This window comes from Hibiscus syriacus, unplaced genomic scaffold (assembly GCF_006381635.1).
Source record: "Hibiscus syriacus cultivar Baekdansim isolate YM2019G1 unplaced genomic scaffold, ASM638163v2 tig00112231_pilon, whole genome shotgun sequence".
NCBI classification, from domain to species: Eukaryota; Viridiplantae; Streptophyta; class Magnoliopsida; order Malvales; family Malvaceae; genus Hibiscus; species Hibiscus syriacus.
In genome coordinates, this window is record NW_024063276.1 from 1,742,324 (window position 1) to 1,886,502 (window position 144,179).

The 144,179-nt window shown below is 33.3% G+C and overlaps 5 protein-coding genes and 1 pseudogene across 7 annotated transcripts in view; 3 read left to right on the top strand and 3 right to left on the bottom strand.

The window, feature by feature from the left end:
* Positions 1-20,423: 20,423 nt before the first annotated feature.
* On the bottom strand, positions 20,424-21,377 carry LOC120176217. The gene has a single exon (XM_039182680.1). It carries the CDS (start codon positions 21,375-21,377, stop codon positions 20,424-20,426), a length of 954 nt encoding a protein of 317 aa, XP_039038611.1.
* Positions 21,378-23,435: 2,058 nt separating this feature from the next.
* On the top strand, positions 23,436-37,634 carry LOC120176197. 2 transcript variants are annotated; one of them, XM_039182668.1, is made up of 21 exons: positions 23,436-23,812; positions 23,879-23,941; positions 24,044-24,219; positions 24,306-24,387; positions 24,470-24,547; positions 24,629-24,688; positions 24,805-24,909; positions 25,262-25,372; positions 26,011-26,052; positions 26,205-26,318; positions 26,394-26,581; positions 26,989-27,275; positions 27,351-27,472; positions 27,631-27,673; positions 27,774-27,865; positions 32,963-33,011; positions 33,511-33,581; positions 33,709-33,828; positions 34,767-34,867; positions 36,695-36,740; positions 37,264-37,634. In XM_039182668.1, the coding sequence occupies exons 1-21, from the start codon at positions 23,684-23,686 to the stop codon at positions 37,315-37,317; spliced, it is 2,133 nt and encodes a 710-aa protein (XP_039038599.1). In that variant the 5' UTR covers positions 23,436-23,683; the 3' UTR covers positions 37,318-37,634. The 2 variants fall into 2 exon arrangements, with proteins under 2 accessions (XP_039038599.1, XP_039038600.1); XM_039182669.1 differs by having other exon boundaries at positions 37,273-37,634.
* Positions 37,635-41,282: 3,648 nt separating this feature from the next.
* LOC120176288 (ervatamin-B-like) lies at positions 41,283-42,448 on the top strand. Its single transcript, XM_039182735.1, has 2 exons — positions 41,283-41,758; positions 41,859-42,448. Exons 1-2 carry the CDS (start codon positions 41,329-41,331, stop codon positions 42,446-42,448), a joined length of 1,020 nt encoding a protein of 339 aa, XP_039038666.1. The 5' UTR covers positions 41,283-41,328.
* Positions 42,449-49,124: 6,676 nt separating this feature from the next.
* Positions 49,125-65,705, bottom strand: LOC120176218 (annotated as a pseudogene).
* A 61,077-nt stretch (positions 65,706-126,782) lies between these two features.
* Positions 126,783-128,538, bottom strand: LOC120176269 (splicing factor 3B subunit 4-like). Its single transcript, XM_039182719.1, has 4 exons — positions 128,117-128,538; positions 127,795-128,006; positions 127,275-127,452; positions 126,783-127,164 (listed from the first exon to the last, which is right to left on the bottom strand). Exons 1-4 carry the CDS (start codon positions 128,148-128,150, stop codon positions 126,995-126,997), a joined length of 594 nt encoding a protein of 197 aa, XP_039038650.1. The 5' UTR covers positions 128,151-128,538; the 3' UTR covers positions 126,783-126,994.
* Positions 128,539-140,000: 11,462 nt separating this feature from the next.
* Positions 140,001-144,179, top strand: part of LOC120176303 (plant cysteine oxidase 4-like) — a 5,214-nt gene continuing 1,035 nt past the window's right edge. The window contains exons 1-4 of one of the 2 annotated variants that reach the window (XM_039182752.1): positions 140,001-140,134; positions 140,480-140,795; positions 142,010-142,155; positions 142,371-142,518. In XM_039182752.1, the coding sequence (XP_039038683.1) occupies positions 140,693-140,795; positions 142,010-142,155; positions 142,371-142,518 (397 nt within the window). In that variant the 5' untranslated portion in view covers positions 140,001-140,134; positions 140,480-140,692. Of the gene's footprint in view, positions 140,135-140,479; positions 140,796-142,009; positions 142,156-142,370; positions 142,519-144,179 lie in introns of those variants that run through there. The other variant, XM_039182751.1, reaches the window with a different exon arrangement.

The following is a 144,179-nucleotide window of genomic DNA, read 5'->3' on the forward strand; positions in this document are numbered from 1 at the left end:
GTCCCCACTGTCGCCCAGGCCATCGTATACGCCTCTACGCACCGCCCCTACGCGTAGGGCTTTCTTTTTCAACCGAGAATGTGTAGAAACAAGTCTAATTAGACCGGACCAAGCCTAAACGGTGTGATTAGACCGAACCAGTCTATTTTTCAAGCAACCTAATGAGTAAACTCACACCAAGTCAACTTGAACTAAACTAAGTCAACTCGAGCAAGTTTGACCCCATTAAATTTGACCAGACTTTACTTCATCAGGGTTAAATTTGACTTTAACCAAAAGTTAATTTTTTTGAAGAGTCATATTTTAGGTTTTTCGACGTCCTAAGTTTATTTTTAGGTCAATTTCATCAAATTCGAACATGGTAAACTATTTTTCAGTATTTTATCTTTCGATTCGATTCGATTCGATTTTTGGGTTTAAGCTCTGTTTCTGATTTAATTCTTTTTTTTATGTATACAAGATTTAATGAGACGCCGAATTCATATTCGAGAGCAATCAATTGGTGTTAAATTATCGACCGATGTAATTCGAAAATCAAGGTAATACTTTACAATGCATTGCATACTTTATGGTACATGTTGGTAATTGATTGATGTAAATGAATATGTTTGGGCATACTTTACACGTTCGAAGAATTGTTTGAAATAAGCATTTGAAGACCCATTTATCATAAATACTTTACACGTATGAATTGTTTGAAATAACTGAAATATCATTGAGTACTGAAATGACATGAATTCCTTCAATACCTAAAAATAAGTGAATGACATTAGATAAATTATGAAAACACCGATAAACCTAAATGTTGTACCATCCTAAAGGTTATGGAGAATGACCCAGCATATAAGTCATTACAAAAACAAAATAAATACCACTGTAATATCATTCATCTTTTTAATGTCCGTTCAAATGACGATTCTAAAGGAGAACAGATCAACTATTGTAGTTAGTATTAAAAAGTGAATATTCGTGAAAGATCTCAATTCAAATAATTGACAAGTATTGTAGTGTTGAGATTTGAATAGTTCGATTTGACTTGAAATCCTGATAGTTCGATATAAATCCCGAGTATTGCAAATCATTATTTTACCCTTATTGGGTTAAATTACTAAGAATTTTTCAAGAATCAAAATGTCTAGTTGTCTATGATGGCATGAGTATTGAAATCACTGTTGTTACATCTCAATATTAAATAGTTTTGAAATAAAGGTCCATGAATACCTTCCTCATGCACACAAATCCTAAATGGTCATGAAGAATCAATTTCTAAATGTTTGATTTGATACTTAGTAATCGAACCCTTTTAACAGGGACATCGTCTCTGAAATTCAATCAATTTACATAAGTTCTATGTTTTCCCTTCCAGATAACTTTCAAGTGCCTCTGAAAAATAACATGATCCTCTAGTGTGTTCCTGGTGTGCTAAATGACTATTTTATATGCTTTGAAGTATGACAATTTTATCTGTTTTGATTTATGAAAGAACTATATGATGGAAATTATGATCCTTAATTTACTAATTACAAACTATATTTGCCCGATACATACCCTTTGGTTACCAACTTTTACAAAAAAAATATAAATATGTTTGATTTATGGAATTTCCATCCTACTACTTACTATATGAAATTGTTTTATTGGGGGTACTCTCTAGGATGTATTCTGGAGTTCTGCAGGTTCACCTCCGATCAAACTGGTAATTTGTCATAGACCATAGAGCTCTCCTTAGGTTGGCTCCTACGTCCAATGGGCCTAAGGTAAGTCCTTATTGATGCAATTTCTGAGGGATTGCATTTCGATGAACGAGTGGAGAACAATGATGTGATTTAATAAACATCACTTCACTTTTACGACATTTTATTGGCTCATGATTTTGATGGTAGAATTTAATGTTTAATCTGATTTATATTGGGGCACTATTCGATATCTGTTATAGAGTCTCTGCTGGTTCAACTCTGATTAAGTTGATAATTCCTTATAGACCTGATGTATCCTTTAGGTTGACACCTAGGGTAAGTCCTTATGGATGCAGTTTCAGAGAAATGCATATCGGTGTTCGGTTAAAGGGGTTATTGTGATTTTAAATTTTGTTTTCATGAAATAAATTATTACTTTTTTAAACTATATATACACTTATTTCTGGTTTTGTGGGAACACACTAGACACCCGATTCAATCTCATGAATCCGTCTTTCTGAATGTTTCTTTCGAATTGTAGGATTTCTGACTGTTACATGGAAAATTAATTAATAAAACCTCAACTCATCACTAAAACCTGTATATGCCTGAATTTTAAGAATGTTCCATGCTTCACTATATATATATGTGTTGAAAACATTTTGATATTTCGATATAACAAATTAAGTTAAATGAATTTTAAGATTATGCAATAAATGTTTTCTAAGTATATTCGATATAATTATTCAAATATCAAAACATTACTCTAAATCTTTCAAAAATCATTTTTAATCCTTACTCAAGTGTAAAATTAAGTTTTAATCTTAAAAGAATTTCAAAATAATTTTACAAAGTATTTCGAACCATTTCAAAGTCAAAAATTCCAGATTGCTCAGAGGGAACTGATTCCACCCCAAGGGGGTACCGATTCCCCCTTAATGGTTTGGCTCCGAGAATTCCAGTATGATCAGAGGGAACCGATTCCCCCTTGTGTAACGGTCGAAATATTTGAATTTTACACTTAGGGGACTTATTCCCCATAGGGGGTACTGATTCCCCCCACGCTCCAAACTGTTTTATTAATTGATTTCACACTAAAACGGCTATATTATCTTCATTAATGATCCCCAACGTTCAAAAGTGATTAAAAGTGTATTTAAGCAAGCTTCGAAGCCATTGATCAATAACAAGAAACATCAAGCAACCAGAATCAAGAGAGAATCAAAGAGAAAGCATCAAACCTCAAGTTTGAGCATTTCAAGCCTATTTTTCATTCAATATTCATTTTGCTTTCAAGAAAACTTATTGTGCTCAATTGTATTCATTTTTGAGTGTTCTTTTCTTTGTTCTAGAATTGTACAAACAATCTACCTTGTGAGGATTTCCTTGTAAGTTTGTAAATTTGTATTGTTCTCTTTGGGAGAGAGTGTTCTCAAGAATTTGGGGTATAATTCTTGAGGGTTTATAAGGTTACTCTTTGTCCTCAAAAGAAAGACAAATTAGTGAATTTGTGGAAAATCCTTAGTGTGGATAGCTAAGGTAGTGGACGTAGACTTTGGTTGAGAAAGTCGAACCACTCTAAATCGTTGTGCAATTTCTTTCAATTTTTTGCAAAAGCTTCCACCAAAATTTTTATTTCCAATTCCGTCAATCGATTAACTCAACAATTGGCATCAGAGCCTAACTCATTTGAAGGTTTAATCGCCTCTTGAATCTATTCGGGAAGATTTATATCGATAATCAAAGTCATCAAAGGCCTCTACTTCAAACTTTGACTCCGATCTCGATTCGATGCCCGTCAACAAGCCTCCTTTCTTCAATGGGGCTAATTATGCCTATTGAAAAAATAGGATGATGTACTTCATTCAAGCAAGTGACATGGGAGCATGGAATGTCGTAGAAGAAAGATACTTCAAGCCTCTCACTCATCCAAGATTATGGAGTGAAGGAGAGACAAAAATGTTCCAGCTCAACTCCAAAACCATCCATATCATATTTTATGCTCTTGGACCAGATGAATACGGAAGAGTTTCATCTTGTACAACCGCCAAAGAAATATGGGACAAACTTCAAGTCACTCATGAAGGTACCGATGTGGTAAAGAAATCTAAAATTAGTATTCTAACGCATAGCTATGAAAATTTCAGGATGAAACCAAATGAATATATCAAAGCTATGACGGATAGATTCTCAACGATTGTCAATGATCTCAAATCATATGGAGAGATCATTTCAAATGAAAAACTTGTGAGGAAGTTAGTCTACTCCCTGCCAAAATTGTGGCAATCAAAGAAGACGGTAATCATCGAGTTTAAGGATCTAACATCCTTAACTCTTGAAGAGCGAATCGGTTCACTCCTCACTCATGAAATGATGCTTGAAGATGAGGTGGACCTTGATAAGATTAAAGAGACACCAAATGAGAAGGAGAAGAAGAAAAACATTGGAGTTGCTCTCAAATCCACAAAAAATGAGAGTGATTCGGATGAAGATGACGATGACGAGGAAATGGAATTGTTTACCAAACGGTTCAGAAAAATGATGAGACTTTACCGAGGAAGAAAATTCAAACGAAATGAAGGCCTCAAAAATGAACCAAAAGAGAAGAACCCGATCATTTTCTATGAATGCAAAAAGCCAGGGCATGTAAAATATGATTGCCCATAATTAAAGAGAAAGGGTCAATCAAAGAATAAGCACAAGGCTTATGTGGCTACATGGAGCGATGAAGAAGGTTCCGATGAAGAGGAACAAGAAGTAGCAAACTTGTGCTTAATGGCATTCGGAGAAGATTCTAAGGTAACCTCTAACTCATCTGATTTTGATGATTTATCCTATGATGAGCTATTAGAGGAATATAATGGGTTGGCTTCGAATTATGAGAAATTGTTTTTAAAATATAAAAATGATGTTTCAAAATTGAAAAATGAAAATAAACTCATATCCAAAACCAACAACGATCTTGAAAGTAAAATCAAAGATTTGCAAATCAAACTAGAAGAGTTTGAAAAGAAAAATTTAGATTTGCAAAATTTACTTTCAAAAGTCAATGATGATCATCAAAAGAAAATTGATGATCTTAAAGCTTCTTTTGATAAAGTTGGAACAAAACGTTTTGAAAGTGGAGAAAATTCAAAATCCAACTTTGTTAGAAAAAGTTTTAAAAACTACAATCATAGAGGTCCCCAAAGAACCTCTAATGGAAAATCATTAGAAGTATATGGGTTCCTAAGGAGCTCATTACTACTAAAGATAAGGATATCCTACACAAATGGATACCTAAGGGGACTAGGATTTTGGAAACTAATGAATATGGACCCAAAAGAATTTGGGTACCAAAAATTAGAAATTAATCTATGTTTGTAGGAAAATGAGCATTGCTACAAGGCACGGGAAACAAATCCAAATTCATGGTACCTTGATAGTGGATGCTCAAGACACATGACCGGAGACAAAAACCGGTTCATTGAGCTTAATGCCAAAAATGGAGGAGAAGTGACTTTTGGTGATGATTCAAAAGGTCACATTGAAGGTATTGGTACTATTGGTAATACCTCTTCCATACAAATTAAGAATGTTTTATATGTGAATGGATTAAAGCATAATCTATTGAGTATTAGTCAATTTTGTGATAAGGGATTCAATGTCATGTTTGATATTAATGGTTGTAAAGTCATTGACATTGCATCTAATTGGATTATGCTTGTTGGTCATAGAATAAGAAACATATACATGGTGCATTTAGATTCTATTGATATGACTAATTTGTGCCTAGTTGCTAAGGATGAACATGATAGTTGGGTATGGCATAGGAGACTAGGACATGCTAGTATGAGTGTTTTACAACGGCTAATTCAAGGTGATTTAGTTCGAGGGTTGCCTAAGCTTAAATTTGATAATGATAAAATCTGTGATGCTTGTGCTAAAGGAAAACAAAAGCAAGTTTCTTTTAAATCCATTAATGACGTATCAACTAGTAGAGTTTACAATTGATCCATATAGATCTTTTTGGGCCAACTAGGACTAGTAGCTTGGGTGGAAAACAATATGCATTTGTCTTGGTAGATGACTACTCTAGATAAACTTGGGTTCTATTCTTAAGTACTAAAGATGAAGCATTAGAAAAATTCATCACGTTTTCAAAAGTAATCCAAAACGATAAAGGTTACTCTATAACTAGTGTTAGGAGTGATCATGGCACTGAATTTGAAAATCTTGGATTTACTGAGTTTTGTAATTCTAATGGTATTAGTCACAATTTTTCAGCACCTAGAACCCCTCAACAAAATGGAGTTGTTGAGAGGAAAAATAGAACTTTAGAAGAAATGGTTAGAACCATGCTTTGTGAAAATAATTTGCCAAAATATTTTTGGGCGGAAGCCACAAATACCGCTTGTTATGTTATAAATCGAGTAATGATTACGCCAATTTTAAAGAAAACTCCATATGAAATTTTCAAAAATAAAAAGCCTAACATTAGCTATTTTCATCCTTTTGGATGTAAATGTTTTGTTTTAAACAACGGTAAAGAGAACCTTGGCAAATTTGATGCTAAAAGTGATGAAGGAATTTTTCTGGGTTATTTCTTAAATTCTAAAGCTTATCGAGTATTTAATAAAAGAACTTTAGTTGTAGAAGAGACTATACATGTTGTTTTCGATGATAATCCCCTTCCGAGGAAGGATTCTTGTGTGAATGATGATGTAGGTGTTATAAATACAAATAACGTTAGACATGACGTTGGAGAACCATCATCAAAGGAAGAAATGAAAAATGAGGAAACTCATGATCCTCTTGAGAATCCAACCATTGAAGAAAAGGAAGTATATTATCCAAGAGAGTACAACTATGTCAAGGATGGTGAAATTATAGGTGATCCATCCAAAGGGGTAACAACTCGATCTTCTCTTAGAAATATTTGTAATTATGTTGCATTTATTTCATGCATAGAGCCTAAGAATATTAAAAGATGAACATTGGATTATGGCTATGCAAGAAGAATTAAATCAATTTGAGAGAAGTAAAGTATGGACATTAGTTGAAAGGCCTAGTAATAAATCTACTGTAGGTACTAGATGGGTATTTAGGAATAAGCTTGATGAGAGTGGTAATATAGTGAGAAACAAGGCTAGAATTGTTGCTCAAGGGTATACTCAAGAAGAGGGCATATACTATGATGAAACATACGCTCCTGTAGCTAGGATGGAAGCAATTAGAATGTTACTAGCATTTGCATGTTTTCATGAATTTAAATTATATCAAATGGATGTTAAAAGTGCATTCTTAAATGGTTTTATAAAGAAGAAGTGTATGTGGAACAACCTCCAGGTTTTGAAGATTCAAAATTTCCGGATCATGTTCTTAAATTGACAAAAGTACTTTATGGTTTAAAACAAGCTCCAAGAGCTTGGTATGAAAGATTGTCAAATTTTTTAATTGAAAAAGGTTTTTCAAAAGGGAAGGTTGACACTACATTGTTTTTAAAGCATAAAGGTAAAGATTTATTAGTAGTTCAAATTTATGTTGATGATATAATATTTGGTTATACTAATGATGTTCTTTGCCAAGAATTTTCCAAGCTAATGCATAGTGAATTCGAAATGAGCATGATGGGGGATCTCTCATTTTTCTTGGGACTCCAAATCAAGCAAAGAAAAGATGGCATCTTCATCAATCAATCTAAGTACGTCAAAGATATGCTCAAGAAGTTTGGACTGGAAAATGGCAAACCTCATGACACTCCAATGAGCTCTTCAACAAAGCTTGACTTAGATGAAGGAGGTAAATGTGTAGATGTTAAATTATATAGGTCAATGATTGGATCTCTACTTTATCTAACTGCAAGTAGACCACATTATGTTTAATGTTTGCTTATGTGCTAGATTTCAATCATGCCCTAAGGAATCACATTTACTAGCTGTTAAGAGAATCTTTTGATACCTTAAGGATACTCATTGTTTAGGACTTTGGTATCCTAGAGACTCTAGCTTTAGCTTGCATGCTTTTTCTGATGCGGATTATGGAGGATGCAAATTAGATAGGAAAAGCACCTCTAGTACTTGCCAATTCCTTGGAAATATGCTGATTTCTTGGTTTTCAAACAAACAAAATTGTGTTGCATTATCTACCACTAAAGCCGAATACATTTCAGCTGGTAGTTGTTGTGCACAAGTTTTATGGATGAAACAACAACTTTTTGATTATGGAATTGAAGTTGGTACCATTCCTATCAAGTGTGACAATACTAGTGCTATTTGTCTCACTAAAAATCACATCCAACACTCTAGAACTAAGCACATTGAAATAAGACATCACTTCATTAGAGACCATGTCACTAAGGAAGATGTAGTTCTAGAATTTGTTGATACTTTGCACCAATTAGCGGATATCTTTACAAAATCTTTAGACAAGAAAAGATTTTGGACACTTAGGAGAGAATTAGGTTTAACCAACCTATCTTCACTTAGAGTTTAAAATAATTTTAGCACTTTTAAGACTAAATGAAAAATGCTAATTTTTAATTGCTTTTATTGCTATTAGTTAGGGGGAGTTTATGATTCTTGATGAAAAATTAATTTTATGTTCAAATATCGTTTAAAGAATAACTTGATTATTTGAACATGATTAATTTTCAATATATGAGTTGCCAATACCACTAGAGAAAATTAATTTAGCATTTTATGTGTTTAAAATCGGATTTTAGCATTTTGGTGCAGAGGGAATCGATACCCCCATGAGGGAACCGATTCCCTCTTTGAAGGGGAACCGATCCCCTCACAGGGGAATCGATCCCCTCACAGGGGAATCGATACCCCCCTGGGGTTCTGGATTTTAACACAGACAGAACCCTTAAATCCTCAAAACCTTCTCTTCTTCTTCCTTCCGCCGTTTCTCCCCTCTAACCTCTCAAATCTCCATTTTTGCCTCAAATCATCGGTTTTAATCGGAATTCACTTCAAATATCATCTTCTAAACTTGCTATCATCATTAAAATCGTGCAAACAACATCAAAATCCACTCAATCTCATCCTTCAAGGTAAAATTTTCTAAACTCTCTGTTTCATCAATTTATGAACATAGAACTAGTTTTAATTAGTTCTAGGTTGAACTTTAGATCGGGCATTGATTGTTTAGTGATTAGAAACTAGATATTACAACTAATTTCATCAAAAACACAAGAATTTTCCAAAATATTTAAAATTTTCGAAATAAAAAAAAAATTGTTTTTCAAATTATTGTGTTTTGATTGAATTATGTTGTTGTTATGAAAAATATACATATATTGTTTTTCAAAATCTTATTTTTCAAATAGTTTTCAAAAACTTTGCCCATTAGAATTGAATTAGAGAACCTTGAAATATTGAGGACTCAATTGAGTTTTGGGATTAATTGAATTGTATACATGTGTTTTCTAAATTGCAGGTTATCCATCCTATTCCGATTTTCTAAACCATGTCCAATCCTAAACATGCTAGGTCATCATCTAGTCGCTCACACCGTCAACCAAATCCACCTCCAAATCCTCATCCTATTCCTGAAAATCCAATTCCTAATCCTAATCCCATTGATCCTAATTTGACTATCCAAAACTCGTGCTTCAATCATTCTGGTCCTAGAAATCATCGTTTTTGGTATTATCAATATTTCAACTCTTACAAAATTAGAGAAGAATGTATCCTTTCTCGTCAAGCTATGTTAGATATTAATTTTAAATATCTTCCTCTTTTACAGGAGTGGAAATTTGATAAACTTTTTCATCTTGAACCCATTGTCTACCATCAACTTGTTCGTATTTTCTATTCTAATGTCGTTTGTGTTAAAAAACCGAACTGAAACCGAAACCATAGGAATTCGTTCCTACCTCCTAGGAGAATTCTTATATATTGACTCGGCTTACATATCCAATGCATTCAGATTTGATAATGATGGTATTTCAAATGAGAAACAAATCTTAGGATCTCGTTATAAAAGAAGGGATAGTGCAAGTGTCTTAAACCTTCATGAACATTTTCTTCATCTAATGATTTCTTGGTGGTTTCGACCATCCGGAGGTCGTTATTCTACACTTAGAGCCTTGGATCTTTGGTGGTTACATTGTTTTGAAAACGGTATTAAAATAAACCTACCTCAGATCATTTTTGCTGAAATTGTTGAAACCGTAAACCTTGTACCTAACAAGAAACTCTGTTCATCTCTAGTTTACAGTTGCATTTTGAGTAACCTATTTTCTAAAGCCGGGCTTAGAGTTGGTCTAGATGCCTCCTTTCCTCTAAAGAAACAAATTAATCTTCTTTCATTAACGAGAGCGGGATGGATAAAGGATAAGGAAACCGGTGAATGGATTCGATCTTCTGAACATACTCCAGGAGCTAGTTCTTCACGAGCTCAACCAGAAGCTGACGATGATCCCGAGCTTCAACAATTAATGCGAGACATCGATGAAGCCGAAGATGAGCCTGAGCAACCCGAGGAGCAAGCACAACAAACGCATCAAATGCCTCCATATTTTCAATCCTTTATGGAGACATTCGATTTCCGATATGCTACCATGGATTCGCGCTTTACTTCTATAGAGTCTCATTTATCCACAATGGGAGCTCAACAATTAGAAATTCTTCGGGAGATGCGTGCAAACAATGAAGCAACCAACGCGCGTATTAATGAACTCACTTACGAAATGGCCGCTATGTGAGCTCGTTTTCCTCCTCCCGATCCGGATGTTTGATTCTATGCTTAGTTTTAAAACTTTAAACTAAAAGATTATTGCTTGAACATTTTGAATATTTTGGAATGTTTGATTTTGAGGATTGTTAGACTTTGGATTTGTTTGGACGTTTGAGCTTATATATTTGGCTTAGTTAAATTTATTGCATCATTTACATCATTTTAGCAATATGACCAATTTGCCATTCACATTAATTATGAATATTGATTATGAAACTAATGGCTAACATTTCTCTTGATTGTGATCTTAGCAGCTTAAACTATATTCAATTGGCTAAATGATTTCAAAACCTTGTTTAAATTCTTTACAAATGTCTTTTTGATTTAACAAAAAGGGGGAGAAGTGTTAAATGTTTTAAAAGAGGAGTAAGTGTTAAAGTAAGGGGGAGTAATTTTCAAAAACGTCGGTTTTTGATTTCAAAATCTAAATTACTAAAATGTTTTGTTATATCAAAAAAGGGGGAGATTGTTGAAAACATTTTGATATTCGATATAACAATTAAGTTAAATGAATTTTAAGATTGTGCAATAAAGGTTTTCTAAGTATATTCGATATAATTATTCGAATATCAAAACATTACTCTAAATCTTTCAAAAATCATTTTTAATCCTTACTCAAGTGTAAAATTAAGTTTTAATCTTAAAACAATTTCAAAATAATTTTACAAAGTATTTCGAACCATTTCAAAGCCAAAAATTCCAGATTGCTCAGAGGGAACCGATTCCCCCCCAAGGGGGTACCAATTCCCCCTTAATGGTTTGGCTCCGAGAATTCCAGTATGCTCGGAGGGAACCGATTCCCCCCCCAAGGGGTACCGATTCCCCCCTGTGTAACGATCGAAATATTTGAATTTTACACTTAGGGAACCAATTCCCCATAGGGGGTACCGATTCCCCCACGCTCCAAACTGTTTTATTAATTGATTTCACACTAAAACGTTTATATTATCTTCATTAATGATCCCCAACGTTCAGAAGTGATTCAAGGTGTATTTAAGCAAGCTTAGAAGTCATTGATCAATAACAAGAAACATCAAGCAACTAGAATCAAGAGAGAATCAAGAGAAAGCATCAAAACCTCAAGTTTGAGCATTTCAAGCTATTTTTCATTCATATTCATTTTGCTTTCAAGAACACTTATGTGCTCATTGTATTCATTCTTGAGTGTTCTTTTCTTTTTTCTAGAATTGTGCAAACAATCTACCTTGTGAGGATTTCCTTGTAAGTTTGCAAATTTGTATTGTTCTCTTTGGGAGAGAGTGTTCTCAAGAATTTGGGGTATAATTCTTGAGGGTTTGTAAGGTTACTCTTTGTCCTCAAAAGAAAGACAAATTAGTGAATTTGTGGAAAATCCTTAGTGTGGATAGCTAAGGTAGTGGACGTAGACTTGGTTGAGAAAGTCGAACCACTCTAAATCGCTGTGCAATTTCTTTCAATTTTCTGTAAAATCTTCCACCAAAATTTTATTGCCATTCACCCCCATCTTGGCCAATTCCGTCAATCGATTAACTCAACAATATGCTTGGCCTTTAACATCTTATGGTAGTTCTATATTACTGAGATTCCCAAAGTTTATTTTGTTACTTATTAGTGTGGATAGCTAAGGTAGTGGACGTAGACTTTGGTTGAGAAAGTCGAACCACTCTAAATCGCTGTGCAATTTCTTTCAATTTTCTGTAAAAGCTTCCACCAAAATTTTTATTGCCAATTCACCCCCATCTTGGCCAATTCCGTCAATCGATTAACTCAACAATATGCTTGGCCTTTAACATCTTATGGTAGTTCTATATTACTGAGATTTCCCAAAGTTTATTTTGTTACTTATCATTTCAGGTTAATATAATCGATCTTGTGCAGTTATTGACATCAATAATGGGAGTTCCTTCGGCGTTGCTTGCGAAGTATGATATATGTTACCTGTATAATTAGGGGGCATGTAGATCACATTTTATTTTATATTGAGTCTGAAACTTGTATGGTATTGTATATGATTAAAATTATGTTTTTAATATATGAAAGATTTTATGAACTTGTATTTTTTATTTATAATTGTTTTGCGGTTTAAAAGGTTTAACAAAAATTTAATTTTTGTTTTGAATTTTGACTGTTGGTCGCTCTGGTGGCCAATATGACACCTCAAATTAGATCAGATCACTCGTATAAGTATGAGTGTGTTACATTTAAAAAAAATTACTATGTCCTTCATTCCTCATTTCTATCGCTACTCATTTCATAGCCTTTTCTTCATTCCATACATACTTTGATAAAGTACAAAAGGGTAAACTATAACAATGACCTTAACTATTTATCCCATTTTTTTTATCATTGGTCTTTTATTTTATTTTCGTCTACCAAGATGGTGACATGTGTCACTGTATTGGTGGATAAAAAAACATTTTAGAAAGAAAAGCAACATAGATGGTGCATGGGTGAATCAAACTTAGGTGCAAGGATTGGCGGGCACACACCTTAGCCATTAAGCCATGCTGAATATTTTTTTGAACCAATGAAATGCCAACCTTTATTGGAAAAAACTAAAAACAAAACTGTCCACCACCCAAAACCATTTAAGGGCTACAACTGTAAAACCCCAAACAAAACCGAGAAATGTATCTGGTCCTAAGAAAACAACATTAAAAAAACACCAAAGAAAACTGACGATTGGCCTTTATTCCCTTGCTGAAATAGAGTAGATGAAACAATGAAGACGTTCACAGTAGTGAGAAAACAAAAACGAAGTCGAACCTTTATCCAGAATCCCACCAACAAATCGATCATTTATGAAGGATCAATCCACCTTCGGTCCTTCGCGGCTTGGACTTCCACGGACTCTGGTGCTTCCTACACCCAAAAGCGGCCCGTCGACCCTTCATCGGTTGCGGATGCTAGAATATGCGCTGTTTGTATAATACACAATACTATATACATTTAATTCTAAATCAATGTCAGAAAAAAAGTAAATAAAAGTTACAACGAAGGGCTTTAAACCTAGACCATATACAAATTTTAGGAGAACCAAACCATTCAAACAAATCTTATAGTTGATAAACAAATAAATAAATATCATATATAATTTAATACTAGTTTATACAATATTAGAAAAATAAATTTAAGATTTGTATATTTTTAACTACATTTTTTTCATATTTGTAATTTAATGATTGTATATAATTTTAAATTAAGTTTTTTAATTTAATTAATAATATAAGTAAAAGGATACAATTAAAATGATTTAAATGTACGAATCAAAAAATATTTTTTTAAAAATGTACGAAAAATATAATTGATCGATTTATTTAAATATATGAGTATACTTTGATTCGCTCATTTAGATATTTTTATTAAACTACAAATACATTATAAATTTCAATTTAGACATGAAAAAAAATAAAATATAGAGAAACGTTGGTAAATATTAAATATAATCATTTGGCAGATTTTTTTTTTCATACATTAATATTTTCTTGTGCTTTTTATTTTTCAATAAAAATAAAATTATTAATTAAATTTAAAAACTTAATTTAAGATTATATATAATTATTGAATTATAAATTTGAAAAAAAAAACTTTAAATATAAATAAGAAAATATACAAATCTTTTAAATTGAATTTTTCTTTTAATCTTATATAAACCGGTATTAAAATTACATAAAAGATTTGTTTGAATGATTTGATGCTTTTAGATTTTTTATATGGCCTAGGTTCAAATCCGGTCATTTTCCTTTTCTTTTTTTTTCTGACATTAATTTTTACATCAAATATATACACTACGGGATTGTCTCCGGAAAGGTAGACTAATATACGGCGTTATCGAATATATTAAAAGATATTTGACAAATTCGGTTTAGCGCTACTGGAAATATCGAGTAATAATAATGTAATAGGTGGAAATCATGAAGAAATATTAAAAAATTTGGCAACCGGCAAACTTAGCTTGTCGGTTTGTGTCGATACTTTATAAAAATATATTGATCCATAACAATATAACAAGTAAAAAAATGACAAACCGGTCTATAAATGACAAAACAGGTAAAGCGCTACCGTATATATTGAAAGTGTCGATACTTTATAAAAATGTATCTATCCATAACAATATAACAGGTAAAAAAATGACAAAACCGGTCTATAAATGACAAAACAGGTAAAGCGCTATCGGATATATTGAAAGTGTCGATACTTTATAAAAATGTATCGATCCATAACAATATAACAGGTAAAAAAATGACAAAACCGGTCTATAAATGACAAAACAGGTAAAGCGCTACCGGATATATTGAAAGTGTCGATACTTTATAAAAATGTATTAATCCATAACAATATAACAGGTAAAAAAATGACAAAACCGGTCTATAAATGACAAAACAGGTAAAGCGCTATCGGATATGTTGATAGTGTCGATACTTTATAAAAATGTATCGATCCATAACAATAAAACAGGTAAAAAAATGACAAAACCGGTCTATAAATGACAAAACAGGTAAAGCGCTACCGGATATGTTGATAGTGTCGATACTTTATTATATGTATCGACACTTTTGGAATTTAAAAGAGAAGAAGTTATAGCGCTAATAAAATGTCGATACTTTATAAAAGTATATCGATCTATAACAATATAACATGTAAAAATATGACAAAACCGGTAAAGAGCTACCGGATATATTGATAGTGTCTATACTTTATTATAAGTATCGATACTTTTGGAATTTAAAAGAAAAGAAGTTATAGCGCCAATAAAGTGTCGATACTTTATAAAAATGTATCGATCCATAACAATATAACAAGTAAAAATATGACAAAATCGATCTCGAAATGACAAAACCGGTAGTAAAAAAGTGTGCTTGTGTGATAATTTTTATTTCAGAATTTTCATTTTTCAATACAAAAAGTTGGATATTTTAAGCAAAACCCAGTAAGAAAATAACAAAAATAACAAAAACTTTGCTGTAACAAAAGAATAACATTGGGAAACCTATCATGTTATCAGTTTCTCAAAGAACAAAAACCCAAAAACAAACTTCTCTCAACGCAAACTTATGATATACTCTTATTATCTCCATAGGATAAAGTTAGGCCAGTTTTAGTTTCTTAAAGAATAAACTTATGATTAAAGAATTCAAACTGGTGCACGCATAAGTGTCGATGCATTTATGAAAAGTATCAATTCAAAAAAACATCGAAATCGATAATTATTAGTAACATGTAAATTTACAATGTAACTGGTAAAAATATACTGGTTAATTAACAAATAGATTTACATTATATATCGACACTCTTTAAATATGTGTCGACACTTTTTTCCCAAAATAAAAGCACAACGAGGTGCACGCATAAAGTGTCGATACATTTAAAATTGTATCAATCCCAAAAATATCAAAACCGATAATTATAATATAATAGGTAAATTTGCAATGTTACCGATTAAATATACCTGTTTAGTTAGAAAATACGTCAATATAAGCGCTACCTATTACATTATATAAGCGCTACCTAATATATTATTGTACTTGATAATATTTCCGGTTAAATGATATAACATAACTGGTCTAAATTTTAATCGGTCATTTATTTAACAGGTCACACCATTTTTTAGCCGTTTTTAGACGCCGCACAGCAGAATCACCCATACACTACAGTGTATCTCTTTAACCAAACATTTATCATGGTTTTTTGGCAAATATGTGCACCTTCCAACCTTTGCACTTTGGATCAAATTCCTTTAATAACTTTATTACACTTCTTTATAAAATATTTTTCTATCTAACCAGATAGTGATATGCATCATTGCTGCAAAATATTGAAAAATAGTGTTGTAGTATTATAATCTAAAAATTTCATTTCAATAATAAAGTAAAAATAAATGTGAAATAAAATAGAACCTGTAATCGGATGGAACTAAATAAATAGAAGAAGAGTTTTGTTGAGGCCTGAACAAACAGTTTCCTTAAGACAGATTCGTCCTCTCCTCGGTGCTTTGAGTAACGTTAGACGTTGGTCTCCCAGGATACAACAACAAACGTTCACAACAGTAAGCACAACCGAAGTGAACAATCGGACACAATCTTTTTCTTTATCTATCATCGGAAAATAACTTTGGAAGAATCAGAGAATTGAAAGGGAAATATTTGAAAGAAAATAGTTGAAAGTTGTGTGTTGAAATGTGTCACAACTTAGCCTTTATATAGGGAGAGGATTGAAAGGTTAAGATCTTTATTGAAAGGTTAAGACCTTTAAATGAAACGACTTAACCATTTGATTAAAAATCATAACCTTTTAATCAAAAGGTTATCATGGAAAGACATGACCTTTAGAGTGAAATGAAATAACTATTGTTCATGAAAAGACTTAATTATTTTTCATGAATAGTCATGATTCAATCAATTCATTCATATTTTTCCTACAATCCCCCACATGAATGAATTTGATTATTTAAAACATTGACTCGATGTTGTGATAGATTCTACGTTCGATATTTGTATATGATAGGTAAGCGTCCCCTTTGAACCTTCCATTGTGAAAATATGTTTACCTTACTAGCTGTCCAGTAGACGTGATGTCCTTGAACTGTCCTGCTGTTTGTGTAAGCGATGACATACCTCACACAAATATCTTACTGACAAGAGTTTGGTTCTCATGGTTATGTCCATATAGCCGTGGGCATCTCCTGGTTCTGCAAGAGATTAGAGAACTATGCCCCAATAGTTTCTTTGAAGCGGCTCAACTTCATTCTCACATAGGTGACTTATGTTGTTCGGTTTAACGAAACATATATTGGTCATTAAAAGCATTGCTTAACCTTATCCACATTTTAGTCACTGTTTTCATCATAGGAATGGGATTGGGGATAAAACCCCCCACAGTGACCTCACCAGGTCTATGTAAGTAGGTTGTCCCATTGAACCTAGATATTGTGATCTCCAATCAACTAGGTTGGGTTTTCCTTCACATAGAGCCTTAAAAATTCATGGGCTTTAGTCCCATTCCTCTTGATGTTTTATCAACTTGATCTCGATTCAACACTTTGGTTAGCGGATCCACAATGTTATCTTTTGATTTTACAAAATCAATAGAAATAACTCCAGTTGAGATCAGTTGTCTAATGGTATTGTGTCGACGTCGCATGTGTCTCGACTTACCATTATACATTACATTTTGTGCTCTACCAATTGTTGCTTGGTTATCACAATATATACATATTTTGGGTACAGGCTTTGGCCATTCAGGAATATCCTCCAAAAAATTTTGTAACCATTCTTCCTCTTCTCCAGTTTTATCCAAGGCTACAAACTCAGATTCCATCGTTGATGATTATAATTGTTTGTTTTGAGGATTTCCATGATACAACTCCTCCTCCCAAAGTGAAAATATAACCACTTGTGCCTTTGGTATCTTGAATATCAGATATCCAACTGGCATCAGAGAATCCTTCTAACACAGCAGGATCTCTAGAATAATGCAATCCATAGTTTCGAGTATATCTGAGATATCTCAATACCCTTACAATTTCTTTCCAGTGTTTCTCCCCTGGATTGCTTGTAAATCTGCTTAAACTGTTTACAATGAAAGCAATATCAGGTCTAGTGCAACTCATAAGGTACATTAGACTGCCTATGATCCTTTCATATTCCACTTGATTAATACTTTCACCTTTATTTTTAGATAGATGTTGACTTGTATCTATTGGAGTTTTGGCTACACCAGAATCATCCTTGCCAAAAATTTCGAGAATCTTGTCTATATAGTGTGACTGAGTTAATATGAGACCTTCAGATGACCTTTTGATTTGGATGCCCAAAATCATGTCAGCAAGTCTCATATCTTTCATGTCAAATTTTGAATTTAACATATTTTTGGTACGTTTTATCATTTCATTGTTACTTCCAACAATGAGTATGTCATCAACATATAAACATAGGATTACATATCCATCAACAGTGATTTTGACATACACACATTTGTCACACTTATTTATTTTAAATCCATTTGATATCATAACACTATCAAACTTTTCATGCCATTGCTTTGGTGCTTGCTTAAGTCCATATAATGATTTTACCAACTTACATACTTTCTTTTCTTGTCCTGGAGCTACATAACCCTCAGGTTGTTCCATGTAAATTTCCTCATCAAGATCTCCATTAAGAAAAGTGGTCTTAACATCCATTTGATGTACTTCTAAATTTTGTAAAGCGACAATTGCAAGTATCATTCTTATAGAAGTTATTCTTGATACGGGTGAATATGTATCAAAGTAATCAAGACCTTCCTTTTATCGGTACCCTTTAATAACCAATATGGCCTTGTACTTATCAATTGTTCCATCTACTTTCATTTTTCGTTTGAAAATCCATTTAGAATTTAATGGTTTAATTCCATGAGGAAGATCCACTAATTCCCACGTATGATTTTTCATGATGGAATCAATTTCACTCTTGATGACATTTTTCCAAAAATTACTTTCAGATAAATGTATAGCTTCGCTATAAGTTACAGGTTCAGTCTCTGGCATATAGGTTAAAAAATCCGATCCAAAGGATTTTTCTACCCGTGCCCTTCTACTTCTTCTTGGCTCTATCTCGACTTCAACCTCTTGTTAGAAGTCTTGACTATTTTCATTAATAGTTTCTAAAGTTAGTTTACTTGAACTTGAGCCAACTTCTCTAATTTTACAAGGAAATATATTTTCAAAGAATGAGGCATTTTTAGATTCTAATATCGTACTCTTGTGAATTTCTGGATTCTTTGATTCATGCACAAGAAATCGATATGCATTGCTGTGGTGAGCATAACCAATGAAAATATAATCCACTGTTTTAGAATCTATTTTCATTTGTTTTGATAAAGGAGCTATTACCTTTGCAAGACACCCCTACACTTTCAAGTAATTGTAGGAGGGTTTCTTTCTTGTCCACAACTCATATGGTGTCTTGTCTTTTTTCTTGCGAGGCACCATATTTAAAAGATAATTTGCTGATAAGACAGCTTCCCCCCACATGTTCTGTAACAACCCAGAACTTCCTAGCATAACGTTCATCATTTCCTTTAATGTTCGATTTTTCCGCTCTGCGACTCCATTCGATTGAGGAGAGTATGGTGGTGTTACTTCATGAATAATACCATGTTGTGCACAATATTGACCAAATGGTTCAACATATTCACTACCACGATCATTCTCACCTCTTAATCCTTTTGTTAGTTGGGTTTCAACTTTTCTGCTTATAGAATAATTTTTCTATAGCTTCATCTTTGCTTTTAAGCAAATATACATAGCAATATTTTGTTCTATCATCAATGAAGGTAATAAAATATTTATTCCCTCCTCTAGTTTGAACAAATTTTAAGTCACAAACATCATTGTGTATTAGATCAAGAGGTTCCGTATTTCTTTCAACGGGTTTAAATGAAGACCTTGTTAGTTTAGCTTCAACACATGTTTCACATTTATGATTATAATTAATGTGAAATAGAGGAATATGTTCTAAGTTAATTAATCTACGTAAAGTATCATAATTAACATGTCATAGTCTACCATGCCATAAATTTAATGACTCAATCATAGAAACAGAAGAAGAAGAATCATTCTTATTTATATTTTTAACTTTTACAGAGATAACATTGAGTTTCCACATATTGTTCAATACATATCCCCTTCCCACAAATATTCCCCCATTTGATAAAACCAACTTCTGGATTCAAACACCATCCTAGAGCCATGTATACTTCCAGAGACAAGGTTCTTTCTTATGTTAGGCACATGCAACACGTTTTGAAGTTTCAACTCTTTTCCAGAAATCATATTTAAAATTACAGTGCCTTTCCCCTTAATCTTGGAAGTTGCAGCATTGCCCATATATATCTTTTCTCATTTCTTACAAGAAAAAAACTCTGCAAATAAGTCATTTTCACAACAAATATGGCGTGTGGCACCAGTATCAAGCCACCATTCTCTTGGATTTGAATCAACCAAGTTAACTTTAGAGACCACAACACATAGGTCAAGTTCAGATACTTCCTTGGAAATTTCTGTCATAACATTAGCCTCTTTTGTTCTGGAACTTCCTTGGAAATTTCTGTCATAACATTAGCCTCTTTTGTTCTGGACCTTTTTGGAAGCCTACATTCGGATGACATGTGTCCCGTCTTATTGCAATTAAAGCATTTCCCTTGGAATTTTTGCTTCTTAGAACCACTGCCTTTTGGTCCTAGTTTAGACTCAAATTGAGCTTGCTTTCTTTTCTTGAAGTCCTTTTTGACTTCCACCATATTTGCCTTGGCAATGTTATGATTGGCTGTTTTGTTTAGCCTTTTAGCCGCACATCGATTGTCTTCTTCAATCCGAAGTCTCACAATCAGTTCTTCCACTGTCATTTCTTTTCTCTTATGCTTAAGGTAATTCTTAAAGTTATTCCAAGCATGTGGAAGTTTTTCAATAATGGCCGCCACCTGAAAGGATTCACTTATAATCATCCCTTCTGCGAGAATACCATGAATGATTAGTTGGAATTCTTGCACCTGATTCACAACAGTTTTAGAATCAACCATTACAAAGTTTAAGAATTTGGCAATTAAGAATTTCTTAGCACCAACATCTTCAGTTTTGTATTTATGGTCCAATGATTCCCATATTTCCTTAGCCGTTTTCTTTATGCTGTATACTTCATAAAGTGCATCAGATAAACCATTAAAGATGTAGTTACAACATAGGAAATCAGAGTGCTTCCATGCTTCGGTAATGTTGAATGCGGTTGCAACATCCACTTCATCCTCTCTAATAGTAGGAGGATCATCCTTCAAAAATTTGGCCAGATTCAATGTCGTCAAATAAAACAACATTTTCTGTTGCCATGTTTTGAAATTCTCTCCATTGAATTTCGCATGCTTTTCATTATGACTCATGGTCATAGTTAACGTTTGGCTCGCAGCCTGAGTCTGTGTAGCGACAATCGCATTAGACTGTAAATTGGATGAAGTATCAGACATTTTTCTGTAATCGGAATCAAAACCAAAATAATAAATATAATATGAAATGAAATATATATTAACCTAAATATATTACCACGGTAATCGTTTTGAGTTTAGATTGAACTACAACACAAGGAATCTGTCTTAAGATTGTTGCAAAATATTGAAAAATAGTGTTGTAGTATTATAATCTAAAAATTTCGTTTCAATAATAAAGTAAAAATAAATGTGAAATAAAATAGAACATGTAATCGGATGGAACTGAATAAATAGAAGAAGAGTTTCGTTGAGGCCTGAACAAACAGTTTCCTTAAGACATATTCGTCCTCTCCTCGGTGCTTTGAGTAATGTTGGACGTCGATCTCCCAGGATACAACAACAAACGTTCACAATAGTAAGCACAACTGAAGTGAACAATCGAACACAATATTTGTTTTTATCTATCATCGAAAAATGACTTTGGAAGAATCAGAGCAGGATACAACAACAAACGTTCACAATAGTAAGCACAACTGAAGTGAACAATCGAACACAATATTTGTTTTTATCTATCATCGAAAAATGACTTTGGAAGAATCAGAGAATTGAAAGGGAAATATTTGAAAGAAAATAGTAGAAAGTTGTGTGATGAAATGTGTCGCAACTTAGCCTTTATATAGGGAGAGGATTGAAAGGTTAAGACCTTTATTGAAATGTTAAGACCTTTAAATGAAATGACTTAACCATTTGATTAAAAATCATAACATTTTAATCAAAAGGTTATCATGGAAAGACATGACCTTTAGAGTGAAATCAAATAACTATTGTTCACGAAAAGACTTAATTATTTTTCATGAATAGTTATGATTCAATCAATTCATTCATATTTTTCCTACAATCATCACCTAATTAGAGAATTAAATTTATTAAATTAATTAAAATAAATATCAAATTAATATAATATATAACTATGTGTGTCACCATCTTATTGAAAAAAATGAATAAATTAAATTATGAAAAACCTTTTAATTATGTGGTGACACTTGCCATCATCTGATTAGAGAATTAAATTTATTACATTAATTGAAATTAGGATCAAATTATTATAACATATAAGTATTGTCTGGTTGGAAGAAAAAAATAATTACATTAAATAAATTTTAATTATGAAAAACCTTTTAATCAAGTGGTGACACGTGTCATCATCTGATTAGAGAGTTAAATATATTAAATTAATTAAAATTAAGATTAAATTAATATAATATATAAGTACGCATGTCACCATCTAGTTGGAAGAAAAAAATAATTACATTAAATAAATTTAAATTATGAAAAAACCTTTTAATCAGATGGTGGCACGTGGATTAAATTTATTAAATTAATTAAAATTAGGCTCAAATTAATATAATATATAAGTATTGATGATCAAATGTATAACTATACCAATTTTATTAATTGTCACCTAAGTACTTTATTTAAATATTAACAAGTATTTAATTTGATACAATTAAATAGTTTAGTGGTTTGGTTGACAATAATTGATGGTAAAAATAAAAGGGGTAAATATTTAAATGATCATTGTATAGTTTAGCCTAAAAAATATCACTAAAGTTTAATAAAATAATTATTTTATTCTTTATTCTGTTTTTTGAAGACATTTTATTTTAAAAAAACCTTTGTAAATGAAATAATTAATCAATAAATTGTTAATGCTTTAAATTAGGGGTCTTATTTATTGGGGCCAAAATACTTAAAAAAAGTTAAAATATTTATTGCGAATATTAAAAAGTTTTTTGACCTAAAATAAAATATTAATATTAAAATATAGAAAAAATAAAATAATTATTTGGCCAAACACTATATATATATATATATCTTAACTACGACATGTTAAGATTAGAATAACTAAACTTTTTTTTGATAGAGATTAGAATCACCAAACTCGTGAGATATTTGATTAATTATATGATGTAGAAATGAAATTTATAGTTATATATAACATAAGGATTAATAATACAATTTAACAAAAACGATAAAAATGTAATTTCGTAATAATACCGGGAAATTATTGTTCGGTGAATCTACGGTTTGCCTGTTTGTAATGTCTTAGTAAACACGAGCACTTTGTCCTTCCCTTTCTCCCCGTTCCCCACTCCCACTTCTACTCATTTCATTGCCTTTTCCCATTCCGTATATTTTATTTTTAGTTTTTAGGTTATTAGGTTAGGGTTCTTCATGGGGCTAAAAATATTTGCATCAATCTCCATAGGCATGATCGAGATTGGGTTTTGAGATTTTGATTTTTTAAGAATCGTTAAATCAGGGCAGTGTTGAGAGGTAGGGGCATGGAGAATGGTCACGATCGGAAATTGGCTGAAAAGCTGTCGGGTTTGGCCCTCAACGACAACAACGATGATAGCTTGTTTCAGGTCATGAAAGCTGTTGAGGCCGCCGAAGCCACCATTAAGCAACAGGTCTTCTTCTTCTTCTCTAGTTGCTATGATAGAAGAAAAGTATTTATTTTTTGCATCTATTCTCAGGCAGAAGAGAACAGTCGGTTGAGGTCCGAACTCCAGAAGAAACTTGAGCAGCTCGAAAAATATGTAGCAAAATTAACTTTTTTTTCCTTTTAGTTATTAATGAAGTTCTATATTTTCGCCATGCTTTATTCATGCCTCAATTTACTTATATTTTATGGAAAACAGAAAGTGGAAAGTGTTAACAATCAAAATGCTTCTGCAAAGGAAGCTACCGATACCATCTTAAATGGTGCTTTGAATGCATTTTCTGCTGCTGCTGCTGCTGCGTCTGATAATAATACGGGTCCTGCTATTTCTCGTCTCTCTTCGCCCTCTACGGCTACCTCATTTTCGCCAACCAGGTTCTTCTTCTTACATTGCATTAGTCCTTTCATTGTATTTACATCAAACATGGGATTTTTCTTATTCGTTTCTTTTAAAATGTTAGGTATCAGTTAGACGGAGAATACAGTTCTAGATTGCCACAGGGTCTCATACCAATGGCTAATTCCAATTCCATTTGGAAACAGGTTCCTTTGTGCCCTTTTGTAATATGCCGAAGTAATTTTTTTATAGATTTTTTATGGAATGCTATCTCCGAGTTTTCTTCAGGATGCTTCTATTAAGGGTCGAGAAAATGAAGAAGAGATTTTGCAGTTGCGCAAACAGCTTGCTGAATTTTCCATCAAGGTTATGTCTTGCTTCCTTTTCCCCCTCTGTTTTCATTCATGTTAATTTTGAATTTTTAATTATTCATGGTTACTCTTGCAGGAAGCACAAATTCGTAATGAAAAATATGTTCTTGAAAAGCGCATTGCTTATATGCGTCTGGTAGGCACTAGCCTAGTGTTCCCTTCCGTTGCACAGTGCAATTGTTTTTATTTTTGTTCAGCTCCTTGTTCATGAAAGTAAATATATTAACATTTTTTTTGAGTTTTTGTCACCAGGCCTTTGATCAACAACAACAGGACCTTGTTGATGCTGCCTCAACAGCTCTCTCTTATAGGCAAGACATAATTGAGGAAAATATTCGTCTAACATATCAATTACAGGTATTTTTCATTTCTTAATGTTATTTAATTTTCACCTTGAGGGATAATGGTTTTCTTTTCCTTTTCACATTGATACGTGTCCCCTCAATTTCTGTAGGTTGCAAACTTGCAATGTTCCTGAATTCTTTTGGGTGTTAAAGCTTAATGCTCAAACTATTTTAGATGTGAAATCATTTTTTCTTTCTTAACTCAATTCATTTTAAAACTAAAAAACGTTTGTCACGATGATGAACTTATGCATGTCTGCCAATATATTGTGATGTTGTATATTATTATGATGATTAGGATTTAGGATCATGTTTGTTATTAAAGATATACATTTCTATGTTCTATGTTTGGTCCTCTTTTTTAGGCTGTGCAGCAAGAAAGAACAACATTTGTGTCATCTCTGCTTCCTCTATTGGCAGAGTATTCCCAGCAGCCACCAGTTCCTGATGCTCAATCCATTGTAAGCAACGTTAAGGTCAGTTTCTAAATGCCTGTATTATGTATCTATATGCATGTATTATGTATCTATATTGATATGATTTTCCCCCTTATCTCAAATGAAAGTGCACCATTCAGTCCTATCAAGAATAATATTGAAAAATGATCATAATTGGTATGAGCATCTTTTCTCTCCAAATAATTAATTTAGTCTTTGGTTTGATATCTCTGTTCTATTAATTTTTTTTAATGTGATGATACATCTATATTGACTTGGTCATCTTGACAGTATTTTGGCTTTTTTATGATGAAATGATAAAATAGATAGAAAAAAGGTAGTATTCTTGAAATGTTAAATAAAAAAATGCATGTCTTACAAATTTCATTGCCATTGTAATCATTAGACAACAAGATATCATTTTTGTTCTCCTACATTCTTTTTGTTTTGTTATTTTTGGAACTTTCTTGTGTGTGGCTGTGTGTTTCTGTAGCACCTTATATACCATAACGTACCCGTATCTATCCACTTTTATCCTTGATATTTTTGAAGTGTAGAAATGACATATATTTGAGAAGGACACAAAACATAAGAGTGAAGAATTATTTTGAATGAGTCAAAACATATGTTTCTTCTCTTTAATTCAGTGTTATGAAGTTACTACTGGACTCGTGCAGGTTCTATTTAAACATCTGCAAGAGAAGCTTCTTATCACCGAGGTATGTTACATTGAATGAGTTTATAATAACTGGAGGCATTTTCTTTTCCAGTTCTGATGGAGTTAGCCTGTGCTAATCATGGTTTGAGATTTTGAGCATCATGGTGATTGTAAATACTTAATTATGTTTATGTTTTCTTTTGCTGGTCTCAGTCAAAGCTAAAGGAATCACAATATCAATTGACACCTTGGCGGTCAGATGTCAATCATTCCAATATTGTTGCCCAATCCCCATCTCATTCCCTTGGTGCAACATTGACAACTTCAGTATGCTTATAATATATTCATTGGATATGTACTTCTATAACAGTATGGTATTCTTATTCCTATACTTTGTTGCAGAGCAAAAATGGTCTTGAATTGGTTCCACAGTTGGGTTTTCCCCAAGGAAAGGCACATATAATCTCTAATGCTCAGACAGACTCAACCTGGGATCTACCTGGTCAGCACCAAGGTGGCTTGGGTGGCGGCATTGCTTCAACAAATTTGGAACCTGATGATTTGGGAAGGTATTCACCCATAACAAGCAGGTGAGCCTGGTCAAATGGAGAATGCTATTGTGAACTGAATGTACAAATTACAACCATATGCATTTGTTAGTGGGTTCTGTTTTCATTGAATTCCTTTTGGTGCCTTGTATGCATAAATCATTTCAAAAGCTAGATTTTCAGGATGAGCCAATATGAATATTCTGTTGTGACATTATACTGCCTCCGCATATTGGAGAAATAGTCAAATGAGGGAGAAGTAGTTGATAGTCTATAAGTTTTTGGAGTGGATTTTTTTTACTTATAATCTCTTACAGATTTTGTTTGAAGAAAGAAACATGAACTTTTTAATAAGGATAAGTGCTGAGTGTTTTTGTTTGATTAGGGCATGTTAACATTTGTGTATGTTATAATAAAAACAAAATTGTTTTATTTTTAATGGTTGCCAGGACTTCTACTGCTATTGAGGCACCAACACAGCTTGCAGGAGCTCAGGGTGACATGAATACCATGCGATATGGTGAAGAAACTATTAATAAACAAGTTAAATTTCGTGACCTTGTTAGCACTAATGAGATGGATTATCCTGATACTGAGGGACCCCAGATTGAAAAAGAACCTACCTCCAATTGGGATTCAAGAAACTCACCTTATAATGCACATGATGACCCTAATTCCTCTTATCCTTCTTATCTGCCACCAGTTCTCGAAGAGCCTTCGTCTTCTTTTTCTGAGGGTAAGGCATTAAGCGTGCTTTATTGATTGTAAGCCTTAAGATTGACTGTCTTATATTTTGTATTGCTTTGTGTAGCTGCTGAAGATGATCGACTTCCAGCCATAGAAGGTCTCCAAATTTCAGGGGAAGCTTATCCAGGAAGGGAACTTCAGGCGTGTGGATATTCTATTAATGGAACTACCAGTTGTAATTTCGAGGTTCCTTTTCTGGATTTTTTCCTACCCTCTGTTTTGAACATCTAGTATTTTGGGTATTGTTATTTCTTGGATGTATTTGAAGATGCCTTGTATTAGCTAGCATTTCTCTTGATTCCAAAGTATGTATATATAATGCTGTAATGTGCTTGCCATGACAGTGGGTGCGCCATATGGAAGACGGATCTGTTAATTACATTGAAGGTAGTTTCTTGTCTTTTATCTTCTTGAGGTTCTCAAGCCTGTCTTCAAAATGTAACCCCTTATTTATTGAACATGTTTCTAAAAGGGTTCTGAATAACAGGAGCAAAGGAACCAAACTATCTTGTTACTGCTGATGATGTTGATACATACCTTGCTATTGAAGTTCAACCTTTAGATAACAGGAAGCGCAAGGTATTTACTTCAATATGCAATTTCCCATATTTGGAACCTTGTGTATTCAAGTGTAGTTTGTTGTCCTTGGCTTTTATTTTTCTTTGCCTATGAATCTGTTATGAGGTCTGTCTGAATCTCTTATTGTAGGAATTATAGAGATATATGAGTTGTTACCATCCCTTCAGTTAAGGGATTCTGTAAATAATTTTCTACAATCCCTTATTTTAAGGGATCATATCTCCTAGGATTAGTATATTTCCTTACTTAGAGTTTTCTAATTTAGAGATATAATTTGTATATAAAGATGCAATATATCCTATTGAAAAAAAAAAAGAAAATACAAAGAATTACTCAGATTTCTACATGGTATCAGATTAGATTATGGTTTCTTTCCAACCTAGACCATGTCAACGACTTATTCTCCTATATCTCCTCCTACTCCGGAGATCACTTTAAATCCAGAAAATCTTTCTGGTTCTGATGCTCAATCAAATTCATTTGGTCTGACTATATTGAATGTCAACAACTTTCTTGAATGGTCCCAATCGGTTAAGATTTTTCTCTTGGGTAGAGAAAGATTTGGCTACGTTACTGGTGAAATCCAAAAGCCTGCTGCGACTGACACTGTTTTTGCTAAGTGGATGGGTACTTGGCTCCTCAATTCCATGACCCCAAGTATAAACAAAAACTTTCTTCTGTACAACACAACCGTTGAAATCTGGAGTGCAGTCTTGAAACCTACTCTAGGACTGATAACATTGCCGAATTATATCATATTGAAGATCAGGCAGCCACCCTTAAGCAGGGAACCATGCCTGTCACTTTCTACTACAATACCCTTACTGCCCTTTGTCAGTAATTAGATTTGTATGCACATCATGATTGGGCAAATCCAAGAGATGCTACCTTTTACCAGAAAATTGTCACTCAGCGAAGATTTTTTCAATTTCTCCAAGGGTTAAACTAGGACCTGGACGAGGTTCATGGCAGGGTCCTGGCTATTTCTCTTCCCTCCCTTCGAGAGGCTCTCTATTGTTAAGAAGGAAGAAAGCCGCAAGTGTGTGATGATGCCTGATGAACCATATTCCCCTCATGAAGGATCTGCCTTACTCACCCATCAATCATCTCGCACTTCCAAACGGGGGAGACCTTGGTGTGACGATTGCAAAAAGCCCAGCCACTCCAAGGAGAAGTGCTGGAAGCTTCATGGTAAACCTTAGAAATGGAAGTCCAAGAACTCTTGCGATAATAAATCAAGCCTAATCGCTGCCACATCTGTTACTAGCTTCACCAAAGAACAAATTGCTGAACTTCAAAAACTGTTTGGAAAGTTTTAGTGGCCTTGTGAGGGTAATCTGATCATGAAAGAACCAGAAGGTAACCCTTATGCTACATCTTTTTTCTCCTCCCAGTTGACTCTTAATTGGATCCTCAATTCTGGAGCTACAGATCATAGAACTGGTAATAAGACTTTGTTTTGCAATTTTTTCCCAAACTTTGGTAAAGCTGTCAAAACGACTAATGGTTGTGCAAAATAAAAGGACATGACACTGTTGTTCTCAATGAACAGATTGCACTTAAAAATGTTCTCTTTGTACCAAATATGGCTTGCCATCTCGTTTCAGTTAGTAAACTTCCCGTCGACTTGCATTGCTCTGCAATTTTAACTTATATTGATTGTACTTTGCAGGCACTGAACTCGAAGAAGATGATTGGTAAGGCCAACTTGCGGAATAGTCTCTACATTCTCCCTTCCTCTACTACAACCGAGATCTCTAAATCTTTCACCGCTTTAGAAAAAGTTGATAATGTTATGTTATGTCACTTTCGTTTAGGCCATCCTAGTTTCCACTATCTTGCAAAATTGTTTCCTACTCTATTCATTAATTAAAAGCAAAATTCTTTTTCTTGCAAAGTTTACTCTCTTGCCAAACATTCTAAATCATCTTATTCTCCCTCTACATATAAGCCTTCTCATCCTTTTGCTTTGATCCACAATGTTATTTAGGGCCCTTTTCGGGTGAAGAATGCTGATAATTGTAAGTGGTTTAACACTTTCATTGATGATCACAATAGGATAACTTGGACTTATTTGCTAAAAGATAAATCTGAAACTGCTGGTGCTTTTGCCTAGTTTTATAACATGGTTCTCACTCAATTTGGGTCTAAAATCCAGCTCTTTAAATATGATAATGGCAGTGAATTTTTTGCTAAGTCTTTAGGTGATTTTTTCAGGGAAAAGGGTATAGTTCAGATTAGTTCTTGTGTTGGAACCCCACAGCAAAACGACATTGCCGAAAGAAAAAATAGAGACCTCTTTGAAGTTACTCGTTCTCTTCTATTTACCACTAATGTTCCAAAATATTTTTTTTGGGGGGAAGCCTTATTAACTGTCACATATTTAATCAACTGAATGCCTAGTAAGATTTTACAATTTCAAACACCTCAATCTATAATTTTGCAACACTTTACCCATTTTAAACCTATCTCTTCCATTCTGCCACTTAAAATCTTTGGCTGTACTGTTTTTATCTAAAACATTGCTCCTAATAAGTCCAAGTTAGATCCTAAGTCTTTAAAGTGTGTACTGTTTGAGTATTCTTCACTTAAGAAGGGTTATAAATGCTATCATCCTCATTCTAAACGATTTTTTACCACTATGGATATAACATTTTATGAGCAGGATTCCTATTTCACTCAGGCTGAAATTCATGGGAGATATGGAAGGATTTTCAGCCACATCAGGTATCTCCTCCTACTCTTCATTCTCAACCTTTAGAATTGCCACCATTTTTTCCTTTACCTACATATTTGTCACCTGTAACTACTCCCATTGATTCATCTGTAATACCTATCACTAATTCACCCACACCTACTTTAAACACCCTTCTTGAAAATACACGTACTCCCATTAAAAATCTTCCAAAAACAACACCAATCAAACAACTTAGTGTCTATACAAGGAAAAGAAAACATATTCCTGAGGCTGCTTTGCAATTTGATTCTTGCCGAGAATTGGATTTGGGTTTAGCTGCCGAAATGGAAGAAGAAATCAGTAAGGCCACTTCCCCTACTCTTGATGACTTCCCTATTGCTATTAGAAAAGAGGTTAGGCAGGGCACCAAGCATCCTATTGAAAACTTTGCTGGTTATAATTAATTGATGTCTTCTTTTCAAGCATTTACAACAACCTTGGATAAATAACAGGTTCCCACAAGCATAGCTGAAGCTCTAAAGGATTCAAAATGGAGAAGGGCTGTTGAAGAGGAAATTTGTGCACTAGAGAAAAATGCTACTTGGACTGTTACAGATCTTCCTCAAGGAAAAAAGGTTGTTGTCTATAAATGGATCATTGCTGTAAAGTATAACTCCAATGGTAGTATCCAACGATACAAAGCTGAATTAGTGGCCAGAGGCTTTACGCAAACATATGGGATAGATTTCACAGAAATTTTTGCACCTGTGGCGAAACTTAACACTATTCGAGTACTCCTAAGTTTGGTTGTAATTTGCGATTGGCATTTACACCAACTTGATGTAAAAAACATATTTCTTGATGGCAAGCTAGAAGAAGTCTATATGAAATTGCCACCTGGCTTAAAGTCTGTTGAAGGTAGCAACAAGGTTTGCAAGCTCAATAATTCTCTATACGGGTTAAAACAATCACCCAGAGCTTGGTTCGAGAGGTTCACTAAAGTCATTCTTAAAATGGCTACAAGCAGTCCCACGCCGATCACAATCTTTTCATCAAGGTAACTTCTACAAATAAGAAAGCTATCCTAATTGTGTACGTGGATGGCATAATTCTTACTGGAGATGATGAAGAGATTAGCAATTTGAAGAAGTTGTTAAATAAGGAATTCGAAACCAAAGACTTGGGAAAGCTAAGGTATTTCGTAGGAATAAAGGTGGCAAGGTCAAAAGGACTTGTGATCAACCAAAGAAAGTATATACCTGATTTACTCAAAGAAAGTATATACCTGATTTACTCAAAGAAACTGGTTTTCTTGGTTGTAAGGCGGCTGATACACCAATGGAGGCAAACTTAAGATTCAACAAAGAAGATGGGTCCTTAGTAGACAGAGAGAAATTTCAAAGATTAGTTGGTAAACTAATTTACTTATCCTTGACAAGGCCGTATATAACCTTTCCCGTAAATGTGATAAGTCAACAGATGACTAATCCTATTGAAGAGCATATGGCAGCAGCAAATGGAATTCTCAAGTATTTGAAGAAACCTCCAAAACACGGCTCAATGCTTAAGAAGACACAAGACAGAACTGTTAAGATTTTTACAGACTCTAGTGTGATAATCAATCTGCTATTCAGATTGCCAACAATCCAGTTCAACATGATCGGACAAAGCATGTTGAGATTGATAGGCATTTTATTGCTGATCAAGTTAACAAAAAGACACTTTCATACATTCCTTCTAAAGGACAAATTGCATACATTCTCACTAAGACTTTGTCAAAGCCTGTTTTCACTAAATTCCTATTCAAGCTGGGATTATACAATGTATATTCTCCAGCTCGAGGGGGAGTGTAGGAATTATAGAGATATATGAGTTGTTACCATCCCTTCTGTTAAGGGATTCTGTAAATAGTTTTCTACAATCCTTTATTTTAAGGGATCATATCTCTTAGGATTGGTATCTTTCCTAATTTAGAGATATAATTTGTATATAAAGATGCAATATGTCCTATTGAAAAAAAAATAAGAAAATACAGAAAATTACTCTGATTTCTACACTTAAGACATCAATATCAAGGTAGTGTAGAAATTAGAAAGGAAAAAAAATTCATGTTGAACTATTTACCAGGGAAGAACTATTTAATGATAGACAGCCTTGTTGATTCATGTATTCGTTAGTTTTGCATTATGAAGTTTTCTTATTTCCTTCATGTTTTGCACATGTATTAGTTGTTGTAACCAGGAATTGGCATCTTAAAGATGAATATGATGATTATTTGTTGTAGATTTTTTAATTACTTTTTTCGGGAATATTGTAGTCATCAGTTTTCAAATATGCTCAAGGCACCACTTGCTTTGCACTTGGGAGACTATCTGCTTATTGTTGCCAATTTGAATAACTTGTTTAATGTCTCAATTCAGGGAGAGCTGGTGAAGGTCTTCGCCAATGAGCACAAGAAGATCACATGTGGTATTGATACATTATGTTTCTGTAGCCTACCTTTTCACTTGTAATGAATGTAAATGAGATCTTATAAAACCATAGAAAAACTTAATAAGCTCTAGCTGATTGTAACAGCAATTATTGTTCTTGCATTCTTTATTTTGTCCGTGAAGAGTGCTAAATTAAAAAAGAAGGATTTGTTGACCCTCTTGTCTGATGGACACTTGGTCGATAACAGTACCAATGGCTCTCTGTCCCTCCATTACTCTTGTTGTCCAATCTTTCCAGTACACCCGTCATGACTCATGACTATCCATAGAAATAACTGAGTCCCACAGAAAAAATTGGTGATAACGGGTGAGTTGGAAATTAATGACAGAAGGATCTCTACCTGTACCGGATTAAGTTTTTGTTGCTTTTTTCTTGGACGTTTTCTTTGCCTTCTATCATTTGAGAAGGATAGAATCTCTGTCTAATCCCTTGTCAACTACTTTTTCTCACCCTATGTTCCCTTCACTTTTAACAGATCCGGAGATGCAAGCCCACATAGAGAAGACTCTTCATAGTGGCCAAGCTTCATATAAAGTTTCATTTACGGTATGATTTTGCACTTTTATGGTTGTTTATATTTGCCCCCGTGTGGTAATGCTTCCATTTAGTTTTCTAGTGTTTATTAATTTTATCTAATTTAAATGATATACTCTCAAGTCTTTTTATATCACAGACAAGATATCTTGATATATGGGAACCAGCTACTTTGACCATTAAAAGAGACGGTTACATTATCAAGTTTAGTGGACCCAATGGTCCTGTGATCACTGAAAAGCTTCACCTGACCACTCAGGTATGTCTAATAACTTGATTATTCTTTTGAAATCTTGTATGAGTGATGTAATACAGCCAGGATGTTATGATTTATAACATTTCAGATTTGAATTGATTGTGGTCCTTGAGAAAGATAGGGATGGTAAATGATGAAAAGAGAAGACAAAAAACCCCTAAAGCTTCACACTTGTTTCTTGATTTAATAGCTAGCCTTCATAACATTAAGCATCACATCTAGTTGCTCTGTTCCCGCATAAGATTTATGCTCTATGGTCCTTTTATTCCTATGATCATTCCAATCAATTTGGAAAAGCAAAGTTCATGATTAGGGAACTTTCAGAGACTTTCCTCTTTGGTGAGGGGTTGCTCTAAGCACTATGTGCGGTAGCATTTCATTAAGGTTGTAATTCACATTAGCATAGAGGTAAATACCTTGGTGTACTAAGTTTCCCTTTGTTCAATTTACGAACCAAAGAGAAGTGGAATAAATGAATCTATCACTTTAAAGTTGGGTCATTGCAGTAAACCAAATCTCACCACAGATCTTATTTTTGTAATGATGGGGATCCAGGATTATTCTAAGCTTAAACATACAGACTAGGAGATAAATTCTCTGATCCAAACAATAATTGATATTTGTTTGATGAAGTATCACATCTTATTCTGTATATCTCGTCCTTTAAGTTCAGTAATCCTTTAATGAAGTAAAAAAATGCCTCAATATATTTGTTTCCATGTATAGGTTTCTGATGCAATTAATAAAATTTATTAGTTACTGATTTTGACTGCTTTTGATAAATTATTTTCTCCCAAGGCATTAGATGGCAAGCGCTCTCTTAATTTTTTTTGTATATATATTTTAGTATATTTTTGTGTATTTATTATTTATTGGCATTAGATGGCAATTATTCTTGTATATTTATGTTGGTATCTTTATGTATTTATTGGTTTCTCTAGATTAAAATTACATTCGAAGAGCCTACAGAGTTTATGATTATTGGATCGAATGGTGTCCAGCGCGTGTTACGAGCAGACAGTAGTTCTCAAGATATTAGCCGGTAAGTTCAAAGCTCCTCTTGTAGATAAATAAACAATTGTTGATTACACATCCATAAACATAGTATATTTGAGAATAACATCTGAAAAGTTAACAAAATTAACAGGATTCTACTAATATCACGCAAAGTACTTTCATATAGTCCTAAGGGGACACCTTAATGTTTTGGACTTGATGTTTTATCCTGAAAGTCTTGATGCACTGGATTTTGGGGTGGAGGGGATTACTTCCCTTTTGGAACCCAAAGCCCAATGCACCTAATGCTCAATTGCTCATTTTACCGTCGACATTTTCACTTAGTCTCGAGAGTTGCATCAAAGACCAACAACTTTAATAAATCTGGATGATATTTGTATATTGACTCATACTCACATAGGGTAAACTTTGATGTACACTATCGATAGAGGCTCAGATGGCCCTTATAGGCTCAATTTATGTGAAATGGATCCAATGTTTGACTCTATAATCCTCTGCTGCTTTGAAATATGAACTGGTTGCATCAAAGACCAACAACTTTAATAAATCTGGATGATATTTGTATATTGACTCATACTCACATAGGGTAAACTTTGATGTACACTATCGATAGAGGCTCAGATGGCCCTTATAGGCTCAATTTTATGTGAAATGGATCCAATGTTTGACTCTATAATCCTCTGCTGCTTTGAAATATGAACTGAAAATGGATGTTATTCCCCAATTTTGGAAGGTTCTCTGAATCTCTTTTACCACCTCTTTTCTCTTTTGTGTTCGTTTGTGTGCTTGCATGCAAATTTAAATCCCCTATTTAAACTACTTGTGTTTACCAATTTTTTCTAACTGGTATTTTGCATTCTGAGTTAACCTAGTAAAACCCTCCTCTTTTCTCTTTTGTGTTCGTTTGTGTGCTTGCATGCAAATTTAAATCCCCTATTTAAACTACTTGTGTTTACCATTTTTTTCTAACTGGTATTTTGCATTCTGAGTTAACCTAGTAAAACCCTCAACTTTTTCCTTCTGAACTGAATGATACCAGATAATCACTGCAGTTGATTACTTTTTAAACTTACCTGTGTAATAATTATGTTAATTGTTTCAGAGGTAAGATCTATTATTTATAACTAGTTATAAAAAAGATTTTGTATAGAAATGATTGTGTTATAATCTAAGAGGGAAAGAATAAAAAAGGTAATGAAATAGAAATCTGATTATTGAATTTAGGAGATTACAGTAGTTTAAATAAATTGAGCTGTCGACTTCTATTAGAACTTTTCTACTAAAGATAAAATTTGAGAGATTACAAAGACTGCTAAGACTTGTCAATTAATAAAACATTGATTTTAAAAAGAAAAAGAAACAATAAAATTATGCTGCTACTTTCCGTTATAAAGGTGGATTTCCTATAGATAGGACTCAATTGTGCACTACCAACTAGTGAAGCTCTTAACTACTTCCCATTTTAGAAATGTGCTTAATTAAATCCTACGGCCAAGAATGACCTCAGGCAAACCTTTGAAAGGCCCTTGGGAACCTGCTTCTGCATGCCTCTTCATATTTATTTAAAGATTAAGGAGGGATAGATGTCCAAAAGTGGTATATGTATATCTATCGTCAGTTTCAAGAGTAAAAATCTACAACGGTGTTTTGTGCGATTCTGGATATTGTTTCACCTGTGACAGCTTCTGTTCTAATATATAATGCCAATTTATTGCCAACTTGGTGTCTGTCTTATTTTAATTTTCAAGATTGTTTTCATCTATATTTTGGACAAGGTGTACTGTGTTTATTTTCATTCATGGTGGCTGTGTAGAGGTATAAGTTTATTCATATTTGCATTTCGTTTCTGCAGCTCAAGAGATACAATTGTGCTCACCTTGAGATTATTTATTATACGGGTATTACTCTCCACTTTCTATACTTGTATTTTTACACACTGAAAAGTGAGAATTGTTATGCTCACATGCACACACCTACATAGAAGCCTAATCCTGATTAGGAGCTTCAAACTATTTGCTTTTTTGGCATACTGGATATGTGAGTATGTCAATATTTTAGTATGGTTTTTAGCACGTATAATCATATGTGAGTTTCACTTCATTCTGGGCAGTGATTTTGATGAGTTTTACTCCATGCCGGGCATTAAATTTGACCCATTTGTTTCCCAAAATGAATAGGAATGGGTGCTTTTTCCTTGTGTTTTTGCACCGGGGCGTTTGGTTGTGGTTAAAGATAGAGAACCATTAGTTGTGGGCTCCATTAAATATTTGTTAGCTTTCAGAAGAATATAATGTGATATAAGAAGCTGGATAAGCTGTAGGACTAAAGTTAGTGTTTTGATAGGTTTTGTTGGCTGAAATTTTTAAATAATTCTTGCATTGTTTTAAACCGTCGTGTTCACAAGAGGATCTCTCTTATTAGCTTTTGCAGGCTGGTGACAGAAGAAAAGGGAAGAAGAGAGGTTTATTCTTGTAACAAGGCATCATAGATGGTTCATTCACTGTGCGGTTGAGTTAGAAACCTTGGTATTGAGATTGAGTAGAATATATATTTGAGAATGCCCCCTGTGGCTTAAATAGTTAACCTGTTGGGTAGCTAGCTTTAGTGGTCTAATATTCTTTACAGGCAGCAATGTTAAGTTGTAATTACATTTTGTATCGATAATTTCCGTCCTCATTGCTGTCTTCTCTCGCTTAATCACAAGACGGTGTCAGGGAATTTTTTTGTATTACTTTCCGACCCCTTTAGAGGTCATTGTGTTTGCAGGAATGGTTGGTAATTTTTGTGATATATACGCTGTGGTTCTTTCATTTTTCTCATTCATAATCAGAGTTCTGGCAAATATGCAATTTGTGTCATGAAATCAAATGAAATTCACAATATGTTTGGCGTTTTGTTGCGTGCTCCTTGTTTAAGTTGATTCTGAATCAATGCGTTGGTGGATCTAATTATGCTCCTAGTCTTTACATTAATTGAAATTTTGAGATTTGTCTCTACTTTTAATTCTTTATGGTTGTCCTTAAAATTGCTTGACATTTTAAATATTTTTATTATTATGCTTAGTGTAATTGCATACGTACAAGGAATTTTAATTATACAAAAAAGCTCATTATGTTTAGTGTAATAACACAAAACATCACTATATTACACAAATTATTATTATCTTAATAATGTTTTGGTATTAAAATTGTTCATGAAATCTACTGGGTTGTTTTAGTGGTAAAGAAAGTGTTGTTCTCCTTATAAGTTGTTTCAGAGGTAAAGGAAAATATTTTTCTACCTACAAGATTCGGGATTATCTGGGATTTTTGGTCCTACAAGGAAAATATTGCATTGCGATTTTGTTGGTCATTTTCGCAAATCCAAAAAAAGTTGGTCAAAATCGTATATTATCTGGGATTTTTGGTCACTGAGGTTATTTTCTCTTATTATTTTATGAATCTAGATTAATTAAATCCAACACTGTTATCTTTCGCATTTCACGACAGTATCGTCTATAAAGAGAAAACCCGAACGATGTCGTAGTTATAGCTCTCGTGTTCGACTGCTACCAGTTTGGAGAGAGATGAATAAGTCATGTTATTGCTGGTGAATATTTCCATGGCTACTTCTCTTCGTTAGTAAATAATATTATTGCTAAATAATATTGTTAGTATTGGCTTATAAATATAATAAAAGAATAAAAGAAATAAAACACTTTATTGTACTGTAACAAAAGTTACTCTCTATCAATGAGTGTAAGCACAAGTGGTTGAGACTCAGGAACTTGAGTTTATAAGATCAAATTCGAATTCTATTACCACCACCTGTTTGTATCACTTTCGTCTACCGATTTGTTTTCATAAAGAACATAACCGCAATTATATGTATAAAAAAGGGAGAGAAACTATCTATTTTATAATAATAGGGAAATAAAATTATCAAATGATAACCACTCACACCAATCATTCTCTAGATACAAATTACGTACTCTCTCAAATTACTCTTATTGTTTACATTAGTCACACTCAAAAACTTTAACTGGATCTCGAAGACGAGTCCAAGTTTATAAGTCAAGGCTCCTAATAGGGATGGCAGAATGACCCAAACCCGACGGAGAAACCAGAAATCGACCAAGTTCGGGTCGGGTCAGGTCGGGTTTGAATTAAATCGGGTCGGATCGGGTATCGAGGATTTTTTTGGGTTCGGGGCAAGGTATCCCCGCCCCGTCCCGATTATATATATATATATATATAATATTTTTTATTTTTTATATTAATTATATATATAATATTTTTTATTTTTATATTAATTATATATATAATATTTTATATTTTTATATTAATTATATAATACAAACCCTAAACCTTAAATACTTAAACCCTAAACCCTAGCTTTTATAATTATGTATGTGTTTAATTATGTATGTGTTTTATTTTGGAGTTTAGACAATTATTTATAATTGGGTTTGAATTTTTGACTGTAGTTTGAATTGTAAATAATGTAGACTAATTTTTTATTTTTTGTGATCGCTTTTTCTATTTTTTTAATGAAAAATATGGTTTTTCTCGGGGTCGAGTTCGGGAACGGGGAAAAAAATCCCCGACGGGGAGCTCTGATAAAAAACCCAACGGGGATCGGGGCGGGATAGGGACGGGGATTTATTTTGGGAATGGGGATGGGAGAGCAAAACCTGCCCCGAACCCGCCCCGAACCCGGCCCGTTGCTGTTCCTAGCTCCTAGTATTACGTGAGCATTCAACGATAGATCCACTCCTAGTTTACGTAGGTATAATATATGTGTCCACTTTATATTCAAATTTTTTTGATTAATCATATATTTTATTAGTTGTTCACTTTAAAATTTTATTTGTTATCACTCATACATGAATATTGCACATAAATTTTATATTATATATATATATATATATATCCATGTTAAAAAATATTTCTAAATCTACCCTAAAAAATCCTTAAAACCACCTAACAGCTGGGGATGACTAATTATTGACCATGCACCACCGACTTCTGGTGCAGTCTGTCATCAAAGTTGAACTTATTTTCGTGTGCATGGATGGGACATTAAGATTTTCTCTCCGCAAACAAGTAATCCTTTAATAAAGCAACTCTATATCATTTATCCTTTCTTCTTAAAATCAGTTGTTTTTTTATTGTTAAAAATGTTATATAAGCTCACGTGGTTGAAATTTAGGAATTTGAGTTTGTAAGCCTAGTTTGAATCCTACTACTATCACTTTTGGTGGACAATCTGTAAATTCCTATGTAAATCATAATTGGGTCTTAAGTATGCTTAGGACTAGGGTTTTATTTTGGGATCTACAGTATTTTCTACAGTTCAAATAAAAAAATATTTTTTATTCAAAATTTTAAGTTTGATGTGATAAATTTTAATAAAAAATTATATTTTATTGGAGCTCGTCACCTCGAGGTGATGAGTTTGAATAAAAAATATTTTTTTATTGAAATTCGTCACCTCAAAATGATCAGTTCCAGATTCACTGTAACAAATGTCGTATTCTCCAAAATAAAAATCCGAATTAAATAAAAAACCTAGAATCCGTAATGGGCAAAAAAAAGAAAACCATGGGGGGAGTGTTAATAAAATGAGGCAATTTAGATAAAAGAATTAAATGTTAGGTAGATTAACGTAGGAGTTTATGATAAGAGATGAACTTTATATTTAATTACTTATATTATAAATTTAAGCTACGAAATTATAAAATTTTAAAGAATAAAATTAATTTAATAAAAAATAAAAATTATCTAAATTATATAAAAATCTAAATTTGTGAGAAGGCAGTCCCTATCACCCTTTAGCCCATCTCTAATTGTTATAAGAAGGTTAAAGGTTCTAATGAAAAAGTTGAGGACAATATAATCAAACAAAGAGTATATTTTAGGAGGCAAATGAATGATTAAGCCTTATTGACGACCTCATCCCTTGCTCCCTAACAATCAGGGACGGACGCACTCCAGAACCCCCTCGATCCATCCTGCTAACAAAGGTCATCAAAAGGTAGGTCAAGCTTGGGGTATTGGAGCATCATTCAATCCCATTGTTATGCATATCCAAAACACTATGAACAAGATACTACAACCATCTTTATGACGATAACAAGAGGCAAGACAAGGGGCCTTCATCTTTTGTCTGTATAAAAAATTGCAGCAAACAATTTCTATTATTTACAGCACAACCAAATAGATTTGTGCTTTTATCTGCCCTCATCTTCATCATCTCTACTAATGCAGTGTACAATCTTGACGGTAAAACCATAGAAGACTTGCCCCGTTGAAATTCACAAGCACAAATAGCATGAACAAACAGCCAAAAACATAACCAAAAGAAAAGCATACATGGTATAAGCACATATTAAATGATTCAAAATGCGTGTCAAAACATTTCTAAATTTTGTTCATTTTATAAGCACAACACAATCCCATCTTCTCCTTCTGCAGCATATCCACCTTTCGGGATAAAAATTTGCAGATGGGGAATGCTAGTTTCACCCTTTTACTTGTGTGTGCCTTATGGATGTGCTCGGGAGTATGGTGCCACTACAACTGCTCCGTAGGGTACGATTCGGACAAAATGCTAGAACGATACGAACGATGGCTGAGCCGACACGGCCGGAAGTACAAGAACAAGAATGAATGGGCGTTGCGGTTCGAGATTTATAAGTCCAATGCTTTGTTCATCGATTGCATCAATTCTCGGAACCTATCATACAAGTTGATTGACAACAAATTTGCAGACATGTTAAATGATGAGTTCAGAGCTGTGTATTTGGGTTACCAGAGGTTAAGGTTTCCACGTGAGACCAAAATCTTCCAACGAGACAAATATCACGATTTGCCAAAGAGCATAGATTGGAGAAAGAAAGGTGCAGTGACTGCTGTCAAGGATCAAGGCACCTGTGGTATGACTTATTTGCTTTGTCAATGAATTGCCAAATTTAAATTAATTTGTTTCATTGATGTCAAGCATGATTTAACATCACCTACCTTGTGATGATACAGGAAGTTGTTGGGCGTTCTCAGCGGTGGCGGCCATAGAAGGAATCAATCAAATTAAGACCGGAAAGTTGACGTCTCTTTCAGAACAAGAACTTGTTGACTGTGACACCGACTCATTTAATGAAGGCTGCAACGGTGGAGACATGACCAAAGCATTCGAATTCATTATAAAGAAAGGTGGAATTGCCGCCGACAAAGACTATCCATACGTGGGAACAGACGGCAGCTGCAAGGATAAAGAAGCTAGAAATTATGCAGCTACGATTAGTGGATACGAATTATTACATAAAAACATGGAGAAAAGCCTGCTAGTTGGAGTCGCCAAGCAACCTGTATCAGTTGCCATCGATGCAGGTGGGTATGAATTTCAATTCTACAGAAGCGGTGTCTTCACCGGAGGTTGTGGATATCAACTCAACCATGGAGTTGCAGTAGTCGGCTATGGAGAAGATGGCAGTAAGAAGTACTGGCTAGTTAAGAATTCCTGGGGCACCTCCTGGGGAGAATCTGGATATATTAGGATGGAACGTGAAGTCTCTGATGAAAGAGGCCTATGCGGTATTGCTATGGATTCTAGTTACCCTGTAAAGTGAACAGCATTTCAGGGAAATTGGCTTGGTAATTCTCTTTGCTTACTAAAATATTCACTTTTTTCATGTTCTATAATAATAATTTAAGAATGCGTTAATAATACACAGTGCCGGTCCAATGAGTTTTAATGCCCTGGGCGAGATAATAATTTTATGCACCTACACTTGTACCGTATAATAGATAAAACATAAATAATTTTTTTAAAACAAAAATGTAATAGAAATTATAGTCAAACAATATCAATACTAATACAAACCAAAACCTGCAAGGCTACAAATATCACCTAAAAGGATGCATTCGTGTATTTTTTGAAGCAAAAACCTCTATTATTTTATGATAATCAAGACTTTGTAAAAATTGACTTTCAATGCTTAGAATTACTAATCCGTTCAATCTATCTTGAGCCATCGTGCTTCGAAGATAGGATTTCAAGAGCTTCAATTTTGAAAAACTTCTTTCCGCGGAAGCAACCGTAACCGGTACCGTCAACAAAATTTTATATGCTATCAACACATTAGGGAACATATCCATTCTTCTTGCAAACTCCATTATTTGAATAGATGTCCATGGACTTTTACCTTTGTGTGCTTCATCCGACAACATTTTCTGCAAAATTTGTAACTCCATAAATAAATATTTTCCTTCCATATCAAATTCTTCACCATTTTTCAAATTGTACTCAAGATTTAAACAACATTTTTTTAGTTCGTCATCAAGTAATGAAATTAACTTTGAGCCATCAAACAAAAAACCAAATATAAACTCGAAATGTTACATTTGTTCAAGTCTAATTTTCAATTGAATAAGAGTCATATCTACAAGAATAATAAAAGTAATCATTTCGAAATGCTTCTTGAGAAGATTGTTGTTCTCTTTCGGTATTTGGAATTTCATCAAATTGTTTTTTTCTATAAGAAATACGTTTTTTTAGGAAATTGAGGTTCAACCCCAATATTATATGCTATTTCTTTAACTTCATTAATAGCATTGTCAAACCCAATTTCCCTATATTCTTTAAAGTAATTAATTAAACCCTCTAAGTTTTTAACCGCAACATCAAAAAGCATATATTTGGATTGTAATTTCTTACCAACCAAATTAATTCTAAACAAAATTTCATGCCATATAACTAAACTTAAAATAAATTCAAAACTAGAAAGTTCACCATTTACTAGTGATTCGACATCTCGACACACTTTTTCATCATTTCTAATTTCAACTAATTTTTATTAACGCTTCTCTTATTTGAGAGAATTGAGTTTTTATTGCTTTAACACTTTCAATATGACTTTCCCAACGAGTAGCGGATAATGATGTAAGTGTTAGTTTATAAATTCAACTAAAACACTCCATCTTTTTGTGGAACTAGAAAAAACATTATAAATTGTTTGACATGTACCAAAAAAGGTTTTTGCCTTGTGGCAAGAATTTACCATATCACACAAAACTAAATTTAAACTATGACACCAACAAGGCATATAAAAAGCTCTACGATTTATATCAAACAACCATTTTTGTACACCATTGTGTTTTCCTTTCATATTAGCTCCATTATCATACCCAATATTAGCTCCATTATCATACCCTTGACCACAAACATAATTAATATCCAAATCAAGAGATTTTAGAGCATCTTGTAAAATATTAAAAAGTTTTAGACCGGATGTTTCTTCTACAATTAAAAAATGAAAAAAATTCTTCGACTTTTATTGGAACACTTGCCACATCCACACATCTTATAATTAAAGTCATTTGTTCTTTGTGACTTGCATCCGGAGTGCAATCAAGAATTATAGAAAAATATTTTGCATCTTTAATTTTTTTAATAATTGCACTTTTTACATCCGATGCCAACATTTCGATTAATTCATTTTGAATTTTATGACTAAGATAATGATTATGCGTTTCTTTTTCTTGAATTAATTGAAAATGTTCTTTCATCACAAGATCAAAGTCAACAATCATTTCAAGTATACCTAAAAAATTACCATTTGAGTTTTCATAAATTTTTTATTTGTACCACGAAAAGCCAAATTATTTTTTGCTAAACATTTCACAACATTAATAATTCTAACCATCGCTTCTTTCCAATGTTCAATATCTTTTTTTATCATTTCTTGTAACTCTTTATCAATTGTTTCATTTTTATTTAACCTAATTCGTGTTTCGGTCCAAGTTATTAAATTAATCATATGATCGGAACTATTTTCATCTTGTTTTAATGTTTCACTTAAATGTCTCCAATCATTTATTCCTTCAATTGCCAAATTACTTTTAGTCCGAGAGGTTTTAAACAACTTACAACAAAAACAAAAAAACTTTATCAAGTTCTTTTGAATACACTAACCATTTTCTATCACAAGAATCACCATTTCTTAATTTACGAATAAAAAATCACAAGAAAAATGTTTCAATTTCTCTATTAGGCCCTTTTTCTATAAGTAAATCTTTCATTTTTGAATCTAAGTCATCCCACACTCTAGGATCAAAAATATTAAAATCACTTAATTTATCTTTATCAATAAATTCATTATTCTCACAATCTTTAGAATTATCAACAGAATCATTAGGTGAATCATTGGAATTTCCAATAGAATTATTAGAAGTATTAGGTGAATCATTGAAATTTCCAATAGGATTATTAGAAATATTAGGTGAATCATTAGAATTTCCAATCGGATTATTAGAAGGTTTAATCGGTCTAATAATAAATCTATCTAAAGACCCATGTAAAGAATTATCCATTTCTTGTTCTTGTTTTTTTTCATTTTCTATTTTGGGCACCGATGGTTGTTTTCGAGGTAACATATTTAAAAGTAATCAATAAAACAAATATAGTAGCAAGTAAACAATAGAACATATATATTAACAAGGAAAGATATAACCTGACCGGTGACCGAAGTTTATGTTATTGACTTGTTCTTTCTCACAATCAACTGATCTGAAAAATTAATGATGAAATCAAAATAATCTGAAGGAATTTTACAGACCCGCTCCATGAAATGCAGGATTACAGAAGTTTTATAGAGCTAGACATTTCTTGGAGTTTTCCTTGTCACTGTTTCTTAAGGCAAAACTCAACTTTAGAATCCAACCTTTGGCATTATGTAAGTAAAAAACTTACAAGAGATAATACGGAAACCAGGTCATGCAAGGACAAAAAATTAATTTAGAGGACAAAATGAAGACAGCCACTTTAACAATGCTGACAATAATTCAAGCTGCATAAAAATATGTTCCTATTTTCGAAAATCGTTATATAAGCAGAAAACGAAAGATGTGAGTCTAGTACTCAGTAAAAAAGAAAAAAAATAGTTTGGCTTTCAATAACAGCATCAATTCAAAAAGAAGTCCCAGCTTTTACAATCTTCAGCAACAGGCTGATATTGGCAGCACATATGCACTATCAGTGCCCAATATTAAGAAATTTCACACAAACCGCATGATAGTTTCATTAGAACTGTAGACACTAATTTTCGTCCACATTTTTTTATATATATACATTTATATATATAGTTTACAAATGATTTTTGAAAATACGTATATGATATATAGTTTTAAAACATTTTTTGAAACTATATATATTATATAATTTTTAAAACATTTTCGAAAATTATATAATATATAGTTTTTAAAACATTTTTAAAAAATTATATATTATATAATTTTTGAAAACATTTTTAAAATATATATAATATATAGTTTTTTAAATCATTTTGAAAACTTATATAATATATTATTTTGGAAAAAATATTTTTGAAAACAATTGTATATTATATAGTTTTTCAAAAACATGTTTGAAAATATATATAAATTTAAAATATTTTTTTGAAAATATATTATATTATATGGTTTTGAAAACCATTTTTAAAATCATATATAAAATATAATTTTAAAAAATATATTTTTTATATATATTTTTTATTTCTTTTTTTATTTGATATTTATTTATTTATTTATTTATTTCGTTTATCTCATTTCAGGTTTAAAGAACGGGTCCAAGTCCAACAATCGGGCCTAAACCAGCCCAGCAGAAATATTAGGGTTTCACATCCAGTTTCGGTCAAGGCGCCACACAACCCGGGAAACCAAGAGCCACGTGAAACAGATGGTCAACAGTGCCAACGACCGGTCGAGATCCCCGGGACTGACCCATCCCGGGGTGACCGGTCACAACGGCCACGAACGCTCTTATTTCATGACCAGACCAACAAACACCGGGGCTATAAAAGCCCCGGGTGAGGCATGCAGAGGGGGGATGATCGGAGGCTAGGCAGAACCATCGGAGCCATCACAGTAAGACATCAACCACAGTACCCACAGAATAACACCAACAGAATCAAGCCACAACCAAACGGCCAGAAACCAAAGGATCGAAACCAGAAAATCATCGAGAACCAACAGAACCGCAAAATACCAAAAATAGTAAACCAACACGAACCAAAGCAGCCAAACATCAAAGCAAACCTCAAAGAAATACACACAAAAATAAAGAAAAGAACAGCAGTAAGCTACCCAGAGCCCCGACGGACACTGGAAGTCGAAAAGCCACCGACGAGAAAGGCAAAAGTCGAAGCTTTAAGCGTAGATCTACGCCGATGGATGGATTTCTTGAGTGTTTAGGTTTCGGTTTCGGGTTGGGGGCGGCGAGACGAGCGTTTGGGGCGAGTCTTGGTTTTTCGGCCGCCGAGGCGGCGGTCGGAGCAACGAGGGCCACCGGAGTGGCGGCCGGAAATCGCCTTGAGGAGAGAGGCCAGAGAGAGTCTCAGTTCTCTCGTTTTATGAGAGAGAGAGAGCAATGAAAAAATGAGATGGTTGAGGCAGTCTGGGCCGATTTTCGGCCATATATACCCCCTCCATGCGACGTCGTTTTAGGGAGGGGGTTTCTGTAATTTAATTCGTGGGTAAACTACATCCTCGGTCAGTGTAAGTTTTATTTGTTACTATTTGGTCACTGAATGTAACTTTTGACATTTCAATTCGGGTCCTGAGTTTAATATGTTCACGTTATGATCACCAATTTATGTTTCATTCAAGAATGGCCCAGGTATTTTTCGCATGTTTCAATTTGGTCACTGTTTTTCCCTCTCTTTTGATTTGGCCACTTTCTTTTCATTTTTTTTCGTTTTGATACTTTTTTCCCTTTTTTTCGATTGCTTTAATACTTATATATTTATTTTTATCTAACATTTTCGATCTTCCTTTTTTAGAAAAAATCCAATCAATCAGAGGTAAGTATTTCGAATCGGATTTTTAAATTTAAGTTTAAATTTTTAACTTTTCGCAACTAAGACAACCGACAAATTAATTGGTACCGAAAGGGCGGTTCAAGGGTGCTAATCCTTCCTTGATCGTAACCGACTCCCGAACCCGACACGTTTCTGGTACAACGCAGATTAGGTAAGATGGTGTCCGACCCACCTAAAATCGTTTTAAAGTGGTCTGTGGCGACTCCAATTCATTTAATCCAAGTCGAAGCCCGATTCCGGGGCCCAACCGAAAGACGGTTCCGACAAGAACCATGGACTTTCTAAAGTTATTAATGAGTGCATTGCATGAAGGTGAGCAAACAAATTGCAAATATATAGAGCAGCTTTTCAATTTGAATGAAGGTGAGCAATGTATTCTGTCCATGCATGATGCATCTAACAATGCAGAATCCAAAACATCAAGATGATGTTCCCACAATCAACAATCTAATCAGCATTCTTTATTAAAGCAAAAAATAATCATCTTAAGGCAACAAAGGATTTTTAGCGCTGGCCCCATAGAGCCATTCGTCTTAGCATCATTTAACATGATCAATCACGGGAATTAAAATCAAGAAAAACACAAATCAGATTAAAATGAAGGCAAAATCAAGCATGCCCAGAACAACAAACATCAAATCAAACATGAACAACATGAAGAACTGAATGAATAATAAATTGAAAAACTCAAAAACAAAAATATCATACCACTGACACCTCCTCCGAAGCTTATGAAAAAATGATAATTGAGAAAGATCTTGGACTTTGGGTTTGAGGAAGAGAAGGGAAAGAACCAAACAGTCACAGAGCTGGCAAATTAAAAGGTGGGAACGAAAAGGAAATAAACTTCGAAAAATAAACGTGAATTATACTGCACTGGTTAATTTTTTTGGTAATTTTTTTCATTTGAGCTTCAAGGAAATTAACATTTGGATAAGGTGTTTTGGGCTAATTTTTTGGGGCTAAATATATATATATATATACACATTATAAGCACTAGGAAACTGATGCCCTCAAACATGCTGTCCTGGGTTAAGGCCCATCTGACACATGTATTGGGTCGGGCCTGATAATACATTTTGAGAAAAATATGTAAACTTCCTCAATATATGTAGCCATGCACTAATGTAATATATATATGAAGAACTTGAAATCATCCCACCCGAAGATGCTCAAAATGAAAAGATTCAAGCCACATTAAATCAGTACGAAGAATAGTTTCACATGTAACTAGTTGATGTATCAAGCATTACAAACTTTAACGAAAGGCAACACAGAAGCCAATCTAAGATTCATTTGTAAAATATTGTTTGGATCATAGTTGATGACAGCTGATTTCCCAACACATACTTTGGATCACCCAGTGAATAGCAATATACCATTCTAAGCAAGAAAAGTAAAATCCGTCAAACAAAAAAGCATTGCAAATTCAAAATTGGGACTTGTCAAGGCTGTCAAAACAAGGATGATCCATTGCTGCTTTTGCTGATGTTCTCTCTGCAGGTTCATATTTAAGCATTTTCTGCAATAACCAAAATGCAGCAAGCTATTAGCCTAAAAAATGTGCAGGTAATGCAGAAGTAAATCGATAAATCACGAACATGGAGATTTATGTGTTATATTGTTATGAAATTATATGCAACTTGAAACTGACCTACTTGTTGGAAAAATTATTGAATGAATTGATGCTATTTATAGCTAATTACTAATAAGTCATGTCACTTGATGAATATACTTAATTTTTGGTTTAAAGTTGCATCCATTCAATCATACTTATTCAATAATTCTCTACATGAAAAGATTAAATCATTTCATGAAAAGCATAAGTCCTTTAATTGAAAGATTAAGTCATTTCATCGAATGGTCTTAACCCTTCAATCCATTTTCTCCTCTCTATATATAGGCTAGTTAATGCACATTTCTAAAATATAACACAACACAAGTTACAAAGACAACTTTGAGACAAAATTCACAAAGTTGAATTATGATAATACTTAGAAAGTTCATTCCAAATTCGTTCTTTCTGGTGATAGAGAAAGGCAAGATTGTGTTTGACTAATCAGTACGGTTGTGCTTACTATTGCGATCGTTTGTTGTTGTATCCAGGGAGACCGACGTCCAACGTTACTCAAAGCACCGAGGAGAGGACGAATTTGTCTTAAGGAAACTGTTCATACATGCCTCAACAAAATTCTTCTTCGATTTATGTTACTCTACTCATCCTATTCAGTGTCTAAATATGAGTAAACCAATTTCTTGCCTATACTTTAAGTTTTATTTATTTTGCTTAGTTCGATTATAAAATAATATTTGTTATTATTATTATTATTTTATCTCGGATTAACCATTTTGTTTAACAATCTTAAGACATATTCTTTCTTATTTTAAATTCTCGACAAACTTGATTATAAGTTTATTCTTAATCGTACGAATGAAGCAAAAAGAATTACTGCCATAGGAGGAGCATTCGAAAGTTATCTTTTTATATGGAGATTGTACTTTATGTGGTGAAGTTCACATTCCTCAATAATAAATTGAGGTTTTGAAAACATATTCAAATGACATGGGGTAAGATAAAATGTCTATCTATAAGGTAACCTTGCTTTAATGTATTAATGATGATTATTGATTACTTGCAATGCAATTGTAAATTCAAAGAAAAAATTGTGGTTCAAGGAAAATTCAAAGAAATTTGCAAGTCAAAGTTGCATGTTGATTTTTCATTTAGAGTGAAGAAAGAATCGACATGTTGGAAAAGATTTCTATCTCCAAAGAAAGGTTCTTAAAAATCATGTCGACTTTCACGCATTGAAGATTGATTATGCGTTTAGTATTGATTTTGGTGCAATTTCACTTCAATAAATATTGCTTTTATGGTGAGAAATTTCTATCACATAAATTTATAATGATTTTTCAAATACACAGTTTTTTAAAGTCATCTTAACCTTGGAAAAGGTTACATATCTATTGGGTTTTAAGTCATATTAAAATTCATTGATTTATTTACTTTTTGGTGTTATTACATGAGGAAATGAATAATTTGACGAGTCATTTCTAATGGCTAATAATTGTGGTGGTTGAAATCACATTGACCGGATAGGAAGGAAATTGCACGTGTAAAAGGCTCCTAGAAGATTAACAAATAGTTATATTCATGCTCAATCCTTAAGGAAGTTGAAGGCATTATGGATGCATAGGGTAAGACCCTATTAACTTTGTGTTATGACTTCAGAACCTTTTGCAGATTCAAAGAAAAAAAATCTCTATTTTATCTCGTCGACAAGCCTTGATGTAACGTGATAAGGCTCATATTTTTTTTGACGAATGGTGAATTTCGATCAAGAAATCAAAATGGAATGTGTATTTATACATTGAGATTATACTATTGTTTCGGATTTTATTAAATTCCCACCATTCAACAGAAGTTAGTTCTGTTTCGAGAATTAATTTATTAAATTCTCATTGTTCAACAGAAATTGGTTCTGTTTTGGGTTTTAATCCCGTAGTCCAACAAAAGTTAATTTTTTTTCGGATTTTAGTTTTAAATCCTGACATTTAACGAATTCAACAAAATAGTGTTGATAGTAAATTTCTGTTTCAGGTTTTAGTTTTACTAAATTCCCGCCGTTTAACATAAATTACTCAATTGTTGGATTTTAGTTTTGACTAAAATTTGTTGCAATAAATAAGGTATTGAACAGAATTATAATGTCTTTGAACAAAAATCAGGCCTATAATTTTGTTTCAGGGTTTTAATCGTTTGGAGGTAACACCATTGTTACAAATTTTGTTTTAGAATTTTAATTTCTAATTACATTTTGTTTAACAGAAACAAACGGTAAAATAAATTGAATTAACTTTCATTTATTGTTGGAATATTTACAAATTCTGGTTACGTGTTTTAAACGAAACAATGGTAACCACTGATTCACCTAACTCGTGATTTGAAATGTTGATTCCTATTTAGACTTTGAATAAAATTCAATGATGTCAGTGGTTGTGAGCCACAACGAGAAGCATGTGAAATTCATGGATAGAATTTCAAGACAAAGTGACATAAGATGTTATATTTAATCATGCTGAATATGGTCAAATATAGGATAATCCTCCTATTCATAGAAAGGATGAGATAGACATTGTTGTCATTAAAACTTGAAAGCATTTTAGGTTTCTATGTCGTTATTACATCTTGAATGGATTGTCAGATACACCATATGAAGTGTATAGTATCCATAAGATTGCTAAAGAATTATGAATGTCATTTGACCATGTTATGAGTTGTGGAGGAAGCTATTTTATTAGCAAATTACCTTTAAATAAGGCAACTTCAAAAAAAATAGGCCATACACCATATGAGTTAATGAAATGTAGAAAACTTTCCTTAAACTACATCAAAGTGTGGGGGTGCCTTGTATAAGTATAATGGTAAGTCGAGACACATACGTCGTCGACATAATATTAATAAACAATTGATCTCAACTAGAGTTAACTATATTGATTTTTTAAGATCAAAAGATAACATTGTGGATCTGCTAAACAATGAGTTGAATCGAGATCAAGTTGATAAACATCGAAAGGAATGTGACTAAAGCCCATTAATATTTAAGGCGCTATGTGAAGGACAACCCAACTTAGTTGACTAGAGATCCCAAGATCTAAGTTCAATGGGACAACCTAGTTGCATAGTCCTTGTAAGGTCATTATGGGGGTTCTTATCCCCAAGTCCATTCCTACGATGAAAACAATGACTAAAACGTGGAAAAGGTTAAGCAATTCTTTTAATTACCACTATGTGTTTTGGTGAGCCGAACAACATAAGTCACCTATGTGAGAGTGAAGTGAAGCTGCTTCAAAGAGACTATTGGGGAATAGTTCTCTAAACTCTTACAGAACCAGGAGATGTCAACGACTATATAGACATAACCATGAGAACCAAATTCTTGTCAGTGAGATATTTTTGTGAGTTATGTCATCGCTTACACTAACGACGAGACAGTTCAAGGACACACGTCTACTGGACAGCCAATAAGGTAAACATATTTTCACAAGGGATGATTCAAAGGGGGATGCCTACCTATCATATGCAAATATCGAACGTAGAATCTATCACTATATCGAGTTCATTCCTGTGGAGGATTGTTGGAAAAATTATTGAATGAATTGATGCTATTTATAGCTAATTAATAATAAGTAATGTCACTTGATGAATGAACTTAATTTTTGGTTTAAAGTTGCATCCATTCAATCATATTTATTCAATAATTCTCTTCATGAAAAGATTAAATCATTTCATGAAAAGGTTAAGCATTTTTCATCAAAAGGATAAGTCCTTTAATTGAAAGATTAAGTCATTTCATCGAAAGGTCTTAACCCTTCAATCTATTTCCTCCTTTATATATAGGCTAGTTAAGGCACAATTCTAAAATATAACACAACACAAGTTACAAAGACAACTTTGAGACACAATTCACAAAGCTGAATTATGATAACACTTAGAAAATTCCTTCCAAATTCATTCTTTCCGGAGATAGAGAAAGACAAGATTGTGTTTGACTGATCACTACGGTTGTGCTTACTGTTGTGATCGTTTGTTGTTGTATCCTGAGAGACCGACATCCAACGTTACTCAAAGCACCGAGGAGAGGACAAATTTGTCTTAAGGAAACTGTTCATACATGCCTCAACAAAATTCTTCTTCGATTTATGTTACTCTACTCATACGATTCAGTATCTAAATATGAGTAAACCAATTTCTTGCCTCTACTTTAAGTTTTATTTATTTTGCTTTGTTCGATTATATAATAATATTTATTATTATTATTATTATTATTATTATTATTATTTTATCTCAGATTAACCATTTTGTCTAACACTTCTTGCAAGATGCTAAGGGAATAAAATTAAACGAGTAAATGGCAGGCACCAATGCAATTACATTCAGTTCCTTCTTTTGCTGTGCGTATACCTATGCATAAAGATGAGTCGACAGATATAACTGAGAAATTTCGTGTATACTGCTAGTTGATTGTTATTCCTATTCTTAAATAGTTTTTACTTTTGAATACTCAGACCATTGCTATAATACTAAATCACATGCAACGAAGAGTCGAAGTGGATTCTAATTTGCTTCAATGGTTTTTCTCTCTATATTCTCTACCCTTTTGGTCCTAATCACAAGTGGAGTCATGATCATAGCATACTTGGATGAGTGTCGAAGAATGAGAATTTGAAGACCCTTTAGGCTTCCTGAGAAGGTAGACCTATGCTTGGGTATGTGCCGAATACAATTATCGTCCAACCCTTTTCTCTAAACTTTTTCATATATTTTGAGGATCATATTCAATTATCTATACTATATAATTGTAACTAAATCTGTCGGATATGCATATTTTAAGAAATATAAAGAATCCAAATAAAATACAGCAAATTAACAAACTTTCTTTTTATAATTATATCGGATATAAATTTATAAAATCATTACATGAACACATAAATGAACTTTATTGGTGCTTGCTTGTTAGCAGCTTAATAGAAGCACCAAAAGAATTTTAAATCCTACCTCTTTTTCCCCCCTTAAACTATAATATGTAGCATCGTTGATGCTAAAAGGAGACTACTTCATCAACTATAGTTTGTATGAAATAAAGAGGGGGAAAGAACGAGTTCATAGTAGACAAAGCATAAGTATAATATGATGTTTTGTTGTAGAAAAAGAATAAGAACATACGGATAGAAGATCAACCCCATCAGGAGACACAAAATTATTGGAATTTGCAAATTCCAAAATCGGTACCTAAACGATTATACGTCATCTAAATATTAGAATTTGCAAATTCGAATATACATTTAAATTATGATTCTATTAGAAAAAATTTCAAAAAGGGAATTATTTTGTGTGACTAATCCTCAAAAACACACTCATTGTCAGTTAAAGCGCGTTTTTATATATTCTCCATACAAAATGTCATTATCATGTTTTTCTTAAATTATTTATTTAATATATAAAAAATAAAATAAAAAAAATCACTTGAATATATATATATATATATATATATATTATTTTTTAAAAAGAAATAAAATGTACATATTTAATATTTTTAGAAATTATCCAAATACAAAAAGGATACTAATTTGTACAAACAATTCTCAGAAACACGTTCCTTATCAGTTAAGGCGTGTTTCCATGACTCTCCTCACAAAATAATAATCTTAAAGAAACATATTCATTAACGAAACCAATAAAATATATCGAAAACCAAATATATATATATATATATATGTATGTATTATGCCATGTAAATAAAATAATATTAGGGCTATAATGAACATGCACAATAGGGCAACACAAATAAATTCGAAATTTAACTAAACAGGTCTACGAAAAGAGACAGAATAAAAAATACTAAAATATGGATGAAATATACGAATGATGAGAGCCATAAATAAAATATATTTTCGGCACTAAAATACATTGAAAATAAAGTAATATTAAAGAAATAATAAAAAAGGCATGAAAGCTAAACAAATATCAATACACGAGGGCAAATTTGAGCAGAGACGAACATAAGAAGACGTGACAAAACAGGACCAAAAGCAAAATAAACTCACGACAAGCATACAAAAGCATATCAAGACAAAAATAAAATAATGAACGGATTAAGGTACATAAACATGTATCATTTGAAACAATGGAGTAAAAATAAAATGAAAATAAGCATGCATCAGGATGTGATAAAAACTAAAGGAAAATGAAAGTCAAAAAGTCAAATAAAATTAAAAGGAACTTGAAAAAGTCAAGGGAATTATTAAAATCCATTAAAACTTGAAAGGTTTACAAGTGTAAAATATCCAAAACTTAAATGAAACAAAAAAGTCTAACCCTAGGTCCAGAGCAAAGCGACACCTAATGATAATAATAACAAAAAAATAAAAATAACAACAAAGCTTTATTAAGGCTAAAGTTAAAATCAAACCCGCGTTTACATCACTTTCTGCCGCCGCTCAACTTTCTTGATTTGGGTTATCTCAGGAAAGGTGGATTAATATACTATTAATATATGACGTTATCGGATGTATTAAAAGATATTTGATAAATTCGGTTTAGCATTATCGGAAATATCGAGTAATAATAATGTAATAGGTGGAAATCATGAAGAAATATTAAAAAATTTAGCAACCGACAAACTTAGCTTGTCGGTTTGTGTCGATACTTTATAAAAATATATTAATCCATAACAATATAACAGGTAAAAAAATGACAAAACCGGTCTATAAATGACAAAACAGGTAAAACGCTACCGGATATATTGAAAGTGTCGATACTTTATAAAAATATATTGATACATAACAATATAACAGGTAAAAAAATGGCAAAACCGGTCTATAAATGACAAAACATGTAAATCGCTACCGGATATATTGAAAGTGTCGATACTTAATAAAAATGTATCGATCCATAACAATATAACAAGTAAACAAATGACAAAACCGTTATAAATGACAAAACAGGTAAAGCGCTACCGGATATGTTGATAGTGTCGATACTTTATAAAAATGTATCTATCCATAACAATATAACAGGTAAACAAATGACAAAACCGGTCTATAAATGACAAAACAGGTAAAACGCTACCGAATATGTTGATAGTGTCGATACTTTATTATAAGTAGCGACACTTTTGGAATTTAAAAGAGAAGAAGTTATAGCGCTAATAAAGTGTCGATACTTTATAAAAATGTATCGATCCATAACAATATAACAGGTAAAAATATGACAAAATCGGTCTCGAAATGACAAAACCGGTAAAGCGCTACCGGATATGTTGAAAGTGTCGATACTTTATTATAAGTATCGACACTTTTGGAATTTAAAAGAAAAGAAGTTATAGCGCTCATAAAGTGTCGATACTTTATAAAAATATATCGATCCTTAATAATATAACAGGTAAAAATAAACCGGTCTCGAAATGACAAAACCGGTAAAGAGCGACCGGATATGTTGAAAGTGTCGATACTTTATTATAAGTATCGACACTTTTGGAATTTAAAAGAGAAGAAGTTATAACGCAAATAAAGTGTCGATACTTTATAAAAATGTATCGATCTATAACAATATAACAGGTAAAAATATGACAAAATCAGTCTCGAAATGACAAAATCGGTAGTAAAAAAGTGTGCTTGTGTGGTCATTTTTATTTCAGAATTTTCATTTTTTAATACAAAAAGTTAGATATTTTAAGCAAAACCCAGTAAGAAATCCACCATGTTATAAGTTTCTCAAAGAACAAAAACCCAGAAACAGACATCTCTCAACGCAAACTTATGATATACTCTTATTATCTCCATAAGATAAAGTTAGGTCAGTTTTAGTTTTATTTTTTTTTTGTTAGGATTTTGTGTCATTGAAACTATTGATTGAAGAACTCAAACTGGTGCACGCATAAGTGTCGATGCATTTATGAAAAGTATCAATCCAAAAAACACCAAAATCGATAATTATTATGTAACAGGTAAATTTACAATGTAACCGGTAAAAATATACTGGTTAATTAGCAAATAGGTTTACATTATGTATTGACACTCTATAATTATGTGTCGATACTTTTTTCCCAAAATGAAAGCACAACGAGGTGCACACATAAAGTGTCGATACATTTAAAATTGTATCAATCCCAAAAACATCAAAACCGATAATTAAATGTAATAGGTAAATTTGCAATGTTACCGATTTAAATATATCTGTTTAGTTAGAAAATAGGTCAATATAAGCGCTACCTATTACATTATATAAGTTTTACCTAATATATTATTGTACTTGATAATATTTCCGGTTAAATGATATAACATAACCGGTCTAAATTTTAACCGATCACTTATTTAACAGGTCATGCCGTTTTTTAGCCGTTTTTTAGGTGCCGCACAGCAGAAGTTCCCTCTTGACTTTTGTTTCATTTTTTTGAAAGAAAACTAAACAAGATCCAAAAAGGCTCGAATCTAAACATGAATTAGTAGTGGAATGTTACCTTCGACGTTGGAAGGTTACTAGTCTCCAGTGAATAATGACAATGTTCCTTCGACACTTTGAAGGACTCCCCCTTCAGTGGAACAAACGAAGATCTTTAAAGATAAGATCTTGGTTCTTTTTCTTATATTTCTCCCTGGTTTTGGTTACTCGATGGTTTTTTGTTTCCAAAAGGTCCCTTTTTTGTTTTTGGTTGCTAATATCTCACTTTGTAAAAAGTCTGTATTTCTCTTTTTTTTCCTGATGATAAAGATCCGATCTTTTTCTTTCGATGGTATTCCTTTTTTTTGAAACAGAGATGATGATGGGTTTTTTTGTGTTCCCCCTTGTCCGGTTATGCTTCCTCCAGAGATTATGATTTTTTTGCTTCATTTTTTTGTGATATCTGTGCTCTGTTGATAATGGGAAACAAAAACCGATGCCCCCTCTTTGACTTTGCTTGTTATATTTTGATTTCCTAAGGGGAAGAAAGCCACATTTCTATATTTTTGATGTTGTATTAGCTGCTGATGGGAGAAAATCTTCCCATTTTTCTGATATTCTCCTTGGTTTTTGATTTGCATGTGAGAACGAGGCAAAACACCTCTTTGGTGTTTCGAGGCAACCAAGACCTCTGGGCGATTTGACCTAAATATCAACCTATAATCTTAATATGCTCGATATAACACTGTTTTGCCAATATTTCTCAAAGTAACACTTTTTCGGCTGATGTGACAATAAGGTGCTCTCCCGAAAATGTTCTTTAATCGGATTTGCTGATGTAGATATCAGGCGCGCTTCAGGGGAAGTTCTTTCCAGTTGATGTGGTACTACGATGGAAAGAGCGTTTCAGGGGATGCACATTTCCTTTGTTTTTGAATTAGTGTTTAAGTTTAGGGTTTAAGGTTATTATAAATTGATAATTTATTATGTAATGAGTTTCAGTTATGATTTAAGAATTGTTGAATGTTATTTTTTAATTTTGTATTTAAGGTGGAGTAATTTTAGGTTAAAGTGTTATATGTTTCGTTAAGGTGAAAATAGTGAAGGATTTGGTAGGTCAATGGTTCGTTAAGGTTGTGTAGTTTAAAGTGCTTTAGGGTAAGGTTCAATTAAATTGAAAATGTTAATCACTTGAAGTAAGAGGTAAGTGAAAAATTTAGGTAGAAAATACACATACGTTGGGAAACTACGGAAAGTGCAATTACATTGAAATATTAGAAACAAAGACATTCATTGAAATAGAAAATACAATTACATAAGTAAGGGTTAACAGTTAAGTGATAATAAAAGAGCTGGACATTTTTTCTTATTGTGCTCGATGTTTTTGCAATGCCCACATCTTTTTTGTTCTGTTGACCTCTCCCGAATATCCATATCACAATGTATTCAAGTGAATTTTGGACGACTTGAGTCTCTCAATAGCAACAAATCTGGTATAATTGTAAGCCAAGTTTAAATCTCATTTGGGTCTTTTTCGTTACCTATGGGCGGAAACTCAAATTCATATACCTTGAATACTTGTGAAAGTTGGTATGAGATTAACACAACTTTTATAATCCAAATGAGAATGTGAGCAAGCTGTTATGACATGAGAGCATAGATATTTGAGTGATTGAAAGAAACCACAAGCATACCACCTCTCTTGCAGATTAACTCTGAAAGAGTTAGCTTCAATCCCTTGAAGAGGACGTGGCATTTTGGTTACATGAAATAATTCACGGGTGCGAGAAAAATTTGTAACCAACATGTCATTTGATGCAACCACTTTTTCTGTAAATTAACTACTAGTCTTGGGTGATAAAAATGGTCGTTCTGCATCCACGTAAGAGCTTGTCCACCGAGCTTTGCAAATAGTTGACCCAAACGAAAATAAGTCGTTTTGACCAACGCCATGACTTGTAAATGACTTGCCCCCTTTAAGGTTGAATTGATTGCTCCAGCTGTCATATGACTATAGTGATTCCCCCATCATAAGCATTTGTCCACATTTCTTTGTTGATGTCCATAATGTACTCCTATCCCTTCTTATTTTTGCCAAACAATTCTTGTAGCATAGACTTAAACCTTTGAGGTAAGAGTTTGTAACCTAAGCCATAAGGAATATGTAATAGTTAATATGAAGTATAAATAAGTAATATGAAAATGATTGAAAAAATGGAAAAAAGTAGCATACCCATGCGCATGACTAACTGACGTTCATCATTCTTCTTGTATTTTCCATAATAGTTTGCATCAATATGACAGACACAATAACGATGTTGAACATGTGGGGGTTTCCACATTGGACCCAAAGAGTCCATTGCTGCTTTTATCCCTGCTCCTCGGTCTGAAATGATGCATACGAGTTCCCTTGTGACAACAAGTAAACGTAAAGTTTTAAAAAAAAAAGCCCAATACTCAGTGTCTTCTGCTTGAACGAGGGCAAACACAACAAGAAGAATATTGCGGTTACCATCTTGAACCACAACCAATAATAAAACTTGTTTGTATTTCTCATACAAGAAAATACCATCAATTTGGACATTTGGTTCACAATACTTCACTGCATTAATACAGTGAGGGTAAGTCCAAAAAAGACAGTAAAATTGGCAGCGATCGCGAACCACTCGATCATTCACGTAATGATGTTGAGTTTCGAGCTCAATAATTGTCCCGAGATTAAGTCTTTGCATAACTTGAAACTAACTAGGCAGCTCGTTGTAAGAGGAATCCCATTCTCCATGAAGTTTGACAATGGCATTATGTTTTGCCTTCCAAGCTTTTTTTATAAGAGACATTGTACCCATATTGTGATTGTATAGCAGAAATCAACATTGCAACAGCTATATGAGAACTTTGCTTCACAATGGGCATGATAGCTTGGCAAATAATGTTCGAGTCTAAGTTGGGATGGTCTTGGTTTATACCTCTTGCACAACACGTATGAGGACCGTTATATCTGGTTAGTTCCCATAAGTTGTTCTTCCTCTTTCTCTTTGATACACGAATCATCCACTTACATCTGTTGTCATGTTGGGCACAGTAGCAAATATATTTCTCTGTGGTAGATCGATCAACTTGGGAGTAAACTTAGTTACAAATATTGTAACTCTTTATTGCCATCATTGCTTCCTCTTTCAATGCGAACTCCATTCCAATATATAAGTCACTATCATTGACTGATGACTGAAATCCATAGTTACAAACATTACGGAGATCCGAAATTTTAGGCTCGTACATTACATCATAATCAACCCCATACATATGTGCAGGAAGTTAGACTGGTTTTTTATTTATGGGAACGTCATCCTCATCATCATCAGAGTATACGTTAAATTGTGGTAAGTCAGGTTCAATGAATAATCCCGTTTCAGCACTACCTGCACACGAAGAGGTTCTTCTGGTGGAGATTAGGGTTCCTCATATAATCCAATATTGAGGTCAAAAAAGTTACTGCTTACGTGTCCTCCTCTTGAACTTGAAGATATTGTATCATATGGGTTATGAACAGACTGATGTGTCGATGGCATTTCCATGTGTAACTCGAAAACAATGAAAGATAAATGTCTACCCCTTGAAGTAGAAGAGATGTTTCTATATGGATTATTGGTGAAGCCACGTGGGTTGAGATTATAATTAGTTGCTGATGAATGCCTTCCTATTAAACTTGATGGCATGACATCTAGTATTGGATTTGCCATTAATGATGTGAAATCATTACAGATAAGTTGTGTCATGCTGTCAACTTGATCAGCTTGATACGCAAAGCCATAGTGAGAGGAATATGAGAGACCACGTGACGTACGAACCTCAATAAAAGTGGCATACATTTCAATAAGAGATTGTGAACTTCCCATATGAGCATCAACCATCATAGTAACATCATCATCGTTGGAAAGCTGAAATGATGTATATGTGACTGGAAAAAGTTCAGTAGGAAATCTATATTGAAGTGAAAATAGTCTTCTCCTACCTACAACACGAATTTTTAATGAAATTTTTGTGATTAACTCCTCAAGAGTGATGTTTCTCTTCAAGGTTAAGGGAATATAATGATCTGATTAAAAAACAACCCCCTCATCAGATTCATGAATTTCTCCATCATAGTAAACAACAACAGAAAGACGACTAATTTTTATAGAATATATGTTTGAGAGTTTGAGAATTTTAGAGTATGAGAGATTGAAAGGTTGGGAGCAAATATGTGTTTTGAAATTTTAGAATATGTTGCATTTAATAATGTCTATAATGGGGGCACTATTCATATGAAAACGCTTCTTGTGGGATACGTCTTTCTTTTTTTTGTCAGCAAATATGTTATAATTGCCCTATTATGTGTCATATCCCCCGGTGGGGCACTATTCACATCAACACCTATTATGTTTGAGGGGACACAACAATGTGGTGAAAGCGCTTTTTATGGGACGTGACTTTCCTTTTTTGTCAGAAAATAGGTTATAATTACCCTATTATGTGTCATGTCTCCCGACGAGGCATTATTCACATCAACACCTATCATGTTTGAGGGGACGCAACAATGTGGTAAAATTGCTTCTTGTGGGACGCCTCTTTCCTTTTTGTCAGAAAATAGGTTATAATTGCCCTATTATGTGTCATGTCCCCCGGTGAGGCACTATTCACATCAACACCTATCATGTTTAAGGGGACGCTACAATGTGGTGAAATCACTTCTTGTGGGGCACACCTTTCCTTTTTTTGTTAGATAATAGGTTATAATTGTCCTATTATGTGTCATGTCCCCCGGTGGGTACTATTCATATCAACACCTATCATGTTTGAGGGGAAGCAACAATGTGATGAAAGTGCTTCTTGTGGGATGCACATTTCCTTTTTGTCAGAGAATATGTTATAATTGCCCTATTATGTGTGATGTCCCCCGACGGATATTATTCACATCAACACCTATTATTCGTTATAGAGTTTGAAGCTGTTGAAATACAATTTTTTTTTGAAAAGTTTGTACAAATTTATTCAATAAAAAATGAATCAGTCATTCGGATATATTAAATATTATTTATAATATATTAATTATTATTTAAAGTTAAAAAGTGAAATTTACTACTCATTCTACTCCAAAATTAAGTCTTATTGTGAAAATATTTTTGAATTTTTTTTTACAAGGCAATGTAATTTAAGTTTCAATTGTAATGTCACTTTCTTGGTAAACTTTAATTGGAATATGAAGTTGACTTTGAATTTCGAATACAATTTTAAATTTTAATTGGAATATTAAGTTGAATTTGGATTTGCATTTTTAAAAAATTTAACAAACATTTAATGTTGAATTTAAATTTACATTTTAAAAAATTATTGTAACAACCATTAAACATTTAAATAACATTGCAAAATTACATAAAATTTTAAAATACAACTATTAATATACGTGACTGGATCAACGATGTCGTCTTCTCGAATGAGTTCCACATGGCGGTGGTTGTCTATTTCGCTGAGGATTTCTTTGTATAACTTGCTCTTCATTCTCCTCATCTTCACTATCATCATCATCATCGACATTTTGTTCATTCGACATGGATGATGATGAAGGGTATGTATAAAATAACGACCCTGGAGGAGTGTTATTAACAATCTCACCACTCAAAAAGAACTGAGAAAACTGTGAAAATATTGGCATCAATGTCTATGATCCACATGGAGGTAGATGTGTTTGTGGAGAAGCACCGCTAGCCAAATAAGATGCATATGAACCATATGTTGGATCATTAAGCATAGGAGTATATACACCTCCATGGGGTGTCATAAAACCCTGCGGGCTGGGCATGTAACCTTGCGGGCTAGGTATGTACCCCTGTGGACTAGGAATGTAACCCTGTGGAGATGACATATGAACTGGTGGGCTTGGCATATACCCTTGCGAAGATGGCATCTGAACTGGTGGGCTGGGCATGTACCCCTGTGGTATCATCATCGGTGGAGATGATGAATATTGTGATGGTTATGGTGGTGTGACTAATGCCAAACCGGTAGCGGCTTCTCTCCGTCCACGAGTCAAGGGACGATGATATTGTGACGGTTGACGTCTATCTCGGATCCTATGAATGCTCACCCCTCGTTTTTATTAAACCAATGAAGATAGTTATTATCCGTAACCATCTGACCAGTTTTAGCGTAAAACTATTGGGGGCAAGCGTTTACCAATGCAAATCTCTGTGTTTAACCTCTTTATTTCCTCGTCTGTTTATGTTATGCATGTTGTCTAAATTGATAGGTGTTCTAGTAATATATTACGTACAACAAAACTGACGGGCACACGATCAATCGGATGCCACTCAACAATAGCATAACATATAAGTGGTACAACTGACATCCAAACATCTAATGGCCCACTCAGGTGGGGTGGGATGCAAGCATTTATTTCATCGCTCGCATAAGGTATCCACTGAAACTGAAACATAAATATATAATTCTAATAAATATAATATTCTAATTATATCAAGCATTTTAAATTAAATTATTCATATTTAAAGACGTACCTCAGACCCAACTTTTTGATCAATAATTAAACGGATTTCCTCTAGTTCACTAAAGATATCTCTATGACTCTTTCTTTTCATCGACCACCTATGAAATATAATATAAACTAAATATCACCATATTTAATTAAAAATATTTAAATCAAAATTTAGTTATGAAATTACCTCAATAATAATGGGAATGCATATGGCTCATTAACGATCGGGCATAAGAAAGGCATGCAGAATCATGCCCATGATTGGAGAAGCATCAAACATCCACCGATAGAAACTTTACTATAATTTGTTGCATGACACATTTCTCTAAAGAGAAATGCCAAAACTGCGACATCCAAACTGTATCTTCCCGCTTCATCGAAATCAATAAGATGACGCAACCACATACAATGCACTTGGTTGCGAGATTTTTTCGGGCATCAATATTCCTCCAATGATTCGTAGTATATATGCCTGAGCACATGCCTTTGCTTCATCCTCGGAAGCATTTTCATTCAAAACTTTAAAATTGGCTTTTAGTCATGATAAAGATATTCGACCTCCAATGAAATCTAGCGAAGAAGCTCCAAGATACTCCATGCATAGTGAATGCCAATCACCATCAGCCACACCACACGTAATATTTCCATCAACGGGAAGCCCCAAATGTATTGAGAAATCCTCCAATGTAATTGCACATTCTCCACATGGAAGATGAAATATGTGTCTCCGGTCTCCATATCTCAATTAATGCAGAAATTAAGGTGGGTTCGAGTTTGCAACCGCCAACAACTTCCGCAATTTACCCGAACACGACGGAAGACATATACGACCAAATACATGTTGGTGTCAGTATCTTCGTGTTTCGAATAAATGTCTCCAAAATACGATCATTTTCCTAATTAATAAACATTCCAAAAATTTAAAATTAATATAAATTCATGATAAATTTAAATTAAAAAAATTAACAAACATTTACATAAATTTTAAAACAAATATTACAATATCACTAAAATAAATGTAGCTCTCGAGAGAAATAGTGAAAGAAAAGACAAGGCCCATATCCGCGATTTTTGAGAATCCCCTTCTCCTTGTCAAGTAGAAGGTTCTGGGGCTTGAGATCGCGGTGGAGGACGCTGTGGCTGTGGCAATTGGTGATACCTTTACAAAGCTGAAAGAGAAATGATTGAATGATGGAGGGAGGGAGAGGTCTGGGGTTGGGACACTTGTGATGGAAATCAATGAACTTATTGAGATCGGTGTCGAGGTACTCGAAGACCAAGTAGAGATTGGCCTTGGAGCCACTATTTTTGTTGGTATCGACGAGCTGGATGCAGAGGAGACGAACGATGTAGAGGGATTGAGAAAGAATTTGAAGGAGGGAAACCTCTCGAAGAGAGGTGGAAGGGACACCTTCGTCGTCCATCACCAGACGGGTCTTCTTCGGGGCAACCAATTGGCCAATTGCCTTATCTTTCGCCTTGTAGACCTTGCCATACGTGCCCTTCCCTACCATCTCTAGCTTCTCGTACTTCTCCATTTTTTCTATGGTTTTGATTTACTTTGTTTTCTGGGCGTGAAAATGAAATCAATCCAGAAATTGATTTTCTATTTTGCTATTTTGAGAGAGAGGAGAGATCTTGTTTGTCACTGTTTGTATTTCAAACTTTATAAAAGGAGGGAGTGAACTGAACACCAGACGCTCCCCCTCTTTCTTTTGAATTTTGAAATATGGGCAAAATAAATTAAATTTTTTACAAGCAGCGAATTTGCCAAAAAAATAAATACGTTAATCTCAAATAAATAATGAAAGTAGTATAGAAAAGTAGAGATAGATTCACAGATACTACGAAAGTATGTCAAATTTGCTTGTTTTGATCCTTGGGTTTAACTCCAAAAAGTAAAATTGGAAATTTAGAAATAATGAAAGTAAATAAATGATAAAAAAATGATGAGAAAGTAAATAAAGTAAATATGGAAGAAGAATTCAATTGAGATAATATATCCTTAGGCTTTGCTTAGCCTTAATTTTGATCAATCATCGAAATAAATTTTCTTTCCTTGATGCACGCCAATTATAGTCAATGGAGTACAACCTTCGCAACTAACTATTCTCTTGGGTTAACTGAAATTTACAATCATATCTCTGAAATTTGGTCGTTAGCATCGAGATAGGTTTGAGTGTTGGAATAGCCCGACTCGAGCTATAGCATCTATTTGAGAATCAAACTCAATCTGGATTCCCTTTAGTGGACTATCACTAAGTTTGTTCACATGAAGCTGAATTATGACTAACCGATCTGTTTTCTTAATCGTAAACCAAAACAACCTTCAAGACAACGACATTTTTTTGGATTGAAGATAAAGTAAATTTAAAGGAATGAACAATTGTCACTCCTAGTTCCAAAGAACCAAAGAACGCTATCCAAAGTTATGAAGAACAAGACTCAATTCTCATGGTTTAGAATTGAGCTTCACAAAGCTTTAGGCTAAGTGGAGTTTAGCTAATCATGTTTAGCATTGTGGAAAGAAAATAATGAAAGAAAAGCATAACTTCAATAAATGTCCAAAGAAATATAATTTTCAATATGTCTATAAAGATTGAACCTTTAGTATTCATAACCCAAGAGTTCTAAGTAAATAAAATAATTAATTCATTAATAAAAGATAATGATAAAATAATCAACTAAAAATCTTAAATTTAAAAGGTTTATCCCAAAAGATAAAAATAAATATTTAATTCTTATAGTTCTGATTGAATTTCGCTTCATCTTTTGGATAACCTTATCTCAAGTAAATTTCAAATTAAATATTCAAGATAATTCTGCTTTATTTTTTGGATAAGCTTATTGGATTGTCGAAATATGTAGGTTTTTGGGCTAATTAATCCAAAGCTCATGTCTAAAATAAACCCAAAAAGAAATAAATCAATATATCAAAGGAAAAATGATGAGTAAATAATAGTAAAAATATGTAATATTCGACATTTATCAAATAGAATAATAGAAAAGGAGAGAGAGGACATCATTTTTATTTCTTTATTTTTTTTAATAAATGTGTAGGGTGTATGGGTGGCAAAGAAATAAAAATAGGTAAATGAGTTATGTTAATGTGTGACGCACGGGTTGGGTGTTATTCGATCAAAAGTCTCATATATGTTATAAATTTGTTTGATTAAAAATATTTGTGATACCTGAAAATTTAAATAAAAAAAATTAATATGTAACAAAAAAATAAAATTAATTTGAAATTGAAATAATTTAAACAAATCAGAACCTACAATTTTTTTATTTTAATATATATATTCTCAATTCATAATTTTTTCTGATTTAACTCAAAATATATAAAAATATCGAATATATTTTTTGTTATTAATATTTAACTCTTCCTTACGACTAACATATGAGACTTCTCATGCAAATGCAATGTTATTTTTATATTCTAACATTAGTCAGATCATCTAATAGTTAATAACACGATGGCCAAAAATCAATGGATGAGATTGCGCACGCCAAGCTCAAACCAATGTGCGCTAGGGGTGTGTAAATCTTGGTCGATGATTTCTCGATATGTGTCTCGACCCAGATGTTTCAAGTATCCGATTTTAGGAGTGCTTAAACTGACAAACCGGGTTTCAATGCAAATCTCATTCTTTTCGCGTTAAATGAAAATAATTAATTTTATTTTGTAAAGAAAAAAAAAGAATGAGAGAAAGGAGACAAATTCGAGTCCCACGTGAAGGAGACAAAACATAATGGTGCTTTATAAATAATGATTTTATTGATAAGTTTAGTAAATGGTGCTAAAAAGTTGGTTTGAATTGGTACATTTAGTAGTACCCTAAAATAAATTTATGGAAAAATTAGAACATCCCACAAATCCATTAATTTCAAATGCAACAAGACCTAACACTCTCGCATGGATTCACTAAATACTCTTAAAGTGTTTAGGGAGTAATCAACTCTAAAAGTCAAAACATAACACAATATGATCGTAGGCTTGTAAGTGAATCAAATCTCCTTCATTGTATATGGATATGATGCAAACATCAATAGGTATTTCAAGGGTTGTAATGGAGCATAGGTAAAATTATGGTAAAAGACAAAAATATAAGCTCAATAGTCAAGAAAAAGAGATGCTCATAAGACCAAATCTACAAAATAATATCAAACAAAACTCAAAAAATCAAAGAATTTCAACTTTCAACCAACAAACTTCAACCCTTTTTTCTTCTATTGTTTTTTCATTTTGAACTCTTTGTTTTTTTGTTTTTGTTTTTTTTTCAAGACCTTTTTTCCCTCTTTTTTAATTTTTCATGGGACAACTTGTTCTATTGTCTAAAAAAAAAGGCAACAAAAGAGAGACGAAATCAAAGGCTTTGGGTTTAAAGTGCGGTAAAACAAAGAAAATGGAGAATAGCTCAAAGTGGCTAACTAAAGGAAATCAAATGGGTAAGCATGTTCGAATGTATGAAAAATGAGTAAATCCTAAGTGCCCTATCATTTCAAAGCATCAAATCTAAACTGTAGTATAATATGTATTCACAAGTAAGTTCTAGAATATAAATGCTAAGTTTGGCACACTCAAGACAAAGAAAATGACCAAGAATATAAGGAATTGCTTCAGAGTCTCAAATCTTACCAAAATGTGTAGCTAGCATTAAGTTAAGTACATTTTCAATCAGCGAACTCGTGATATGTCATCATAATTTTTTAAAAACACTAATCCATTATCCACGTTCATGTATGTTAATCCAAACAAAAATATATACAAAACTTTCATGGCATTCTAAAATGTTCAAAAAAACTCAAGATATTCAACCGAAAACTCAACATATCCCAACTAAAGCATCCCAAAGTTCAAGCATATAAAAAGCAAGGGAAATTTTTGATTCGATTCAATCTCCTCACTTAAAGAGTATTGTACCAATACGAAATAAATAAAACAAATTAGAAGATATAAAAAAAAAACTCCCCATGTCTAGCGATGCGTACGGAGCTGGTTATAAAACATAAGATGATAATGGGGATGTTCGACATGATGAGTGGTTGACTATGTTACTATGATGGGTTTGACCGCTTAAAAGAGAAATTTTCGGAGTATATATCAACGCTGAAGTTTTCGAAAAAGGCAAAAGGCAAAAGGCAGATGGATATTAGTAAAAGTATAATAAAGGTTGGCTTAATATTATTTACCTCAAAATTTTTTGATTTGATAATGGACATTGACAGTGAGAGCACGATGGTGTTGTTTAGATCTCGTAAGTGATGAACAACAGTTGTGGTTAGATCAGAGGAGCGGTGAGGGGTCTTGGGTATCTTTAGAAAGTACACGGTTGTTAGGGTTTAGAGTAGAGAAATAAAAAGATGAATGGGCATTGAGGGAGGACTAAAATGCACGTGGGGGTTTGTTTGTATGGCGGCTGGGTATGAGTCGAGATAAATATAAGGCAAATTCAGTAGACTATCCTTAGTAGAATGTGGTCAAACCTTATTCGAATCAATAATCTGTCCTAGAATAAAATTTGTGAGAATCAAGCTCATTAGACTATCATCAGTAGAACGTGGTCACACTTTAATTGAATTAGTAATCTGTCTTACAATAAAATTCATGGAAATAATTTTGCTAATGTGCACCAGAAAAGGAAAAGGCTTTGTTAACGTGTGATAGGTTCCTATTGGGAACCAAATTTGGTTTTCTTTTTCGTTATTAAAAATCCTAAAGTTCCATTCAAACCAATGTCAGGAATGTAATTTTGAGCTCAATAAAAAATATAGTGTACCTAAAAATACAAAGAAAAATAAATTAATAATTAAAAAAGAAAATTAGCAAAATGAATAAAATAAGTGGAAATAATAAAAATATGTTGCCTTCCATTAGAGCGTTTTTGTTTAACGTTGCTAACTCGACGACATGATTTAGATTACATGTTATGTGACAGATATTTAATACGTTTTTGCTTTTATCCAACCTAGAACTTATTTATGAGAAATTCTATGATTATTAAACTCTTCCTTTTGGTGGATTTGGGCATTTTAATAAGCATTTCTTTGGATTTCTTCTACCTTTGAGAGATTGACCAAAATAATAACTGGTAATGTGCCTCGTTCTCCCAATAACGTATACTAGAAATGATCTGGTGTCGATTTCAACTTAATCCCATGTGCCTGCAAAATCGAAGGTAAAAGTTTAGTCTTCGAAGGTTAGAGGTCCAAATCCAAATCAATTTTAGAAATATTTTCTAACTCCATCGACACATCAGCTTTATCATTCAAGTCACTGTACAATTTATAAAAAAAAAAGTTAGGTTCAATATATTCATTAATAAATGGTTCATAAATATCCAAAGAGCTAACATTATCATAGAATTAGGATATTTCATGGTTTTTATAAACATTAAACTTCACCACATCACCGTCAAATTCCATGGTGAGTATTCCACTTCGCACAACGGACTTTGTTTGTGTCATACTTAAGAATGACATTTCAATAAAAATTTCAGAAGAAGTATTGGATCGATCATCCTTCATACGACCACATAGAAGTCGACTGGAAAAATCAATTCATTTACTTTTACAAAAACCATTTTCCAGGACTCATCTGAATACATCACTGATCTGTCAGCAAGCTAGATCATCACACTTGTATCCTTCAAAGGTTCAATACTTAGTAAGTTATAAATTGACAAAGGCATAACATTAATTGAAGCTCCAAAATCACACATGACCCTTTTAATATCAACTTTACCGATATACAAAGAATTGTAAACATACATTGGTTCTTATATTTAGGCATGATTTTTTTTGTTGAATAACAACACAAACATTATCACCTAAATTTATTTTTTCTTTGCCAGTAAGTTTCCTCTTGTTAATACAAAGATCTTTCAGAAGTATTATATACCTTAGGGAGATTTTTATTGCGTAGGAGTGGAATGTTGATTTTGATTTTTTGAAAATTGTCGATGATTTTTTTCCTTTAACCTCCTTGTCGTGTTTGATGAATCTTTCTAGGAATGAGAGAGGTGCGACATATGATAATAGAACATATGTTTCTGCCGGTAATTTTGGTTCTTTCTTTTCCTTCATGGGTTTTGCGTCAATATCTTCTTGGGATCTAGATTCAATGATAACTTCACTACGGAGGGTGATTACACATACACTTTGTCTGGGATTTGGTTCCGTTTGAGATGAAAGTTTTTCATGGGATTTCAGATGACTCACAACTAATGTAAGTTGACTCATCTGTTTGTCAATTTATCGAAAATGCGTCTCAGGATTTTGTTCAAATTTTTATTTATTAATCCCTGCTCTCTCTAATATGGCCTCCAAAGATGACTTATGGGGTTGATACTATTGAGGTATAGGCAGGCACTATTCATAAGATTGATTATATCTGGGATCGATCCATAGGTAAGATTTGGGTGGTCCATCAAACCAAAATTATACGTATTTGAGTGGAGATTATAACACCTTCAGAAAGTCCCAGAAAACTCCCTACAACTTCTACATGATTGTGTTATCCTCTTCAAGTATCAAACAACAATCTGTTAGATAATTTGACACCACACAAATTCCACTTAAGCGTGCTGGACCTATTTTTTTTTCTGTAAGTAAATATTGAACAACATTAGTTAGTTTATCAGTCTTATCTTCAATGGAATGAGTACTTATCTCATGAATCCATTGAGTGAGTTCATTAGATAGGAAGAATTGTTGAGCGTTAGCGGCCATAATCGAAATCAAAATCCTAGCCGCATGAGGGGTCATGTTTACAAGGGCTCATTTGCTTACCGCATCAATCATTTTCATCTCCATTGAAAGTAACTCTTCATAAAAATATTGTATGAGAATTTGTTCTGACAAGTCGTGGTTTGGACAACTTGCACATAACTTTTTGAAGCGTTCCTAGTAATCGTATAGTGATTCCCTATCCTTTTGTCGAATCCCTACAATGCTCCTCCTTAGTTCACTTGCTTTAGCCATAGGAAAAAAAACCTGTCAAGAAACAAGTGACATATGTCAGCCCATGTATCAATAGAACCAAGGGGTAAATAAAATAACCAGTCATTTGCCAAATCAACTAAAAAAAGGAAAATTACGGAGTTTCATTTAATCTTCAGAAACTCCTTGTGGTTTCATACTCTGGCAGATCATATGAAACTCTTTCAGATGTTTATGAATGTTCTCATTTTATAAACTGTGATAGATCTATAGAAGATGGTGTTGATAAATCGGGCAAAGTAAACGAAAGAACACAAGAATTTTAACGAGGTTCGGCAATGTGCTTACGTCCTCGGCGCCTAGGCGACGCTAGAAAAGTTTTATTCAATGATAATAGGTTTAGATTATATCTCTATTTATAATAGAAAAACCTGGTACATAATTACAAAATTAACCCTGTACCGTATCGGGGGCGCAGCCCCTGTACCCCCAACCCACATAATCGTAACCCCCTCTACAAGACTTTCTTTGTAAGGACAGTTGATGTTCGCTGCGTTCGCTTCGCTCACTCCGCTCCATCCCCTGTCCTCTTTGCCGGTATATTTATGAGCCATACCTTACAGATGGATTAAACTCATCTTTAACTCGAATAACGTTTCACCATTTGAGAATGAAGTGAAAAAAGATTGTTGTCATCAGGTGTCACATCTTGCTCTGGAATCGTTAGATTAACAACATAGACTGTTTCTTCTCCGTCGAATTTGAATAAAACTTCAATGTAAGAGTTTTCTCATGAGTCTCGATTGAGTTTAGTTGAGGTTGTTATTATTGTTGTTGTCTCATTCACCAAAGAGTTTCTCCACGAAATATTCGAGCAACTGCTTCAATTTCAGGTTCGTAATTTATTAGTTCTCCTGGAAGCGACCTAGTCATATATACAAAAGAAGCAATATTAGTAACGTTGCTGAAGTCCTCGATAACGTCTATCTATTTTGGCAAATAAATAAATGCTTTAATCTCAAATAAATAATGAAAATATTATAGAAAAGTAGAGGTCAATCCACAAGGACTAAGGAAGTCTGATAAATTTGCTTGTTTCAATCCTTGAGTTTGCTTGCAAAAGTAAAAATAGAAGATTTAGAAATAATGAAAGTAAATAAATAATAAAAAATGATTAATAAGTAAATAAAATCAATAAGGGAAAAGAATTCAATTAAGATTATATAGCCTTATGCTTTGCATAGCTTCAATTTCAATCGATCATCAAAATAAATTCTCTCCTTGATGTATCCCGATAATAGTCAACGGAGCCCAACCTTCGCATCTAACTCTTTTTTCAGGTTAACCGAAATTTCTAAACATATCTCCAAAATTTGATCCTTATTGTACTAACCATGTCTATCATTGTTAGCATTAAGATAACTTTGAGTGTTGGAAGAGCCCAACTCGGGTTATTGTGTCTCTCTAATAATCGAACCCGATCTTGGTTCCCCTTAGTGGAGCGTCGTTGAGTTTTTTGACAGAAAGTCAAATTACGACCGATCGATCCATCTTCCTAACCATAAGCCAAAGCAACCTTTCAAGCCAACGATGTCATTTTGGATGGAAGATGTTGTAACTTTAAAGGAATGACTGACGCCACTCCTAGTTTCCATAGAATTGAAGAATACTATCCGAAGTTATGAAGAAAAAGACTCAATTCTCACGATTTAGAATTGAGCTTCACAAAACTTTATGCTGAGTGGAGTTTAGCTAAGCATGGATTGGACCATGCTTAACATTGTGGAAAGAAAATAATGAAAGAAAAATGGAGATGAAAGAAAAACATAATTTTAATAAATAACCAATAAAATATAAATTCTAATATGTCTTTAAAGCTTGAACCGAGAGTTCTAAGTAAATAAAATAACTAATTCCTAAATAAAAGATAATGATTAAATAATCAAATTAAAAATTTTAAATTTAAAAGGTTTATCACCAAAAAAAAATTTAAGTTTTGTAGTTCTGTTTGAATTCTGATTCATCTTATAGATAACCTTATTTTAGGTAAATTTAAAATTAAATATTCAAGACAATTCCGCTTGCCTTTTAGAAGATGTTGATTGGACCGTTCGAAATCTGATGATTTTTGTGCTAATTAATCCAATGAAGCTCATGTCCAAAATAAACTCCAAAAAAATAGGTTAGTAATATCCAAGCCACAAATGAAGAGTAAATAATCATAAAAATATGCAATATTCAACATTTATCAATTTTAAAATATTTAAAAAATATTTTGAAGTTATATTCATTTGATTTTTTTATTGTATTTACGAGTTCATTATTATTTTAATAATATGATATTGATATTTTATATTAAAAATATTTTGGATAAACTACATGAGTGTTCTCCTATGTTTTCGGTCCATTCGATCTCAATCACCGATTCAAAAAAGAGCAGTTTTGGTCCTTTATATTATCTATATGTTCGGTTTTAATTTCTAGATCGTTAACTTCGGCTAACTCATTAACGGGAGCCTAAATTGCCTTATAATGCTTGAAAATCGAAAAGAAGTGTTGAACGCTGAAGATCAACCTTGTGCGCTTAATTTCTGATTTTGGTCACGGTTTAAAGAAAGAGATGACATTCCAATCATAGAGCCTGTAATTCCTTTTCTTGCTCTTGCTTGTATCTAGGAAGTCCGTGTACTGCAATTTACTTTGCAAATCTGAAGTTTATTACAAGTTTACTTAGTTTTTTTTGGCAGACTGGTTTGAAATATTTTATGTTGTTCCAAGGGGCATGGAGAAGATTGTTTATTATATTTCAAAAAGATACAATAACATGCCTATATATGTAGCATAGAATGGTATGTTGCAGAGCTATAGGTTTGTCAATGGCTGTTTTTGAATCTTGTAGTTATCATCTTTAAATTTGAGTTTGACTGAGTAAAAAGAATCGTTATTGTTCTTAGAAGTCACGAGTTCGAACACCAATGACTGCAGCAGTCATTGCCAAAATGGCTGAGAGTATTTAGAACAAATATTACTTTATAATCACTTTAGCTTAGTAAAAAAATTGAGTTTGACCAAGTAACCCCAGAGGACTGTTAATTTGAGACAGGTAGGGTACGAGAATACCTTGTTTGGAGCTTGATGGATAACTTTGAATGGGCAGTAGGTTACGGTTCAAGAATCGGACTTCACTATGTCCATCGTCCAACTATGAAGCCCACTCCACTAAATGATTTCAAAATTTTCTTGCAAAAGGATGGCGGTACAAGAAGCAACAGACTAAGTCGATCAATGGAAGACATAAATCTCAACATTTTTGAAAAAAACAAACGTATCATAATTGCTAGTCCAAGGCAATAATTATGTGATATCCGTTGCATGCCATGAAGACTCCATCTTGAGTTGTTTATGGACCAACCCGAATGAACAAAATGAAATTTCATCTCCAGTCTCTCCCCATTTTCAAGCATTTTAAGGGAAAGGAACTAATACTACGAGGGCTCAAAACTGCTCTTCGTTTTAAATCGGCGACTAAAACTCAAACAAATAAAAAAACAAACAATAAAATACTGGAGACGAACTACTTCAAAAAGAAGAAGAAAAAACCATGGCAATTTTATTCAAAAATCACCAAAACAGTTAAATATTACCTATTATACACACTTTCTATAAATATTACCGATCTATCACTCTTTCTGACAAAACGCGGATCACGAGGCACGCCTTCGTAGAGTTTTGTTCGAGCTGACGCCACGGTGGAAAAGTGTCATGGGGTACCATTCGAGCTGACACCACTGTGGTAAATCACGGATCATGAAACACGCCTTTGCTTTAAATCCCAATCGTCCCACCTTAAATACCACCAAACACTCATACCACACAAAAAACACACTATTTCTTCATTCTATATATCGTTCTATCAAGCTTTAAGTAAGTATAGTTATCGTTTTTAGAAGCTAAATTTTTTATTATATTATAATCATTTAATAGTTTATTATTTTATTATATTTTATTGTACTAATTTTTTTATTACTTTTCGCAATTATAAAATGGAAGACGAGTTGTTGCGTTTAGATGAGAATCATATATCGAGTCATTTTGCCGATACAATAATAATTTTAAATTCTATTATTTTATTTATTGTGAATGTTTTATTCATTTATTTTTTTAGTATTAGCTTATATTCTAATTTGTATACTATTTATTTAATTAGGTGAATGACATTATATTATATCCATTTATTCGTAACGCTAAATTCGAGATATCGAGTCGTGTCTGACCGTATTTTGCTGAGGCTGGATTCAGTTACATATCAAAATATGAAAGTCATTGTAACCTTGAATCCAACTTTATTTCTACACTGATTGAGAGTGGAGACCAAAGACACACACATTCCATCTTCCGTGTGGGGAGTGTATTATTATGCTAGAGGATATTTCTTTATATTTAGGGTTTTTGGTAGATGAGGATGATATTTTTGGTGTGGCGGATGCTGATAGACATTTCTTGTGCGAGGAGTATCTTGGAGGTATCCCACCTAATTTCAACGGTGGTCGAATACAGTTATCATAGTTGACTAAAAATTTTTGACGGTTGAGCGGTGATTGTTCCAAGGAACATACTCAAATATTTGCTTGGGCTTGTATATTGCAACTGAAGAAATGAGGTGTTACATCCCACCTCACTTGAGTGATCCATTAGATGTATGGATGGTTGTGGTCCCTATGATATGTTATGCTATTGTCGAGTGGCATCATATTGATCGCATGCTCCTCCAATTTGGTTTTATACAATCTATTCCTGAAGCACCAAGGAATCTCGACAATGTGCATAACATTGATAGACAGTGCAAAAAAGAAATCAACTGGGTGATGGCACAACGAGTGGGTAATGATCTGGGAAGATCGACGAGAACGCATTACCCGTAAGGAGCTGATTTATGTGGATCATTATTCGGTTGCAGATGACTATTATCAATGGTTCAACACGAACGAGAAGTCATTCATATTTTTCGAGAAAGCACTAGGCAAGAGCATTCGTTGGCGTCGAGAAAAATGCCCATCGTCACAACATCATCGTCCCCTGACTCGTGGATGAAGAACAAGCACTTCTGGATCGTCCTCAACTGCAACACCAGAGCCATCGCCGCAATCACTGGTTTATATTCCGTAACCTTTTCAGATGTCATCGTATCTATTTCAGATGTCACTGCAGGGTTTTATGACACATCCTGGCGGATATACTCCCATACTTATAGATCCAACATGGTCTTCATATGATGCTTATTTGGCGGGTGATGCTTCACCAGAGACACACACACTTCCAGCTTATTTTATTCATTCGTCGATGTCGATGTTTTTACAGTTTTTACAGTTTCCTATGAGCGGTGGGATGGTTAGTCATATACCTCCAGGGTCCTTATTCTCTGGAGGTGCTACATCGTCATCTGTACCTCATCAACAAAATGTAGTTGTTGTTACTGCTGCTGCTGATGATGATGAAAGTGAGAAGGAAGAGTAACTTGCAGGCATCTCTATATTGAGGTCGAAGAAGCTCGCAGTTGAATGCCACCCCCTGGAACTTGTAGGTATCGTGTCAAAAGGGTACTGAATAGATTATTGTGTCGAGGGCATCTCCATATTTAGGTAAAACAATCGGTAGATGAATGCCTTCCCCATGAACTGGAAGCGATGTTTCCATACAAATTGTTCGTGGAGCCACCTCGATGGAGATCGTAACAATATGCTAATGAATGTCTCCCCATTGAACTTGATGGGATAGTACCAAGATGTGGATTTCCCATTAACAAGTTAATATCATTATACATTACTTGAGTTGTGCTGTCAACATGATCAGCTTGTTGAGTCAGTCCATAGTGGGAGCATAATGACATACCACGAACCGTAGACACTTCAACAAATGTAGAGTTGTGCTGTTTGAATTTTGATTATGAGCATCAACATCATAGCAACATCGTCATTGTTGGAGGGTTTGAACGTTGTATAAGTTAACTAAAATAGTGCAGTTGGAAATCAGTACTGAAGTGAGAACAACCTTCTAGTACTTTTAACATGAACCTTCTTTGAAATTTTAGTGATCAGTTTCTCAAGAGTGATGTTTCTCTTGAAGGATATTCTGACTGAATGATTTGATGTGAAGAAACACCGATTTGATCTTCCCAAATTTCTCCACCATAGTAAACAATAGCTGAAATACACCTCATTTTGAGAGTTTGAAAGATTGAGAGTCATATATATACAAAAATAATAGCTGAAGTACACCTAATTAAATAAATAGTATATGAATTAAAATACAAACTAATGCTAAAATAAAAAAAATTCACAATAATTCAAATAACACAATTTAATATTGTTTCCATATCGGTAAAATGTCTCAAGATATAATTAGCACAATAAAATTTGATCAAATAATTAAATATAAAATAAATATAATATAATAAAAAATAATTTTACATTCTAAAAACTATAAAAAAATATACTTAGCTTGATAAAAAGAAGAATGTGAAAGTAATTTTGGTGTGGTTTGATGTTTGTATTTGGGGGTATTTATAGGGGAGGGATATAGGTGAATAACGGAAAGAATTAATGTTGAGGTAATAATGGAGTGCGTAATAATTCAAAGTGAATAATGGAATACGCGTCTCATGATCCGCGGCTTCTCTGCACATAATCTGCGCTTTTTCACCATGGCACCAGCTCGAATAATACCCTACAAAAGCATACGTCATGATCTGAACTTTGTTAGAAACGATGCATGACAGGTAATATTTCACGGTGTTATTTGGGTAAAATGGCCAAAAACCATTTTTTATTAAGCAAAAAAAAAAACCACACGCTCTTCACTAAGCATGAAAAAATTTAGCAAAACCCACACAAAAAAAACCCTACCATAATCCACCTATAAACTCGATGACGCTTTTACTCTCCCAAAAATCCTATTATCAAATGGTACGTGCTTCACACGTTATGTGGTAGAGGGTGGGTAAATCACTACATTTTTTAATGATGTTTTAGGATCACGCCTCTTTTGATGGATCCACACGCTTCTGACAAGTCACTTATAACCATGCGTGTATTCCCCACCGTACACCTATAAGATAAGAGATAGAGGAAAAAAAGAAATTCAGAACTTCTTGGAGAGAGAGAGAGTCGTCGAAATCAAATAATCCATGGTAGGGAGGTGAGAAATCTAGTTTTATTTTCCCTTTTTTCCCTTATCTTTGAATTCGATATAGGGTATTTGCAGATCAAGGTGTGCTCGTATTCTCTAGGTTTATTGTTTTTTATTGGATCTAGTGGGGAACTCTCGAGTTTGGGAGATGAGATTAGGGTTTTTTGGGGGTACAAACCCTATTTTGAATTTGTCGTAGAAGCAAAATTAAGGCCCCTAATATATGCGTATGGTTTTGGGGATGGTAGTTGGAGAAGGAAATTTGTCATGGTTAAACCTAAATTTTGTGAGAAAAGGTTTAAGAAAAAGAATGAATTTAGGGTTTATAGAAAGTGAATTCTTATATATTCATTAATAGCCTCCAAATGTTCATTACAACTATATATCCATTGAGGGTGTACAAATTATTTATTGACAGTTGTATGATTCTTTCTAACAGATTGTACCCGTTGCTCCTTGCCCTAATCTTTTACCCGTGAATCCTCCTTATCAGTTGGCCTTTCTTCAGCCCAATTACTGCGTTGTAACTCAGCTTGGCTCGTCACTTGTATTGCACCATGTAATTAAATCTTTTTCACTTTCTCTTTTTCATAATTTAAAATTCCTAATTTCTTTTCCAATTCCCCAATTTCATGACCATCAATCCCTTATTTTTCATCCAAGGCCATGAAAATACCCCCTTCTACAGTCGATGCTTGTCCCCAAGGATCGAAGTCAGGGAATTGCGACTTTAGCATTGTGAAGTCCTCCTAGGTAGCATTATCTGATCCCAAATTCATCCATTGAATTAGCAGCTGAGTGACTATTTTTTTGTCTCTATTCACGATGAGTTTAACTAATACCAGATAAGGGTAAACACTAAGCTAGCCATATGCATTGACCTCTGGTGGATCTTGAGAGGTTACTATTTTATTCCCAATCTTTTTTTTTTCAGCAAGATTATGTGGAAAACATGTATTTTTGAGTTTTCAGGTAGCTGCAATTTGCAAGCCACTTATCCGATTCTTTTTGTGACTTTTAGGGGAAATATTACCTATATGACAACTTCAGATTTTTCCTTAGTGCTATCGATGTCTTTCGATAGGGTTGTAGTTTAAGGTAAACTTCATCCCCTACCTAAAATTCTCTGTCACTTTGTCTTTTATCAGCATAGTGTTTCATGCGTTGCTGTGCCTAGTCAAGTTGGTCTTGTAAAATGCTATTCATATGATCTCTTTCTTGTAGCAATTGTTGTACATCTGCCACTCTTGAATCTCTTAGCCATGTCATAGTAGGAGAAGTGTATCCATATAGAGCTGTGAATGGGGTTGTTCTTAAAGCAGTGTGGAAGCTGGTGTTATACCACCATTTTGTTTGGGACAACCACTTAATCCAAGTAGTAGGTTTCATAAAACATATCCCACACAAGTACTGTTCAACAAATTGATTTAATCATTCTGTCTGGTCGTCAGTTTCGGGATGGTAAACTGTAGTAAATAGGGTAGTAGTCCATAGTAGCTTCAGTAGTTCCTTCCAAAAAAGAGTTGTGAAAATTTTATCCCTATCAGATAAAGCTTTTTTGGCTAACCATGTAGCTTATAGATCTGATCCAAGTAAACTTTAGCTATATCTGCTGTAGTAAAGGGATGTACCAAGGGTAGGAAGTGTGCATATCTGGTAAATTTGTCAATAATAACCAAGATACAGTTGTACCTGTTAGAAGTTAGGAGGCATTCAATAAAATCCATAGTGATAAATTCCCAAGCTTGTTGTGGAATTGGGAGGGGTTGGAGTAACACTGGTTTCAAAATTTGTTCGTCTTTAATTATTTGGTAGGTGTCACACTACTGAACATACTCTTTGACCATTTTTTTCATTCCTTTCCAATATAAGTAGGACTTCACCCTGTGGTAGGTAACTTGTATTCCTGAATGACCATATAGAGATGAGTCATGTAAAACATATAGGATCTGCTGCCTTAGGACACTTTTAGAATAAGATCAATCTGCTGCATCTTGGTTGGAGATAGCTAGTTTAGTGACAATATATGCAACCATTGGATCATTCTGGTAACTTTGTTTGACTTCTTGGGCCCAAATAGGAATCACAACAATAACATTCAGTTGTTGTATCTCTACTTCTTCCTCATCTCTTCTAGATAGGCCATTTGCGGCCAAATTGTTCATGCCCTTCCTGTACTGGATAGAATAATTAAGTCCCAATAATTTGGTGAACCATTTTTCTATATGAAAGTAGTTAACTTTTGTTCCAGAAAATGCTTGAGGGCTTAGTGGTCGGTTTTAATAATAAAAGACCCCCTTTTAAAATATTTATCCACTTGGAGATGACCATAAGTATGGCGAAGTACTTCTTTTCATAAATGGACATATCCAATTGTTTAGGTCCTAGTGCTTTGCTAAGATAAGCCACTGGCCTACCTTCTTGAGATAAGTCTGCTCCTATTCCTTTAGAGCTAGCATCCGTTTCCAAGAAGAAGCTTTTATTGAAATTAGGTAGTGTTAGGACATGAGCGTGACACATGGTATTGTTTAGAAGTTCAAAGGTAGCTTTGCTTTCACCTGTCCAAATAAATTGTTCTTTCTTAATCTTAGTGGTCAAAGTCTTGGTAATCTCCCCATACCCTTTTATAAACCTCATATAGTATATTGTTAAACCGAGGAAACCTCTTTGGGATTTAAGAGTTTTTGGCAACTTCCAAATCGGTATTGCCTGAATCTTTGCTGGATCAGTAGCTACCCCGTGGTGAGATATGATATAGCCTAAATATTCCACCTCCTTATGGCCAAAAAAACACTTGGTCTTTTTAGCAAACAATTGATTCTGTTTAAGAACTTCTAAAGCAATTTTGAGATGCATGACATGGCTTTCCAAATCATGGCTGTAAATGAGGATGTTATCAGGAAAAACCAATACAAACTTCTTCAAGTAGGGCCCAAATAAATATTTCATTAACGCTTGCAAGGTTGCTGGGGCGTTTGTCAACTTAAAAGGTATAACCTTGAACTCAAAGTGGCCATGGTGAATTCTAAAGGCTGTTTTTGGGATGTCTTCAGGGGTAATTCAGATTTACTAGTATCCTAATCTTAAATCCAGTTTAGAGAAATAGGCTGTTCCAGCCAACTCGTCCAATAAATCTTCCACAATAGGGATTGGAAATTTATTTTTAATAGTCAAGACGTTCAATTGCATGTAATCTATACACATTCTCCAACTCCCGTCCTTCTTCTTAACCAGCAAACAAGGTGAGGCAAATAAACTTTTACTTGTCTGAACTATGGAAGAAGAGAATAACATTTCCTTGATTTGTTTTTCCACCTCTGTCTTCTGGTGGTAAAGCATCCTGTAAGGTTGAATATTTATTGCTTCTTTACCAGCCTTTAGTGTTATTGAATGGTCATGTTCTCTTGGAGGTGGCATTCCTTTTGGTTTTTAGAAAACAACTGAATACTCTGCCAGCAAACTATGTAGCTCAACATGTACCACAATATTACCAACCTCCATACTCAACATAAAAATCTCTCATGTTAATTCACTGTTCTACCCCATCAATTTCTATAGCTTACTGTATGATATTATCCTGAAAGTAAGTGAACTCTGGCCTCCTTTTAATGTAATTTCTTTCCCGTCCTTTTAAAAGCTCAGAGTTATGTGATTAAAATCCATCAGTAATGGACTATATTTTTCATTCAATCCACTCCTAAAACCATGTCGCTTCCTTCTAGGGCTAGAACTCTAAAATCATATTCAAACTAAGAACCATAGATTCCCTACTTCAAATTTTTACTTATTGCTAGGCTGTACAACTTCTCGCCATTTACAACTGTAATGGTTAGAGGGTGAGTCAGCTCCAATTCCACTCATTTGGACCATTGACCACTGATAAAGCTATGTGTGCTTCCATTGTCTATTAAGATGTTCAGAGGTTTCCTTGTTATGTGCCCTCGGATTCTCAATGTATTGTGGCCTGTTTGGCCTGTTATAGCATTTATATAAATTTACAATTCTTTTTCCACAGGGTCTGTTGTCATTTGTTCATTTTGTTCTATTTCCAAATTTTGAAACTCTATTTTATCCTCTGACTCTTCCATAAGGTTCAACTGTTTGACCTTGCATTGATGTCCCAGACTGGATTTTTCTCCATATTTGTAACATAATCCATGTATCCTTCTATATTCCACCAGCGTTTGTTTAGTTTGGTTCATATTCTAGTTAGTCCCTTTTTGTGGCTGATTCAAAGTGATATTAGGATACTTGTAGTTGTGGCTTTTTCCTGTAGGTGCCACTCTAGGCTAGAACCTAAGTTTCATGTTTTCCACTTCCCATGTCAATTCAACCAACTTCGCCAATCTAAAAGCAACAACTAGAGTTATGGAGTTATGAGTCTTGACCCTGTGCTTAATTTCCTCTTTCAGTCCACTTAGAAAACTGGAAATAAAAGTACCTTTCCTCCAAAAATGGGTTATACTGCAACATGTAAGACCTAAGCTCCTCGAACCACTCATGATAATCTTCCACAAATTGCCTTTGAGTAAGCTTATTAAACTCTTTCACAATGTCATTACAATTCTGATCACAAAATCTATGGCATAGGTTTGCTGTGAACTCATGCCATTTCACCTTATGTTTATGAGCCACATAACCATCAAACCAGGTCTCATTCTTTCCCGTTAAATACATCGTAGCTAATTCTACCTTCTAGGATTCAGGTACTTTAATACTTGAAAAATACTTCTGACATTTACTCACCCAACTTCTCGGATTTGTTCCTTCAAAAATTTGGAGTTCTATTTTGGGTCTAAAAATATAGCTTGACTAAACATCCCCCCAATAGATGACTCTCCCAGTTCAGTTGCATTTCCTACCATTTTCAGTTTTTACACATCAGTAGTATCATGAGGTTGACTTTCACAAGTTTGAGGGATATTAACAGGTTTAGATGATAATATTCCAGGTTCATCTTTCTTAAAAGTATACTTCTCATGCTCATTAAGAACTGTTACTAAGCAGGGATGTTAACCTTCAGCTTTGGTTTGATTCATAGGTGTTTGTGGTAGACCATTTTCTAGAAAAAGTGAATATTTTCCCTCAGCTGCCTGGCTTACCATCTGTAAGTTTCTCTGCAAGTATCCTCTATTTTAAGTAATTCTCGCTTCCAAGGTTTGTATCCTTGTTTCCAGCTCATTTGTTTTACCAGCCCACCAGGATAGTAATGCCTCTTCATTCTTAGTTTCCGTTGATTGTTCTGGTACCTCTGTGGTTCCATTCTTTTTTCATTTTTTTCTTACCTAACGTGAATATAATTTCTTTGGGATCACTAAACTTGGCTCGGATACCATTTGTCAGGGTTGAAACTTAATTTTGTGAGAAAAGGTTTAAGAAAAAGAATGAATTTAGGGTTTATAGAAAATGACTTCTCATATATTCATTCATAGCCTCCAAACGTTCATTACAACTATATATCCATTGAGGGTGTATACATTATTTATTGACAGTTGTAAGATTCTTTCTAACAGATTGTACCCGTTGCTCCTTGCCCTAATCTTCTGCCCGTGAATCCTCCTTATCAGTTGGCCTTTCTTCAGCCCAATTGATGCGTTGTAACTCAGCTTACCTCGTCACTTGTACTGTATCAGGTAAGTAATTCTTCCTTATTTTCCCTTTTTCTTAAAATTCCTAATTCCTTTTCTAATTCCTAAATTTCATGACCATCAATCCCTAATTTTTTATCCAGGGCCATGACGAAATGATGGCGAGAGGGAGAAATAGAGGTACAAGGAAAACAAGGTTTATACTAGGAAAGGATCTTTATAAGAGGGATATGACTTATGAAGAGAAGCAGAAGCTTTGCACTAACCTTCAGAGTTTGCCTTTAGAGAAGATGGACAACATTGTATAGATTATTAAGAAAACGAATTCAATTATCCTTCAGCATCACGATGAAATTGAAGTAGACATTTATAGCGTGGATACCGAGACTCTTTGGGAGCTAGATAGATTTGTTACCAACTACACAAAAAGTTTGAGCAAAAACAAGAGAAAGTCTGCACTTTATATTCAAGCCAGAGCAGAAGCTAAGCAGATTGTACATGAAAAAGTAAAGCTTTTTGTCTTAGTTTCTTATGAAAGATTTTTTTCCTGAGAGTTTATATTTTCATGCATTTATTGTATTTCGTTGCAGACTATAACTCCTGTTTTAGTGGAAGTGCCCAAGGAAACTACAACTCGTAAGTTTTTATGTTAAGAAGAGTGATCCATCATTTGCTACATGCTTAGTTGGATTGATATCTCAATGATCATATATCTACCTACAGAAGAACAGAATGTGTCCATATCACTTGCTAAAGATAAATAGGGAGATGGTGCTAGCAAGTCTAGTAGTTCAAGCAGTTATAGCAGTGAGTTAGGGTCTTCTTCAAGTGGTATGATGGTTTATTTCTTACTAGATTTTTATAGGGAGTAAATTATGTTTTATTATTCTAACATATATAAATCTTTGTTGTGGACTCTGATAGTGGAAGATCCTCAGCCTCTGGATCTGATGTTGGACATTCACCTAGATCTTGACCCCTTTCAGGTATGCTGAAATGTTCATGTGAGCAGGCATTCATTGTTTGATTTCTTAAATGAACTGTTTTGTTGTAGCATTAATTACAGTTTATTTATATTGCTTTCCTTGCGAGCAGTGTGATTGGTGTCTAGTGATGATATAAATGGTGGTGGATATCCTTGTTGATTAGCCTCACTATGTAAGTGAGCACATGATGTGCTTAAATTTGGATTTGTTAACAATTCTGGATTTGCAACTTAAGTTAAAACTTGCATGGAAAGACTTATTTATGTTACAATTGAAAAAAGAGCTCATCGTAACAAATCAAAATATACTTTTTTTATGTTACAAACTTACAATATAAGCTCTTATTTCAATTGAGATGTTGATTTATATAGAGGGTTTATTTACTTGTAACTTAAAGTTTAGGGGTTTATTTAGATAAAGTGGTAAAGTTTAGGAGCTTAATTTATTATTTTACCTTTATTGAAGCAAGAATTTTTAAGATCCTATTAGTTAATGAAAATTAAGCTAAATTTCTATCTTTTGAGCCATTTTTAGAAAAATCTTTTTTTGTCTTTATTTTATTTTGCTTCTGTATAATGGTAAAGTTTAGCTCAGTGCCTGTTATTGAATATTAAGCTGATTGCCTTGAGAAACACTGGGAGCTTAAAATCAAGAATACTCTAGAATAACAATGTTCACTATAGTTATTGTAAATCGAGTAGGAAAGGTGTTGAAGATAAAAAGATGCAATAAACATATTGTTCATTTAACTGAACATGATTATCATGTGATTTAGTTGTGCTACTGTATCTGTTTTGATGAAGATGGTGGCATAACTCATAATTATGTGCTTCTTTAGATGTCACTCTTTCCTCTTTGATATTATGCACGCTATGATTTAGGATGCCTTGTTAAATGTCCTGGCATATTTTGTTGTGATGTGATACTGTGTTTGGTGAAAAGCTGTCTAGTTGGAGAATGACAACTGCGGTGCAAATAGATTTTTCTCAACTTTCAACTGTTATAAGCATTTATATGCTCTACATTTTTGACAAATTTCTACGGCCATTCTTGATATTATGATATAAGAATTTGAAGTATGTGCTCTGATCATGAAATTTTGCAGATTGTGTTTTATGATTGTGATGTAGCATTTGGGTGTATAGTGGGGAAGTGAAGATGAAGTGCTGCAGAATGAGAAGACTGGGGGAAGAAGGCTTCAGCAGCACTTCACAATTTGTGTACTATCTGTATAATCTTATAACTAAGATGCGGGTAGGATTGGTTAGGGGATTAATTAGGATAAATTGAAGGCACGTGTACATTGCTAATTTAACAAGTGCTACTCAACTCAACTCATCCTATTTTCCGGGGGGTGGGGGAGGACTTGGATTTCCTGTGTTTATTATGCTTTCTGCCGGGCAGATTCTTTGATTAGATGTTGTATAAAGAAGCAAAGAAAAAAGCATTGTAATTCAAAGTAGCAAGTATTGTTCACTTGAAACGAATACAACAATAATTAGTGTGAAACCCATGCTTACTGCTGCTGGCCAGGCTTTTCTTATATTTCATCTCATAAGCCGTCTAATTTACTTCTTGAGATGGTGAACCAAATATTTTTTTTTTATTAATAGGAAGTCCTAATTTAAAAGAATTGGTAGAAATTGGAGAAAAAGAAGACTGGATGAGCGGGAAAAAACCAAGAGAAAGGTGCAAAGAATTCTCTAGCAGTAAACACCAGGACACCATCTTCCATCAATTCATCTTGGATCAAAAGTCGTAGGCCCAATCATTTCTGAACTAAATTCATATATCAAGTTGGCACTCAAATGAGAAGAGGTATCAACTTCATCCTTATTTATTTGGACTTAATCTTTTCTCCCTGGATTGCTCTTCGGGTCAAATTGAAGACCTCATGTATGTTGGAATACGGTTGGTTCGAAGCTCTGAGTTCTCGTTCTAGTCACATTTTCCGGTAGAAGGTCAGGTTGAAGATGAACTTCCTTCCGAACACATCAAACAACATGGTTGCGTCGATGGTGCCATTGTCATCAACTTGTATCAATGGTGCAACATCTGTTTCCTGCTCTCAATCTCTGATATAAAAGGAGAGATCATTCTTGAGCCTACTTCTCCTGTTGTCATCTGGTTTTAGATCAGAAGCTGAGACTAGAAGAGATGACGTTTCCCAGATTAACACAATTCTTCAATATTTATATCTTCAAATATCAGAGTAAAATAGAATTGAAACTGAAAATATTTTCTCAAATAGCCATTATTTTAAAAGAAAATATTCCCATGTTATGTTACACATTTTTTTATTCCCTGTTCTACTTTGGATGAGGACCCCGATATGAAAAGATATGATTAGTGGTGGATGTATGTACAAATAAGGGTCGAGTAGGTGTCCATCTTGGGATTTAAATTTTTCTATAATAGTTTTTAATATTATTCAATATGTCCACCCATACGATATTTTTGTTATTAATACACATATGTCTACCTTATAAACTATTTCTGGATATGCTATCGGAGATGATGCGAGTCTTACTTAGGATGAGGACTCCAATATAATAAAATATTTTATTAATATATTATTTATTTATAATTTTTAATAACATAATTTACAATACAATTAAAATAAAAAATATATATTTTCTTCTATAAAGAAAATAAAAGAATCACTATAATATCGTAACTTCATGGAGTGGCCTTCAAATATAATGAATAGAGATGAGGAAGAGGAAAACGAAAAGTAAAAAGTAAAGAGGAAACGGGAAAGATGTGATGTGATGTGATGTGATGTGATAGAGAATGCAGGCCAATGGGATTCATCGTCGGCCTTCCCTTTGCTTTTGTTTCTATGCTCATCTCCCTTGTCGGAGTCATTGTTTGGATCGTGGGGTTGTATGATCATCTTTAACTAATTGTATTTTTTACTGTCGTAATGTAATGAGTTGGTGGTGCAGGTTGACCTTCACAATAATATGTCCGTGTTGTTTGTTCGTGACGGTGGAGGTGGATGTGGCGCTGGAGTTGGTCAAAGCTCCTTTCCTTGTCATCCAATAGTTCACTCAATAGATCCCTTGTTAATCTCTTTCCTTCTCCTTTTCATCATAGCCCACTTGGGTTAATTTCCACCCATATTTCAACCTTTTAGCTGCTGTACAAACTGTTGCTCATTGTTATTATAATATCAATAATTTTTGTCACCACAAACATATATATATATATATATAGTTAAAAAAAAATTTCTAAAATAAGAAATGAGTTTTTTAGTAAACACAAATATAAGATATAACAAAGATAATATAATCCTAGCATAGAAACTTTTAACCGTGAAAAAAACATCTTTTTCTCATACATGCTTCACCTTCCGGGAAAAAAACTATAAAACTTAAAATAATTTCTGTGTCTCTATTAAACAATGTACACATTATCCGTTTAAGTGTAGAGATTAAGATAATCAATTTAATCCTGGTGTTTGCGAATGGAACAAGTTGAGTTGAAAGGATCGCTCACGCCTCTACAATATTTTATCAGGATTAGTCGATCAACAGATCAGATACCAATGATTAATTAAAAAAAAAGATTGTTGAATGAATGATTATGAATACATCTATAAACTATTATGAAAGGGATTTAACTTTTGAACGTACTCCATTACGAAATATTATTTTATCATAACAGTAGATAAAATATCATAAAAATAGATAAATAATTATATCATAAAGATAAATAATAATAAATATTTTAAGAATATATAATAAATAAATTAAGATGGAGATAATTTTTATTTAAATTTCGATAAAAATTAAGTGAAAAGAAAGAAAAAGAAGAAGGAAATCAGAGTGCATTAGAGTATGTGGAGATAAGGCTGTTGGTTCTTTGAAGCTGCTTCTTCCAACAATGGTGTTTGGAACACTGACACTGCCTCATCATCAACCTCCCTCTTCCATCATTATCATTAATCTCCTCTTCATTCCTTCGATTCTTCCTGGAACAAACTTTGACGCTCTTCAGTTGTTCAAAAGCAAAAGCAAGCCTCGAAGCCTCCTCCATCGATTCAGGCTTTCGAGGAACAACCCAGTCCTGAAAATCCTCTCTCAGTCCATCCACAAATATGTCTTTAACCAAATTTTCCGGTATCCCATGGTCCGGCCATCTCTGTAAAACCCATTGCAGTCTCAGGAATCCGACCGAACGCACTCCTCGCCGCCTTGATTCATCGTCGACAGTTCATTCCTCAACTGCTCTTTAACTTGGGTTTTATTATACGCCTGCACGAAAGAAGCCTTTATTTCTTCCCAACCGAGTGAAGGGTACGGCTCTACGTTAAGATCGTACCACCGGCCGGCCTCGTCGTCAAGTGTGACCGGGAAGATCCTCATCATCGTTTAAACGGAAATGCATTATTTACACGGAAGACTTTGGCGAACCTGCTTAAATGTATCACCAGGCATTCCTCGGGGCCGCCGTGAAATATGGGTAACGGTGCAATATTGATATACGAAGAGGGTGATGAAATATTTGAGGGTGCTGATTCACTTAAGCATCTTCCATTGCTAATGGATTCTGACTGAAAGTCGGAAGCATGATCATCATCATCATCATCATATGCATAATTCTGGTTCTCTTCTTGCTCCAATTCATCTCCATTTGATCCGTCGGGAGAATGAGAGAGTCGAGTGTTGACGTTGTTGGCATCATCGCCATCGCTACTAGGATAATAGGAACTATGTTGGGGGAATTTGCGATGATTTTTCGTGCATATGGAGGATGATTCGGCCAACGAATGGGAATTTCTAGTTTTTCGAGGCATTTCTCATTACTTTTGGTTATGCAGAGACGGAGAAGAAGAACTGAATGTTTTAGTTGGTTACGATTTGGGGTTTATTCTTTTGATTTTGTCAAATTCGAAAGGAAACTTGTAATGGTGACGTTTTATCATGCGGGCTTGTTTTGGTGTTTCACGTTTCCCTGCATCTATTTGTTTCACTCACTATTTTTCTTACCAACGATTGTTTGGTAGATTTGACTATTCCATTCCCCCTTGTTTAATGATTTACATTTTTAATAGCTTCATTTGAATCAATGATCTTGTAGACACCTGATTTGATATTCTCCAAAATTAATTTTGGATATTAATTATTATTATTAATTATTAATATTACTAGTTATTATTATTATTACTATAAATAGTAATTGTTATTATTATTACTATTTGTTTATAAAAATGTATTTCTAAACAAATGTTTTTAATTAGAGAAACAGTTTCAACAAATATGATTTGTTTGATTGAATTTCAAGTAGTATAATATATATACGCACCATTGAGTTTCATGAAGTTCAACGTTCAGATTATCTTTTCATGCATATACTATAGATTTTTAGTTCGTGATAAAATAATAATATCGTTGAAATAAATATCAGGTGGATTTTGCATAATATAATGATTGTTTAATTTAATTGAAAACATATATTGTATGACTCTTATTAATGTTGCTTTGAATAAAGAAAACTTTGAATTTTGTAAAATTCTTTTGATACTTTGGCATTGTATCAAGAATTGTAATTTGATTGTGACAGCCGAGAAGAGACCCGAGAAAATGAGCGAAGATTTAAAAGTGTTCCGACTTCATTTTATTTAAGATTTACACTATAGTTAGTGGGAGCTCAAGTAGTAAGCCCAAAGGATGAGATTTGAGGACTTATAGTGTGATTATTCCATTTGGCTAAGAAAAAATTTTGCTCCGTCATTATTTTATACCTGTCGTGGTGCACTGGAGAAGCCAAGGATGCGAGATAGTTTTTTTTTTTTTTTTTTTTTTTTACAAAACTCCAAACCTTCATTTTTCCTTCATGTTACTTTTCATCGACCTTGATTCCTTGCGTTTTTAGGAGCATTGCGCAAGAAAAAGAAATAGGAAGATCATCTCAATGAAAGGGCAAGGAGAAACCTTGAAGGTTGAGGCAGGGAGCTTTCATTCTAGGATTTTGTTTAAGGTAATGTACTCTTATTCATGGTGGATTCATATGATTACAAAGATAAGTAATTGTGAATATAGTTGCATGTTCGAGTGACTCGGTGTCACTCCGATTTAATATTATTACCATTTGATAGGCGAAATCTTAAGTTTCACTGAGGAAATTAAGTGTTAAACGAAATTTAAGTTTCACTGATGAAATTAAGTGTTAATTTCACCTGTGTAAGTCTTTGTTAAGTTTCACTGTTGGAATTAAGTGTTAATTTCACCGGTGTAAGTCTATGTTAAGTTTCACTGTTGGAATTAAGTGTTAATTTCACTGGTGTAAGTCTATGTTAAGTTCAACTATTGGAATTAAGTGCAAATTTCACCAGTATAAGTCTCTGTTAAGTTTCACTGCTGGAATTAAGTGTTAATTTCATTGTTGTAAGTATATGTTAGGTTTCACTGTTGGAATTATGTGATAAGCTTAATATGGAAGCATGAATGAAAGCTACATAAATGATAAAGAGCTACGACTCACTTGGTATGCAAAGACACCAAATCATAGTTATTTCAGGTGACCCGCATGGGAGCCCCGAAGGATTGAAGTGACTCGCACGCAAGAACCTAATCATATTTATTTCGGGTGACCTACACGGGAGTGTCAAAGTGATCCAAGTATCTCACATGAAAAGCCTTTAATATAATTCTAACTATATTCTAATAAGCATGCTAAAATACTTTGTAGAATGTCAGATATAGGTCACTATTATGTTTATATGCATTAACTTCTCATTTTCGCTAATATAAGGATCTATTAGAATAATTGTCCATTATTGGGCTCTAGAGGATCACTTTTAAAATTTTTACCATCTCATGTCCGTAGAAGTAAAATGTTTGAAGTAAGAGTGTCATCATCGTAGAATCTCAACCTTGTCTACATAATTTTTTTGCTGGGTTGATGTATCCATCTAGTCATTATGGTGTTAGTCAATACAATGTATTTTTTATTTAAAATTAGATATAGATGAAGCTCCACTTTTGAAAACAAATATTTAAAACAAATCATTTTTAATGTATCATTTTCTTTTAAGATAAATTATTGAATATTGAAGGAAAGGTTTTATAGTTATGACTCATGGGTCTGTTAGGACCCTGGCATGTGATACTTTAAGCCCAAATGGATTTAAGGTGTTACATTTTGTGGTATCAGAATATCATGCTGAGTCGATCCTAGGACTAGTGTCAGTGGTATGTGTGAGAATACATGAATACAATCCCTTAGAGTCGGGTGGACTCTTTTATGTTGAGATTATGATGGTGTTCTACTTCATCTCAAAATGAGAGATAAACCTCCCTCTCGAATCATTCAATTAATGAGCTTATTCTCGACTCTAGGGAAGTATGATTTGAGGGAGACGTCGCTGCTACGAAAATGACGTACTTCCAAAACTTAAATATGTTGTTATGCATAATTGTGAGAGCCATCCCTTGGGTCAAGCCCGCACTTGTTGCTCCCATTCCTCTGGTTCTAACACCTAAACCATAGGTGCAACGTCTCAGAAGGTACAAAACTATGAATTCCATGGGTCCAGCGAAACAATATACCAATGGTTACGTGAGACCTAAAAGACCTTAAGACAACTGCATTTGACTCCATAAGGTAATTTAGAATGTGCCACCTCCATTCTCAAGGGATATGTAATCGATTGATGGAAGACAGTAGAGATAACACTTCAATATAAGAAGATGACTTGAGAAAAAATTAGCTGACCCTTATTCCCATATGTAATGGGGTAAGGGGGAGGTAGGATAGTAGGTTGCCCCCAACACCAGGTTGAGAGCAGCTTCTGTAGGAGACCTCTGAATTATGAATTACCCTCCGTGGGACTCGTCCCACGACCCTAAGGTTAAGAACCTTGTGCTCTACCAACTGAGCTGGATGGTCATTTCAAGAAGATGACTTGAGAGCTTTTTCTAAATGTGTTCCGAAAAAAGTATATTGGAGAAGCTTGCATGGATGATCTCTGGATTTAGTTATCGTAATTAGTTTAAGGCAACAGGTCTATCTTTGAGTATGAAAGGGATTTTCTTAGACTAAGTCGATATGTTTCAGAGTTGTTATCAACAGTCATTGAGGTGTCAAAGGTTCTTAGAGGGACTTCATCTTGATATACATACTCGATTATAACACCCTATATCCGACCATGTAGGATGACCCAATTATTCTAAATGTATAGTAGATTCCAAAGCGAATTGGAAAAAAAACCCCAATCATGCTTACCAAGCAAAAATGGTTACATTAAACATTTAACACGCAGCGCATCATAATAGAATATTGTAAAATCAGACTTTCAAAAAACATAGGATCATGTATTGCGAAGAAAACATAATCATTCAACATAGAGGTAAATTGGTCATTTCACATATCGTCATTAATTCAAAATTAAAAATATAAATTGAGTCCACAAATAATCATTGTTAACATCCAATTAAATACATGCAAATTTCTAGATCAATCGGACATCGATTAAGGACCTAATTGAATATACAATTCTAAAGATCAAAACGTACACAATACAAAAGTAAAACACGAACAACAAACATGAAATTGACACTTCTATTATGTAATTCAATATATTTAAGGGTGGCACACCAAGTCTCATCAAATTATGATTAAAGATGAAGTATTAATTAATAATTCGTTTTTGGGACCATTTTGAACTCACATAAATATTCAGGAGTCAAACGAAAACTTAGGAACACTTATAACCTTTAATGAATCAAATTTTATTATTTTCATCGAACATACAATGAAGGGATCAATCCTTTGCGTTCTAGTATACAAAGTTTCAAAAGGGATGTATCCATTTTCCAAGGGATTCATCATTATTTAAAATGGATCAATCCTTTTTCTAGAGAATGCAGAAAATTCATATGAACATGCAAGAAAAAGCCACCAAACTTCCTGATAGAGGATGATAGCGGACTGACGAATGTTTCTCACATTTGAAGAATCAAACCTAGGGGTCTAGACTAAATCAAAAAATGAGACGGAATATAAATTAGATCGTTGTCGCAATCTAGAGTTTTGAACGGGGAAAAAGGTAGCTAGAAAATTAAGATAAGAACACAAGTTTAAGATTAAGACAATGAAGATAAACAAAAGATAAAGAAAATAAACAAAGAAAATGAATGAATAAAGATAGGAATACTTAGCCAAAATTAGAGTTTTGGTACTGATGGAAGATAATAGTGATTTGATGATTAAGATAATAATGGTGATTGACAGACGTAATTGACTAGGAAAACTTAATAATCAGCTCTAACTAGCCCTCATAATCACAATGACTGAACATTTTAAATTTTAAATGACCGAACATTTCATTTTCTTTCATTCCCAAATTTTAAGTGACGAATCAATTTTTAGGTTTCACTTCCGATATACACTTTTAATTTAAAATCGTCAAAACGACCCTCTAATGAGTTAAGACAAGCCACTCAAGATAATTTTAAATTAAAGAGGTATTACCCTTAGTCTGATTATGTATTTATAAGTCGAGTTATGCACATGAGGGTATCATACAAATTGTGCAAAAAAGATGTCATACGATCACATATACATTGAAGATTAAATAAAGAGCTATCATGCAAAGTAACATATTCAGAACAAAATTATATACACCTATTTAATAATATAATATATATGTTAAATGCATGTTGTAATCCATTTATGTTGTAATATATAAATTAAATGCATGTTGCAATACACAAAAACAACATAATAACTAAAACATATTCAATATAAATATATACATAATATTTACGAACTAGTGTTTAATAAAAAAAACACAAATCCATGATTTAAACGTGAAAACATGCAACTTTTGAGGGACTGGAAATATGATTTTACCAAACAAAATCGGTGGTAAAACTTAATTTACCCATAAACTTAATATAAAACCTAAATGAAAACTAACCTAAACTAATCTCACCTCTGCCGCTCAGCTCTCTCCTTCTCCCACTCTCGGCCAGGCTTTCTACACACCATACAACCGCCGTTCAACCACCAGGTAAGACCCTAAACCAACCCAAACTCTTTGGTTTTCTCTCTAGACCACAAACCCGAGGCTAAAACTCACTAAATCGACCCCTAACTTCTAAAGCCGACGAGTTCGACTCTAAAACCCGACACTTACTCCGGCGAAACTACTATACACTGACGAAGAGACCAACCACCATATACATAAATAAAATTCCCTTATTCGAGAGAATATACTATGATGTAAACCGACGACTACATAAGCTACGACTAGTGCCAACTCCGATTGAGACCCGAAACAGACACAGTTAAAATGAAACTAACTTATCTGTTTACTTCTCTCTACTTCAAAACATGTGATATTGCTTATTTGTTGAAAACATTTTGATATTTCGATAAAACAAATTAAGTTAAATGAATTTTAAGATTTTCCAAAAGATTTTCTAAGTATATTTGATATAATTATTCAAATATCAAAATATTACTCCAAATCTTTCAAATGTCATTTTTAATCCTTACTCAAGTGTAAAATTAAGTTTTAATCTTAAAATAATTTCAAAACAATTTTACAAAGTATTTCGAACCGTTTCAAAGCTAAAAATTCCAAATTGTTCAGAGGGAACCGATTCCCCCCTAAATGGTTTGGCTCCAAGAAAAATAAAATGTTCGGAGAGAATCGATTCCCCCAAGGGGGTACTGATTCCCCCCTGTGTAACGGTCGAAATATTTGAATTTTACACTTAGGGAACCGATTCCCTATGAGGGGGTACCGATTCCCCCCACGCTCCAAGCAATTTTATTAATTATTTTCACATATAAACGACTACATTAACTCCACTAATCATCCCCAACGTTCAGAATCAATTGAAGGAGTATTTAAACAAGCTTAGAAGCCATTGATCAACAACAAGAAACAACAATCAACAAGAATCAAAGAGAAAGCATCAAACCTCAAGTTTGAGAATTTTCAAGCCTATTTCATTCAATATTCATTTTTGCTTTCCAGAACACTTAGGTGGTGTTTTTTTTTACTGTGTAAGGTCTGCAAAGCTCTTATGTTTGCGCGTCGTAGACCGTTTGCTTTTTAGAATACAAAAGCTCTTCTAACGTCTGCGCGTGGTCTACGCGGTGCAGATGTGGTCTTATGTCTGCAGACGCCTTCTAACCTCTTCAAAGAGATTTTATATTTAATTTAATTTTATATTATATTTGATTTTAATTTTAATATTAATTTTTAAATAAATTAAATATTAATTTTTAATATTATATTATAGTTATTAATTTTAATATTATTTTTTTAAAATAAATTACATATTAATTTTTTTATATTATATTATAGATATTTAATTTTATATCATATAAATTATTTTATATATTATTAAAATTTTATATTTATTTTAATTATTTTGATTTAAGTTTAAATATAATATTTTTTTGGATTTGTTATTTTTAAATTATATTTAAACTTTTTATACAAAATATAAGTATTTAAACCACATTGCTTAATAAAAAATAATTTCATTGTTTGATAATTAAGATTTTAAAATATAAAAAATTATAAATTATGTTTTTAAAATTTTAAAATATAATCACAATTAAATAAAAAATAATCATAAAATAATTTGATAAATTAAAAAATATTTTCTAAAAATATCATATAATTATAAAAATAAACTATAAATATATATTTAAAAAAATTAAAAGTATTACATAATTGCATATTTAAAAAAATCATATAATTTAATGATCATTTATAAATTTTATTCTATAAAACTTATACATGTGATTATGTGAGACTTGTAATAGAATTAATAAGGTGGTGTTTGTTTTTCTAAAAAATTTATTATTGTAGTTGTATGAATTATTTAAATTTCAGTATTGTAAAACTAAAATTATTTAAATATCAGTATTGTAAAACTCTTTTAAGTTTAAAAAATCAGTTTATTTATATTGCAGTTTATTTTAACAGTCTACAGACGTTAAAAATAAACAATCTTCTTCTTGCAGACTGCAGACTTTTGGTCCACCTCTTCTGCTGCAGATGTGGTTCGTAGACTGCAGACCTTTTACCTCTGCAAAACAAACACCACCTTATTGTGCTCAATTGTATTATTCTTTAGTGTTCTTTCTTTGTTCTAGAATTGTGCAAACACATTTGCCTTGTGAGGTTTTTCATTAAGTTTGCGAATTTGTAATCTTCTCTTTGAGAAATAATGTTCTCAAGAATTTGGGTATATTCTTGTGGGAATTGTAAGGTTATTTCTTTGGCCTCAAAAGAAAGAACAAATTAGTGAATTTGTTTGAAAATCCTTAGTGTGGATAGCTAAGGTAGTGGACGTAGACTTTGGTTGAGAAAGTCGAACCACTCTAAATCACTATGCAGTTACTTTCAATTTTCCGCAAAAGCTTCCACCAAAATTTTAATTGCCAATTCACCCCCTCTTGGCCGATTCTGTCGATCGATTAACTCAACAATTGGTATCAGAGCTTAACTCATTTGAAGGTTTAATCGTCTCTTGAGTAGATCCGGGAAGAGTTACATCGATAATCAAGTCATCAATGACCTCCACTTCAAACTCCGACTTCGGTCTTGATTCATTGCCCGTCAACAAGCCTCATTTCTTCAATAGATCTAATTATGCTTATTGGAAGAATATGATGATGTATTTCATTCAAGCAAGTGATATGGGAGCATGAAATATTATAGAAAACGGATACATCAAACCCTCCACTCATCCAAGATTGTGGAGTGAAGGAGAGACAAGAATGTTCCAGCTCAACTCCAAAGCTATCCATATTATCTTTTGTGCTCTTGGACCTGATGAATATGAAAGAGTTTCATCTTGTACAACTTCCAAGGAGATATGGGACAAACTACAAGTCACTCATGAAGGCACAAACGAGGTAAAAGAATCTAAAATTAGACTTCTAACTCATAGCTATGAAAATTTCAGGATGAAACCGAATGAAGATGTCAAAGCTATGACGGATAGATTCTCCACGATTGTCAATAGTCTCAAATCATATGGAGAAATCATTCCAAATGACAAGCTTGTAAAGAAGTTAGTTTACTCTCTTCCAAAGGCTTGGCAATTAAAGAAGACGACAATTATCGAGGCTAAGAACTTAAAATCCTTGACCCTCGATGAACTTATTGGCTCTCTCCTCACACATGAAATGATGCTTAAAGAAGAGGAAGACCTTGAGAAAAGAGACGAGCCAAAGAAGGAGATGGAGAAGAAGAAGAACGTAGGAGTTGCTCTCAAATCAATAAAAGATGAGAGTGATTCGGATGAAGATGATGACGACGAGGAGATGACATTGTTTACAAACCGTTCAGAAGAATGATGAGGCCAAATCGAGAAAGCAAATTCAAACAAAATGAAGGCTTAAAAAATGAACCAAAAGAGAATGACCCGATTATTTGCTACGAATGCAAGAAACCATGGCATGTCAAATATGATTGCCCACAATTGAAGAGAAAGGGTCAATCAAAGAATAAGCAAAAGAAAATTGTGCAAACACACTTGCATTGTGAGGTTTTTCATTAAGTTCGCGAATTTGTAATCTTCTCTTTGAGAAATAGTGTTATCAAGAATTGGGGTATATTCTTGAGGGAATTGTAAGGTTATCTCTTTGGCCTCAAAAGAAATAACAAATTAGTGAATTTGTTGAAAAATCCTTAGTGTGGATAGCTAAGGTAGTGGACGTAGACTTTGGTTGAGAAAGTCGAACCACTCTAAATCACTGTGCAATTACTTTTAATTTTCCGCAAAAGCTTCCACCAAAATTTTAATTGCCAATTCACCCCCACTTGGTCGATTCCGTCGATCGATTAACTCAGCATTATTATTTAGAAAATTAAATAAAAATAATAACATGTTTATGGACTGCTTGGATTGCTTCTGTTGTTGGATTGCTAGAGAAAATTGTGTGTTGCTTGTTATATTGCTTCCTTCCGAAAATGGATGTTCTTACACTACTTGATTTTTGAATACAAGGGGAAGGAATGCTATTTATACTCACTATTTTGTATTTGCTGCTCTGTTGTGTAAAACAAAACAACGAATGAAGGAAAAAAATGGTCTTTGGTTTTTTTTTTTATTCTCGTGATGGCCGATGGTTGATATCTCACTCCTCGTTTTTTTGTGTTTTTTTCTCCATGTAATCTCCCTCTTTTAAGTTTTTTTAAATTTTGCTCATAATGGAACCCGATTTTTTTGGGTAATTTCTTATAACTTGTTAACCCCCCATAATTGTCATTGTTTTCCAGGGAGTATTCACGTGGGTTGGAGGCTTCTCTGCTGGGCCATTTCTTAAGGTCTGCTTCGACTTAGCCCCGAAAAAATCGAGTATCTACAACTTCCCCTATTTGCTAATTGCCGTGTAACGAGAATAGAGCAAAGATCAAAAGATGATCAAATTTGTCCAGTCATGAAAACTTCAAATGATTAAACCACTCCACTTCTACTTTGGGATAAATGAGACTTGAAAATCTACAAATGACGGGTCTACCCCTATTCCTTCAGGGAGTATAAGACTCGAACAATCTTCAACAAACTTGTCCGCTCCCTATTCCTTCAGGGAGTATAGAACTTGAACAATCTTTTGAAAACGGGTTCGCTCCCTATTTGTTCAATGAGTATAGAACTCGAACTATCTTCATAAAATGGGTCCACTCCCTATTCGTTCAGGGAGTATAGAACTCGAACAATCTTCATAAAACGAATCCGCTCCCTATTTGTTCAGGGAGTATAAGACTCGAACAATCTTCAACAAATGTGTTTGCTCCCTATTCCTTTAGAGAGTATAGGACTCGAACAATCTTCAACAAACGTGTCCACTCCCTATTCCTTTAGAGAGTATATGACTCGAATAATCTTCAACAAATGTGTCTGCTCCACATTCCTTCAGAGAGTATAGGACTTGAAAAATCTTCAACAAACGTGTCTGATCCCTATTCTTTTAGAGAGTATAGGACTCGATCTTCAACAAATGTGTTCTCTCCCTATTCCTTCAGAAAGTATGGGACTCGATCTTCAACAAACGTATCCGCTCCCTATTCCTTCAGAGAGTATAGGACTCGATCTTCAACAAACGTGTTTGCTCCCTATTATTTCAGAGAGTATAGGACTCAATCTTTAACAAACATGTCCGCTCCCTATTCCTTCATAGAGTATAGGACTCAATCTTCAACAAACGTCTCTGTTCCCTATTTCTTCAGAGAGTATAGGACTCGATCTTCAACAAACGTGTCCGCTCCCTATTCCTTCAAAGAGTATAGGACTTGAACAATCTTCAACAAACGTGTTCGCTCCCTATTCCTTCAGAGAGTATAGGACTCCATCTTCATAAAATGAGTTTGCTTCACTACTCTTCCGTGAAGTCTTATAGATGATTTGCTTCACTACTCTTTCGTGAAGGCTAAAGATTGAATTGATTCACAGCTCTTTCGTGAAGGCTTAAGATTGACTTGTTTAAGGTCAAACCTGAAAATCAAACATTATCAATCATTAGTGTATGCTTGAAAATATTATACTAAAAAATTTAGAATTTGAGAAAATTTCTGAAAATCCATCTCCATCGTGAAAACTTGTCTGGAAGCCATTGGATACGTGAATCTACTTTGGCTCAATTTTCATCTAAACATCATTCTTTTCAAGATTTCAAAACTAGTTATCCTCATCTTGATGCTTCAATATCTTCAATCTTCAACTATCCTTGGGAAACCTGTAGATACTTAAGTCATCATGCAATTATGAATGTCATGATCCTATTCATGCCTAAAATGTATGCAATTATGCAATTTAATGCATTTTCTTCTTCGAAAGAACATCATCTCCTTTGACCTCGATGGAACTCGGTTTCATCTTGGGCACAGAACATTTGACCAGTTCACCCCAGCTAACAATCTTAATTTCATATTTCTCGGCTTAACAGGACCTTGACTCATTTCTTTCTTGAAACCCGCCAGTACCCATGACCAACTTCTTGATCAATAACAATCTCTTTGGGTCTTCTTATCATGGCTGAGATTTTCTATGAATTCCAAGATTTTAGTTTCCCGTAACCACACAAGCTTACATGTTAAAACCATTATCAGCTTCAGAATACCTGCATTTTCCAAAACCTTTTGCACAATAATACAAAATGATCTCATGTTCTTCAAGTTAAGCTATATGTTTTAACCTTTCAAAATAAGATGCTTACAAAAGGGAAATTAACAAGAAAATGCATCTATTTATTTATATAAATGCAGAGAATTTTAGGTAACTACATGGCAAACTTTTAATTGGAAAAAGTAAAAGAACAAAAGAGTAGGTGTCTTCAAATATCAATAATGCAAATGCTTTTGAACTGGCACACCGTTAGAATGTCTCGAGTGTAGCTTCTGTCAAAAGGATCTCCAAAATTGTGATGATGCTTAAGAGTGTGAAGCTACTTCTAAACTCCCAAATCTCCCATCATTGGATGCCCTAAACCAGTATTGAATCTCATATGCATTCAATTTCCCTCCTGGTTGTTTTCATCGAGACTCATTAATCGTTGGTCTCAACCCTGATCACCAATTGCTATTGTTACTACCCATATCAGGAGCTCTTTCCCTTCCAAAATCAATTCAGAACCTCCACCATGCACGAATTATGAATTTAAACAAAACTCAAGTCACCCTTTACGGGTTTTCAACTTGAGACCTCCTTTGGTTTCAAGACACCCTTTACGGATTTTCATCTTGAAATCCCTATTTATTTCATTTTTCTTTTTTCATCATTTTTCTTTTCTTTTTTCATTTTTTCTTCGATTTTCCCATTTTCTTTTCATTTTTCATCATTTTTTTCATTTCTTCATTTCTTCATCATTCTTTCATTTTTTCCTTTTCTTTTTTTTTTATTTTTCTCTCATTTTTTCCTTTTTCTCTTTTTTCTCTTTTTCATTTCTTCTTCAAGCAAAATATCTCTTAACTGCGTCTGAATTCACTGGATAAGGTAATTCAGATCCGTCCATTTCAGTCAAGACTAGAGCTCCCCCAGAAAAGACTTTCTTGACAACATAAGGTCCTTCCCAATTGGGCATCCATTTTCCTCGAAAATCTTTCTAAATAGGAAAAATCCTTCTAAGCACCAAATCTCCCTCATAAATTTCTCGAAGGTGGACTTTCTTACCATGTGCTCGTATCATACGTTTCTGATACATCTGACCATGAAAAATAGCTTTCAATCTCTTTTCCTCAATCAGATTCAATTGGTTATACCTAGCTTGTATCCATTATGCCTTATTTAGCTTGACCTCTGACAAAATCCGAAGTGAGGGAATTTCCACCTCAATAGGTAAGACAACTTCCATCACATATACAAGAGAAAAAGGAGTTTCCCTAGTTGACATCCGTACTGAAGTTCGATAAGCAAAAAGAGCAAATGGAAACTTCTCATGTCAATCCTTATAATTCTCGGTCATATTCTCTATGAGCCTTTTGATGTTCTTATTAGCCGCCTCTACTGCCCCATTCATCTTCAGGCGATAAGTGGTGAAATTATGATGTTGTATTTTGAACTGCTTACATACCGAATCCATAATCTTATTGTTTAAATTCAACTCATTATCGGAGATAATCCTCTCTGGTAAACCATATCTACAAATGATCTATTTCTTTATGAATTTGCATACTGTCGACTGGGTAACATTTGTATAAGAAGCTGCTTCTACCACTTGGTGAAGTAATCTATGGCTACCAGAATGAAGTGATAACCATTTGAAGCTTTGGGCAAAATTTGTCCAATAACATCCATGCCCCACATTGAGAACGACCACGGAGCTATCATTACATTCAACGGATGAGGAGGAGTACGAATCTTATCTCCATAAATCTAACATTTGTGATATTTTCGGGCATAATTAATACAGTCAGTTTCCATAGTCGACCAATAATACCCAAATCTCATGATCTGTCTAGCCATTACATGCCCATTAGCATGGGTACCACATATTCCTTCATGCACTTCCTCAAGAATTGTTTTGGCTTATTTCGTGTCCACGCACTTTAACAAAACCTGATCCAGGCTTTTCTTGTATAGAGTATCACTATCAAGCACATACCCTGATGCCATTCTTCTAATGGTTCTCTTATCATTCTCAGTGGCCTGCTCTGGATAACTTTGATATCTTATATATTGCAAGATATCGTAATACCAGGGGTTTCTATCTTCTTCTTCTTCAATATTAAAACAATGGGTGGGATACTCAAAAGTCTTTATTTCAATGAGTGACATATTTGAATGCACGTTCATCTTAAATGTTGGTGCTAGTGTGGCCAAGGCATCTGCTATTTAATTCTCTTCTCTGGGGAGGTAATTGAAAGTTACTTCTTCAAATTCTTCTGTAAGTTCCATAACCAATTTACGGTATTCTACAAGCTTAGGATCTTTTGTCTCCCATTCTCCTCTGAGCTGGTAAATTACCAAGGCTGAATCCCCATATACCTTGAGCATTTTTACTTTGCGTTCAACAACAGCTCTAAGACCCAGAACACAGCTTCATATTAAGCCATATTTTTTTTACAATCAAAATTAAGCCGACTGGTAAAAGGATAATGCTCTCCATCTGGTGAGACCAAAATTGCCCTAATTCCATGTCCCATGTAATTCGAAGCACCATCAAAGTTCAACTTTTAATATTTACTAGTGGATGTAACTACTTCTTCCACTGAAATAACCATTAAATCCTCATCTGGGAAATCAAAGCTCAGCGGCTCATATTCTTCCGAAGCCCTACTTGCAATGAATTCCGCTATAGCATTTCCCTTAACTGTTGTCTGGTTTACATATTGGATGTCAAATTCGGACAATAGGATTTGCCAACGAGCTAATCTTTCAGATAATGCAGACACACCCATTAGATACTTCAAAGGATCAAGCTTGGATATATGCCACGTAGTATGATACAACATATATTGCCTAAGCCTTTGGGTAGCCCATACTAAAGCGCAACACAACTTTTCAATTGTTGAATATCTTATCTCACATTCAGTGAATTTCTTGCTGAGATAATATATATCCCTTTCTTTCTTCTCAGTTTGGTTACGTTGCCTAGTACACAACCCATTGAATTTTCATAAACTTATAAATAAATGATCAAGGGTTTGCCTGAGATGGGTGGCGCTAAGATTAGAATATTCAACAGATATCTCTTCACTACTTCAGAAGCTTTTTCACAATCTTCACTCCATTCCCTTGAGTTATTCTTGCAAAGAAGGAGAAATATGGGATCACATTTTTCATTCAACTATGAAATAAACCGAGCTATATAATTCAATCTCCCCAAAAATCCTCTGACCTCTTTCTGTGTTCTTGGTGGTGGCAAATCCTGAATGGATTTTACTTTGTCTGGATCTATTTCAATCACTTTTCGGCTCACTACGATTCCCAAAACCTTCCCAGATGTCACCCCAAAAGTACATTTATTTGGGTTAAGTTTTAGCTGACATCTTCTTAGTCTTTTAAAGAGCTTTCTCAAATTCACAATGTGTTCTTCCTTTGTCTTGGCTTTGAAAATCATATCATCGACATAAACTTCTATTTCTTTATGCATCATGTCGTGAAATAACGTTACCATGGCCCTTTGATATGTTGCCCCTGCGTTCTTTAATCCAAACGGCATTACTTTATAACAAAACTTTCATCACATTGTAACAAACATCATTTTTTCAATATCTTCAAGGTTCATCTTAATTTGATTGTAGCCAGAGAAACCATCCATAAAAGAGAACAAAGAATTTCCAGCAATATTATCCACTAAAGTGTCTATATGTGGAAAAGGAAAATTATCCTTTGTACTAGCTCTACTGAGATCTCTATAGTCGACACACATTCAAACTTTCCATTCTTTCTTCGTTACTGGGTAGATATTCTCCACCCACTCAGGATATTTAGCCACTTTAAAAAACCCGACATCAAATTGTTTGTTCACTTATTCTTTAATTTTGAGCAGCTTCTCGGGTCTCATTCTTCTCAGTTTTTGTTGTACCGGCTTATATTCAGGCTTTATTGGCAGTTTGTGGACAATCAATTCTATATCTAAGCCTGGCATATCTTCGTATGACCAAGCAAACACATCCTTGTATTCTTGAAGCAATTCTATCAAATCATGTCGTCCTCCAACAGATAAAGTGGTACCAATCTTTACTTCTCTCTTATCCTCATCCATCCCCAAATTCAAAATCTCAGTAGGCTCTTTATGAGGCAAAATTAGCTTATCTTCATTCTCCACCATTTTCAACAATTTAGAAGGTAGTTCACATCCCTCATCATCATTACAACCTTCGATTTCCCCTTGACATATAGGCTTCTCGAAATCAATCTCCGGGTCAGGGTCATTAGAATTCATATTATTGATATCTGAGTTCCTGAAAGAATAACGAAAGAGGATGTATATACATATATACATATATACATATGAGAGGATCTTTTCCCATATAAATAAATAGAAAGAAATAATACATACATATATACAACAAAGAATGAAAAAATGCATGGGAGAATGTTTGCCATTTTGAACTAACATAATGCATCTTTTATTGAAAACGAGCAAAAACAAACAACTTAACCCTTTACATAAAATCACCTATTGCCCCAGGGTATAAACAACATGGGAAAGTTCTAGTGCATTACTCTGTAAAAGACTTGTAAACTACAGGAAGTTCTTCCGTGGTCCAATTGTTCAACACGAGGCCCGGCGGTGCAGGGTAAATGCCCGTAGCTCTCATTTCACCAAACTCATCATCAGTTTTAACATTAATGCCTAAATCTCCCAAGGCATTCTCAACTATCACTTCATTATTCCTCGAATTCCCTTGAAACACATGCCCTCCTGATATGAAAATACTTCTCAATGGCGGGAAAGTCATGGGTTCCCAAGCCTTTCTCATTTCCTGACCCTTTTTAATTCCCCTCAGCTTATCCCTCGAAGTTGGCTGATACCCCAAACCAAACCGATCTCTTTTAGTAACAGGACAGATTAGATTCACCGGTCCTTGCAACTGACTTCCTAACCCTTTCCTAACTTTTGCTCCTCTTCCATGGATCAGCTTGAGTCCCATTTTGGTACAGTTTGACAATCTAGGCCTTGATATCTTCTTTCCTTCAGCCAAAAATATAGAATTAACAAACTCTAACGATCTGAAAGAACATTCGACAACTTGCTCATCCACTTCAATATACGGAGCAGTTGTAGAAACAGAAGCAATGATGTCATCTTCAGCGTGAATACATACCAACCTTCATCAATTACAAATTTTAGTCTTTGGTGCAATCTTGATGGAACTTCACTGGCCTAATGAATCCAAGGCTTTCCCAACAAGCAATTGTACGCGGAAATAATGTCCATCACGAGAAATTCCACTTCATAAGTTTTTGGACCAATAGTTAGTGGAACATCAATATTGCCTAACACTTCTTTTTTAGTCCCATCGAAAGCTCGAACCACACTTTGACAACTTCTCACAAGTGTGCTATCTAATAGTAGCTTCTTCAGAGTCACCAAGGGCATCACATTCAAAGCCAAACCATTATCAACTAATAATCGGGACAGTACATGCCCTTTGCACTTAACTGTGATGTGAAAAGCCTTATGACTACCAATCATCCCAGAAGGGATCTCATACTCAGAAAAAGATAGAAAATTATCAGCTTGTATGTTGGCAACCAATCGGTCCAACTTTTCTATGGGCAACTCCTTTGGAACAAAGGTATGGTTCAAAACTTTCAACAAATCATTTATATGGGCCTCTGAACTCAGAAATAGTGATAAGACAGAGAAACGGGCAGGTAGCTTGTGCAGCTATTCAACAACGTTGTACTCACTGTGTTTTAGAAACTTCAAAAATTCCATTGCTTCACTCTCAGTTATAGGTTCATTGATGACGGGCTCATCTTATTTTATCTTCACATCAACCTTTTTTCCCTTATCAATAGTAACCTTCTTCTCAGACTCTTTAGGCGGATTAAGAGAATAACATCTGCCGCTTCTAGTAAAGTGTCCCACCTCATCTATTTTCTCACTTTCTTTTATTACCTCTCATATCTGGCAATCATATCTCCAGGGCACATGTTTATTATCTCGATATGGGAATGGAGATGGAGGTGTAATAACCACTTTTGGAGCTACCCTTCCGTTCACTCAATTCTTGGGAGTAATGATTAGGGGACAACTAGCATTGTAGACCCCTTTAGACGATCATTCTGAAGCACAAACTTCCACTTCCTCTTCTTCATCAATCTCTCTAAAGAAATCTATTTCTTTACTGTACATCATGTCTTGTTCTAGAGCTAGGAAATCAGGACATCGTTGAATACTACGCCTTCACTGTTATGATACTGGCATACCTATCCACTGTTAAGTTGTTCACATGTCAAACTGGGCTTTAATAATCCTACCTTGACTATTTGGCACCACACCCTATACATGGGTGATACCATCTCACTAACCTTCCTTATAATTCTTCTTTATTTATCTTCAGTAACTGCGTTAACCCCTGCCCCTACATGGCTTGACAATGGATTCTGAGCTATATTTAGTTGTTCACTGTCGCCAAAGTTGATGACATTCATTGTTCTTAAAGTTTGGACAACCTTTTTTAAACGCAGTGCAATTTTCAATAGAATGCACAGGATTCCCCGCATGATAGTCGCATTGAACACTATCATCATACTATTTGGGAAAAGGAGGTTATATTGGTGTCACATGATACAGTGAAACTACATGTCGGTCATATAATATATGAAATAATTCCTTATACGTCATCAGGATAGGGTCAAATTCAGGCCTCTCTCTCTCTTGATCCCTTGCCCCTTGTCTATTGTCATTTTTTTTATTGATGACCCTATTCCTTGTGGTCAAGATACGATGATGTTATTGGAATCATATTGTCTCACATTGCTAACTTTATTTTTCTTTTTCCTCACTGGTGGCCTCTTGTTGGACTCTCATCCCTCGAGTTTTCCCGCTCTTAACTGCCATTTCAATCATTTCTCCCACCATAACTATATCAGCAAAACTTCGGTAAGGATTACCAATAGGGTGCGAGAAAAAAAGAGCCCTTAAGTTATTAAAAAAACATATTTATTTCCTCCTCTTCCAATGGTGGATGGACTTACACTGCTATATCCCTCCACCTTTAAGCATATTGTCTAAAATTCTCATTAGACTTCTTTTCCATGCCTTGCAACACCATTCTATTAGGCCTAACATCTTTCACATGTTTATAGTGGTCGAGAAAGGGTTTTTCCAGGTCTTTTCATGACCTAATATTAGCTCTGCTTAGTTGATTATACCATCGTAGCGTTGAACCCGCTAAGCTTTCTTGGAAGCAGTGGACCAACAACTGATCATCCCCTATATAACCAATCATTTTCCTATAGAACATCGTAATATGAGCAGAGGGACATCTGGTACCTTCAAATTTCTCAAAGTCAGGAGTCTTGAACTTTGGAGGTGCAACCAAATCATAAACTAAACTTAATTCTTTAGCGTCAAGTCCATACATGCTGGTATCTTCTTTCATAGCCCGGACTTTGCTTGCTAACTGTTTATATTGTTCCTCCAATTGCTTGTTTGGTCTTTTTTGGCTTCTTCATCAAGGTCCGAAACCTGGTGATATTGATGTTTTTCAGCATGTGAACTAGATCCAGAATATAAGTTCACAGAAGCACCGACCAGATTAATGTGTAATTTCCCAGTATGAACAAATGTCTCTTGCACATTCTGAGATTATGATGGGGTGAACCCTGGAGGATAAAGTGGTTCCTCAGTTACATCTCCTGGCACAGGGCTTTTCCCATGTTTCGAATTTCTTCCTTCCAACAGACTTGCAAACTTGGAAAAAATCTCTTTATGGGCATTCATCATGTCTTCTTGCATTTTCTTTATATTCTCTTGCAACTCCAGTTGAGTTTTCTCAAGTTGAGCAATTTTATCATCCATGACCTTCTTCCGGGTATTATAGGGATGCTTGGAAGTTCCCAGTATTACTTTGTCACATAGCCCTTTTGTTAACGTTGATGTTTATTAATGAATATGAAATATATGATTATGAATGAATAAAATGCGATGCAAAAATTTAAATGTATTACAAAAAATAAAAAATGCATATGCAAAATGCAGGGTATTGATCCTGGAACGACTCCTTAGAACAACTCTTTATATTAGAACGACATTCAATTACAAAGTTGAAACATATCACAAATAAATCTGCACTATTTCTCTTATTTGCTATACATGTGCTAGCAACTCCACAATCTTCTGGTTTTCTTCAACCTCAGGATCCAATTCTTCACTTACATCAGCAGCTTCCTCATATAGATTGACCAAATATTGAGCTATTCCCCGGGCATGTCCTATGTAACAAGCAATAAGGTCCTCTCTTTGCTTAACTCTCGCCTGAGCTTTCTCCCATTGAAAATGCCACTATATAGCCCCCTTATAAGGAACTATCGATAACTCACTTGCTTGTTTCTGAAAATCCTGAACCATAGCCTCAAGTTGACTTACTTGTTTCTTTAAACTTTAAACCTCCCCATGGCTCGAGCTACCTTCCCTACTTCGGTATCATCGTAATGCAGCCTCTAAACTTGAAATCTTCCCCTTCAACTTCTCATTCTAGGCTTGACTCTCTTGTAATTACTGCTCTAAAGAACTCTTTTCTTTCGATAAAATTTTAACCTGGTGTCTGCTCTGTCTGAACTCTTTTTGACTCTATCCGGCTACTTTCTTTAAACTCGCCACTTCTTGTCTCCATTCGACAGATGACTTACTCGAACTAGAAGTTGTTTGATCTTTTAGCATTCCCTGATAAGATAACTGAAGATCGTCAAATTCTAGCCGAATTTAATTCTCTACTTTTTCAATTCGATCTGCTCTACCCTTCTGAATATCAATTTCCAATCCTTTCTGATACACTTCATCCTCTAGTTTCTGCAAAGTCGTTCTTCATTGTTTCTTTTCTGCCTCGAAATAGTGCTTAGCTAGATCTAATGGATATGTCACCATTCTCAAATGTTCTTCCATAGGTTGAATATCTTTAGGATTCACCATTGGGATGTTTTTATTTACTCGACTGCTTCTCCATTGCTCGTATTCCTGAGATAACTCGAGATCATAAGTTAACATATTCACACGACGAGTCTGTTTCCAAGCCTCTGCAACCCCCTTGACTTTATTCTTATATTGTTCACCTTTGAATGCAAAATCTGACCCTACCAAGTCCCATGTGGTTGGAATGAACTGCCTTGACCCATACTATCTACAAACCAGCAGTGGTGCATACCCGACAGAACCCCATATACCTAGAAAAGGAACCCAATCTCGCTCTTCACATTTGTAAAGTATATCCGAAGAAACATTCCACGAAGCTCGCCGCAAGATATCTCCATCCCTGATATCCTTGAAGATGACTATCCATTTCTCTTCGGTGAAGCCCCCAGGCCATTCTTTAGAAAGGAAATCCTTCAAAGGTAAAAATCCATCCAAAAACACTCGTCCAGGTACTCTTTCAACGTGTTTGAAATTACTAAGAATCCACACTAGCAGTAGGGGCGCACACCTTATAAAGTGTCATTCTCTTTCTTGCCTACAAGAACTCAAAGAACGGAACGTCTCTGCTAGAATGGCTGGAACTGGATCCACATGCTTATATAATCTTTCGATCTAGTTGATGACTGATACATCTATATATCCCAGTACCTTCGAAAAAATAACGAACCCATAAATCCCTAAATCAAACAGGTCAAGTTTCTTCTTCTTATCAGGGTGACGATCAATTACTTCTTTCATAGCAGCCCAAGAGATACACTCTCTTTTCTTCTTAATGTTTTTAACAACCCAATCTTCGCTCATTCCGGTCATCAATAGTAATTTCTTCTTAAATGAAGGAGTGACTGGCAGCTTGGTATATGTTCTATCCATTTGGGACCTCGGACAACGGACCAAAGCTTGATACTCCTCTATTGTTGGTGTCAGATCCACTCTACCAAATGTGAAATAGCTATAAGATGGATTCCAGAACTGCGCCAATACTCTAAATAGATTCCGGTCAATAGGAACATCTAGAAGATAAGGAATATCGCCATACAACTGATAAAACAGTTTTATCCTTATCGGCTACTGCCCATCTTCCCCATACCTCCTTTAGCTCACTCAGATCATTCTGGCGTACATTGATGTGAGTGTAACCAAATAACTCCGACACGTATCCGAGCATCACACTATATCTGTTGGTCAGTTGGGATTATTCCGACCACCTCAGAACATCTGCATTGTCTCCAACCTCTTTCTGAACCTTTCGTTCCATATTACTAGCCTTCTATATGGACATCGATCCCTAATCAACACTATGAAATGGATAATGCAATGCAAAACAAAAATAAATAAAGCAAAGACAAAAGAAAATCAGTTAGTAAACATAAAATAATTAATCAGGGATAATAATTTGTTGAAGAATCCTACCCACACATGTTGGCTACCCAATCATAATATATTAGATCCTACCCAACATGATATCTACCCCCATGCTTTGTTTGAACATTATAACCCTAACCGCATGATATCTAGTTCGCATGCATTTATTCAAAAAACAAAAATAAATGACTCAAAAAAGCTTTTCCTTGTGTACCCTCCTCACGGGATCCTTAAGGTTCGGGTTAGGCTCAACCTAAGTTCAAGCTCTATATTCACTATATGCTAGGTTTGGTTCTAAAGTAATAGGTTCTCAAATTGTCCTTTATGGTGCCCCCTTGGGCTACCAAACCCTTAATCCTGGCCCATCACAGGCATTTGGGATCGAGTTCATTTTCGAGGGAACACACCTCCTTATGTCAATGCGGAGGTAAATACCATCACGAGGACCATAAGGCGTGAGCTCCAGGAGCGATCCATTATCCCATGCGGAGATGAAAACCACACGAGGCATAGTCTCTCACTCCTACTTAAATAGGACGGAGTGGGGTTTTAGCTCATGTCCTGATAATGCAGCTATGCAGTGTGTGAGGAAAAGCAAAAAAAACACATAATAAAAAAAGTCAAAAATCAATTATCAATTCACACAATTAATCTTAAACCATTAGCAAACAGATCAGTACAACTATTTATTGGTTAATCGAACTACAAATCAAAATGCAAACAAAACTTATTTAAAACCAAACAAGGGATCAAAAACCAAATTAAAACGAATTTATAACTTTCAATTGCAAAGACAATTAATTAATTGACTATTGGCCTGACTCTCTAAAAAAAGTCCCCAGCAGAGTCGCCAAGTTGTCGAAACGATTTTTTCTTAAAAGTGAGATTTTAAAAACCACATCATTTTTAATTATTTCTCTTTTGGTTAATTTTTAATTAAAAAATATGATTTAAAAAACCTCTCGTTTCAAAAAGTTTTAGATTTCCTTTACGATAAAAAACGGTTCGTAGAGTCGCCACCAATCTTTGATTAGGGTGTGATTGGGCACCCAAAAACGTTTTTTCATTTTAAATAAAAATTAATTTTAATTAAAACAACAAGTTGGAGTCTGTGTTACCAAAATCGAATTCGGGAGTCGGTTACGTGTGGGGAAGGATTAGCACCCCCATAACGCCCTAAATCGGTACCTAGTTGATTAATTAACGTCTTTGCAATGAACTTTACAAATTCGAACTTAATTTGATTTTTGATCCTATAAAACAACAAATATGAATTTTACAACATTCAAAAGCACCCAAATAGATTAAGTTAAAATTACCGAGTTGTTTTAGAAAGATAAAGAATGTTCGATTATTTAGAAATATCCAGACCAGATCTTAGATGAGTTGTAACAAGCTTTTCTCGAAAATTTTAAATAATCGAAGATTTCCTTTTCTTTCGTTCCCAAATTTTAAGTGATGAATCAATTTTTAGGTTTCACTTCCGGGATACACTTTTAATTTAAAATCGTCAAAACGACCCTCTAATGAGTTAAGACAAGCCACTCAAGACAATTTTAAATTAAAGAGGTATTACCCTTAGTACGATTATGTATTTATAAGTCGAGTTATGCACATGAGGGTATCATACAAATTGTGCAAAAAAGATGTCATACTTTCACATATACATTGAAGATTAAATAAAGAGCTATCATGCAAAGTAACATAAACATAACAAAATTACATACACCTATTTAATAATATAATATATTTGTTAAACGCATGTAATAATCCATTTATGTTGTAATATATAAATTAAATGCATGCTATAATACACAAAAACAACATAATAACTAAAACATATTCAATATAAATGTATACATAATATTTACGAACTAGTGTTTAATAAAAAAAACACAAATCCATGATTTAAACGTGAAAACATGCAACTTTTGAGGGACTGAGAATCTGATTTTACCAAACAAAATCGGTGGCTAAAATTAATTTACCCATAAACTTAATATAAAACCTAACTGAAAACTAACCTAAACTAATCTCACCTCTGCCGCTCAGCTCTCTCCTTCTCCAACTCTCGGCCAGGCTTTCTGCACACCAAACGACCGCCGTTCAACCATCGGGTAAGACCCTAAACCAACCCAAACTCTTTGGTTTTCTCTCTAGACCACAAACTCGAGGCTAAAACTCACTAAATTGACCCTTAACTTCTAAAGCCGACGAGTTCGACTCCAAAACCCAATAATTACTCCAACAAAACTACCATACACTGACGAAGAGACCAACCACCATATACATAAATAAACTTCCCTCATTCGAGAGAATATACTATGTTCCAAACCGATGACTACATAAGCTACGACTAGTGCTAACTCCGATTGAGACCTGAAACAGACATAGGTAAAATGAAACTAACTTATCTATTTACTTCAATTTGTTTCAAAACATGTGATATTGCTTATTATTTAGAAAAATAAATAAAAATAATAACCTGTTTATGGACTGCTTGGATTGCTTCTGTTGTTGGATTGCTAGAGAAAATGGTGTGTTGCTTGTTATATTGCTTCCTTCCGAAAATGGATGTTCTTATACTATTTGATTTTTGAATACAAGGGGAAAGAATGTTGTTTACACTCACTATTTTGTATTTGTTGCTCTGTTGTGTAAAATAAAACAACGAATGGAGGAAAAAAAAGGGTCTCTGGTTCCCTCCTTTCTTTTTCTTCATATGATGGCCGATGGTTGATATCTCCCTCCTCATTTTTTTCGTGTTTTGTTTTCTCTCTGTAATCTCCCTTTTTCCAGTGGTTAATACTCTCTAATAAACCAAACTCCCTCTTTTCATTTTTTTTAAAATTCTGCTCATCATGGAACCCGATTTTTTTGGGTAACTTCTGATAACTTGTTAACCCCCCATAGTTGTCCTTGTTTTTAGGGAGTATTCACGTGGGCTGGAGGCTTCTCTGATGGGTCATTGAGCTTAAATTGGGCCTCAAAATGTTAGATCTGCCATTTCTTCGGGTCTGCTCCGACTTAGCCCCGAAAAAATCGAGTATCTACAATAGGTTCAATTAAAAACACTAGTCCAAACAAGCACGCATTGTCATCATTATAGATTATGGAATATGTATCACTTCCATACAATCGATCCCATAGTCTATGAACATGCTTGGACATACTTGAATCACTTAGAACATGTCATAATACATATGTAGTATGTTTCATAACACCATTAACACACCATACAAGAATTTAGCATTAAAAGTCAACTATTGCATAAATAGTCAACTTCAACATAAGTCACCTAGTCATTTTACTCATTATTGATCATCTCATGCAACCTAAAGACCTAACATGTTATGTTCACTTAATGCCAATTGTCTAAATACTTCAGTCACTTATTTAAGAGATATAACATCGTTTGAACACTTAAAGAACACTTGTACAATTGAACACTTAAGAACAAAAACATCATTAGCAAATATATCATGTTTTATTAAGAATATAAAGTTTCCAAAAATGCCATCATAGTCATTTAAACCTTTGTAAACAAGTGAAAATACATGTTATCATATATTCCCGACAAAGGATCCCATATTACCTTAAAATAAGACCGAAGTTCAAGATAACTTTATAATGCCTTTTTGCTTTGATCACCACCAAGTGCCTTGCCTTTCAAGCTCCCAAATCAACAAGTAACAATCTAAAAAGGTTAAATAATGAGTGTGATCTATAAAGCCTATAGTGAATGACTATACATTCAAGAATGATGACATGTTAAGGCTAAAGGAAAACATACCTAAATAACATGCAAATGTAACACCCTAAACTCGATGGGCCTAAAGTGCCACATTGAGCTACCGAGTCAACCCCTGATTTTTAATTATCATATATTTTTAGTATGTAATGCATATTATCTATCATATTTTAAAATCTATTGTATATTATTTTAACCTCCTAAGATGATACATATATACACATAGAAAATTTGTTTTATAACCTATATAAGTTGTCTTACGTTGGTATTAATATATATATATATATATATATATATATATATATATATATATATATATATTATAAAAATTAATTACTATGTATTAAGTAGTATATTATATTAGGCTACTTATGAATATGATGGTGTTATTTTGTTTGTCTAAAAGAGGGAAGCAAACGGCGCAACAGGTTTCATTACTAGGTTTTCCCCAGGAACGAAGGTTCATTGGTTCTCTTCAGTACTCCTCCGGATGGTCTTGATCCTATTCCTCGCAGGGACCTTCATGGTCCACACTTCTTAAGAACCCGCTGACTTGTTTTCTTTAGTTTCTACTTCATTCAATATATATATATATATATATATATATTAGTTTATAGTAAGAATATAATGCTAATGCATATTAGATATTAATTAAATTAAAAAATAACAAAATATTATTGTCAACAAAGAAAAGTGTCATTAAAATAATTTAAAAAAAATATGTTTATTGGTATTTAACCTTAAAACCTTTGAAGAAAAATTAATATAGTCCGTGAAACTTTTTTTTCACTAAATGTGACCTTTAATATGAGGAAACATCAATCTAACCTTTTGACCAACAAAATCAAACATTGATCGTAATGACGCTTACATGACAGCTCATAAAGCTTATACGCTTACAATGAATGATGATATAATAGATTGACTTAATTAATTTTTTGGCTAAGTAAAAAGTTCTAATTGATCTTTTAGAAAGTTTGATGACTTAATTTAAAAAAAATTATTAAAATTTAAAATATAAAAAATAAATAATTATTAAGATATTCATTACATTAAATATAAAAATACTACAAAATTAAATTATTAAAAAGATCAATTTAAGGACAATATTAGGGATAAAAAATTTAGGGACCGTATTGATTTTTTTGTAAAAGTTTGAGAGTTTTCAATATCACTAAGGCAAAAAAATATTGTTAGAAGGATTTGAATCTATGTAAGTTAAAAATCTAGATATTATGTTTTCTATTTTTCAAATTTCTAAAACAATTTTAATGAAAATTCTGAAAACATTTTTTATGTTTTCATTATTTCACTTATTTTTGTTTTCATTCCAAAAATCATTTTTTAATTTTACAATCAAACACGTTTTCTTCAACGTTTTTTATTTCTAAGAAAATAAAAATGAAAATAACTTATATTTTCTATAACCAAATGGACTCATATTTGGTTTTTTTTTTTTTGAACAATTTCTATCGAAGGGAAGGCAAGGAAAATTTTAGTCCTAATAGTACTGAACTCACAACCTAAGAGAGAGGGAATGTATCAACTAAGAGTTTCTAATCACACGCTCTAAAATTTTTTAACATAAAATAATTAGTTAAAATTCTGGATTTAACTTTATATCATATTAAATAATTAATGATAATACACTCTAGAATGATATATATTAAAATTTCAAATTTTATTGTCGGCAATACTAATATATCCAAATTTTGTGTAGAACAATCTTTTAAAATTTTAAGAGATGATGAATTTATATAATTTTAAAGGAAAAAACTATATTATCAATAGTGAATATAAGAAAAATATCTAACATATAAGATGATTTGAAATTTTCAAAGAACAATTATCTCATCTGCTCCCCTTAGTCTACCCAGACGATACACTTTGATATTAATGAATTTTAACAGTCATATCCATTTTCAATTCTCAATGACATAAAATCAAGCTCACTATTATCATTACTTTTAATCTCACCGAATCAAATTACCCAAAAGTAGAACAAAACTTGGTTTGGATGCTTGAGAAGGATGAATAGAATCATATCAATTAAGTCTCTTCACCTGATGAAAGAGATAAATAAGTAAGAACACATCTTCAATAAAAACAAATTCATTGGATGCAAAATTAAATCAGAAATAGACATTCTCCACCTAAAATATATTATAAAGTTCAGGATATAATTAGCAAACCATCAAAGGAAGAATGAGATGGACATTGAAGACAATCTCTTATAGCAAGCACAAGAGTTTCACTTTTATGTTTTTGGAGACAAGGTTAAGCCGTGCAATTTTCTCCATCTCTCCAGCAACACACTTCCTAAAGAGGAACACCATAAAACCGCTAGTAAATTCCCTAGAAGGAATAAAAAAAAATATCCTCAAATGGGCCCGGCCCATATAGATCAATATGCCACAGCCATCTATGACTCGATGGGATGTATGCCGTACCAATTAGGATTCACAAACTAGGCGGTCCATTATTTTATTCATCCGTACTAAACTCCGTCTTAAACCCCCTTTTAAGACGAGATTAGGACACTGTTAAATATTTTAATATTTCACAAACTACTATAACTTTTGAGTTCATTCTAACAGTTTAAATGAAACAAATTAGATCGATAATACCATCTACAAAATAAACTCATGTTATATATTGATAATTATACCGAATATATTTATCAAATATTTTTTATCCATTTATGACTTTGAAAACGTAAAAATAATATTCTAATTATACATACACTAATAAAGATAATATCTTCATACTTTAAGGGCACCATCTAAAGCTCTTGCACCTAAGAAAATGTCAATTAAACCATTCATGAAAAACACATTCAATATAACGTCCAAATTCTAAAATTGCATCAACTAAGCTCTTGGCTAACGAAAATCATCTTCGACACAACAATTTGATTACTTTGTCATAACATTTGAGAATTTATTTGATCCTTAAAAAAAATTAAAAAGTTATTACAATTCAAAATGATTTAAAAGTTATTGGAACTCAAAAACATTTAAAATTAAAAGTAATAAAAAATATTTAAAGTAAAATACTATTAAAAATGATATATATATATATATACACTTAAGTTAGCCTCAAAGTTCGACTTGACTCCTTTTCTTTTTAACTAATTCTTAAATTTGAATTCAAGGTTCAATTTTGAATCAAAAATTAATACCGAGCTTGACGTTTTCACCTAAATTAATACTTATAATAAAATAATTTTTCAAACCATGAAGTCAAATTTTTTAAGTACTAAATTAAACCAAAAAAAACTAAATTCACATACCTAATTAGACAAAACTTTTGGTACCATAATGAGCCTTGAGGCCAAATTTAGATATCTAATTGTAAAAAAAAGCTTCGGTAGTGTTTAACTTATATTTTGATATAACAAATAAGGTAAAATATTTTTGGAATTAATTGAATTTGTTCAAATGATTCAAAAATAATTCAAAGTCCACAACACTTGAAAAATGTTTTTCAAGTATTTTCGACTTGATCTACACCTTAAAGTATGTTTAGAAACTCAAAATAAGTCAAAATATTTAATTCATGGTGTAAGATTTCGAAACCTTTGAGGCAGAATGCTCAAAGTTTCAAAATTTTCAACCTGGTTTCGAACCCCCACCTGATTTTGAAACCGCTCTAACTGGTTTATAAACCCCTGGTTTCAAAACCCCTTGCCCGATTTCAGAATCCCCTGTTCCAACAGTCACATTTTTTTAAGAGGGTTTCGAAACCCCCTCTAGTGGTTTAGAAACCACTGTGCAGAAATGCTAAAATTGAGGGGAGTAAAGGCTTCCAATGACTCCAAAACATCCCCAACGATTAGAAACGACCACAAGCTCATTCCATCATATAAAAATAACCTAAGGACACTTGAAGAATGTTATCACACCTATCCAATCTTAGAGATCAAGAGAAAATAGTTTTCAATCTCATTTCCTTTATTTTTCTCTTGTACATAATTGTATAGAGCTTAATTGCATATCCTTTGTTTTTATTCTTGTGAGTTTATTCCTTGTAAACACCTACCTAGAGAGGTTGTTGTATTTACACAAATCAAACCTTGTAAAAAGGGAATAGTTCTAGTTTAGCATTATAAAAATTAGAGTGGCTTTAACTTAGTCATTGAAAAGATAGAGTTGTACGATTACACCTTATCCTTAAAGGTAAGAACAAATTAGTGAATTTGTTAAAATTCTTAGTGGTGGAAAGCTAAGGTCGTAGATGTAGACTTTGGTTGAGAAAGTCGAACCACTATAAATAGATTTGTGTCAAAAGTTTTATTTTTTTTATTCAAGTTTTCACCAAACTCTATAAAAGCCAATTCACCCCTCTTGGCGGCCTTCAGTTGATCGATCGAGCCAAACAATTGGTATCAGAGAGAGTTTCTATTGACGGTCTAACAACCTTAAGAAGATCTTTAGAGAGCTCTATCATCTTATTCAATTAATCAGTAAAAATGACTTTAACCTCGGGCTCCTACTACATTGAAGACTCACAATCGGTCAATGAGCCACTATATTTCAATGAAACTAATTATGTCTATTAGAAGAATAAGATGATGTTCTCCATTCAAGCTAACGATCTAGGAAATTGGAGCTCTATCTTGGAGGGTTATTCAACTCCAACTAGAGATATGGCGGAGTGGAGTGAAAAAGAGAAGAAAGAGTTCCAACTCAATGCTAAGGCCATGCACATTTTGTTTTGTGCATTAGGCCCTGCTGAATATGAAAGGATCTCCTCTTATTCAAATGCCAAAGAGATTTGGGACAAACTCCAAGTCACTCATGAAGGAACCGATGAAATGAGGAAAACAAAAATCAGTCTTCTTAACCATAGATATGAGAATTTCAAGATGAAACCGGATGAAGACATTAAAGCTATAACGGATAATTTTTTCGTGATTGTCAATGGTCTCAAGATATATGGAGAAATCATCCCTAATGAAAATCTTGTGAGGAAGATGATTTACACTCTTCCAAAGTCTTGGCAATCGAAGAAGATGACGATCATCGAAGCAAAAAAACCTAAAGTCTCTTAATCCTAATAAGCTTATTATTTTATTGCTTACTCATGAGTTGATGGTAAAAGAGGAAGAGCCAAAAAAAGAAAAGAAAAGAAGAAAAAGGGATCAAGCAAAAAGAAGGCATTTGTGGCGGCTTAGAGTGATAAAAAAAACTTTGATAAGGAAGATGAAGTTTTCAACCTATGTCTCATGACTATCAAAAAAGATTCAAGAGTAACTTCTAACTCTAGTGATTTAAATTCTTATTCATTTAAAGTTACAAGATGCCTATTATGAATAGTATTTGGAATTTGAGACCATGAATTCCAAATATAAGAAATTAATTTATAAATTTTAAGTTGAAAACAATTTAGTTTTGAAAGCAAAATTAGATTTTGAAAAACAAAATGAAATCTTGAAAAATGATTTTGAGCTTTCAAAAAGTTAAAATTGAAGATTTAAAAAAAGAAATCTTGATTTAAAAGTTAAGCTTGAATGCTTAACAAAAGAAAAAGAAATAATTTCACAAAACAATCCATCATTATTAAAAATGACAAAATGCTCACATTATCATTTTCATGGTCACAAGGAACATACTTATCCCTTAAAACTTAAAAAAGATTTTAAAATTAAACAAGTATAAGTTCTTAAGGAAACAAGGGACATTAGACTAATGATCTAGGATCCAAAGAAATTTAGATACCAAAATCAAAATAAATGTCTCATGTAAGTGTGTGGGAGCAATGGTGACAAAAGTGAAAACATTCAAATGCTCTAGCCACACAAGATGAGGAATGAGTAACCTCTAAGCTTAATGTTTTTTATTTTGAATAATCGGTTACCTATTTTGTTTTATGCATACATGAGTTTTGAGCATATATGAGTATATGTTGTTTTTCTATCTCATGTATGTTAAAATATGTTATAATGGACATTTTAAAGTTTTAATGATTTTTCATAAATGTTTGTTCATCATAAAGATTTTAGGTCAAATTTGGTTTTCATGTTTTATTTTTACAAATTTTAATTTTTGATCTTAAATTTAAATGTTTATACATGTGATTTTATTGCAAATGATCTCTCTAACAATTTATATCAATTTTTCAAATGCATAACATTTTTTATGGCTTTATACATATGAACTTTGTCTCATGTTAATATTGCATAAAGTTGTTTAGACTTGTATTTATTGAATTTCATGTGCTACTAATGTGCTTCTCTCTTATCTTATTGAAATTCAATATTATTTGAAGTGTCAAAGTTTTGAGCTAAAATTTATTTTTGGAATGCATTTGTTGAGGGGGAGTCATTGATTTTTCAAAATGCCTTTATGTTAAAATTTTCTACTTACTCTCCATTATTATTAAATACCTTAAAGTTTGAATTATTTTTTATATAACAAAAAGAGGGAGATGTATATGTTTGAAAAATCAATTTAAAAAATGAAAAAGGGAGAGCTTAAATATTTTTCAAAATATTTCTCTTTTTCATTAAATGTTTTTATTAAGGTGGAGTTTTCCCATTGTCATTTTTCAAATGTTTTGTCATATAAAAAAAGGGGAGATTGTTGAACCTGTATTTTGGTATAACAAATAAGCGTAAATATTTTTGGACTTAATTGAATTTGTGCAAATGATTCAAAAATAATTCAAAGTCCACAAAACTTGAAAAATGTTTTCCAAGTATTTTTGACTTGATCTACACCTTAAATTATCTTTAGAAACTCAAAATAAGTCAAAATATTCAATTCTTGGTCTAAAATTTCGAACCCCTTTAATATTTCAAAACATTTGAGGCATAATGCTCAAAGTTTCAAAAATTTCAGTCTGGTTTCGAAACCTTTACCTGGTTTCAAAACCAATGGTTTCAAAACCCCCTGCCTGGTTTTAAAACCCCTTGTTTCAACGGTCATATTTTTTCAAGAGGGGTTTGAAACCCCCTCTATTGGTTTCAAAGCCACAATGCAAAAATGCTAAAATTGAGGGATTAAAAGCTTCCAACGGCTCCAAAACATCCCTAATGGTTAGAAACGACCACAAGCTCATTCCATCATTTAAAAACAACCCAATGGCACTTGAAGAAGGTTACTACACATATTCAAGCTTAGAGATCAAGAGAAAAGAGTTTTCAATCTCATTTCCTTTATTTTTCTCTTGTACATAAGTGTATAAAGCTTAATTGCATGTCCTTTGTTTTTATTCATATGAGCTTACTCCTTGTAAACACTACCTATAGAGGTTTTCTTGTTTACATAAATCAAACCTTGTAGAAAGGGAGTGGTTCTAGTTTATTCTTGGAAAAACTACCTTGGTTTTATCTTAGCCATTGAAAAGATAGAGTTGTAAGATTTCACCTTATACTTAAAAGTAAGAACAAATTAATGAATTTGTTGAAATCCTTAGTGGTGGAAAGCTAAAGTAATGGATATAGACTTTGGTTGAAAAAGTTGAATACTACAAATCGATCTGTGCCAAAAGTTATTTTTTTTATTCAAGTTTCCACTAGACTATATCAAAGCCAATTCCACCCCCTTCTTGGCGGCTTTTGGTTGATTAATCGAGCCTAATAGGTAGAAAATTCAACTTTAAAACTAAGTGCATGTATCAAATATAATTTACCTATAAAAATTTATTAAAAGTTATATAAAATAAAAAAACAACTATATATTATAAAAATGTACTAAAAATTATAAAAATATAAAAAAAATTAAACTCTTCATAAAAAAATCGATTAGGTCATCGATTGAAGTTTGAAAATTAAATTAAATACGCTTTTGACCAAAAAAATATATTTTTTTCATCATGCGTAGACTTCAAATACACTATCAATGTACATCTACATTTAAAAAATATATATAGTTATCCTTTTAAGAAAAATCTTCAATTTGTTTAGTCGTTTATGATATGATATTCACTATCAATGTACGTCTACATCAAACTCTTGTATATTTGATGTATTATCAATTTACAAATGATGGTACATCACACATAAATTTCCTTTTATATATATATATATATAGAGAGAGAGAGCCAAAAAATCCTAAACACAAGACAAGACCATAGTCTAATTGTTCCTTGTGTTTAAAGATAGTTATAATAATACTCCTCACTCTAATTTTTTTTCAATTAAGCCTACTTTATGGAATATATCTACTTGTGTCGGTTCTAGGGATGGCAAAAAAACCCGAACCCGACGGGGAAAACCGAAAACCGAATTAAACGGGTCGGGTTCGGGGATGATAAACGGGGACGGGGACGGGGAAAACCCATTTATTTTAAACGGGGACGGGGACGGGGACGAGTTTGGTAATCCCCGCCCCGATTACCCGATTACCCGCCCCGATTACCCGCCCCGATACCCGACCCGATAAATATTAAAAATAATTATTTATATATATATATAATATTAATAAATTTAATTTAAATAAAAAATATATATTTATATATTTAATTTAAATATATATATATATATATATACCCGACCCGATTCTCGGCCCAATACCCGACCCAATACCCGGCCCAATACCCGTTTAAATAACCGTTTATGCTAAACGGGGATACCCGTTTCCCCGCGGTTTTCCTCGATTACCCGACGGGGATCCCCGTTTAAATCCCCGCGATTTTTTAAACGGGGACGGGTACCGGTTTTTTAAACGGGGACGGGGACGGGGGGACCAATACCCGGCCCGAACCCGGCCCGTTGCCATCCCTAGTCGGTTCGAATATATCTTTATCCTAAAAATCAAGTCAAATTTCGGGTTGAGTGGAGCCTCCCTAAAGTCAAGTCATGTAAGGAGAGAAGAATATAACACTCGAGTCAGTTCAAGTCACCAAAAACCTAACCTATGCCCGTCCCTAACTATAAAAGACGCCAACCCATTTTAAAACAAATAAATTCAACGATTTTTTAATTTAATAAATATATTTTTTATGCAATAAAAAACGATATAATGTGGAAAAAAAATCACGTGTACGTATCAAATTTTTATGGGTCAAAATTCACATCTAATTTCAAGATTTATACCCTGCCAAATATCAATCCCCACAAGATGAACAACGACTATATTACCACCAATTTTTGGTAAGGCCACCAAGTACAAAACAAAATGCTTCTTATAAAAATGTTTTTCCAGACCTAGGGGTCTCTAGTTCTAATAATAAGAAGAAAATGCTTTTCAAATCCTATGGGATTTGGGTGAGGCCACCAAATACAAAACAAAACGCATCTTATTCTTATATGGTGGAGAATGTTTTTCCAATCCTAGGGGCCTCTAGTTCCAATAATAATAAGAAAATGCTTTTCCAATCTTTGGGGTCTCCATTAATAATAATAATAATAATAATAATAATAATAATAAGATTGATATACCTCAAGTTAAAATCTAATATTGCTAACAAAACTAGCAATGATGAGAGATGGAAATTCATGTCATAAAGAGATGTAACCTTGACCAAGATGGATCGTCAGATCTCATGATCTATGTTTACAAGTTCTCAACTATGTGTAAAAACTAAAATTATGATTAATTCCATAGTCTACATGTTAGGAACATAATGGATTGCACACAATAAGACGATTAATTTTATTAAACTTAAAATTAAATTAAGAACTTATTTGAGTTAAAGATAAAATTCAGAAGACCTAATTGAATAAGTTTAAGTTTGGGAAGCTCACAACATAAATTGGATTTAGTCCAAACATGTCCCAAAATGATATTGCGGATAAGATTATCTTTACAACATAATGTTCAAGTTCAACTATAAACATGTCTTAATATATGTTCCCGGTTCAGAAATATGGAGTTGCTCAAATTGGGTAAAACAATTCTAAAATTGTGTTTATCAAACAAATGTCTTCTCATTTTTCACTAAATCAAGCATTTACTGGATCATGTCAAGTACATGCATGGGATTAAAGATTTAGTGTTTAACTAAGAATATCAATTTGAAAAGTACTTCACACGAGCTAATAGACTCTGCTAAACTGAACTTGTTGAGTTTGACAAAGACTAAAAGTGGTTGATTGATAATCAAAATCTTCTACCTCTCAGTGACCAGCTTTAACTGTTAAAAGTTTTAGTTGAACTGGATAACTTAAGGTGAAAGAATGCCCTCAACTAGGACATTCATCCTAAACCAAACTCATACTTTTCTTATCCATGGTAGAAAGATGTGATCTTATCATTATGGGGAAGGTTTGACCAAGCTTTTAGAAAGTAGAACTTGGGGCAAATCTTCACACTTGTTCAAAGCAATTGGAAACTTTTACTTTAACCCATTTAGTGAAAAACATGATGCCGGAATTCAATATCCTTGAGTAAACATGAAAACAAAACAAAACAAAAAATACCAACCAAAACATGACACTCAACCTAGACCTTGCATTGATTACCAAGCACCTACAAGAAAACTGAATATCTAAATTCAATGCATAACATTCTAGTAGCTAAGCTCACTACAGATTATAAATTTATAAGTAATAACTAAAAGAAACAAAGATAAAAACAAAAAAGAACATACTCCATGAGATAACACATTAATATATGAGGCTTCAGTTCCTTTTACTGAAAAAGAAAGATTGACATCCAAACTTCATATCCTATTTGTGTGGGAAAAAAAAACAATCCCCTATTCAGTTTTAATCTACCCGAACAGATGCAATCATAACTATACAGAAAGAAACAAATACAGCATTTTAGAGGGAGTTTTCATAAAAAAACAATAATGATATAGTACCACACAATGAAATGTATTATTCATAAACAAACGATGATGGGACCACAAAATAACTTACATCAGATCTAACTTTGCCCCTTCTTACCCATAACTCTACCACCTATCTTGTTTGAATAATTACAATTGTTCCATCAATATTAAGCGCGTCATGTAAGAATTTTACCCTCATATAGCTGTCATAATAAATATCAGTAAGATGGATATGAAATTGGGTCACTTGTTCCATAACGACGTGACCTAGGGCGACTAAAGCTATCCAATGTTGCCCCCAAAACCCTTCGACTGTATTCATAATTGGTATCATTGAAATGTAATCCATACCCATTAGAGTGGTGAGCAACACCAGGTGGAGGTAGCACTGGATCAAAACAAACTTTTCAGCACTCATGGAGCTAAATAGGCAATCAAGTGATGTTGCCTAAAAACGAAGAAGATAATAGATGAAACGCACAAGAGAAAAATAATCACCTTGGGTGTAACGTGCAGGATAATCTGGAACCCTAGAAGGGGTTGATGACCTCTTTAGTTGCTGAGAGACTTCCATGTGGTTAGCTACTCCATGCTGATGCCTTGACTTGTAGGATGAATTTGTAGCAGGCATGGCTGCATAGGGAGGGTTCTGTGAAGTCTTGTCTTGCCCAGAAATCTGTTTGGGATTTCAGTCACTATTTAGATACTTTTTTTTGATAGGAATTGAAGGCCTCGTTAAAAACCTCCCTCTTGATTATAGAGACTTAAAGAGAAGCTCCTTAATCATCACTATTTAGATACTTATACAAAGTACAAACAAACTAGGAACATCAAGATTATGAATCACACAGGAAACAAAAAAATCTCCATTTAGACAGCATAATAGCTAATTTGTACTAAATCTGTCGTGCACTTCCTATTCTTGCTTAGAATAGCGGAAACAAGTGAAACTTTACACATTGATGATAAAAAAAAAGGGTAAGCATAAGCCATAAATTCAATCTAAAAAAAAACTTACAGCAAATTTCAAGGTCCGATTATAGAGAGTGACAAGGCCAGAGAAAAGCCTGACAGCATAATCAGCAACGTCCTCATTTTCGTATTCCACAAAGGCAAATCCTTTGTGCTTATCGGTTTCCTTGTCTCGGGGGATATACAAATCTACTACCCTCCCTGCTTGGATAAGAATGTCATATAGAGCTCTGTCGCTTACTCTTTCATCCAAATTACCTAAATTAAAAAAAAAATCAGTCAAGTTCGAGGCTTAAATTTAAAAATTATTTTCATACATAAATAAATAAATAAAAATAAAGATATTGATTCTTGAAGAAAAAACCGACCTATGTATACGCTGCAGCTAGAATTCCCTGACATAGTTGCTGGAAATACAAATACCTACAGAATCAAAGGCAAGCAATTTCCAACACCGACACCACAATGATAATAACTTTAAGGATGCTTTGATGTGGAGTATGAAAGGGGAATATTAAGATAAGCTTTGTAGGCCGTAATCGGAGGCTTAGGGATTTTTTCAGGAAGAATTTATATGGATAAGGTGAGAGGGGTGGTCAATGGGATTCGTTGGATGGAATTTGGTAAATAACCCAGCTAGTGGCAACCGGAGACGGAGCGCCGCGATGGACAACGCTTCCGGTGGGCGATCTACGGGATTTTGTGCTGATTTTGATGATTCAATGCTAGGAGGGCTCTAGATCGACTGAGATAAACAAGAAAAAGAATAATGGAAGGTGGAGGGTTTAATGTTTCCACTTTGCCAGTCAACTTTTTCTGTCATTTCAATACCTAAAATAATAGTGTTAGCAAAAAGGGCTGAGCCAATGATAATGCACCACGAGTAATATAAAAGAATTATAAAATTATAAAAAAAATGTATAAAACTTCTAGGAATATTTGGTTTGCGGGAAAAAATCATTATCAGCACAATAAATTTTTTAGAATTATATTTTAAGATTTGGTTATTATCAAGTAATAATTTATTATAATTATTAATATTTTTAAAATGTGGTAATGTCATTATTTTTAAATTCTTAAATAATGAATAATTCTCATCATTTTATACAAAAATACTCATGAAATAATTAATTCTTCTCGTATGATTTTTTTCTCAATTCTTATTTTTTGTTTTCTACTAAAATTTAGAAATTTAATAATAATATACAAAGATTTTGAAATAGTAAAATATTAATAAATTTGAGTAGTTAAAATTATTTGATGTATTTTTATATTTAATATATTAATCATTTTATAATTTTATGATGTAAAAAATATTATTTTTGTAAAAAATATAATTATTTAAAAAATGTTTATTATTGAGTTATTAAAAAAACATCTTATATATTGAAAATAATATATTTTTCACTCGAGACTACAATATTATTCTTTTATATTATATTATATATAAATAAATAAGATACTCATGAAAATTATTTAAAAATATTAGTTTGATATACTATTTCTTTTATTAATCTAGGGTAACCCCAGACCTCAAGAAATAATAATAATTTCTTTCCCACTACGGTCGCTCGATTCGTGTTAGTTTAATATAGTAATTATATTAATTATGTGTTAAATATTTTTCTTTAAAATTAAATAGTGTAATAATTAAAATATTTTATAATTTTTAGTCAAATATTTATAATTTAGGGTAAACTATGCATTTATAAGTTTTCAGTCAAATATTTATAATTAAAATATTTTTATAAAATTATAGTCAAATATAAATACTACAATAACAATATCAATACTATAACACAGAAAATCCTGAACAAGGCTCATGAATCACCCAAAAACCCTTCCAAACACTCTATTTTAACCTTAAATCATCAAATAAAGCTTGAGAGAGTCTTATAGGGTTATCTAGCACCATAAAACATAATCTTTACAACAATAACATCATTTAGGACATAAATCAAGCAAAAACCCTAACACGCTTAAACACCCAAATCTCAACAAAACATCATGGTTATGGAAGCCTTAACACCACAAAAGATTAGAAATGCACTATCTTGATGTTAGAAATCCGAAATGAAGCTCATTTAGCTAAGAACCACTCTTCTCTAGAAATTGGTTGCTTCTCCACCACTTTTTTCTAGCCAAGCATGAAAGGCAATGATTTCTTAACACAAGATGACAAATGAGAAAACCTTATGGACGGATTACAGTTTACGAAAAGTATGGAAGGAAGCTCATGAACTTACCTTGAGCTAGGAACTTGCTATAGAAGAGAAAGAAGAAGAAAGAAAGAAGAAATGAGGAAGAGAAGACAAAATGAAAGCCATAGGATTTTTCTCCTACAACCCACGCATGATATTACCAAAATCACTAAAAATCAGCCTTGCTTTTTAAAATGGGATAATTATACTTTTGTAAATTGCATTTTCCATTATATACAAAGATCCCCTTTTTTATGACCCTTCAAACCCAAATTATGTCTAAATAAGCCTCCACTCATCCCAACGACTTCAAATATGAATACCACGTGATCCACATACCTCTCAAGTCAACCCGAAACTACTAACCCAAAATTTGAGATGTTACATGTACTTAATGGTAAGTACTCAAATTTTTATTCAGTAATTCATAGATTCATATCTTATTTGTATGTATTCTTTTTATTAAGTAAGCCAATGTGATTACAAAGTAGTACTCTCAACCATTTGGTAATGAATGCTCAATCACCCTTGTAGTCAGTGGTGCTCGAACCTGTGACCTCTAGTAATAACAATGATTCCTTTAACCACTGAGGTAATTTGGTTTTTACATTTGTATGTCTTTTCTTATCTTTGTAAAAACGATTCTAAATACCATAAATTGTGACTTTGTAATTATGATAAATGTAACTAAATGATTTTGATATAATGAATGACTAAATTGAAAATTTTATAAAATTAATATTTTATCATATTCGATTCAAAATCTTTCAAGTTTGTAAAAATATTTTTAAGGACCAAAATATCAAAAATAAATTTAAAAATGTTTTTGGAATTCGTAAAGTTTTAAAATACTTTTGCAAACCAAAACAAGTCTAATTTTCAAGGATTTGAGCCTGGTTTTGAAACCACCTAAGGGGGTTTTGAAACCACCTAAGGGGGTTTTAAAAACCCTAAGGAAATAAATAAAATTATCCTTAAGGTTTCAAAAACCCCGTTCAATGGTCAAATTTTTTAAGTAAAGATGATTTCGAAACCTCTATACAGATTTGTATTGAATGGGCGAATTTATTACTCCAAACGGCTCCAATAACTACAAACGACTAGAAATCAATTAGGGCATATAAAAGGGGTCTTGAAACAATCAAGAAGAGATAAGAAATATGTTCCAACAATCAAAGAGGAAAAAGAGCCAAATTTGTATTCATATTGTGTCTTTCTTTCTTTTTTTTAACACTAGTTCATTCACTTTCAATTTTATTCTAACGTTCTTGGTGTAGACAATCGTTTTGTCTGGGTTTTAATTTAACTATTATTATTATTATTATAATTTTAATTTTAATTTATTTTTTACTTTTACATTTATTTTTATTTATTTTTATTGCATGCCCTTACAAGCCCAAATTGGGCCCAGTTACAAAGGGGGCAACTAGCCAAAACCCTAGCCTAGTAGAACCAAAAACATTTAGGATTTGAAACCCTAAGTCTACATATCTCATGTCGCCGCCGTCGGAGCATGCCACTTCCAATGAAGTCGCGCCGTCGTCACCGAGCTGATTCTGTCACCACCATTCCAACTACTCCACTATCATCACTTCATAAAAACACTAAACAAAATCATATCAAAAAAAAAACCTAATCCCAAAAAATTTGGGGCATTCAAAGCACTGATTTTCCTCACCTGATCTCCACCAACCAAGCCATGCCCCTCTATCCTAGCTCAACCACTCTATTGTGATTTTCCCAACCAAACAAGCATTCAACAAAGATAAAAGAAAAATAAAGAGAAAAAAGGAGGGATTTTCAGGAAGAGGAAAAGTTCGAAAAAAAAAGAAAAAAGAGGTTTGTTTTAAAAAAACAAAATAGGAGGCTGATAAAAAAGAAAAGAAGGAGAAGAAAGAAGCCCTCACTGTGTTTGAAGACTCATCCAGAAACTTGAGGGTCATCAAAATCCAAATTACCAAAAGGTAATTTCTTAGATCTAGGGCTTGTTGTTTGGTTTTAGGAAAAAGGGGCTATAGATTTGAGTTTAGGAGAAGGAGAGGATCATTTCGGGCTAAAAATCATGAGCCCTGACTGTCGTGAGCGACGGTGGAACTCTTCGGTGATAGGGGGTGTTGAGAGAATTTCTTCTCTCCATCTCTCCTTTAATTTCGGTTGAGTTGAAAAATGAGGGGGTTGGGTTTTTCTAAAAAATAAAAGGGTATTTAAACCCCTCAAAACGACATCGTTTTAGGGGAGCTAGGGTTTCCTGAAATTAACACAAGGGATAATCGCACGACGGGCCATCCAATGTTTGTGACCTCTTCACTTTAGCCACCGAATGAAACTTTTATTCCTTTTTACTTTGAGCCTTATTTTCATTCCGCATTATATTTTAGTCCTATGTATTTTTTTTTATTTTTTTTACATTTGATATATAATTTTGAATGATTTCATTTTAGTCCCAAATATGATTTATGGTTTATTTTCCTTTCGGAGCTTCTGTTGTTTGATGTTTGCACTTTTGATATTATTTTTATTTTGTTTGTTATTTTTCTCTTAAGTTAATGTTTTTATTATTTAGTCCCTATTTTGCTAAACATATTTCATTTTTGTTTTATGCATTCTAACTTGCCATTTTCATGCTTATCATGTTGTAGGCCATCGTTGAATGTATGCGCATATTTTATTTTATTTCTTACTTAAATTAATGTCTAAGTGTATATGTATATATTATATACTTTGTATGTCGTTTCATGGAAGTAATCGTACATATGTGTTATATTTATTAGCCTTTGCATGTTAAGTATAATATAATATAATAAATATTATTTCGTTGATTGATGTTAATTGTGATTTTTATATGCTTTCAAATAATATGTATGTAAATATATTTTGTTTGTACATATAGCTTTAGGGTTTAATTTGAATAATATCCTCACAGGCATAACTAGACTTGATTTAAATAATTGGACTAAGGGTAACACCCTTTCATTTTAAGGTCTTTGTGAAGTGACTATCTTAACTTATAAGAAAGTCACTTTCGAAAAATTTAAAATGAAAATGTATCCCGTCAATTGAAACCCTAAAAATTTGGCCACACATAAAATTTGGGAACGAGAGAAAAAGAAACGTTCATCTATTTTAATTTATCGAGGAAATATCATTAGAACTTATAAAAGGTCCGATCTTGATGTCTTTAAATGATCGAACATCCTTCTTCTTTCTAAAAGGATTGGTAATCGTATTTAATTAATTTTTAGTGTTATCATCGTTTATGCATTCAAATTAAGAATTAATTTTAGAAGGAAATAGTAATATTTCTTTATTTCAATTGGAGTAAGAAATGATTGCTCTAAGGCCTGAGCGGTCTTTTCTTCTCGATAAAAAACAATTAAATATTATCGTTTTTAGCACAAAAATTCAAGGAACGTGTTTAAAACGGAGCCTTAAATTTAATTTGTTTTATTTTATTATTGTTCATCTATTTGAATTTAGAATTAATAATGAACTTTAGGATGGAATTGTAATTTTTCTTTATTTCGATATGAGTAAGAATTGATTGCTTTAAGGCATGAGATGTCGATTCTTCTCAATAGGAAATAATTAAATATTATTGTGTTTCATCTTAAAATTCAAAGAATATTATTTGTATGAGATCTTAAATTAAATTAAACTCGAATTCGTAAATTTCATTGCAAAGACAACTAATTAATTGACTAGGTAACGATTTAGGGCGATGTGGGGGTACTAATCCTTCCCCACGTGTAACTGACTCCCGAACTCAATTTTTTGATAACGTATACTATAAAATTGTTGTTTTAATTAAAATTAAAATCTATTAAAATGACAAAACATTTTGGGTGCCCAATCACACCCTAATCAAAGATTGGTGATAACTCCTTGGATTATGTTTTATTATTAAAAGGAAACACCAAATTATTCGAGAAGATATATTTTAAAAATCACATTTAAAACTTTAGAACATCATATGCAATAATGCCTCATCTTGTACTTTTCTATACATACATGAATGTCAAGCCCTTTGATCATTTTTTGTGTAAAGGAGAAGGCTATCTTGATCCCTGCAAGAAAAATGTATGATGTTCAGGTGTAATTTCTGGACTAGGATCAAGATCTCTTATTTTACGAGGGTTTAATCTTGCCTCTTGCCCAGAGGCTATAACCTTGATTTTCAAGAGAGCTTTAAATTCAAATGATGTTTACATAACTACAAGATTAAAATTCGTTCATTGCTCATAACCTCAGAATGTAAGATTTTATTTAATAAGTTAAAACATTGAAATATTTACAAATATTTGAGAAAATAAGAAAGGAATAACAAAAACAAGTTCAAACAAAAAAAACAAGCGCAACAAAGCTTTATGGTATATAATGATTTCTTCTTGATTCATATCAGAATGCCCCTCTACTAATCAAAGATATATGTCTCTAAGTCGATCAAATTTTGGACCTTGCGCTTTAATGCCCCACATTCCTCAGTAGTGTGCCTTGTGCTTCCTATGTGGCAGCTACAAATGCGATTAATATCGTAACCTTCAGGATATAGGGGTTCTTTGGGCTTGAACTGAACTGGAATCACAAGGTTTTTCTCAACCAAGATTAGGAGTAATTCTTTATATTTCATTGGAATCAAACCAATAAGAGTATTTTCTCACAGAACCCTGAGATATGTGGTCTGATAACCAATTGAATGAGATCCCACCATATTGATTTCAATATTCTTTTTAGAATTGATGTTTCTAGTGCTCTATAATTGGCCATTTTGGATAGCCATTTCAGTCATCTCTCCAGATGTAACTATCTCAACAAAGCTCTTGGAGGCATTCCTGATCAAATATCCTATCAAATGAGTTCTCAAGGTATTCAGAAAAAACATTGTCATTTCTTCTTCAACTATGGGAAGGTTGTGACCTCTCTCCACTTCTAAGCATATTTTGGGAAGCTTTCACAAGATTTATTCTCCATGCCTTGCCATGTGAATCGAGTAGGTCTCGTATGCTTTACATGTTTGTAATGCTCTAGGAAAGACTTGGCTAAATCCTTCTATGTTTTGATGTGAGTCCGACTTAGATGATTGTACCATCCAGAAGCAGATCCAATTAAACTATCTTGAAAGTAGTGGATCAACATTTGATCATTTTCAATATATCGAGACATCCTTTGACAAAACATCGTGAGATGATTGAGAGGACAACTAGTTCCACTATATTTCTCAAATTTAGGCATCTTGAACTTATGTGGGAGCACTAGGTTAGGGACCAAACTTAACTCTTTCTGATCTATCTCAGGAAATTCATTAACTCATTTTAGCCCTTGAATCATTTTATTCATCGCTTTCAAGCATTCTTCTTCTAGCTTTTTAACTATAATCCTTTCATTACACTTGAAGGTATTCTTGGCATGATCTTACCTTATAGGGGATTGAGCAGAAGAATTGGCCTGATGTATATGTACCTTTGTGCTAGTCAGAGTGACTACAGGTAAGCAGAGAGGATTTTCAGTTGATGAATTAACCACAAAATCAACATTTCTCACTCCTATTAATTATGACAACTTTTCCATCATCTCACTCTGAGACTTTAAGAATTTATCCATAATCTCTTGTTGAGCCTTGTCTATCTGATTTTTCTTGAACTCAAGTAGTTTTTCCTCCATGGTTTTCTTCATTTCTTAAGACGTGATAAAAATGACTTTCACTTACTTCTAGGATTTCTGTCACATGATCTTCCACGAGTTACTTCCATGTTTTTATGGTTGTAAGAATGTAAAAATGTTTAAATAAATGCATAATGCAAAGGCATCAATTCATAGATACGAAGATGTGAATACAAATGTAAATGCGAAATACAGGTGCAAAACGTGTTAATTCCATAAGTGACCACCATATAACAACTTTCATTTAGACAACAAGGTTTCATTACACCAGGTAGTCAAAATAAAATTGTGATTCTTTATTTATTCGTTTATTTGAGCCGTATTCTTCATGGGATCCAACATTGCACTCAGAGTTTTCGTTGCACTTTATCGCTTTTGATGACATTTGGTGTCCTTAAATTGCTTGTTGTTGAAAAGTCTTCTCGTTCTTTATCTAAATGTATCTGTCTCTTGAGAAAGCATCTTAGCCTTTTTACTTTTGATGGAAGTCTTCAATCTACTTCAAATTTCTTCATTCATTGGTTATCATTCTTCATGAATCATTTAAACATATTTGGATCTCCTGGTTTTGACTACATGGCTAAGAGTTTCTTGTCTCATTATGAACAACCTTCTATTTAGTCAATCCCTTGTGAATTAACACCTTTGTATGACATGAAATGCAAATGGAAGAAAAATAAAACCAAAATAAAATAAACACAAAACAAAATGGGTTAGTACACATAAGATAAAAAACAAGATAATAAGAACTATAAACATCAAATAAAACATACCCTCACAGGCGGACTACCCATATATGGTTTAATAAATCCTACCCAAACATGCTTTCTACCCACATGCTTTGTTTAAAATCTTAACAGTATGATATCTAATTCGCATGCTTATTTAAAAAAATAAACCTAATCACATGATATCTAGTTCTCAGGTATTTATTCAAAATGTTAAATTATCTAAGACTCACAAAAGCGTTTCCTTGTGTACTCTCATCACATGATTTCTAAGGTATGGTAAGGCTATATTTAAGTCATGGGTTCACTATATGTTGGATTCGTTTATAAGGTAAAAGGTACTCTAATTATCCTTGCTGGTGCCCCCTTGGGTTGTCAGACCCTCAATCCTAGCCCATCACATGCTTATACAAATCGAGTTCAATTCGACAAGTTACACTTCCCTATATCCATGCGAAGGTGATTACCATCACGAGGACCAAAAGGCATGTGCCCCAGGAGCGATCTGTTATCCCATGCGAATGTGAAAACCATCAAGTAAGAGTAGTTTCTCACTCCCACTTAAACAGGACGGAGTGGGGTTTTAGCCATGTTATGCAAATGCAACTATGCAGTGTATGAGGAAAAGCAAAAAAAATATAAGTAGGCAACACAAAACAGAATTATCAATTCCTTTTGTACTTATTTAATCTGAAAACATTATCAAACAAATCAGTACAACTATTTAGTGGTTAACCAAATTATAAACACAATGTTATGCTAAACATACAAGGGATCAGAAATTAAATTAAGGCGAGTTTATAATTTTCATTACAGAGATAACTAATTAATTAATTAATGGTCTGACTCTCTAAACGTCCCCAATGGAGTAGCCAAGCTGTCATGATGTTCCTTTTAAAATCTTGTCGATTAAAAATCAGGATTTTGTAAAAACGTTCACATCGAAAAATTTGGGACTTGAGTTTTTAAAAAAATAAAATCGGGTTCGTGGAGTCTCCACCAATCTTTGATTAGGGTGTGATTGAGAACCCAAAAATATATTTGTCATTTTAATAAAATATTAATTTTAATTAAAACAACAATTTTACGATATGCGTTACCAAAAATTTTAGTTCGAGAGTCGATTAAGCGCAGGGAAGGATTAACAACACCATAGTGCCCTAAATCGGTCCCTAATTAATTAATTAGTCATCCTTACAATAAAATTTATACATTCGAGTATAACTTAATTTGAGACTCTTTTTAACCATATACAAAGTAAGACGAAACTTAAATGCATACATCAAACGAATACAATTAATTAACTATTTTACCAGACCTTAGATCTAATCTAACAATCTTTTCTCGGTAAATTTAATTAAAAGAACTTAATCGTTTTCTCAGTCCCATGTTTTAAGTGAAATAAATTTTATGCTTTCGCTTAGTAGGATACCCTTTTATTTTATAAAATCGTCGGGAATGACCTTATACCTTAAGACAATCACTTCCCACAAACTAAAAAATAAACGGGTATTACCTTAGTCGAATTATTTGATTTCAGTCAAGTAAAGCTTATAAGGATTATGCGCGTCAATAAAAAAAATGACATGTCTAAACTAATATGTGAATGGAAATATCTAAGAGCATATATAATGCAGTATAAATAAATAAATAAGTTAGAAATATTTAATATACTACACCCCATATTTTACGAAAGAGAAAAAAACAACATATATAATATATATAATTTATAAATAGTATATAAAATATAGGAAAAAAATGGCACAGTGCGTAATATATATGTACAAGCATTACACAAATAATATAGTATAGTACTCTTATATAGCAAATAATATATACGTAATAAGTTGATAATATAAAGCATATATGTACGCATCAACATTTAATATTATATATACTATAATGAAATAAAAAAGGTTTTAAAGAATAGGCTAGCTGCCGTCGCCTTGCATGGCGGTTCATCGGCGACCACCACCTCGGGCTCCTCTCACTGACGTCTAAGGCTACAAGTGAAGGTCAAGGGACCCTCTACTCGCTCCGAATCTCACCCAGAAGATAAAATGTCCTTTTTTTCTTATTAAAAAAAAACTACTTGAATATCTTTGGATTCAAACAAGAAACGAAAAAGATGGTACCTTTGAAAAGGGATCTAAAAATTTTATTGACTTTTTACTTCTGGTTACAAAGCTTTTTTACTCTGAAATTTTCTTTACAAAAGTTTCCCTTTTTCCCCTTCCTCCTTTGTTCGAATGGCTTCCCTTTTTATCTCTTGCTATATGCTTGATTTGATGAAATCTGGTGATGTATTATGTGGTACAGTGAAGCTATGGTCAAGGGAATGATTTCCCTAAGCCCCATTAATAAAATCATATTTTTTTTTAATTTAATCAGATTTTTAATTAGTTCTGGGTGGTTGTTGACTGATTTCCCTTCTTTTCACTGTTTGATGAGGTGATGACGATGAATGTTTGAAACATTGACTTTCTCGGCGTCGTCGGTGCGGCTGGGGCGAACGGCAGAGGCGGCAACAACTGACGGCGGCGTGATTAGGGGGATGCTCTATAGGGTTTCCAAAACAAACCCTAAAAGTTGGGCTTACGGCTTTATAAATTTGGGCCTGTTTCATTTGGAGTTGGGCTTGGTTTGTAATCGGGTTTAAGGTTGCGAAAATAATAAATATTTAATATAATAATAATAATAATAATAATAATAAAAAGGACAAAACGGGTGTTTGCACATATTGTGAAATATTATTTTCTTTATTTAACTGTATTCTAGAATCCTTCAGAATCCTAAAGGATTTTAATATGAATCAAGTCAAAATTATTAAACTTATTTGAAATTTTCTTTATATATTGAGCCTGTATTAAAGAAAAAATATATTTTCAGATTTAATAATCTTAATCCTTGATATTTCACAACAAGAATAAAGGATTTTAAAGTACACAATCATTAAATTTATTAAAAATAAAATTATAATCCAGGATAATTTTGTGAAATTTCTCATATGATATTTAATGATTTATTTAAGACCATACAAAAATTCTCGAATTTTCATATATATATATATATATATATATGAGTGTCGAAACCTATAGATTTTTATATGTAAATTTCCTCATGTGTCGCCATTAGAAAAATAATCTTCACACTCGTGTTATTTTATTGAGCACATCGACTATTAAAAGTTACAAAATGATCTTTTAACTATTCATATATTTTAAACTCATCTTTTTATTAAAAAAATTAACAGTCGTTTAAGCTGAACACTAATATACTCTTGGATATGATAAAATATAATCCTAAGTTGTATAGTCATTTAAGATTTTAGGATAAGATTTTATCATATTCAAATCAGTAGGTTAACGTCCAGTTTAGACGCTTTTACTTTTTTTAACAAAAAAAGATATTTTGGAACATATGAATAGTTTAATGATCATTTTATAATTTTTAATAGTTGAATGACTCAACAAAGCAATATCCTATAATTAAATGATTATTTTTTAACTTTTAATAGTCGAGAGGCTAAAAAATTAATACCTATAATTGATGGACCATTGGTGTACTTTACCCAAAATATAAAATGAATTTTTATTTAGGCAAAAGGGCAGTTAATGTAAAATCCAGGTGATATAAGCTAATCGCAGCCTCCCCCTGCTTCGTGTTTTCTCACTGTTGCGTTTCTCTCATCAGCGATCCATTCCCTTTCCTTACTTTATTCTCTCCTATGCTCTTCGTCCTAACTCGCGACGTCCATTTCTCGCAAATATTTATCATCACTTTGATGGATTTAAAAGTGGTTAGATCCTTTATTATTCGATTCTCCATATTTTTCTTCTTTTGCTTTTAATTTTTGCGCAACCATTTATCAATATATATATATCTTGAAATCTGTTTATTAGTGCTTTTTAGGTTAACCGAATTACTTTTAGATTTTCCCAGGTTGAGTTTAGTATTTGTTTTATTCGCTTGCATTATCTCTTTTAGGGTTAATATTCTTCTAATAGGAATTTTGGCAATGAAAATATGCATTGAATTCTTGAATTTTGTAATAAGGAAGGCTCTGCTTTCTATACTTGTTTATTTTCTGTCGTTGGAAATGAATTAAATCGATTTACTTTGGCTTCAATGTGTGCCTTGTCAGATGGGTGGTTGTAAGTGAGATTAGCGGGAGGGATAATGAATTAATTTCCATGCAGATCTACTACCGTCGGGTTTCTACGCAGATCCAATTATCACCGAATTGCATCTTTTATCGCACTATCAATTAGTGTTGTACTTGCAAAAAAGGCGTTATCAGCTTACTGATATAGAGGCTTTTGGTCCTTTCAGTTAAGTTGGTACCGTCTTTACAAATATGCCATATTATATACAGAGGCTTTATAATACTTGCAGAGCGGCATTCTCGCCCAATGGCCCTGTTTCTGATGAGACTCTTGAAAAAGTCCGTACTATGCTAGGTATTCACTATTGATTCCTTCTTTCTTCGTGTTTGTTCCTTGAGCTTATGGTTGAAACAAGTCTTCTATGATTTATTAGTTATTATAATTGAAATAAAATCATGTTGAAAGTTATTATTAATTTCTGCATGTTTCTGGAATTAGTAGTTCGTAAATATATGGAAGCTAATTTTTGTTGCATTTTGCTGTGATGTTATTTTCAATCAAAATTGAAACGTGTGACTTTATTCATTGGTTAATTAATTTAAGTATGTTGAATCTTTCTTTGAATGACATCAGCTATTCGAAGTTGCTTCATGCAACTCCTAGTATGTTAATATCTTGGCAAGTCCATGATCTACCAATAAATAGTTCCATGCCTTTTGGCTTATTGGAATACCAGGCTTCTGTGGTTTTGTAACTAAAAAAAAATATCCTTCATTGTGTGGGATGTTAAGCTTATTTACTTTTAAGTTCAAAATTTTTCCTTTAGGAAGAGGCACTGACATAATTTAATTGGAAAAACATTTCCAGATTTCCATCGAATTTAATTACAGTCTTGAACTTTAGCGGAGTGAGAAATTTGAAATCCCTTCCACAATGACCTATGTCAGAATTTCACTATGCTTTTAAGGATGTAATCTTCCTGTTCTCTGCTTTTACGATCTACTATTATGATTTGTATTAAATTTAATTATTTTTGCTATCATTTCTGATGGTAGATGGCCACCGCTAGTTCCCTTGGGCATCTAAGATATACCTTCAAAATGATTGCTTCTAATTATCTTTGAAGCACTTTTATTTTGATTATAAAAGCTTGTTGTATGACGAGTTAAAATTGCAATTTGTTCTGCTTTACATTGAGGGACTGCTCCATTATTGTGGAACAATTTCAGGTTTCTACTTGCTAGACACCTTGACTGTTATTTAGCATTGGAGTGCTTCTAGATATAATATAGAGAAAATGTTGCCTGGGTGTTCAGTAATTCAATCCGTCTGTATACTGAAGGCATTGGATCAAGACATCATTGTGAGTGTTTACTATTATTCTAATTTGAAGTACTAAGTACAAGGGCCTGCTATAACATTGAGAAAGTGTTCTGCTTGGTAGAGATGATTACCACACCTTTGGTATTATTTGATTAAACATTCAATTTTCTAAACCACTGTGCATGAAGCTCCAATTTTTTGTTTTCTTCCATAGCATTTTAACCCAAAATGTCATTTCATTTCAGAGAAAATGAAGCCTTCTGATGTAGGTCTGGAACAGGAGGCGCAGGTGGTATGTAATTGGTCTGGTCCTGTAAATGAGCGGAATGGAACCCATCAGTCTTCGCCGCCAATTAAGTATCTGCACTTGCATGAGTGTGACAGCTTCTCTGTAAGCAAAAATATTAACTATCACCTTTATTAATAATGATATTTCCTACATTTGAGGACATAACTTTTTAAGTGAGAAAGCTGCATTTAGCTGGAGATCTCCTAGAATTTATTAAAATGGGCACTTCCCTTGAAATTAGATTTAAACTTTTGAAAATTGAAATTGCATTATTAGCTATTGAGGCCCTCATTTTTTTATTTTCTCATTCTCTGCAGATAGGAATTTTTTGTATGCCACCTTCCTCTATGATACCTTTGCACAATCATCCAGGAATGACAGTGCTGAGCAGGCTTATCTATGGCTCATTACACGTAAAGTCATATGATTGGCTTGACCCTACAGAACCTGAAGATCCACTACAAGGTGTGTTTGTAATGGTCCATATTTCTTTGATGCATGTTAACTAAACCATAACTCGGTATTTCCATAGAGAAATTTGTTCTTATGTATAAATTTGATAACAAATTTACACATTTGTTTTAAATTGATTTACTAATGATACCATCCTTTATATTCCTTGAAATTGACATGGACCTTTGGAGTCATACCCCAAAACCTAGTTATTGAGATTGGAGAACTTAGGTGCATATAAACCCCGCAAGAATATCTCATACTTTCCTATGTGTGATCAAAGTACCATACCTTGCATTTGGGCACATATAATTCTACCATGCTTTGCAGTCCCAGTGCCCATCAGGGTCAGGTTTGCTATGGTCCTTGGTCGAACACTGAAGCACCAATGTCACCACTCTGGGTTACTAATTAACCGGATTGGATGCTAATTGATATTAGCCTTTGGAGAACCACATCTGAAGCGCTTGTGGTTGAGATTGGAGAGCCCAGGTCCTTACAAACGCCCACAAGAAAATCCCATACTTATATGTGGGATCCAAAGTTAGGCACTCAAAAACCTCACGAGACCCATTTTTTAATTATTATTCTTTTCCAAATATCTGTTTCAGGAGTTTTCTCGGGTAATTTTTTCTAGAAGATCTAGTACCTTTATAAAGTTATCTTCTGGTGGTAGAAATCTATTTCACTGCTGTTCTTACCATTTAACTTGTGCTATGCAATTTTTTTGTATAACTTGCATTTAATTTAGTTATGTGCTGGTGGTTTGTCTTTTAAAATAACTGAGAAATATTGAGACTGAAATTTAATTAATTTAAAATTTGTTTGAAACTTGGAATAGAGTAAGAAGACATAGATAATACTAAATGTACTAGCTGGTGGCCGTCTCTTTGTTACAGCTAATGACTCTTTAAATAGGGTAGATGTAAAGAGTCTTTCTGCAAGCATCTAAGAATGTGAGAGGCTTGTTCAATTCCTCATCTTGTGTAGATGTGGTTTACTTCCGGTTTAATGAGAATGCTTGTGACATATCTTCTAAGCTGATTTTGTGAAATATTTGGAGGCTATACTGTACTTAGCTTGGGATGTGCACACTTATATTTGAGTGGAATTTCATTTAAAAAATGTTTGAACGCAAACCAGACCAAATGAATGGTTATGGAAGGCATCCAAAACATATTGTTTGAACTTTGATGTGATTCTAATTGAGTTCAGCTTGGTTTCTAAAAACAAAATTTAAATGGAATTTGATACCATCCAAATATTTTGACCCCCAATCCAAAGATTTTTTTCCTGGGGTATATTTGTTTGATTCAACTTTGTGCTCGCAAAGTAAGTGTAGGGAAGTTGATAAACAAACTTGTTAATGAAATAAAATAACTATTCAATCTAGGGGTTTTATGGTGCAATCCGGCATTTCAGGGGTGAGGCGGTTGCCCAGTGAAGGCTTCATTTATTTATTTTGCATGATGTCTGGCTTGCCTGTAGCATGTGAAATGGAAAGGAAGCTATTGAACATGAGTTGAAATAAATAGGACTTATTAAATCTGTATGAGATCTTTTTTCTGATTAACAGGAGTGATTATTTGTGGCGTATAGCAGCTGAACCTGCCTATATGTCACCGACTAAAGTATTTATTTGTTCGACTGATGTAATAATATTGATAAATTAT

Excerpts from the sequence above, each read along its gene's own strand:
- LOC120176217 (XM_039182680.1), bottom strand. The coding sequence starts at position 21,377 with ATGTCTGATACTTCATCCAATTTACAGTCTAATGCGATTGTCGCTACA.
- LOC120176197 (XM_039182668.1), top strand. The coding sequence starts at position 23,684 with ATGGAGAATGGTCACGATCGGAAATTGGCTGAAAAGCTGTCGGGTTTG. Across the intron at positions 23,942-24,043 it reads TTGAGCAGCTCGAAAAATAT|AAAGTGGAAAGTGTTAACAA; the intron begins GTAGCAAAATTA and ends TATGGAAAACAG. Across the intron at positions 24,220-24,305 it reads ACCTCATTTTCGCCAACCAG|GTATCAGTTAGACGGAGAAT; the intron begins GTTCTTCTTCTT and ends TTAAAATGTTAG.
- LOC120176288 (XM_039182735.1), top strand. The coding sequence starts at position 41,329 with ATGGGGAATGCTAGTTTCACCCTTTTACTTGTGTGTGCCTTATGGATG. Across the intron at positions 41,759-41,858 it reads CAAGGATCAAGGCACCTGTG|GAAGTTGTTGGGCGTTCTCA; the intron begins GTATGACTTATT and ends GTGATGATACAG.
- LOC120176269 (XM_039182719.1), bottom strand. The coding sequence starts at position 128,150 with ATGTCAGGGAATTCTAGCTGCAGCGTATACATAG. Across the intron at positions 128,007-128,116 it reads TAGCTGCAGCGTATACATAG|GTAATTTGGATGAAAGAGTA; the intron begins GTCGGTTTTTTC and ends TTTTTAATTTAG. Across the intron at positions 127,453-127,794 it reads ATCGGACCTTGAAATTTGCT|ATTTCTGGGCAAGACAAGAC; the intron begins GTAAGTTTTTTT and ends AATCCCAAACAG.